Source organism: Oncorhynchus kisutch, linkage group LG28 (genome assembly GCF_002021735.2).
Source record: "Oncorhynchus kisutch isolate 150728-3 linkage group LG28, Okis_V2, whole genome shotgun sequence".
Taxonomy (NCBI): domain Eukaryota; kingdom Metazoa; phylum Chordata; class Actinopteri; order Salmoniformes; family Salmonidae; genus Oncorhynchus; species Oncorhynchus kisutch.
The window spans coordinates 15,645,552-15,748,661 of record NC_034201.2 but is presented as its reverse complement, the minus strand read 5'-3'; the positions used below and the strand labels follow the sequence as shown (position 1 = coordinate 15,748,661).

General features: G+C 41.8%; 4 protein-coding genes across 11 annotated transcripts; 3 read left to right on the top strand and 1 right to left on the bottom strand.

Moving 5' to 3' along the window:
- Positions 1–2,867: 2,867 nt before the first annotated feature.
- Positions 2,868–5,802, bottom strand: LOC109873271 (non-histone chromosomal protein HMG-14A-like). Its single transcript, XM_020464910.2, has 6 exons — positions 5,615–5,802; positions 4,799–4,825; positions 4,501–4,530; positions 4,293–4,340; positions 4,005–4,106; positions 2,868–3,840 (listed from the first exon to the last, which is right to left on the bottom strand). Exons 1-6 carry the CDS (start codon positions 5,627–5,629, stop codon positions 3,811–3,813), a joined length of 252 nt encoding a protein of 83 aa, XP_020320499.1. The 5' UTR covers positions 5,630–5,802; the 3' UTR covers positions 2,868–3,810.
- A 3,051-nt stretch (positions 5,803–8,853) lies between these two features.
- On the top strand, positions 8,854–19,394 carry LOC109873202 (SH3 domain-binding glutamic acid-rich-like protein). Of its 5 annotated transcripts, XM_031808327.1 has the most exons (7): positions 11,635–11,781; positions 11,915–12,106; positions 14,641–14,826; positions 16,560–16,640; positions 16,948–17,710; positions 17,986–18,123; positions 18,285–19,394. In XM_031808327.1, the coding sequence occupies exons 6-7, from the start codon at positions 17,994–17,996 to the stop codon at positions 18,959–18,961; spliced, it is 807 nt and encodes a 268-aa protein (XP_031664187.1). In that variant the 5' UTR covers positions 11,635–11,781; positions 11,915–12,106; positions 14,641–14,826; positions 16,560–16,640; positions 16,948–17,710; positions 17,986–17,993; the 3' UTR covers positions 18,962–19,394. The 5 variants fall into 5 exon arrangements, with proteins under 5 accessions (XP_020320391.1, XP_031664187.1, XP_020320389.1 ...); XM_020464801.2 differs by lacking the exon at positions 11,635–11,781 and having other exon boundaries at positions 11,797–12,106; XM_020464800.2 differs by lacking the exons at positions 17,986–18,123; positions 18,285–19,394 and having other exon boundaries at positions 11,660–11,781; positions 11,948–12,085; positions 16,948–17,370.
- Positions 19,395–21,570: 2,176 nt separating this feature from the next.
- On the top strand, positions 21,571–76,375 carry LOC109872675 (connector enhancer of kinase suppressor of ras 2). Of its 2 annotated transcripts, XM_031808397.1 has the most exons (24): positions 21,571–21,944; positions 30,778–30,941; positions 33,877–34,079; positions 34,352–34,439; positions 34,743–34,784; positions 41,448–41,567; positions 41,815–41,874; positions 44,684–44,752; positions 58,768–58,914; positions 64,349–64,482; positions 64,580–64,794; positions 66,757–66,843; positions 67,801–68,048; positions 68,438–68,472; positions 69,977–70,025; positions 70,127–70,175; positions 70,347–70,519; positions 70,797–70,870; positions 71,695–71,766; positions 72,437–72,507; positions 72,703–72,803; positions 72,935–73,484; positions 73,689–73,900; positions 74,111–76,375. In XM_031808397.1, exons 1-24 carry the CDS (start codon positions 21,878–21,880, stop codon positions 74,330–74,332), a joined length of 3,252 nt encoding a protein of 1,083 aa, XP_031664257.1. In that variant the 5' UTR covers positions 21,571–21,877; the 3' UTR covers positions 74,333–76,375. The 2 variants fall into 2 exon arrangements, with proteins under 2 accessions (XP_031664257.1, XP_031664258.1); XM_031808398.1 differs by lacking the exon at positions 66,757–66,843.
- A 308-nt stretch (positions 76,376–76,683) lies between these two features.
- apool (apolipoprotein O-like) lies at positions 76,684–102,731 on the top strand. Of its 3 annotated transcripts, XM_031808400.1 has the most exons (10): positions 76,684–76,783; positions 81,175–81,279; positions 81,502–81,621; positions 81,947–82,001; positions 82,089–82,187; positions 82,506–82,597; positions 86,672–86,779; positions 88,747–89,455; positions 89,924–90,031; positions 101,287–102,731. In XM_031808400.1, exons 1-9 carry the CDS (start codon positions 76,772–76,774, stop codon positions 90,010–90,012), a joined length of 1,389 nt encoding a protein of 462 aa, XP_031664260.1. In that variant the 5' UTR covers positions 76,684–76,771; the 3' UTR covers positions 90,013–90,031; positions 101,287–102,731. The 3 variants fall into 3 exon arrangements, with proteins under 3 accessions (XP_031664260.1, XP_031664259.1, XP_031664261.1); XM_031808399.1 differs by lacking the exon at positions 101,287–102,731 and having other exon boundaries at positions 89,924–97,382; XM_031808401.1 differs by lacking the exon at positions 101,287–102,731 and having other exon boundaries at positions 86,672–86,767; positions 89,924–91,315.
- The last annotated feature ends 379 nt before the right edge of the window (positions 102,732–103,110 follow it).

The following is a 103,110-nucleotide window of genomic DNA, read 5'->3' as shown; positions in this document are numbered from 1 at the left end:
TCTCTGAGACGGTTACCCACAGTTTCATCAGCTGTCCGGGTGGGTGGTCTCAGATGATCCTGCAGATGAAGAAGCCGGATGTGGAATTCCTGGACTGGAGTTGTTACATGTGGTCTGCGGTTGTGAGGCCGGTTGGACATACTGCCAAATTCTCTAAAACGACGTTGGAGGGACTTATGGTAGAGACATGAACATTCAATTTTCTGGCAACAGCTCTGGTGGACATTCCTGCAATCAGTATGCCAATTGTGTGCTCCCTCAACTTGAATCATCTGTGGCATTGTGTTGTGAAAAATTGCACATTTTAGTGGCCTTTTATTGTCCCCAGCACAAGGTGCACCTGTGTAATGATCATGCTGTTTAATCAGCCTCTTGATATGCCACACTTGTCAGGTGGATGGATTATCTTGGCAAAGGAGAAATGCTCAATAACAGTGATATAGACAAATTTGTGCACAACATTTGAGAGAAATACGCTTTTTGTGCATATGGAACTGGGATCTTTTACTTCAGCTCATGAAATCAACACTTTACATGTTGCGTTTATACAGTGCATTCGGAAAGTATTCAGACCTGTTGACTTTTTCCACCTTTTGTTAAGTTATAGCCTTATTCTAAAATTGATTACATAGTTTTTTCCCCCTCAATCTACACACAATACCTCATAATGAAAAGCAAAAACAGGGTCTTAGAAATGTTTGCAAATGTATTAAAAATAAAGAACTGAAATAAATGTACCTAAGTATTCAGACCCTTTACTCAGTACTTTGTTGAAGCACCTTTGGCAGCGATTACAGCCTCAAGTCTTCTTGGGTATGACGCTACAAGCTTGACACACTTGTATTTGAGGAGTTTCTCCCATTCTTTGCGGATCCTCGCAAGCTTCATGCTGGATGGGGAGCTTCGCTGCACAGCTATTTTCGATCAGGTTCATCTCTGGGCTCTGCCTGGACCACTCAAGGACATTCAATGATTTTTCTGTTGATCTTTCCCTCGATCCTGACTGGTCTTAGTCCCTGCCGCTGAATAACATCCCCACAGCATGGTGCTGCCACCACCATGCTTCACCATAGGGATGGTGTCAGGTTTCCCCCAGATGTGACGCTTGGCATTCAGGTCAAATAGTTCAATTTTGGTTTCATCAGACCAGAAAATCTTGTTTCTTATAGTGTGGAGAGTCCTTTAGGTGCCTTTTGGCAAAGTCCAAGGGGGCTGTCATGTGCCTTTAACTGAGGAGTGGCTTCCGTCTAGCCACTCTACCATAAAGGCCTGATTGGAGTGCTGCAGAAATAGTTGTCCTTCGAGAAAGTTGTCACATCTCCACAGAGCCACTCTGGAGAGCTGTCAGTGACCATCAGGTTCTTGGTCACCTCCCTGACCAAGGCCCTTCTCCCCCGATTGCTCAGTTTGGCCAGGCGGCCAGCTCTATGAAGAGTCTTGGCGGTTCCACACTTGTTCCATTGACGAATGATGGTGGCCACTGTGTTCTTGGGAACCTTCAATGCTTGAGACATTTTTTGGTACCCTTCCCCAGATCTGTGCCTCGACACAATCCTGTCTCAGAGCTCTACGGACAATTCCTTCGACCTCATGGCTTGGTTTTTGCTCTGACATGCGCTGTCAACTCTGGGACCTTTATATAGACAGGTGTGTGCCTTTCCAAATCATATCCCGTACCTGCTGTTTTCGACTCTCTGTACCGCACCCGCTGTCTCTAACTATGAATGCTTGGCTTTGAAAAGCCAACTGACATTTACTCCTGAGGTACTGACCTGTTGCAACCTCTACAACCTCAACCTGTGATTATTATTTGACCCTGCTGGCCATCTATGAACATCTTGGCCATATACAGTTACATATACTGGCACAGCCAGAAGAGGACTGGCCACCTCTGGTTCCTCTCTCAGTTTCTGCCTTTCTAGGGAGTTTTTCCTAGCCACCATGCTTCTACATCTGCATTGCTTGCTGTTTGGGGTTTTAGGCTGGGTTTCTGTATAGCACTTTGTGACATCGGCTGATGTAAAAAGGGCTTTATGAATAAATTTGATTGACGTCCAATCACTTGAATTTACCACAAGTGGACTCCAAGTTGTAGAAACATATCAAGGATGATCAATGGAAACAGGATGCACCTGAGCTGTTTTGACTCATAGCAAAGGGTCTGAATACTTATATACATTTGCTGACATTTCTAAACCTCTTTTCGCTTTGTCACTATGGGAGATTGCGAGTATATAGAGGGAATTTTAAAAAAGGATATAGAAAAAGTCAAGGGGTCTGAATACTTTCCGAATGCACTGTATTTTTGTTCAGTATAATTTCAAATAAACAAACAAGTAAGGCTATTATACTTTTTTTGTGATGAGTAAGTTCTATTTTCTTGCCTTCACTACATGGCACAAGCTGAACTGGTTTAGCATATACCTCAAAATATTAAAATTGTTACAACTTCCAAGCAGCAGTACAGGGTTCTTTTCAGACAAGCACAAAACTTACCATAAAGCTACTAGTTGGAGCATGATTACAAATTTGCATGTCAAACAATCATAATGTATAGAACTGAAAAGTGTCATGCTTTTGCAAGACAGATGTCTTTGTGGTTATTTGTGCTGGCACGATACCTAGGGTCCTTTCAGTCTCATTTTTTATTTTGGTCAGCAAATAGTGACTGCGACATGTCGCCAAATCCAGTAGGTTGTAAAATGCTACCTTTGACCAGAATCTGTTATAAGAATGTTAACTATATATCAGTATTACAATAATATACATACCACAATAACAATCAGAACAACTGGTTGGCTAGATGGTCTACTATTGAGTTTAGATATGGTAATGATACAGTAATAATGACACGTAAAGTCATGAGACCTCATGAGAAATTACTATTTTATTAATTTCCAATTAAATATCCAGAACTTCAGTGGGAACACAGCTGCATATTTCAATAGATTAATTTTCAGTGTTAAAATCCCAACATTTGTTTCAAAAAGTATAATCAACTTCCAACAAGCCTCTTCCTCTGTTTAAATAATTTGTGTCAAAATAATTCAGATCAAGATTATTTAAAAAGCAGGTATGCCCACATTAGTGAAATTAAAAAAATGTTCTGCTTAATCTCCAGCACAACATCAACATATGTGAAAATGTGGGGTTTCTATGTTTTGTGATAAAAAAAACTGAGGAAGTGTCCAATTAGTAGCTAATGATGGTAACTCATTTGTTAAAATCACACCATGCACACTGATGGTGTCATTGAAAATATTCCTATTGTTTAACAACAAAACAAACTAGCAATTTTCACATGTTGTTGCGGTGGTCCTCGAGATTATGAATATGAAGTAGAAAAATTGTGAAATTGTCCTTTAAGCCTGGAATGTTTCAAATGTTTCCAAAATTGCTTACGGACAATCAAATTGAAAATAAGTAAACACCTCCAAAAGAAAAACCACTGTACATAAAGAATAAAAATACAACCACCTACAAAAGTGAAATGTTCTGAGTTGGCGAACCTACAATGTGACACTACACCACCTGCAATTAGTCTGCCATCCAGCATTATTTTTTAAAGTCCCAACAAGGTACCAAAACTAATAAATAAACAAAACCGTAATTATGTTTGCTTAAAAACACTTTATGACCACTGCACAACAGAACAATCCTCCATATTTAGCTGTGTTTTGAGCTAAAACCCTGTACCAATAATTACAAAATTGTTGATAAAAATATTCCTCTGTTAAGGTAATGGATGTTTTAGGGATAACATGACTTGGGGGCCATACAAGGGAGGGGATTGGATGGACGGGAGTAGTGCTACTCAGTCTTCTCTTCTGGAGTCTCTACCTGTAAGGTGACAAAAGAGCCATTCACTGTGAAACACTGAGAATCCTGAATGATTAATGCTTTTAGATGGATTTGCCTACAGAAATAGTAAGATACATCAACCTTCAACCATCAACCTTGGTAAAAGAAATGAGACCGTGTATCACTGATAGGGCATGACATACTTCATCTGTCTTGATCTCGCCATTTTCAGTCTGGGTCTCCTCTTTAGGCTCCTCGACCGCTGCTGCCTTTGCCTTCTTCTTGTTATTTACTTCTTTTTCTTTCTGTGGGGTCAATATACATGCATATATGTCAAATTGTCTCTGCCTGGCACCTCGGAATCAAGAAATTGTCTAAACATTTCATATGGGAATGTGCCAGAAAGAGCACAATGACATATTAAACACACGATAGGCATAATTATACTTAATCATGTAAATGAGTAGATATTGAAAGCAGGTAAATATTACCTTAGCTGGCTTTTTTGGATTTGGTGATGGTTTTGAAGGTACTGGTTTCTGAAAAATACAGACTATATTGGTTCTCAAAGCAATGAATTGCATACCATGAAACAGGACATAAAACACATTATAGATTTTTAAAAAGCCCTTTATCAAAGAATCACAATTCCAAAAGGAAGCTGTAAAAAATTTAAAATATAAAAAATAATTTACTCACCGATGACAACCGTGCAGATCTCCTTGAAGGCTAATGTAACGAAAAATAACAATACTACTCAAAGGTGTGTGACAACATTTCTAAAGGAATTGAATGAGGATGCTTGATGTATTTTCACAATGCAGACAATTGAATATTTCCCTATTTCAAGAATGCATTATCTTTTAACTATTGGGAGTATTTTCTCAAATAATTTGATAAAATCACCAGTGATCACCATTGAGGATTTTAATCATGGTGAAGATTACAACCTGTAGCCTATTCAACAAGGGTGATATTCAGTGTGTGTATAACTTACCTCCTCCTTGACATCGCCATCAGCTCCCTGCAAAATGTATGAAAAATACATTATTTAAGATGATAGATATGCATGCTTTTGTTTCCCAACATAATATCGCTGAATATTTACCTATTGTCTAAAATGAGTAAATGCAAACTTACTTAGCCCCTTGCAAACATAGGCAATAGCCTCCACTTTGCCCAAACAGACAGCCTCTACTCATTCTAGACAAGCGCTTCAAATTATATGCGTTGAGTAGCAGAAACAGTTGCACCATTACTTTTTTAAGTGGGGCATTAGTCTTCAACGGTTTTCACCAAATGTATAAGGGGGAGGGGCAGAATCAATTGTGTTGCGCCATCTGGTGATAAGGGGGAATAGCACCCATTTAACGCGATGAACAAAGAAATCATTGAAATAATTAACATTTGCGACGGTCTTTTAAAATGAAATTATCGAGGATTTTTTTATTTATTAAGTAAAAACTATACCCCCCTCGGTGCAGATTTACACGCTCTAACTGTCAAAAGGCATCCGTTTTGTTTCGCTGTGTTCGAGATGGATGGGATGGGAACTGCAAAGCATGGCTGCTTGTGGTTTCAATAGCATGGAGATCCAGTCTGGCTTCAGACCAGATTGTTTACGCCTCTTAAATAAATCGCAAAATACATTCTAAATTCTGGAAAATACGGCGATATTTGCAAACCAAAAAAATCGAATAATTATTTCAAATAGTTTTTTTTACAAGAGTGAACAAATTCGAAGGCTTCATAATATCAGACTGATTTATACGGGCAAAAAGTATATCCGCATACTAATCTAAGCTCTACATACCTTTCTCTTGGGCATGTTGGAATGTAGGTTCTCTTCTTCAATGAAACTAAAGAGCTATATTTTGTGATTGAGTTCACAGTTTGTAGAGAGTGACGTTCTCTTATTACTAATACTGTAGTAAATATATAGCACATTAAACCCAGTGGTTGGATGGGGGTAGGGATAGGTGCGGTTAAATGGTGACTGATGGTATGCTTGGCCAATCAAAGGATGGCATAAGGTGTCCCAAAAATAAAGATTTTTAACGTAGTTAATTTACGCGCCAAATTCCTAGTGAACGTGAATGATGTATTCATGTTTTGTAACAGTATCCACTGACTGGCGCATGGCATACGTTATAATGTTGCAATTGTGCAAGCATTCGTGCGCTTAACCAGTGTTGTAGTACTCGAGACCACATAATGAGTGTCTCGGTCTTGGATACAGTTGTACTCGGTATCGGACACGTAATTTCTTGCCGCGACCAGCCGAGTAAAAAACGTATCCGCTTCTATTCAACCAGCGCATAAAACCGCTTCGCCCGGCCTAATATATACACTCCTTTCTCGAAACGTTAATATCTTAACAGCCTTTATCTACTATAGACATGTTTGCGCTGTGGCGAACCTATAGGCCTTCAGTGTGTGACAAACACCAAATTAGAATTCTGAAAAAATATCCTCCATGTACAACACCAAAAATTGCACGCAGAGCAGAATTAGGCCGATACCCACTAATTATCAAAATCCAGAAAAGAGCTGTTAAACTCTACAACCACCTAAAAGGAAGCGATTCCCAAACCTTCCATAACAAAGCCATCACCAACAGAGAGATGAACCTGGAGAAGAGTCCCCTAAACAAGCTGGTCCTGCAGCACAATTAGACCCAAGCAAATCATGAGAAAACAAAAAGATAATTACTTGACACATTGGAAAGAATTAACAAAAAAACTGAGCAAACTAGAATGCTATTTGGCCCTAAACAAAGAGTACACAGTGGCAGAATACCTGACCACTGTGACTGACCCAAACTTAAGGAAAGCTTTGAACATGTATAGACACAGTGAGCATAGCCTTGCTATTGAGAAAGGCCGCAGTAGGCAGACATGGCTCTCAAGAGAAGACAGGCTATGTGCACACTGCCCACAAAATGAGGTGGAAACTGAGCTGCACTTCCTATCCTCCTGCCCAATGTATGACCATATTAGAGACACATATTTCCCTCAGATTACACAGATCCACAAAGAATTTGAAAACAAACCCAATTTTGATAAACTCCCATATCTACTGGGTGAAATACCACAGTGTGCCATCACAGCAGCAAGATTAGTGACCTGTTGCCACAAGGGCAACCAGTGAAGAAAAAACACCATTGTAAATACAACCCATATTTATGCTTATTTATTTTCCCTTGTGTACTTTAACCATTTGTACATTGTTACAACACTGTATATATACCTAATATGACATTTGTAATGTCTTTATTGTTTTGAAACTTCTGTATGTGTAATGTTTACTGTTCATTGTTATTGTTTATTTCACTTTTGTATATTACCTACCACACTTGCTTTGGCAATGTTAACACATGTTTCCCATGCCAATAAAGCCCCTTGAATTGAATTGACAGGTTCGTGATTCTGTTAGGACAGCAACCGTAACACCAGCGCACTCAAGTAGAATAGTGCACTTTTTGTAAAACACAAAGGGCCAGTGGTGTAGTGGAGGGTATACGCAGGTATAAACCTATACCATTTTTTCTTCTCCAGTGGGCATTGCTTATACTTACTTCTTAATCCCTATTTATGTGTATCAACGTAGTGTAGGTATACGATTTATCAATTATATCGTACAAGAGAGAAATCATTCACAAAGTTGCCTATAAAATCGCAAAGCACGTAAAATATATTCACATGCGCGCTGGGCACAGCCTAGTTTTAACGGAATATCATCTGCAGGTAGAAAGAGTGTGTAGCTCTCACCTGGTTTTGGAATGGAGCAGCTGACAGATGAATGACGTCCGTAGCAGGTAGGGTACGAAAGACGTTTCAATTTATGATATCTACCAGTATATGCTAACTAAAGCAACAATGGGTATTGAAAAAGTGTAATCCTAAATGTTGGTTATTAGGCTATTTGTGATGCGCAATTGTCATCATGCTTGTTTGCATCAAGGTTTTGGACATGGATGGGGAGCCAGGACAGGACTACCAGATTGATGTGGTTTAAGCATTACTGTGGATTTCGAATTTGTTTGTTTTTGTTTTTCCTCAACAAAAAGTGTCATTTCATGCCATTAGAGGAGTGGGTGTTAATGACTTCCCCTCATCGTTTTTCGGTGGCTATATGTAACAGTATAGACTTACGTCCGTCCCCTCGCCCCGACCTGGGCGCGAACCAGGGACGCTCTGCACACGTCAAGTCATCCTCGAAGCATCGTTACCCATCGCTCCACAAAAGCCGCCGCGCTTGCAGAGCAAGGGGAACCACTACTTCAAGGTCTCAGAGCAAGTGACGTCACCGATTAAAACACCACTAGCGCGCAACACCGCTAACTAGCTAGCCATTTCACAATGGCTACATATACAAAGCTAGAGATGCAGATGTGATTTTGTTAGCTAGCAAGAACTTGAATGACTGTTATACAGTTAGCATATCTCTAGCATTCGCAAATTCCCTCTCCCCATCTACTCCGATTTCAGAGCGTCTGTGTGTACTTGTTGGATCCTGTATTTTACATTATAGCCATTACCATATATATGATTGAATATTATCTGCTGTTGGCTTGTGTGGATGTATGTATGTGTTATGCAACATAGCTGACTTGAAACATTGTTAAAAGTATCAGGGCCATGGGACTTTCTCATGATGGAAAAATACAGAGAAGCATGAAGACAGGAACTGTTCAAATTAGTTGGGAGGGGGGCACATTCAGAGCGGGGTGTTGCGAGAACAAGCGGTCTTTTGTTAGATAACAGGAGCCAGGTGCGAGATAACGGTATGGAGCATGAGAGCCTGGATGTTCTTCACAAGCAACATTTACATCTATCAACAGAAGCGCCAAGAGGCGGGGACCCGCCTGAGCGCCTGCAATAGGCTGAGCAAGTTTAAACCACGCCCAGTCTCTACTGTGATAGGCCAACAGACAGGTTGGAACTGTCTATCACAGTATAAAGAATACTGTTTTACATACATCTTGTCAGTTCCCTGTTCTGCCTTGCGTGGTATTACAGTGAGCCCGTATATACGAAAGTTGCATTTGCCATTTATTACTTAGCTAATAAAAAATACATAGTATAAAATCGGTGACTCATTGTTATATTTATCCTGATACCAGATTTGAATTTACGCAACCCTAACATACTGGAGCACAGAACTGATTAAGTTACGAACATGCAACACCTGCTGAATAACAGGTCAGTAAATGTAGGGGGAAAAAGTGAGTCAAGAACCTCTAGATAACATGTAAACAGCCTAACCAGCTCCGCTACGGCAAATAAAATGGTCAGTGACGTGGTCTCTAATTTGTGTCTGGAAGTAGCAAGCTCTCCAACTTTAGCCAGTTAGCTTGGGTGCTTGGTTGGGACAAGCATGCATCGGCAGGCAAGCTGCAGAAAGAAGATGAGGCTACCGTTCCCCATCGTTTATCAGTGCAATTTTATTGACAAACTAGCTTAAAGTTTGAGGGTTTATGTTCCTTCCTTAGATTTTAGCTCATCTTGCATTAGTTGTTGATGTGCATAACTGAGGGAGAGAGCAACTACCTTTGCATGGTTGTATGATCAAAAGGACTGTAAAGTTACCAAATGTAAGAGGACTCCCGTGGTGTTAACATATATCCATTTGGGTTTATTTTGTGGCTTTTGGCGAATGCATTCTGCTGATCTAAAGTCACGCTGTTGCAACTGACTGTAAACACAGTCCAATTCAAAGTGAATGATGGCAGGCCCATGTGGCAAATGGCTTGTTTGTATAAAGGTCTACTGTACCTCTGATTGGCTATAGCTCACCGGTCTGTGTTGACTCCAGTAGTTGGGTTTTATTCACTGCAGTGTCAATTAATTGTCCAAACTCACAGCTGCTTTCCACTCTATACTGCTATAGAATTTTCACAACATTCTAAGAATTTAGGAAAATGTGAAAATGACCATATCTAAGTCGTCGGTTGTCAGAAATGTAAGTGTTTTTCTTCCTGGATGTGTATATGAACAGATTAATAAGATTGGCATTTAAAGTGGAAATGACAGCAATGTTTCACACACACAAGTTATTTTAAAAGAGATGGCTAACAGAAAGCACACTGCAATAATTACAGTTCCACTCACCAGATGATCATTTGAAACCTAACTTATTGTTGAAAGTCATTCTTGAAAAGGGAAAAGCTAACAAATTACCAACAATCCTCTTTGATAACACCCGCTGCAGCCAGTGCAAACTAGCCGACAACAAAAGCTAGCTAGCTAGACAATGGGAAAACTACTGCTCTTTATTGTGACCTGTTGGCCTTCAAGGCATCAGAAGTTACGATACGTTTCTGTAGAAATGGTCCCACTCATTAAGTCAAAATGTGATTGGTTGAGTCCACTGTCACTCCAAATAGTTGCCCCAATACAGTTGAATGGCAGATGCCTTTATCTAGCTTATGGTGGCGTAGCCAATGGCTGATTTAGCTAGCTAGATTTCTCCCACTAGAGACCAGCAAAAGAAAAATCCTGATTGGATTTTTTTTCTTCTTCTTTAGTGTTAACCCTTTCCAACAAATATTGAAGAGATTAAATCAGATAATTGAAAATAATATAATTATCATTTTATAAATCCTTAGCCCCTCTCTGAAGGCGTAGAAGGCCCAATGTTCCCCACTGTTTGGGTTAGTAATAATTCATAATGGCTCTATTTTTCCTCAACAGCATTTTCTCACTATTCTGAATGTCTAAAGAATCCATATGTGGTTCAAAATGTTCATATTTCAGAACTCTTATTATGGTGTTGATTTGACAAAATTACAATTGGACTCGCATTTTTCTGGCCCCACCTCCGTTCTTCACCTTGAAATCGGTCTCGAACACAACACTGCTCTTAACATTAAAACATTGGAAGACGGGACCAAATAGAGTCCCACAGTGGAGGTGTCATAATACCAATTAAACCCAGTGGTCAAACAGGGAAATGGTTCCAATCGTTTTTACACCATTAATTTCCCCCATATGGGATTTTAGAAACACTTAAAATAAGGTCTGTGTTTTGTATAGGCTTACCCTGTCATGATGTTTTGATAACCATGTAAATCTCCCTCGGACAAGGTCACATTATTTATTTGACTACATTTCCGCTCATATTCGAAAATGATAATTAACCTCAAAGTAGACATTACGCAAGACTACAAACCCCAGCAGGCTCCTGCAAGTCATCGCTAGCTGAAACCTTTGCTAAACAGGTATTAGCAGCTAATGGGTATTTCGTTTACAGGCGAATATTGATAAAAGTTACCTTATCCGAGAGAGATTTACACGGTTATCGAAACGTCTCGCTAGGGGAAGCCTACATGAAACACAGACCTTATATGAAGTAGTTCTAAAATCTCCGACTCTCAAATGAATGGTGAAAAAACGATTGGTACCATTTCCGAGTTTTACCGCCAGGTTTCATGGGTATTATGACTCATACTGTGGTACTCAATGACGCTGCCAAATACCCTATGAAAGTCCCGCCTACTTCCTGTTGCAGATTCGGTACTGTTTTTGAACGGGCTTCAAATTTCTATAATCAAATACATGAAAACGTGGTCATTTACTATATTTGTAAAATTATATTCGTGGATTAATTCGTGGACCTGATGCCTTTTAATGAAGGTTTTCGATTGCGTTTTCAAAATCGAAAACCTTCGTGAAAGCCATTGGATGTACATTAATCCACGAATATGAATATCATGTTACATATATCTTTGATGACCATATTTTCATGAATTTGATTATATAAGCATGACGCCCATGCAAAAACAGTTTTACACCAGGAAGTAGGCGGGACGTTCATAGGGTATAATCACCCGGATTTTTCATATGCTTATTCTCTTTTCAGACAGTATATAGTATATAGTAGTTAGAAGGTTATGAGCCTATTACTATATTTTCCTTATGTCTGAGCACATCTATTAGCTTTATTTCAATTATTTGAATTGAAATTCTTGAAAAATATGTGAGGAGCATTTATTACTTATTTATAGACTATATGAATAGGATAACAAAATATTAACATAGTCAAATGTATTTGAAAATGCATTTAGAAAGCACTACAATATATAGTTTGAACTGTTCCCAATTGTTTTCAGAGATCTGATTTCCATCTGTTGTTACGGTGTTAGAGAGCGAGAGAGAGAGAAAGAGAGAGAGAGAGAGATCATTTGGAGACGTCGGTGCTTTGCTCACTTGGGTTTTGGGGAGTGAACCAAACAGCCATGGTAATAAAAGTCTTCATAGCATCATCCTCTGGATCGACAGCGGTAAGAAATCTTGAGTATTGAGTAAGCCTTATAGTATATTGACCGTTTATGTTCATTTTCTTGGCAAATTCAAAGTATTTGCATTAGGTGTTTCGGGCTCCTACAAATGAGCTATTGTGTTGTAGCTATGCAGACTCTATCATATTAAATGTATTAAGCTCTATGGAAATGATCTTTCTTTTGAAAGTTGTGCAAGTTGTGCATGGGATGTCCCGAGCAATAGAGTAGAAGCTGGGACTGACAGCTGCACAAATACATTCGTTTCTATAGTATTCTCATGCATGACAATGCATAGGCTATTGTAATTAACCCAAAACAATGATTTGATAAAGAGGGCCTTCAATTTGGGAGATATTGATTTGTCATATGACTATTATTGTATTCATTTGTATATATTGTTAATTTAGTGTTAACACAAAACTATGATTGTATTGTATCTAAAATGCATTTACAGCACAGTATAAAATCAAAAGAGGATACATAATCACATATTCATTGTCTGTGAGAGTAGCAGTCTCTTACTCCTGCTCAACCCCCTCTGTGTAGGAAGGTTTTTATGAGTGAGCATGCAGACACAAGAATGTTTAGGTAAAGCACTTGGTTAAACAGATCAGATTTTTTCATGCAACTGTTTTCGTCCAAATGGCCTTGTGGTGAGGGTTAGGGGTCAAACTTAACTAGACTCTACCATCAGATGTTGACTCCTCCACCACAACCTTCCTCCATTTTCCTGTTTCCTGTGTGCCACCACTCCTTCCCTACATACTGCAAAACAACACGCCTAGACTAAAGGACCATTGCCAGTGGTGTTCTGTGCCAGAACAGCTGGACAGGATCAGTCTTTGGACATGTGAACTTCATACCTCACCCAATTGCATCACTCTCTAAAGAATGGTGAGGGTAGCTGAATCACAACGACTGCCTCAGCTAACCTCTGAAATATCTGGTCTGAAACGACGGATATTATTGCTTACTGTGAATTTGCAAGTCAAAACCATGACTATACAGAAATGTTGTCTATACAGGATTTTCTAGACAGGCTTCTATGTGCAGTGCAAAGTTTAGACAGAACAGAAGAGGTTGCAAGGGAACACTGGGCTCTCCTCCTACTGCCATATTTGGTCTGTGCCTGTCTTCTGAGCTGATCCTGGTTGTACAGAGGCCTTATCGGGTCCGTCTCAGTCCCCAGGCTCTCCTGTAGAATGCAGCCCAGCTGCAGAGGCTCTGCAAAGTGAATAGATGCTTATCTCCCCATACTCCACCCTTTATTACACATCAAAACAGTATTATTATTGTATGTTTATTACTAGGGATGCACCGATGCACTGACATTTTTGGCCGATATCCTATATTTTCCTTGCCAAAAAAACGGTAACGATAACCAATATTTACAATTTTAGTGTTCTTTTAAGCATTCTAGTACAGTTAAATAGTTACACACACATGGACGCAGAGGTCTAAGGCACTGCATCTCAGTGCGAGAGTTATCACTACAGTCCCTGGTTCGAATCCATGGGAGTCCCATAGGGCGGCTCACAATTGGCCCAGCGTCGTCCGAGTTTGGCCGGGGTAGGCCGTCATTGTAAATAACAATTTGTTCTTAACTGACTTGCCTAGTTAAAATAAAGGTTACACACACACACCCACACACCACACCACACTGACCAAAAAGTTATTTTGTTGGCATTTACGTATGTCCCCATTACCAGTAAAACATAATCACAACCACCGAATCACTTGTTCAAAGCCTTGAGTACTTTTGCAAGTTTTAACTCCACGGTCTGTGTGGGCAGTTTTGTTGAGCAGGCGTTTCAATGCCATGACAGAGGGTATCACGTCTGCTGCAGACGCAGTTGATGAGCTTATTTCTCCAGTCAGTTGTTCGAATGGCGCTAGGAGAGTGTTCATGTTTCCAAGTTTCAAACATGTTCTCAAATGCCATTGAAATGACAGCGCCGGTATGAGAACCAGCACATTCTTGAGCATGCAATACAGCTTTCCTCAGTACGAAATACTTATCGACCCACTGTGCTGTCAGACTCAGCATGCTCATGGGGCTGACATTGCTGGTCCAAATGTCAGTCGTGAAGCTAATAGCAGTGACGCCCATAGCAAGTAGCTCATAGATGTGCGTTGCAACAATACTGTGTAACTCTGGTAGAGCAACATCTAAAAAAATAGTGCGTACCGGGGTTCGAACAGTCAGTGAAAGCCAACATCATCCACGACAGAGAATGGTTGATTGTCAATGGCAATGAATTCCATTATCTTGCCATTTGTTTACTTGTTGGAATTGTGCGCTTAGTATTTTTCTGCTTTTGTTCTGTGTAGCACTGTATTTTGTGGCGTCATTACGTCATCTACCTACATTATATAGTTGTGCACGTCAGCTTTGACATCGGTTTTGCACATCAGCATTAAACTAGACATCGGGCTGATGCCGATGTTGCCATTTTTAGCTAATATTGGCCGATTCCGATATGCTCACTGATATACTGTGCATCCCTAATTATTATATTACCTAATTATATATCTCATCTCCTTTCTGCCTGTAGATTAAGAAGCAGCAGCAAGATATCATGGGTTTCCTAACTGTCAACAAGATTGACTTTAAGGAGTGTGACATCGTAACTAGTGAAGAAAACAGGAAATGGATGAGGGAGAACGTACCTGAGGACTTCCGACCAATGACGGGGGTCCCCCTGCCTCCACAGATATTTAATGAAGAACATTACTGTGGGGTGAGTGTTGTACTGTACTGACGCCTTCACAGTGTAGTGAAGCTTACTGTCTGAAGCTGATGAGAGGTCAAAGGACAGACAGTACGCTAGCAACTGCATAGTAAAGAAAAGTATGCTTTGATAAGCAAAAGTGCCTGGTTTATATTTTTTCTGTTCTAATTTAAGGTAGACATTCTCAACGTACTCTTTGAGAATATTGCAGCCTGGTACCTTTGTAGCAATTTGTGTAATAATGATAAATAATAATACATTTTATTTTAAGCGCTTTTCACGACACCCAAAGTTACTTTACAAACACAAGAACATCAGCAGGGTAAAAAAGCTATAAAATCATGTATTCAAATAATTAAGAATATGAATATACCCAACATTAGGAAAACCTTCCTAATATTGAGGTGCACCCCCCCCCCCCCCCCCCCTCCTTTTTGCTCTCAGAACAGCCTCAATTCGTTGGGTACGGACTCTACAAGGTGTCGAAAGTATTCCACAGGGATGCTGGCCCATGTTGACTCTAATGCTTCCCACAGTTGTGTCAAGTTGGTTGGATGTCCTTTGGGTAGGGGACCATTCTTGATACACATGGGAAACTGTTGAGTGTGAAAAACCCAGCAGGTTGCAGCTCTTGACACAAACCGGTGTGTCTGGCACCTACTACCATCCCCCTTTCAAAGGCACTTACATATTTCTTCTTGCCCAGTCACCCTCTGAATGGAATACATACACATGCCATGTCTCAATTGTCTCAAGGCTTAAAAATCCTTCTTTAACCTGTCTTTTCCCCTTCATCTACACTGATTGAAGTGGATTTAGCAAGTGACCTCAATAAGGGAACATAGCTTTCACCTGGATTCACCTGGTCAGTCTATGTCATGGAAAAAGTAGGTACTCTTAATGTTTTGTACACTCAGTGTATAAAAGTATACTAAACATAAGCACAGACTAACCAGGGAGGTGAACTAGACAGAGGATAAAAGCTAAGACAACAGAGTGTCCGGGTAAGCCTGTGTGAAGAGGTGTGTCTTTAGTGTGGACTTGAATATGTGTATGGATTGTGAGGTTCTGACATGGAGAGGGAGGGAGTTCCAGAGTTGGGGAGCTGCCCTGCCCTGCTAAAACCCTGGTCTCCCATGGAGCGGAGCCTGGTGTAAGGGAGGGTGAGGAGGCCGGTGTCAGAGGAGCCCAGTGAACAGATTGGGTGGGAGTGTAGGGGTGCAGGAGGACAGTAATGTATGTTGGCGCCAGTCCATTGAGTGCTTTGTAGGTGAGCATGAGCAATTTGAAGATGATCCTACATTGAACTGGGAGCCAGTGGAGTTTGATGAGGGTGGGGGGGACTCATGCAGCTGAATTTTGAATATGTTGAAGTCTGTCCAGTGTTTTGGAGGGGAGTCTGAATGGCGTTGCAGTAGTCCATGCGTGATAAATCAAAAGCGTGAATGAGGGTTTCAGCAGCGGGGTCAGTGAGAGAAGATCTGAGTCGTGAGATGTTTTGAGGTGGAAGAAGGCTGCCTTGGTGATGTTCCAGATGTGGGGTTCAAATGACAGAGTTGGGTCAAATGTAACACTAAGGTTCCTGACAGTGGAGTTGGAGTGGATTGTGCAGCCGTCCATTGTCATGTTGAGTTGACCCAGTCTCTCGATGACGGAGTTGAGGTCCATGAGCATGATCTCTGTTGTAATAACTTTCTGAAACATACTTAGTGAGACAGCTACCTTTTGTATTGTCGTTGCAGAATTACGAGGCCTTCTTTGATGCCCGTGAGGAGCATGCAGTGTATGCATTCTTGGGCCTAACAGCCCCTCCAGGCTCCAAGGTAAAGACCAAGGCCTTATGGACATACTACATCTGTCAAAACCACACACAGAGGACCATACTCATGTGCAAGTTACCAGTCCATCTATTTTGAATGATTGCTTATTTCTGCTACTACCATGTATTTCACAGCTCTGTTGCCAAACAGAGGCAATGAAGGATGACCTGCAGGTCCAGACTGTTCTGTTGGCAACTGTAAAAATTGTTCCTGTGAAATTACATACACCTTTTGGTGGAAGCATAATTACAATTGGTCTCAAACCTGGTGTTGCATCATTTTCTTAGCACTGTTTTCATACCACCCACAGGAAGCAGAGGCCTTGGCTAGACTGGAGCAACAGTAGCCGCATGGTTTTGATTAGCAGACCACAGTGCCCTCTCCTGTCATCCTCCATTCAGCTCTACAGCAGCTTGCCACTGCTCGTCTGGAAAACGTCTTCTCAGACCAATCATAGCGCTTTATTTTGTTGTGAAAGGTAATCAGAATGGTATCAAATTGACCAAATGTTGTGTTTTTTGACAATGTCTTTAAAGTGGTGACCTTGTACTGTTACAATAGTTCAAGTCAATGCTGGGCAGTATCCCATGTTCAATATCATATTGAAATCAAGGCAGAATGAGTGCCCAAATACTAGGAATTTAGTAGATGACAAAGACATGCTTTGCACATATGAGAATTTAAATCAATGAGATATTTTTCATGTTTGATAATAAAAATGTTACTTTTACTACTCAGTCTCTCTTATTCTTACCCAGTTTCCTTCTTATTCTTGTTTAGCTCAAATTAACATTGCAAAGAATACTGTTGTCACATAATTGTTTCAGTTCTCCTTACATTCTAAATGGAATGTCACACCACAGAAGGCAGAAGCTGAAAAGCAGGGGCAGTGAGTGTTCTAATTTTATTTCTAACAATGCTTCCTGTTTTTGACATTTGCTACTCAGAAGCTCAGTACAATTAGGGACAGCACATTACCGTGGCTGCTCACCAGTTAGATAAATCTGTAGCTAACTTATAAACCTTGTATTAGTGGACAGACTAAAGGAACACCATCTATTATAAAAACAGAGGTAGGGATATTGTCAGTATCTGTCATGTGTTTTATACTATTTTATGTTTTATGTGACCTGGCAAGACAATCTGAATATTTATTTATCTTTCGAACCTGATAGACTATGTCATGCTAACATGATTATTTGGGGTGGTTTCCTGGAACCAGATTAATGCTAGTCCTGTAATAAAATCTATGGAGAATCACAATTGAAATTGCTAGTTGAATTGAACAATTGCTAGTTGGTGTGGTTTACTGCTATGTTGTATTGAGACAATTTGCACTGTTATGTAGTGGTTGTCATGTTGGGAGAAGCCTTCATCAGAGTCTTCAGGTACAGGGAAGAGGATTGTGACCCCCATTCCACAAAGGCTCAGGAACGTCCACCACATCCTGCCCCCAATATAATTCTGACCCCAGGTTCAATGTCAGGTAAGCATTTGGGATTTGTCTGAAATGCTGCATGTCTTTCTGGATCAGTAGAATATGCTTTATCTTACAATGTTCATATATGATGAGTATGATGTTTTATAATTGTTTTCATTTTTTATTGCCATAGTTTTAAATGTGCTTCTGGTGTATTGACTGCATAGGAAACATGGACGGTCTGGTGCAGTCTGATCCTAGAGTGACAACCAGGCTCAGTGATGCCCTCACCATCCCCAATAGCAACTGTGATGACTATGGTGACCTGGAGCTCTATCGCTCCTGGTGCTGCACCACCTTCTGCAAAGACTACCCCGACCTGCAGCTCAGAGGGGACCATGTGGGAAACAGGAGCTCAGAGAGCCCGCGGCTGGAGAATGAGGGGTTCGAAGGACCACTTCTTCAATCTCAGGACCTGGGAGAGCTGGAGGCCTTGGAACCCACAGGGCCTGTGGAGCCTAGGGTGCAGGTGGAGTCCCAGCCCCTGCAGGATGAGGGTTGCCTGGTCATGGACAGCAGCATCATCACCCTGAACAGGGAGCCTCTATCCAATTCCATGCTGAACGGCTATCTGGAGAGTAAGCTGCTGGAGGTGTACAGACAGCACATGCAGGACAGCCTGGCCCGGGGCAGCTCTCCCCTGGTCCAGACACCTCCCCAGGGCCTGATACCAGCCCCAGTAATGCAGCTCAGCCTGCATCTCTGTCAGGACCATGGCCTGGACTCCAGTACGGCCCAGAGCATCGTCATCCACTACCTTAGCACATACACCGTGGCTAGCTCCCACTTCAGCTCCCCCAACCTGCGCATCTCCAACCCTGAGCCTAGAAGAAAGCCCACCTGACTGAAACCAGCAGTAGTTTCACTTTGTCCTCCAACTAACATACTTGAGAATGGTCTACAGTTTTAGTTTCGTTTTCTCTGTACTGAATCTGTATACTTAGTGGTCAGTTGTATTGCATTCGGTTCAATAGGTAAATTAAATTGATAGTTTCATTTTGTTGAATTGTTAGAAGAAATATCTTTAGAAAATGCCACAATGTCCATAATATCTACTTCATAAATGCAACCAGTTCCTATAATGTAATACTTGGGAGCCTGAGACAATCCCAAGCTTTCAATTTGAAGGACAAAGAGGAGACAAACTGTAAGGTGAGGGATAACTTAGTCCTTGTAAGCATCTTGGTTCTTGTTTCTGAGAAATGATTCCTCACAGATATTGCAAATCTGAAATTATATTGTCATAACCACAGACTATTACTAAACAGTAAAAAATAGCTATTTTGCTGTCTTGGTTGTCAGAAAGAGTTGGAAAATATTGACACCTGCTGTCATACATAAACATTGCATGTTAACTGCAAGTGTCACATAACATTTTGACAAGAAAACACATTACACACATCGGTGTCCGATCAACATATCAAGCTCTGCCAAATTTGAAACGCTTTTTAATCTTAGATGCAACTGACTGAATAGAATACATGAATATGCTAAAGCACTGAGCTATTGCCGCCATGTCTTGTGGAGAATAAACTGGCCATTTGAATGGGTAGTGAAATTGACTACACTAAGTGTACAAAACATTAAGAACACCTTCCTACTATTCAGGTGCACCCTCCACCCCCCTTTGCCCTAAGAACAGTCTCAATTCATTGGGGCATGGACTCTACAAGGTGTCGAATGCATTCCACATGGATGCTGACTCATGTTGACTTCAATGCTTCCCACAGTTGTGTCAAGTTGGCTGAATGTCCTATTGATGCTGGACCAGTCTTGAAACACACAGGAAACTGTTGAGTGTGAAAAACCCAGCAGCGTTGCAGTTCTTAACACAAGCAGGTGCGCCTGGCACCTACTACCATACCCTGTTCCAGGGCACTAAAATATTTTTTTCTTGCCCATTCACCCTCTGAATGGAACACATACACATGCCATGTCTCAATTGTCTCAAGGCCTAAAAATCCTTATTTAACCCGTCTCCTCCCCTTCATCTACACTGATTAAAGTGGATTTAACAGGTGATACTAATAAGGGAACATAGCTTTCACCTGGTCAGTCTATGTCATGGAAAGAGCAGGTGTTCTTAATGTTTTGTCCACTCAGTATATAAAAGTATACTAAACATAAGGTGCATATCAGACACTTTCTGGTTTAGCCATGAAAGGTTGTTATTTTACCTCTGAGGAGGCCTATCCATCTAGATCACTGTCAATCATATCAAGTGAATGTCATGACTCATGGTGGGTAGCTTCATTTCAGAAATCCCCCTCTTAGGCATCAAAGGCAGGGATATATGACTGGCAAGGTTTATGTGAGTGTGACTATATGATAGCATGTGCTAGAAATGCATGCATTTTTATTTTAGATGGGTGCATCTAATGTGAAAACCAGTATCGAGTGACTTTAAGCATGGTTAGTATATGCTGCTTGGGAGAGGATTAACAGTAAACCGGTGTGTGTGGGGAGCAAGTGCCAATGCCACCACTTCACACCCTGTCGGGAGCCACTGGGTCATACACCAGCCAAGCCAAGGACTATTAGCATGGCACTGTTAGAGCAGCATAGGAGTGGGTAATGGTCAATGATTATGGTGCCCATGCCTCTGATAATTTACCAGAACCAAATGTTCATGTTTATGAATTTTGATGCCATTTTACACCATATAGTGAGACGTATGGGGAGACTTCAATAAAGATACAAGAAATGGGCAGATCTCCAAAGAGTTAGTAATAGGCTTAGCAGGGAAAGATGTCATCATCACCCAGCACAGTGAGGACTGAATTATTAACCATATCCTGGTGGGACTCAGTGGAATGAAGTTCGAGGGCCTGTAGTGATGTGTTGTGCAACAGAATCATGTAGTGTGCTCACACCATATATAGTTGATTGTAGTTGTAGTAGTTATTTTGGCTATAGGTCGATAAGTATCTACAAAATGTGTCTTTTCCATATAATAAAACATGGGAACATCAGAAAGAAATGATAAGCACATACCCCAGCATTTGTCATGATGTGGTTTTACAGTAACTGAGATATTTGTAACTAACTGAAAAAAAGACTGTCATTCAATTGTATCTTGCATGTTTTGTTTGAGTCATTACTTCAATGTAAATTGCAGGGTGACCCAGTTTTAATATCCCCCCCCATACAGGCATTGATGCAAGCATCACTAGGTTTCTATTGGTTAAAACACAATGGCTTCGGTTCTGTTCCTACTCATATTGGTTGGAACTGGAAACAGTTAAGGGGGTGAACATATTCCTGATAAAAAAGGTTAAAAAAAATATAAGAATATGCTTAATTTTTATGCCTTACGTTCAGCTGCCAATGTTTCTCTATAAAGGCATCAGGTAATTATATATTATTGCACCATTCCCTGTGTCTCTGGAATGAAGCATGTGATGCTGCGGTGTGCAGGGGAGGGAGGGGTTGAAAGACTTTCTCACTCAGAGAGAGACTCGCTTCTCTACACAGTACAGTGGGGTCGGCAGGTAGGCTACTGTTGAGTGTGTGTGTGTGTGTGTGTATGAGAGAGAGAGAGAGAGAGAGAGAGAGAAAGAGAGGCGGCTGAGTCGTTTCTGTGAGCGCGTGGACTGCACCATAGCATTCCGTACCCAGGATACTGTCACCAGCCATGCCTTTACCCAGTAAGGTGCACTTATGTTATTTGATCTCTGGTATACCGATGCAACATTTCTGATTTGCGACACCCGATTTTCATGCTCTATCAAGTCCTTGTTTGAAGGATTTGAAGACATCGATGATGGCCCTCGTGATGGAACCTATAAGCAAATGGACACCTAAGCAAGTGCTGGATTGGATGAAAGGTAATGATTATAAAACATGTTTCTTTACATTTGCATGATACTGACAGAATACATTTTGAAGCGACTAACATGGATATGTGTAAATTTGTTATATTTGATCTGAATACGTGGTTTAATAAATTGGGGCTGATTTGAGCTAAAACGCTGCTATTCTTTGCATTGAAATATTGATCGTGTGCCATTTTGTGTATCCGACCCTGATGTAGAAGCGCGCTATTCAGTGTTTCCTAATTATCGCCCTGGCCTGATGTAGGCTACGCATTTGTAGAACACCAACCAGATACTCAGACCAACTTATTATGCTACGTGTAAAGGTGTTCAACAGTCAGTTTACCTATAAAAGGTTCACATGTAGATTACCTCATACCATAAAGACTGCGTGCCCCCCCCCCCCCTCTCTAACGCACGCGCGCGCACACACACACACACACACACACACACACACACACACACACACACACACACACACACACACACACACACACACACACACACACACACACACACACACACACACACAGAGAGAGAGATTGAATAAGTGTTGGCATCAATTGAGGCAAAACTAGCACCATGGACAGCAAACCTACCTTATTTGATAATACGTTGACAGAGACTATGATTTACATTGCTACAAAAATCCACCATTGTGGGTAGTGATAAGGAACACATTGTAGGTTGCAAGCTAATCGAACTGGACAGCAGCTTTTGCAACCACAATTGTCAATTTCACCTTTAAGATATGCCTTAACTGAACTCAAAATGGTTGGTGTTACAATGCTCAGTGTGTTTTGAAGAGTTCTCCACTATCTGCCTTAACATTCATATTTCTATGAGAGAAAATATACCTACCTATAGTTGCTTTTATTATATAGTGTGGGCTAAGAGTACAGCTGAGGTGAAGTACCCCTTAGGTAAGACCAAGTGGATGACAAAACAATTGTTGCGCTACATTACCTGCCATAATCAGATTGTGTGTACTGTTATGTTAGTAGTGGCAGACTTCTGTCATTCTGGAGGTGAAACGCTAATTGACAACAAGCCTTCATTGGAAAGAAAGGTGAGCATGAGTAACTTAATGCTTATACATCCAAATGGTTGAATGACGATCAAAAGAAAGACCTTTTAGTTACTGTAACAACCAAACCCAAGTGAGATAGATCTGATCATGTTCTCTCTCACCAGGGCACAAGGATTTACTGTCATCCAACTAAAGAAGCTGTGATGTCAACCCAGACATGGGATATGTTTTCCCACATAGAGTAGTTTCTGCCAGCCAAGTGTCAGTCCAGAAGTGCATAACCGTGCTTGCTTCTGGCACTGCTGTCACAGATGTGTTTACAGCCTTCGCAGCAGGGCAGGGCTCGCCTACGGCACAACTTCTGTACAGCTGATACACAACACAACTAGAAGAACTTCAGTTCAGTCTCAAATTCTCCACCCTAAACACCATGGAAAGTGCATAAGCAAGGTGACATCTTTGTCATCTGTTATATTCAATGCTGTATGCCAACGGATAACGCCAATACACAGCAAAATCTTGACAGTCTATAAGACTGGTAGAATACAACTGACATAAAGAACAGAGCCGGTCTAATATCTATCCTAAGGTCATTTGAGACAGAATGGTTGCTGATGTGCAATCTGAGACACAGAGAATGCTGATATGCAAGTTGATAAATGTCTTTGTGCTGCCACAGCTGCAAAGAATATCCACACCCTCTCCACACCGTAAACTGTGTGTTATTGGTTGCTTTTAATCTCTTGTTCTTGAGTGGTTTTTGAAAGGTGGCCAGTGGACACCGTCATGAGGGTTAACTCTCACCCGATTTTCCCCAAAAAACGATCATTAGGGCAATAGAGATTCTATAATTGTGATTATGTAATTCTATAATAAGGGCTTTACACTCCTTGTTACAAAGAACATTGTCTCTATATTAGACACTACACACACAAGTAGGCACAGCATGGCACACACACACACACACACACACACACACACACACACACACACACACACACACACACACACACACACACACACTAACGCACCAGTTGAGGCATTCATGAAAAACTAGCACCATGGACAGCGAACCTGCCTTGGTTATGCATGCCTTGTATTCACACAACATTCCAACTTTGTGGACCAGGGTAGGGCAGTTGGCAAACTAATTGAACTGTACCTCATCTATTTCATAACCACAATTATATGTGTGTGAGAGTAGGTTCAATGCCAATGAGAGTAAGAGGGAGGGACGGACCTGTTTTTGAGGGCATTGAGGACTCTGGATTATTCCTTTGGGTAAAATGTCGATGTCATTTAGAATGAATACTATATACCTGTTGTATTTCATTCTGTGATAGGTCTGAGGGCAAAAATGAAGAAATATACTGCGAATAATTCACTTCTTCAAGGGGGCTTGCCTCTTGGTCACCAGGAAACTGTTGCCATGGAGCCTTGATAGCTAGAGGAAGGCAACAGAATGGAAATTCCACATGCGGCAAGCTATCAAATGAAAGCACCCTTACAAGAAAAGCATGAAAAAAAAATCAGATCTGGAAAAAAAATGATGTGAAAGTTTCACGAGTCAGACACGTGGTTTTCGGAAAACAACGTTTCACATGTATCTTCACCTGAACAAATCACATGGAAAAAATGTCAAGTAGGAAAAACATAGCCTACGTATGATGTTTCACATACAGTCATTCGAAAAGTATTCAGACCCCTTGACTTTTTCCACATTTGTTATTCTAAAATTGATTAAATTGTTTCCCCCCCTCATTAACCTACACACAAGACCCCATAATGACAAAGCAAAAACATGTTTCTATTTTTCTAAAACTGAAATATTACATTTTCATAAGTATTCAGACCCTTTACTCAGTACTTTGTTGAAGCACCTTTGGCAGCAATTACAGACTTGAATTTTCTTGAGTATGATGCTACAAGCATGGCACACCTGTATTTGAGGAGTTTCTCACATTCTTTCCTGCAGATCCTCTCAAGCTCTGTCAGGTTGGATGTGGAGCATTGCTGCACAGCTATTTTCAGGTCTCTCCAGAGATGATTCGATTAGTTTCAAGTCCGGGCTCTGGCTGGGCCACTCAAGGACATTCAGAGACTTGTCCCAAAGCCTGTCCTGCATTGTCTTGGCTGTGTGCTCAGGGTCGTTGTCCTGTTGGAAGGAGAACCTACACCCCAGTCTGAGATCCTGAGCTCTCTGGAGCAGGTTTTCATCAAGGGTCTCTCTGTACTTTGCTCTGTTCATTTTTCCATCAAACCTGACTAGTCTCCCAGTCCCTGTCGCTGAAAAGCATCCCCACACCATGCTTCACCGTAGGGATGGTGTCAGGTTTCCTCCAGATGTGACGCTTGGCATTCAGGTCAAATAGTTCAATTTGGGTTTCATCAGACCAGAAAATGTTGTTTCTCATGGTCTGAGAGTCCTTTAGGTGCCTTTTGGGAAATTCCAAGCGGGCTCACATGTGCCTTTTACTGAGAAATGGCTTCCGTCTGGCCACTCTACCATAAAGGCCTGATTAGTGATGTGCTGCAGAGATGGTTGTTCTTCTGGAAGGTTTCCCATCTCCACAGAGGAATTCTGGAGCTCTGTCAGAGTGACCATTGGGGTCTTGGTCACCTCCCTGACCAAGACCCTTCTCCCCCGATTACTAAGTTTGGCCGGGCGGCCAGCTCTAGGAAGAGTCTTGGTGGCTCCAAACTTCTTCCATTTAAGAATGATGGAGGCCACTGTTTTCTTGGGAACTTTCAATGCTGCAGACATTTTTTGGTACCCTTCCCCAGAAGGGTAGCTTGACAAAATCCTGTCTCGGAGCTCAACAGATAATTCCTTCGACCTCATGGCTTGGTTTTTGCTCTGATATGCACTGTCAACTGTGGGACCATATATAGACAGGTGTGTGCCTTTCCAAATCATGTCCAATCAATTGAATTTACCACAGGTGGACTCCGATCAAGTTGTAGAAACATATCAAGGATGATCAATGGAAACAGGATGCACCTGAACAAGGCTGTAAATGTAACAAAATGTGGAAAAAGGGAAGAAGTCTGAATACTTTCCGAATGCACTGTAGTGGTCAGGATGTTGGCTGCTCCCATGGGAAACCAGTGATATTATATATTTCACATATTCTTTTTCAGCTGGATGGACATTAGTGACCCGATCTCCCATGGGAGAAGCCAACATGTTGACCATTAGACCAAGAGGGACAATACCCATTATTGAAGTCGCCATGAGAAACCACTACTCTTTCATGTACATTTTCCCATTTTAATGTCAAGTAGGGCTGTCAATTGATACAAAATATAATTGAGTTTATTGCAGTATTTGATGTGACTAATTGCATATTGACATATTTGATTTGTCCAAAGTAACAGTAAGCAAAATCAGGTAAATTTATAAACACACTTTCTTTAACCTCACATTGTTTTTTTGTTGTTGTATAGATTATGTATCTTGGATGTTTTCAGTGAATTTTGAACGCTTTCAGACAATGCAATAAAAAAGTGCGCAAAAATGACAAAAAGTGAACTTGAGTTAACTGTCAAGATAGCGCTAGTTTTAACATGGTAGCCCTTTACACATATATACGGGTTGAATATTGCAGGTATGAGCACTGATAAACGCAGTTGCTGTACAGTAACATGCTTTAAATTACGTCAGAGTTCAGGCTCTTCACTTCACAACCCATACAGGGTTTTGACTAATGATGTGTATGAACCCTAGATTGCGTTGCTATGTATTGGCAATTGAGAGACGCTGAAAAGACAAGTCGGCCATATTGGTACTCCCAAGTAAGAGTAGTACTCCATAGGTATGAATGGAATTACATGTATTTAAGTATTTATTTGCTGTACTGGGGACAGTAACATTAGTACTCTCAAAAAAAATGAAGGAATGTATTTTTTGTATTTTTTAAAAATGTTTAGCTAACATAATATAATTGAAAAGTTTGCATTACGTTTTCTGTAATAGAATACATGTGTCAAAAATGAATGTAGACATTCATAAATGCATTTATGTAGCTTCCGAAATCTTTTTTTTTTACAACGGAGTAGGAGTACCAAGGTGGCTGCGCAGTGATTTCAATACAGCGCCCCCTGTTAGTCATCCAGGGTTTATATACATCATTGGTTTTGACTGACAGCTGTTCTGAATTTGAGCATCGCACGCGACAAGAAGTAACCTCCATCCCTCCGGCTAATTGGGCAACTTTAGTAAATGTTTTGTTGTCTGAGTGAAGGAAATGTTGTAAATTAATAGAACTCTAAGATGAGACGTTGAGGATTATAATAAATACCGCTTTGATGTCATACAAGCAAGCCAAAAACCTGACTAAATGTGCACTTCACATTTCCATATAATTCAATTCATGTCATTGTGATTATGTAATACTATGATTATGGCGTTACACTTCTTGTTACAAAGAACAGTGTCTATATATTAGACACTACACACACAGTTGATGCGTTCATGAAAAACTAGCACCATGGACAGCGAACCTTCCTTGGTAACACATGCCTTGCATTCATACTACGCTCCAACATTGTGGATCAAGGTAGGGCAGTTGGCAAACTAATTGAGCTGTACCTAATCTATTTCATAACCACAATTATCTGTGTGTGAGAATAGGTTCAATGCCAATGAGAGTAAGAGGGAGGGACTGACCTGTTTTTGAGGGCATTGAGGACTCTGGATTATTCCCTTGGGTAAAATGTCAATGTCATTTTTGATCAACGTTTATGATCACTATGTTTGATGTAAAGTTACAAGGTGACATGGCGTCGTGCCCTGGCTTGTTTTGAACAGAATTAGCGTATGTTTGTATATTGTCAAGAACATTCGCAGAGGAACACACACCTGAATTCACTCATTACTCTTTTCAACACGCACCAAAATTACGATATTTCTCTGAATTGCCTTGTGAAAGAACAACACTGCAAGGTCGTATTTTATAACTTAGCTAGTCATTTTGGCAATACAATAAGCTTTCAAATGATGCCCACTTGACCCAGATTTATAATGGGCCATTTGTGGGTTGCGTAAACAACAAAAGTAATTGTATGATCGCGGGCATGCAGCGTTGTGTTCCAAACAAAACAACTACAAGTGTGCTTGCCCTAGTTCCTCAACGGTGCAGCTAGGAGATCTCAAAAAATAATCGTATAGTTGAAGACTCTTCTTTAAGTCATTAAAGTGCATTGAAATGACTTAGGAGCTATGCACACTTTGGAGAGCTGTGTGGCCACTTGGAGACACCAGTTAGTCCTCTCACTCAAACCCTTGTCATTTTTTTGTCTTATGTTGCACCTATCCCACATTTTCCAGGAATATTCTTATCGTGTTATTGCACGTATCCAGAGTATTTTCAGATTTCGTTAACAACAAATGCGGCGAAAAGTAGAGTGAATGTACGTAATGTTTGGATTCAGTCTTGTGTCAGGTGAACTGTTGTGTCCTCAACTTTGGTCTAATAATCTTCCTATAATCTCCAAACTGTTCCGTTTCAATGGCAAAAGTGCATATAGATGGCAGAATTCAGATATGACGTCTTGTTTTGTCGGTATCCACTGAGTTTTTGTTTAAGAAGAAATGTGTGGTAAATGCATGTGGGCCTCCATCTTTATGTACCTCCGCTATTGCTACCATGCTTATGCAAATGCTTTTCAGATTTCTTCTGTGAAGAATCATTTCAGTTTAGTCCTATCCATATAGGCCAATTCCAACGAGTGTAAAGGGTTAAAGAGGATAAATAAGGAGTTATTTTCTCTTGGCTTCTTCTAACAGTCACTAACCAAGGTATGAAGAAGAGTAGCCTGCGGCTGCAACAGTAACACTCCAAATGAATGGCTCAGAAATCATTTTAAAAACATGTTTTTAACGCACTTCATTTGTTATACTCTGGTAGGCTAAGTTAACTTTTTACAGAATGGCATTACATACATTTCAATGCCATATGTGGAAACATTGCTACTGCAACATGCTAACACCACCTTTTCATGTTTGGTGAGTAACACTATTTCAACACCACATGTAAGTTTCCAAATGTGAAAGTTAGATTTTCACATGTGCTGGTTTCTTACATGTGAAACTACAAATGAGATTTTCACGTGATTGTTTTCTACTTGTTAAAATGCAATTCCATATGTGAAAGTGAGATTTTCACATGTGGAGTCTTCTAACATGTGAAACTGTAATTCTTTCTTTTTTCTTACATGTGAAGAGGTGGTGTTAACATGTGACCTTTAAATTTAATACTTGTGAAAATATGACTTCACATGTGAAAACAGCTATTCCACATGTGAAACTGCAAACAAGACATGTGTCAAGGGCAGCCATTGATGATCATTACTGTATATGGATGCATGAACGTGCGCACGCACACACAAATGCACATGCATACACAAACAACCCCCCCCCACACACACAAATGCACATGCATACACAAACAACCCCCCCCCACACACACACACACACATGCACATGCATACACAACCCCCCCCCTCCCCCCCAGACACACACAAATGCACATGCATACACAAACACCCCCCCCCCCCCCACACACACACACACACACAAATGCACATGCATACACAAACAACCCCCCCCACACACACACACACATGCTTTCACAAATTTCACTCCCACGAACGTACTGTGGAGACACAAACACACCCACACACAAGGCCATCAATTTCTATGTCAAGGCCACTGTGTGCTCAGAGAAACATTTCTTAGGACCTGTATTGAGCCTCGATTCTGTTACTTAGAATGAGGTCGGGGCAGCAGCACACAAGACGGCAAGACAAGTGTTCGCCACATACAAATGGGGAACATGGTTCAGATGATTTGCCTGACTATACAGACTGTATAGATCGAGGTCAGTATTGAATAGATGTACCCTGAGTCATCTGTATATGGATCTGAATGTATCATCCTTTGATCTACCTAGGCAACATCAAGCTGGCTAATTTGGCCCCTGTTGAATGCATGTGGCCATGGATGTGTGTGTGCTGGGCTTTGGTGTGTTGACATGGCCCAGCCGGTGTGTGTAATGTGGGTCAGCTCTGTGCTGTGGCTTGCTCTGCTCCAATATGCTCTGTGGCTGGAGATGAGTCATCTCCCGGGAGCCATGGATGGATGCTGTGGTTGAAAGCCGAGACTCTGCTAGTCTGCTCTGCTGCTTTCTGGGCTCCTCTCTCTCTCTCTCTCTCTCTCTCTCTCTCTCTCTCTCTGTGCCGCCTGGCCCGATGTACATGGCTCCAACACAGAATGCTGCAGTGGACTCTGTGTGTCTGTGTGGCTCTGCTGTGCTCTGATAAGGATGGCTTTAATACGCTGTGGTGAGAGTGGTTTATCTCCTAGACTAGTCCCGTTTCTCTCTTCCCCCGTTATGTTCTGCTCTACACAAAGAGCAGCTCAACTGGTAGACTAGTTCTGTTCAGTTCTCTGGAGTTGAAACGTGAATGGTTGAAAGCATGCTTCTGGTATTATGTAGGAATTAACACAAAAAAATGACTGAATTGGAAAATGAGTTTTTAGAGTCAAAGTAGCCTGGTAGGGGTTACAAATCTTTTTTGTTACAGCAGTTAGTCTGAATCTGCCAATCACACAGCACTTTATACAACTCTGTTATATTTACAGCTTTCATGGTATATTTCAAACTTAAATAATTCAAAATAAATCAGCACAATCTGCATTCCATACACCTAGTGAATGAGTTAGATGTTGACAGTAAAGGAGACAAAGACATATTATTAGAACAAAGGTGTGCCTAACATAGATTCCCCCCTCATTGTGTGTCCCCCATGCAGGCCTGGATGACTGTCTGCAGCAGTACATTAAAAACTTTGAGAGGGAGAAGATCACCGGGGAGCAGCTTCTCCACATCACCCACCAGGAGCTGGAGGAGCTGGGGGTCACCCGCATCGGACACCAGGAGCTCATCCTGGAGGCTGTGGACCTACTCTGTGCCCTGGTGAGGAGTTCATCTAGACATGCAGGGCTGGAGTCAGGAGAGATAGTCAGGGCAAAGGGCTGTAGAGTTAGACCTCTTGTTTGCGGACATGACAGAATAACTTTACTATCGATGCCTTCCAGTGCAACCAAGCCAGTGCAGTCCAGTGCAACCAAGCCAGTGCTCCAACTAGAGAAACACGGTGGACGTGCAGGAGATGTCCAGCTAGCCTAGTTGCTAGATCTGTTTGTGCACCGTTTGAGAGACAAGGCATGACAGACAAGATTGAAGACAATAAAAGGTCAGTAGAAAGTGTCGCTTTATTATCTACAGCCGTCATCAGTGTTATCTGCTGAGTAACAAGGAGTAAGAGGAGAGAGGCAGCAGCAGTACTCGGTGACCAGGGCTAGAGAGGTAGAGCTGAGGCTAGGGCCAGAGTCGCGGCGATGATTTGTGTCCGTTGGAGCTGAAGGATAATTCAGATTCATTGGTGAATTGTATCATTTTTTCTTAGATAGAGGTGGAGTGGGAGGAGACTGTGCTGATTAGTGGTGGAGCGGGAGGAGCCTGTGCTGATTAGAGGTGGAGCGGGAGGAGCCTGTGCTTATAGAGGTGGAGTGTAAGGATCCTGTGCTGATAGAGGTGGAGTGGGAGGAGCCTGTGCTGATAGAGTTGGAGCGGGAGGAGCCAAGGCTGATTAGAGGTGGAGCAGGGGGAACCAAGGCTGATTAGAGGTGGAGCGGGAGGAGCCTGTGCTGATTAGAGATGGAGCGGGAGGAGCCTGTGCTGATTAGAGGCGGAGCGGGAGGAGCCTGTGCTGTGTGCATCAGTAAGGGAGGCATGTAATGGGTGTCGTTAGTCTTGGTGTATGATGACTCATACAGAGAGAATCAGGCGTGGGCATGGGAAGTGCCCTGTTAGAGCGAGCTAAGAGCTCTGTATTAACTTGACTGATTCAGAGAGGGGCCACACAGCACACGTCCTCTCTGTTGGGCTGAGGAAGTGTCTGATAATAGATCCATAGGCCTAGACAGCAGCAGCTGGGAGGGAGTGTGTGTGTGCGCGTGTGTGTGTGTGAGAGGCTGCCTGTGTGTGAGGTGTGTGTGGAGCTAGCTGAGGTTAGTGTGTGATTCCCTGTGACAGAGCGGCCTGCAGCAGAACATCATTAGAGTGCCTGGACTGCCTGAGACCCAACATCTCCACACAGACAACCACACACATGTAATCTGTGTCTGTTAATTAGATGGTCTGATGGGGGCTGCCTGGGTGTGTGTGTCAGAATGTGTGTGAATGTTGAGCAGAATGTTCGTCCTTTATGTTCACATAGGGGGCTATAGTATAAGTTTGCGACTGTGTGAGCGTGTGTGTATGAGTCTGTGAACATGTGCATATGTGCTAAGACAGTTTAGTGTGTGTTCTGCATCCCATCTCCATTATAGTGATGTGCTGTGATTATCATTGGATGCTGGGACATGTCCCCATTGATCCTGGCAAAGTGCACTACAACTGAACATTGCGTCACTCTGCTGAGAGGAGGCTGACATGAGTAATGACTGTACTGGAGGAGACCTACAGGTGTAGGGGACAGGAGAGACAGGACACGGACGTGGTCATGCACACACACACACACACTGCCTTATTAGTGGCCTGACCAAAACGGATGTATGCTGAATAGGTCTCAGTCCCTCTGCTCTGCTTGTGTAAGACAAGACTCTCTGCAGATCAATTGTTGAAATTAATTTATCTTTCCTGGGTTGATTATGTGAGTGTGATGGATTGAAAGACAATGCAGGCTTAGTGTCAGTGTGACCGCTGACTCACTTTGACATCAAACTGAGGGTCAGTTGTTGCTGGGAGTTAGATAATTGTTCATCAGTCGGCAGTGACCAGACAGACAGACAGACAGGGCTCTGCTGCTGAGTTGTTGATGTAATAGGGATTTTGCTCCCACCAAATTACAAAAGACATTACAGCCATCAGAGGAAAGTGTCCCCTCCATGCAGTGACGCCTCTCTCTGCCTGAATGGCTCACTGAAAGGAAGGTAGCAGGGAAATGGCTGAGCTGGTCAGTACTCACCACCACCTAGCAGCATAATGGTGTGTTTCCTCTACAGTGGGTCGACTGCCAAGAACAAGGCCTTATTATTGTGCCGCTTAGCTTATTTGCATGGATGTACAGTATAACATATTTAATTCTCCCCCGCCTTTTATCCCTTGTCATCCTCTGCATTGACTTAAATAGGTGACTAGCGATGGAGAAGCCCCCATAAAGAGCAGCCTGATCAGACAGCAGCACATTACTTTCATATTTTGAATGAAAGAGGGAAATCAATAAGGGAAGAAGAAGCTATGGAAACACTGGGCTTGTTGTAATTAAGAGTGACAAAGCCAGGAGTCACCATGGCAACTGGGCTGGGCTTAGCTACATTGTTGTGGGTTAGACAGGAAGGAGGTATTTCTCCATGGTGACAGTGACTAATGTTGACTAGACACGGAGAATCAGAGACAACTATTCACACACAGGCACACATCTCTAACAGACACACTATTGTGACAACGAGTATGACAGATGAGTGGTCTTCATTGTGTCTATGATGAGGCAAGCATCCCTTTATGTTTACTTGAATAACTCTAGATCCAAAGGATAAAGCTGTCCACCTGGTTTGGTAGATAAATTAAGAGGGAAATCTGAGATTATCTGAGATTATGTGACTGAAGGGATTTGTCTCTATATATCTCTGGCATTTAGATCTTATATGCACTATACATTTGCTGCAGCACTGTTCTGTATGAGCTTTCTAATACAAGTACTGAATATGTCAGTCACACCACAATGTCATTGCAAGTTACTGTTATTTCTCCACGTGAACTTAATGTATCCACATTTTAACTTTAAAGTTACACTTCTGGGAGCATACTGGACCATGGTCTAAGGGTACTGTACGCTCTGTTCCAGAACTACGGTCTGGAGACTGAGAACCTGCGTACCCTATCCCACAAGCTCAATGCCTCAGCCAAGAACCTGCAGAACTTCATCACAGGGAGGCGTCGAGGTGGCCATTATGATGGCCGGGCCTCACGCAGGCTGCCCAACGACTTCCTCACCTCTGTGGTGGACCTCATCGGAGCAGCCAAGAACCTGCTGGCCTGGCTGGACAGGTGGGTGTTACATCTCAGCTTCGGGGGTTGAGATTGATGCATCGGAACATCCCAGTTTTGTTAGACTTAGAGTAGCTTATTTTCCCCAGAGGAACTTCATTTGCGTATGCCTAATAGTTTATATATGGTTCTCTTTCATTGTAAAGTTGTTGGGGAAGGCAAGTACTGTCTTATGCAGAGATGTTTCTTTTTTATATCTCACGGACTGCTCTGCCCTCTCCTATCCTCTGATGTCTGATCCCTGCATATTGTACTTTCTTCCCTCTTGCCAGATCCCCATTTGTCAGTGTGACAGAGTACTCCTTACTGAAGAACAATATTGTTCAACTGTGCCTGGAGTTAACCACCATAGTACAGCAGGTGAGTTGTCCAGGGGTGGGTAAAGGTTAGGGAATTAATTAACTAGTTAGTGCATCAATATGTCTCTGACAGAACACTTGGCCAGATACCTCCATTTTATAATTCTGTTAGTTTTGTCGGGAATAGATGAAGGCCGACTGAAAATAACTTTCCTGTTTTAAATACTCTCAAGAGACAGTCTGCCAACTAAATTCATTTCACTGCACTTGGGATACTTGCATCTGTCTCATCTGATAGGGGCTCAGTTTTATTTTAATGTTTAAAAAAACACTAGTTCTCTAACTGGCTTTAATTGTCTTGCAGGACTGCACGGTGTATGAAACAGAAAACAAAATTCTTCATGTGGTGAGTTTTGGGTTTCCTTCTATGGGGTTTAATGCCCACAAGACCTACAAATCTTATTATCAATCATTAACTGCCACCTAATACTTAATCTTAGTTAACAGTCATAAAATAAGCAACAGTAGTCAGTAAGCAGTAAAAATTATCAAACGTTTTCACAATAAGTGGCATCTGAATCATCCAACGTTATATGGGACAATGATTTAAAACACTCATGAATCTTTACACATTGTTTTTACACACACACACACACACACACACACACACACACACACACACACACACACACACACACACACACACACACACACAACTTGAATTGGGGCACATGCCCACACTTGAACATGTGATAATACAGTCACACGCGTCCTCCTCATCGACCAGGCAGGCAGCACTATGGAAGAAAAGGGTTTAGATTATTAATACGAGTGTGTGAGTCTGCCTGTGTATTTCTCAAAAGCCGCAGTTTTAAGGCCTTTGGTTGGCAGTCTGTGTTGAATAATGCAGAACCTCCCTGCTGCTCCCGCGGGCATTCCTGCCTACAGCAATTAGACAGGGAGAGAGATGGTGAGGCAATAATAAAGGAGAAGCTAGGACAAACTATGTACAGGCCAGACGTGTTTTTGTTTGTGTGTGTTTGTGTGTGTGTGTGTGTGTGTGTGTGTGTGTGTGTGTGTGTGTGTGTGTGTGTGTGTGACAGAGAGAGAGCAAGAGAGAAAGTGAGAGAGAGCTATGGAGAGAGAGCCCAACTGGAGACTAAGGGAATAGATGGAAGGTCATGACTGTGTCACTGTAGCTACGCTGTTCACTGCCAGCAAGTTCTGGTCACTGTGCTACTTTTGGCAGTAATAGAAACCTACGTACAGTACATTTGACATGACATCTGAAGGACATGACAGTATCCAGCACTGTTCATACAGTGCTGCATAGACCAATGAGAGACCCCTTTTTCCTCAACTTGTTAAACCTGGGAAGGAGAGCCGTAGCTTGCCTTTGAAGAATGCCCTGTGTGTCTCAGATGATGAATAAACCGAAGAATCGCTCATTAAAAAACGGGTCAGATTCTCAGATAATTGCACAGTGCTTCGTTCTTGTTGCTCTAAAAACGCAGGCAGGAGAAGAAGAAAGTGTCTCCATGCTCTTGTCATCCCCAGTTGGCTCTTTGTCCTTCAAAGTGATACTGTTGAACTCCAGGAAGTGATGCACGATCCTGATGTTCACAATAGACAATGTAGCAGACAGTGTAGTAGTAATACCTTACACTGTGTAGCTTCTTTTCTAGGTAACAGCCAAACACTTGTCGTGTCTTTACTATCATTAAATTGAAGACTTAGTTTTTATCAAAGATTCTCTCTAATTAGTATTACGCGATCAAACTGATTAATCATGTAACTGTAATTAACTAGGAAGTCGGGGCACCAAGGAAAATATTCAGATTACAAAGTTATAATTTCCTAATATAACCTTTCAGATATTTTATATCTGATCAATTAGTCTTCGAATTAATTAATTATTTACTTTACCTCACGTTAGTCTCATTCCAAACGTCGTTAATTGTTGGTCATCTGCACGAACCCAGTCTTCACTATGAGTCATCCATACATCAATTGTCTTAAATCATTTATTTACTAACTAAGTAATTCACAGAAATGCATAAACTAACAGCAGATAGTTACAAGGAAATGATAACGGAGTTTCCCTAGTGGGATAAACCGGTATCGCGGCTTGGTGGACAAAAGGGGAAGTGGGGGTCAACTGAGATGAGACACTACAAAGTTGATAATTATAACAATTGAAATGCTAATCCTTTGCACATGAACGCTCACTCATTCGGGAACAATTGCAATCAATATATATATATTTACGCTCAGTGTGTCGTCGGGATCTTTGTTGAAAAGTTTGTTTCTGTTGGAGAGTTTTTGTTCTCTCTCTCTCTCTCTCTCTCTGAGTGGATTGTTCAGAACGACATTCATTCATGTTGTTGTAGGATGGATGTTTCGGCGGTTGTCGTTCTTCGCGTTCAATGATACCAAATTCCTAGCTGCAGACTAGTAATTAATATCAAAGACTTGTTCTTATTCTGTCGGTATCGATAGTCTAAGAGTTTAACCACATGGTATGGTTAAATGATTCAGCAATGGTCTGCAACCTGTGTCCTCCTGTGATTGAGAGAAACATGGTCGACTGAGAATTTCTCAAAATTGGGTTTTTATTCGGAATTGCAGAAAAGGGGCTGTCCCAGGATGCCTGACCCTAACTGGGCTCATGGGCGGTCCTCTGATTTAGTTCAACTCAAAAGGGAATTGGAGTTTCCTTCATTAAACAGTCCAAAATCACATTACACAATTTTACAAACAGTATCATACTCACTCATTCATCTTATACAACAATTATAGGTAACCTCATATCTGAGGCTATTATATAAACAGAATCTTCACCGATCTTTTATACCTTCTCCGGAACATAAATGTTGTTCGTACCTCAAGTTCTATGAGGTGGAAGAAATTCCTTTGTTCACTATGAAAATTCACTCTGTCGTTATACTGTGTGGCCATGAGGAGATCCTCTCCTCTCAGGAATTTACGACCTCTCTCTGACCACAGCAGTCTGGTTGTAGGAGCAGAGAGCGGGGGATGGTGCTCGATGTACCCAAAGAGGGCAACGTCATGACACACTTGATTAAATGAGGATTACATAGTATATTGTAAGCAGGTACTTCCACACAGGTGTGGTTCCATGTATAAAAATGCCCAGTTGCCCATTATTTTGGCTACCATGGTTAGAAGAAGAGATCTCAGTGACTCTGAAAGAGGGGTCTCAACCCAGCTAGCACATAACATTCTGAGGTGATTTTTGTGTCCTATGGTTATTTTGCATATAACCTTCCCACAACTTTCTTGGAATGGTGTAGGATAGTTGCTTGGCTTTGGAACGTTCTCATCACATTTAAGGAACATGACAAGAAAACATTGTTTTCTTGGTATTTCATTACTTTAACTGAATGTTTCCTAAACGTTCAAATTTAAATGTTGGTAATGTTCTAGGAACGTTCTCCAACTGGTTTGTCATGGAGAATGTTCTCAAATAGTTCAGAGAAGGTTAAAAAAAAAATCTGTGGGAATTTCAGTACTTTAGTATAATGATTTTCTACAAGTTTTCTCATGGTTCTATATAAAGTCATGTTCTCAAATTGTTCCAAGAATGTTAATAGAAGGTCTAAGGGCCCAGGGCTGGGTTTCTACTACGCTAACATATGGAATTGTTTTAAGAAGGTCATACCAAGGATAATTTTTTGCTATTTGATTTAGAATGTTATTTGATGAAACATTGAATTTGGCCTTACTGCTATTAGCCTATAGAAACACATTGAATGACATATTCATCATGTCAAAACAGATCATTTGTATTTATTTTTGGACTATGTTTTGAAGTGCCTGTCCTATGTCTGAGAGATAAGTTCAGAAAATTATTTCTATATTTTTTTACCCATATTTAACCCCTTTTTGGCACTAAAGTACTTTCATAATAAAAACATCTGGTACAGGGTTACCTTCAGATGAGTCTTGTGAGACTTGTGGGCATCCTAGAGCAAAACATGAGAGTCTAACCTTTTGATGGTGTGGTCATATTAGTGTGTAGCCCAAACTGTTCAGACACTACTGGCAGATCAGCAGTATTGGCTTCAGACGAGTCCCCTGACACTCGTAGAGCTAAATGGAAAACACCATTGTGAGAGTCTCACCTTTCTATAGAGGGGAAGACACTACAGATATTTCTGTGATAAGACCAATTTTTGCAATCTCCTGGTCTGACAAACACTGCTGCAGCTCTGCCACCTTCCACTCCAGATGCAGAAGGTCGACATTGACGCAGCATGCAACAAACATATCTCTAGTTGAAACTGGATACATTTTAATGGGGATTTTCATTTTAATGCTGATCAATTTTAGGTTTATAGGGAACTTTTTTCTGTGCAAAATTCAGTACTTCAGCATATCATTTCCTACAGATTTTCTCATGGTTGGGGCGGCAGGTAGCCTAGTGGTTAGAGTGTTGGACCAGTAACCGAAAGGTTGCAAGATTGAATCTCCAAGCTGACAAGGTAAAAATCTGTCATTCTGCCCCTAAACAAGACAGTTAACACACTGTTCCTAGGCTGTCATTGAAAATAAGAATTTGTTCTTAACTGACTTGCCTGGTTAAATTAATATATATATATTTTTTTAAAGGCTCTATTTAAAGTAATGTTCTCAAGTTGTTCTCATAACATTAAGAAAACTTTCCATAAAAACCACAAGTAAAGTTTAGTAATGTTCTAAAAAAATTATTACATTCTGTTCTCAGCATCAATAAAACTCTTTCTATCTTATATCTTGTTAAGTGTGGTCAGTGTGGTCAGTGTGGTCATGGATAGAGAACAGAAGATTATAGGTTGAAAAAGAAATGTGTTGGCATGATTAATAGCTAAGGCCATATGTCCTATCTGTGATTGGAGTTAAAAAATACAGATCAAGTCAGAAGTTTACATACACTTAGGTTGGAGTAATTAAAACTTGTTTTTCAATCACAAATTTCCTGTTAACAAATTATAGTTTTGGGAAGTCGGTTAGGACATCTACTTTGTGCATGACACAAGTAATTTTTCCAACAAATATTTCACTTATAATTCAGAGTATGACAATTCCAGTGGGTCAGAAGTTTACATACACTAAGTTTACTGTGCCTTTAAACAGCTTGGACAATTCCAGAAAATTATGTCATGGCTTTAGAAGCTTCTGATAGGCTAATTGACATCATTTGAGTCAATTGGAGGTGTACCTGTGGAAGTATTTCAAGGCCTACCTTCAAACTCAGTGCCTCTTTGCTTGACATCAAAAGAAATCAGCCAAGACCTCAGAAAAAGAATTGTAGACCTCCACAAGTCTGGTTCATCCTTGGGAGCAATTTCCAAATGCTTGAAAGTACCACGTTCATCTGTACAAACAATAGTACGCAAGTATAAACACCATGGGACCACGCAGCCATCATACCGCTCAGGAAGGAGACGCATTCTGTCTCCTAGAGATGAGTGTACTTTGGTGCGAAAAGTGCAAATCAATCCCAGAACAACAGCAAAGGATCTCGTGAAGATGCTGGAGGAAACAGGTACAAAAGTATCTATATCCACAGTAAAATGAGTCCTATATCAACATAACCTGAAAGGCCACTCAACAAGGAAGAAACCACTGCTCCAAAACCGCCAAAAAACTAGACTACGGATTACAACTGCACATGGGGATAAAGATGGTACTTTTTGGAGAAATATCCTCTGGTCTGATAAAACAAAAATAGAACTGTTTGGCCATAATGACCATTGTTATGTTTGGAGGAAAAAGGGGGAGGCTTGCAAGCCTAAGAACACCATTACAACCATGAAGCACAGGGGGTGGCAGCATCATGTTGTGGAGGTGCTTTGCTGCAGGATGGACTGGTGCACTTCACAAAATAGATGGCATCATGAGGGAGGAAAATTATGTGGATATATTGAAACAACAGCTCAAGACATCAGTCAGGAAGTTAAAGCTTGGATGCAAATGGGTCTTCCAAATGGACAATGGCCCCAAGCATATAAGTTGTGGCAAAATATCTTAAGGACAACAAAGTCAAGGTATTGGAGCGGCCATCACAAAGCTCTGACCTCAATCCTATAGAACATTTGTGGGCAAAACTGAAAAAGCATGTGCAAGCTAGGAGGCCAAAATTCACCCAACTTATTGTGGGAAGCTTGTGGAAGGCTACTCGAAACGTTTGCCCTCAGGTTAAACAATTTAAAGGCAATGCTACCAAATACTAATTGAGTGTATGTAAACTTCTGACCCACTGGGAATGTGATGAAATAAATAAAAGCTGTTATTCTCTCTACTATTATTCTGACATTTCACATTCTTAAAATAAAGTGGTGATCCTAACTGACCTAAGACAGGGAATTTTTACTAGGATTAAATGTCAGGAATTGTGAAAAACTGAGTTTAAATGTATTTGGCTAAGGTGTATGTAAACGTCTGACTTCATCTTATTGAAACAGTGCGCACAAAAGTGCGTTAATTAAACCTCCTAGGAAAACTTTCTCAGAACCTCCCTGCAACCTAAAAATAAACGTTTCCAGAACAGGTGAAATTTTCACTTCTGTTTTTAGAAAGTTTAGAAAACTTTCAGTTTTACCGGTCTGGAAACGTATGGCTTCGTTCTCACAACCAATGTGAAATCAAAATGATTAGTTTCCACAACTTCCGAGGTACCAAATGTGCTAGCTGGGAAAGGAGTATATGGAGTTTTAAATGTGTGTCTCAGTCACCAGATCTCAACCCAATTGAATACTTATGGGAGATTCTGGAGCGGCGCTTGAGACTGTGTTTTCCACCACCATCAACAAAACACCAAATGATAGAATTTCTTGTGCAAGAATGGTTTTGCATCCCTTCAATGGAGTTCTGCCAAGGTGCATTGAAGCCATTCTGGCGGCTCGTTGTGGCCCAGCACCCTATTAAGACACTTTATGTTGGTGTTACCTGTATCATTTAGGAATCCAAAGAATGATAGTTATTCAGGCAGTAATTCATATTACCTAGTTGTCAGTGTGAGATGCAGCATATAGAATGATCCCTTCCTGTCTTCTTCTGTCTGCAGTGTAAAACATTGTCTGGGATCTGTGACCACATCATCTCGCTGTCCTCTGATTCGCTGGTGTCCCAGTCGGCCCATCTGGAGGTGGTGCACCTGACCAATATCATGCCCAGCGAAGGCCTGGTTAGTTCTCACTCTATACTATACTATAGATGCCTTCAATCATACCTCCACAGGAGCTGAACAAGGAGTTTGTCTAAGATACTCAGTCTTTGACAGGATAGTTCTATGACAGAGAAAACAGGCTCACTTTGTTTGCTGTTGCTTACAAGTTTCATAACAAGATATTGGGAAGTGTAAGTCTCATCATTATTACTACATTATTCTGCTTTTAAGTTTAATAATGTTCAGCCTTTTTCCTCTCATTTAGGGAATGTACATCAAATCTACATACGACGGCCTTCATGTCATCACTGGGACCACTGAGAACGTAAGTCTACTTTCTGGACCCTGTTACCCTGTAGTAAAACAAATGTTTTACTTTAAACATTCTCTGCTAACCATACCCACTCTTGCCACCATACCTTTAATCTCGGTTAACCCAGAACTAAAGTCTTGCGTAATTGGTCAGATGCTCGATTAAGTTCTGGGTCCATATGTGTTGAGAAGAGATCGGAACCGGCAACTCTATGGGCCAAATGTCCCCTCCCCTTCTTAAATTCAAAAGATGCTAACAGCTGCGAAATCGTGATTTGTCCAAAGCACCGGAACTAATGCTGCTCGTTATCTCATGCATCCCATTGTATCATGAAAGATCTACGGTACCATTTATGTTTACGTACTGTAGTCTGTCCATGAGAGATTACCATACCTTTGTTTTTGTCTCCTACCATTGGCTTTCTTCTTTGACCCATGAGCTTCTTGTAGTGCTATAAAGATCAGCTCCTCTGGTTGGGGCTCTGGGATAACTGTTCAATTAATGCAGCAAATAGTGAACACCCTAATTAACATCTGGGTGTTTAATTGGGGGTGAAACAGAGGAGGGGTGACAGAGGCTTACAGATGGTAGTATTGCACAGAGAACCACAGCTCTTCTAACTGGCAACACTTTCAAAGCAGGACTGGGATGGGGAGGATTCTCTGTAGGAGATGGAGGGGGAGTGGGTGCTGCTGTTTAATGTGATGTTTAAGTTTTACTCAGACACACACTGTGACTGATCATTTTTGTTATTTCCGAGCCCCTATGGAAGGAAAATACTGGAGATATTGTACTAAGTGTGCAGTCGTAGTACCACGGTATGAAGGGAGGTATATAGGCTGGTGATGTCAAGTGATATAACTCATCTGGTCTTTTCAATTGCTGCTAAATGGTGGCTGAGATTTATATTTTTTATTTTATTTTATTAGGATCCCCATTAGTCGACGCCAATGGCAACACCTAGTCTTACTGGGGTCTGACATATAACGGAAAATACATTACAGACAAAATACTTTTTGCATTTTACATACATTTAAAAACATACATTTAAAAAAAGTAACATTCTTTAGACTGTTACTGGACATTTTTTTTGGGGGGGGGACCATAATTTATCTGTCTTCTAAAGCTGTGCCACCGTAGCCTCCCCTTGCAGATCAGTCTTTGCTTTAGCCAACTCCTTTGTTCATTACCATGCCATGTACAGTGCATTCAGAAAGTTTTCAGACCCCTTGACTTTTTCCACATTTTGTTAAGTTACAGCCTAATTCTAAAATGGATTAAATAGTTTTTTCCCCCTCATCCACCAACACACAATACCCAATAACCACAAAGCAAGGTTTTCAGACATGAAAAACAGAAATATCACATTTACATAAGAATTCAGACCCTTTACTCAGTATTTTGTTGAAGCACTTTTGGCAGTGATTACAGCCTTGAGTCTTCTTGGGTATGACTACAAGCTTGGCTCACCTGTATTTGGGGGGTTTCTCCCATTCTTCTCTGTAGATCCTCTCAAACTCTGTCAGGTTGGATCAGAAGCGTTGCTACGAAGTTATTTTCAGGTCTCTCCAGAGATGTCGGATCAGGCTCAAGTCCGGGCTCTGGCTGGGCCAATCAAGGACATTCAGAGACTTGTCCCTAAGCCACCCCTGAGCTGTTTTGGCTGTGTGCTTAGGATCGTTGTACTGTTGGAGGCATCTTTGCCTCACTCCTGACTAGTCTCCCAGTCCCTGCCGCTGAAAAACATCCCAACAGCATGATACTGCCACCACCATGCTTCACAGTATGGATGGTGCCAGGTTTCCTCCAGAGGTGATGCTTGGCATTCAGGCCAGCGAGTTAAATCTTGGTTTCATCAGACCAGAAAATTTTGCTTCTCATGGTCTGAGAGTCTTTAGGCGCCTTTTGACAACTCCAAGCAGGGCTGTCAGGTGCCTTTTATAGAGGAGTGGCTTCCATCTGGCCACTCTACCATAAAGGCCTGATTGGTGGAGTGCTGCGGAGATGGTTGTCCTTCTGGATGGTTCTCCCATCTCCACAGAGGAACTCTATAGCTCTGTCAGAGTGACCATTGGGTTCTTGGTCACCTCCCTGACCAAGGTCCTTCTCCTCCGATTGCTTATTTAAGAATGATGGAGGCCACTGTGTTCTTGGGGACATTCAATGCTGCAGACATTTTTTGGTACCCTTCCCCAGATCTGTGCCTTGACACAATCCTGTCTCGGAGCTCTACAGACAATTACTTCAACCTCATGGCTTGGTTTTTGCTCTGACATGCACTGTCAACTGTGGAACCTTATATAGACAGGTGTGTGCCTTTCCAAATCATGTCCAATTAATGGAATTTACCACAGGTGGACTCCAATCAAGTTGTAGAAATATCTCAAGGATGATCAATGGAAGCAGGATGCACCTGAGCTCAATTTTGAGTCTCATAGCAAAGGGTCTGAATACTTATGTAAATAAGGTATTTCTGTTTTCGCTTTGTCATTATGGGGTATTCTGTGTAGATTGGTGAGGATTACATTTAAAAAATATAAATTTGGGAATAAGGCTGTAACGTAACAAAATGTGGAAAAAGTCAAGGGGTCTGAAAACTTTCCAAAGGCACTGTATGTCATGTTTGGCATGACAATAAATTCAAAGTAGTTGGCCAAAGCGTATACTTACGTAGTAGTTAGTATATGACCTATACTGACAAACCATAGACAAAGGTCTCTGATGACAATGATCTGTCTGTTTATATTGCCATGATGGCACAGTCTATGTGTCCTAACCTCTACTTGTCTTACTTGGATACTGTCTGTCACTGTCTCTGCAGTCTCCAGCTGACCAGTGCAAGAAGATCCATGCGGGAGACGAGGTTATTCAGGTCAATCACCAAACTGTGGTGAGTCCAGACTGAGTGTTCCACTGTGGATACTGAGTACAGCACTGAGTACTGTTATGTCATTTAGTCCTACAGGATCTCTCTCAGGGTCTGTGAAATACATTCTGTTCAGTCTGGGTCAGGAAAGGTCAGCTATCATGAATGAGAAACGTCTGCTTTCCTAGACTCTATACTCCTCTAGCCCAGCCTGTCTGGGGACTAAATGCGTTGCCTTTGGAAGCCAAGTACAAGGTGCTTATTTAGTTCTTCCTAGTACCTAATTAGTCCTCAATTAATCATTTAGTATCTGGTAGTTAGGGATTTAATGTACTTGTAAGGATACAGGGGTCTGGATAGTCATTAATTGATCATGAGCCTTTAGTTCCCAATGTAACCGAGTCGGTTCATTTAACGCACATGGGTTGGCAGCACTGGACAATCCATTTCATCTGATCTCACTTTAAACAGCAAAAAGGACAGTCAAATCACTCCTCTATATTCATCAATAGATACCTTAGTTATGGTTAATCAAATTATCTACATCAATGTTTTCTCCTCTTTAGTAGATACATTGAAACACATCTTTCTTGTGGCTTTCTTTTGTAAAATAACTATGAATTAACTGATTTATTTTCAAACAATTTTCAACATGTAACATCACATTAAGGTGTGGGACGTTCACTGTATTACAAGAAACAATAACATATCTATTTCACTCCAGAGAAGTAGCCACGTTGGTGCAGATGCTATCCTACAGTAGCTTCTAACTAACGTTTGCTAGCTATCAAGCTAGCCAGGTTTCCTTAGCAGCTTGTACACTGCCTACTGCTCTTGTGGCTAGGACCACGGATTGTCCCGGGAGTGTGACTGTTTGAATCCCTGCTCTTTGTTGCGGTTTCCATCTATCCTGTGACCGGCCCGGTCTGTAACAGCATAGCTTACATTGCTACCATGACAAAGACCAAAGCCGGTAGAAGCACCGTTGATGACAGTGGTGTCTCTCTATCACAGGTGAAGGAACTTTGAAACAAACAAAAATAGTTCTACAAGCAGTTGTTACAACAACAAGAAAAAGCTTCAAGTGTTTTGTCCAAATACTGCTGGAGTCAACTAAGAAAATAATGAATGATCTGACCAGAGAGGTCCAGGACCTGAAGAACAGTTTGCAGTTCTCCCAAGGTCAGATCGATGAGTTTAAAAAGGAGAACAGCAAGATAATAGCCATCTGTAAGTCATTGAGAGAGGACATCCGTTCTGTATTTGAATCCATAATAACAATGACGGAGAACTCAGATTATCTCGAGGGACAATCAAGGCGGAACAACACTGTTGTGGATGGAATCGCAGAATCTCCACGAGACCTGGACGGAGTCTGAGGATAAAGTGAGGGAAATGATAATTGAGAAACTGAAGATGGACCACAGCAAGATTGAAGTGGAGCACGTACACAGAACTGGAAAACCCAGGCCTATAGTGGTCAAGTTCCTGATGTTCAAGAACAAGGTAGCTGTTCTGAAAAGAGCAAATAACTTGAGAGGAACGTACATCTTCCTCAACGAGGACTATCCTGAAGCTGTGCGCCAGAAGAGGAAAGAACTTATCCCAGCCATGAAACCTGCCAAAGCGCGTGGGGACATTGCTTACATCCGCTATAACAGGCTCATTGTCCACCCTCCCTCCCAAAAGCCTACAAAGGATGTGAGAGCCAAGCCTGTGGGTTCATATTTTCAATCCCACAGCACACACACCACCAACTGATTGATGGACTCCTGAATAATGTTTTTTCTTGCTTTGTTTGTTATTTTCCATATTATGTCTATCTCTGATAAGCTATCCAGGAAAGGGCAAAAAATGCCCCATATTAATATATGTAGCCTTAAAAAATAAGGTTAATGAAATCAATAACTTGCTTAACATCAGATAACAATATATTAGCCATTTCTGAGACTTAGAAAATTCCTTTGATACAGCAGTATCAATACAAGGATATAACATCTATAGAAAAGACAGGAATGCTTATGGGGAGGTGTTGCTGTATATATTCAGAGCCATATCCCTGTAATGCTTAGAGAGGATCTCATGTCAAGTGTTATTGAAGTGTTGTGGTTTGCTGGTTCATCTGCCTCATCTAAAGCCTATTTTTTCTAGGGTGCTGCTATAGTCCACCAAGTGCTAACAGTCAGTATCTAAATAATCTGTGTGAAATGCCTGATAGTGTATGTGATGTCAACAGATGTCTACTTTCTTGGGGACTTGAATATTCACTGGTTTTTATCAAGTTGTTCGCTCAAGAGGAAGCGTCTCACTGCAACCAGTGCCTGTAATCTAGTTCAGGTTATTAATCAACATACCAGGGTGTTTACAAACACGACAGAAACAAGACCCTCTGGATGTATTGATCACGTCTTTACTAATATTGTAGAACTTTGTTCTAATGCTGTATCTGTACCCATTGGATGCAGTGATTACAATATAGGGGCTATATCCAGGAAAGCCAAGTTTCCAAAACCATGCACCAGTTAAGAACTGTTAAGGCTCCATGGGTTGATGAGGAATTGAAAAATGTATGGTTGACAGAGATTGGGCAAACGGAGTTGCTAATAAGTCTGGCTGCACATCTGACTGGCTGAATTACTGCAAATTGAAAAATTATGTGACTAAACCCATCATAAAGAAGAAGAAGAAGCCAAGATGATATAAAGAGTGACAGAATAAAATAAAATAAATGATGGGCAGAAACTGATGATTCAACCCTGTACACGTGTTGGAAATTCCCAATTGTTTGCATAGTCATCTTACACACAGCACTGACACACACACTTACCCATCAGACACGCCAGCAGGGGTCTTTTCAAGTTCCCGGGGTCTAGAACAAATTCAAGGAAACTTACAGTATTATACAGAGCCATGATTGCATGGAACACCTTTCCATCTCATATAGCATAAGTGAACAGCAAACCTGGTTTCAAAAAACAAATAAAGCAACACCTCACGGCGCAATTCCTCTCCCCCATGTGACCTTCTTGTTGTGTGTATGTACTGACATGTATATGTAACTGATAGCTACACACACACACACACACACACACACACCCTACATGCTAATGTTTTTAAATGTATGTAAATTGTAAAGTAGTTTGTCTGTAATGTATTTTCCGTTATTTGTCAGACCCCGTTAAGACTAGCTCTCGCCATTGGCGTTGGCTGATGAGGATTCTAATAACAATCTGATCAAAATCAAAGCTTTGCAGCATTCCGCATTCCTTCTATTTTTGCCAGAAGTAAATGTTTGTTTATCCTACTGTGGCTTATGCACACATGTACAGAAGCCACAGTAGCTACGTCATCCACTGATGAAACAGTGGCAGCTTTAGAGGTCACGACCTACTGTTTGTGTCACTTTGCATTGAGGTCTGTGTATGTTTCTCTTTGTCGTTACTGCAGAGGCCCTCCAGGCTATTTAAAGTCCAGTAAATATGATTCTAGTGGAATTGGAGATGTAGTATGAAAACAGCTGGCATAAACTAACAACTAATATAAACAATGGATTGGGAGGACTGTGGCATTTTCTGTAATTTGTTTGGGTTGGTGGATGCATTAATCAGGCCACTTGTGATGTTGTCATACTGAGCAGGGGCAGTGTCCTAGCTCGGTAGGGGACCATTTCTAGTAGGCCTAACTGCACATTTGTGATATATTTTTAAAAGGTAAAGGGCACAGTACTTCCTCCTACCTTAACAAAGATACACTAATACATTGTGGTTGCGGTAGCCTATTTTTACTGTGTATGGAAAACTATTTTACTGTATGATCAGCCAATCACATAGATTATACATTTTATGACATGATGCTGTGTCCAGAAACATGAGACAGTAGTTGTGCCAATGAACTTTCATAATATTAACAAACTATAGTTTTGGCAAGTCAGTAAGGACATCTACTTTGTGCATGTCATTTTTCTAACAATGGTTTAAATACAGATGATTTCACTGAAAATTCACTGTATCACAATTCCATTGGGTCAGAAGTTTACATATGCTAAGTTGACTGTGCCTTTAACTGAATGGTCACATGCCTTGGCAAACATCCAATAGAAGCCTACAACTGGCAAACTTGTCCTGAGGGCCAGAGGCTAGCTAGCTTATTACATGCTTTGTCCCAGCTAGCGCATACGTTTCTGAGAACCATATGTTTCTTAGAGCTTGGTAAGAACATGGTTGTCCTATGGTTATTTTTGCATACAATCTTCCCACAACTTTCTGGGCATGGTGCAGTATTGTTGCTTGGCTTTGGAACATTCTCCAAACATTAAAGGAACTTCACGAAAAACCTTTTTTTAATGGTGTTTCGTTACTTTAAACAGAACATTTCCTAAAAGTTACAACATGATTACATTTAGTAACAATTTTGGTTTGTTCTCCAACTGGTTTGACATTGGGAATGTTCTCAATTACTTAAGAGAGAGTTAAGAAACAACGTTCTTATGTGGGAATTTCAGTACTTCAGCAAAATGTTTTCAAAAGGTTTCCTCCTGGTTCTATTAAAAGTCATGTTTCCTAAAAGTTCAACCGTGGTTACATTTAATTTCAATTTTGTTAATGTTCTCGAAACATTCTCCAACTGGTTTGACATTGGGAATGTTCTCAAATATTTATTCTGTGGGAATGTCAGTGCTTCAGCATAATGTTTCCTAAAGGTTTCCTCATGCTTCAATTAAAAGCCGTGTTTTCAAATTGTTCAGAGAACGTTAAAAAAACTATCCATAAATAACGCAAGAACTTTAGTAGCGTTCAGAGAACGTTCTAAGAATGTTATTTAAAACATATACTTTCTGTTCTCAGCGTCAAACAAAACTATCTCTATCCTCTATCTTGTTAAGTGTGTTCTGGTGTGTTTTTTTGACTCATGTCATGTCTATGCTAGTATGGCTAAAATTTGCAAGCTAGTTAACCAATAACTGTAACAATGTAATTGATAGACAATAAGTGCACATTGTGCAAATATATTTGTTTTCAACAAACATTTGGAGATTAAGTATAGTTTTAAATGTTGCCAACAATCTGAACCAAACCTGTCAGTTTTGCCCCATAGTTGTGCAAGCATCGGTTTTCTTTTAATCTCACTTTTGTCTTGTCACATTAAAAAATACATGTATTTGCATGATTAATGCTGAAGGAAAATAATTTCCATGTGTCCTACCTGTGCTTGGAGTTCAAAAAAGTAATCCCAAAATAAGGTAGCAGTGTTATTAAAATTATTATTGAAACTTTCAGTGAAAGTTTTAAGGAAGTTATACAAAAAACTCTAAATTACCTACAATGGTAATAAAACCACCCTGGAAAACTTAAAAGGAACCAGAGTAAAACTTTCGTAAAACCTCACTTCAACCTAAAAAATAAATGCTCTCAGAACAGGTGAAATGATCACTTCTGTTCTCAGAACATTTAAAAAACGTTCAGTTTTACCGGTCAGAAAAACACATGGCTTCGTTCACCACAACCAGTATGAAACAAAAAACACGTTCCCACAACTTATAAGGAACCAAATGTGCTAGCTGGGGTGTGATCTGCCACTGCAGGCAGTGAATGTGTTTTTTTTCTAGATGCGTCTGCATGTACAGTACCTGTCAAAAGTTTGGACATCTACATTTGAAGTGGAAGTTTACATACACTTAGGTTGGAGTCATTAAATCACGTTTTTCAACCACTCCACAATTTTTCTTTTGGCTGGGGGCAGTATTGAGTAGCTTGAATGAATAAGGTGCCCAGAGTAAACTGCCTGCTACTCAGTCCCAGTTGCTAATATATGCATATTATTAGTATATTTGGATAGAAAACACTCTGAAGTTTCTAAAACTGTTTGAATGATGTATGTGAGTATAACAGAACTCATATGGCAGGCAAAAACCTGAGAAAAAAATCCAACCAGGAAGTGGGAAATCTGAGGTTGATTGTTTTTCAACTCATTCCCTATTGAAGATACAGTGGGATATTGGTCATGTTTTTAGAACCTTGTTTGATACTTCTACTGTGAAGTGGGGGCGAATGAGTGGGGAATGAGTCAGAGGTCTGCCAGAATGCCTTGAGCTCGTGATGCTCGTTCACGTGAGAGTTAGCTTGAGTTCCATTGCATTTCTACAGACAAGGGAATTCTCCGGTTGGAACATTATTGAAGATTTATGTTAAAACATCCTAAAGATTGATTCTATACATCGTTTGACATGTTTCTACGGACTGTAACGGAACTTTTTGACCTTTCGTCTGCTCCTAGTGAATGCGCTTCGTGAGTTTGGATTTGTTTACCAAACGTGCTAAAAAGAGGAGCTATTTAGACATAAATTATGGACATTATCGAACAAAACAAACATTTATTGTGGAACTGGGATTCCTGGGTGTGCATTCTGATGAAGATCATCAAAGGTAAGTGAATACTTATAATGTTATTTCTGACTTCTGTTGACTGCACAATATAGCGGATATCTTTTTGTCTTGTTTGGGCTCTGAGCGCCGTACTCAGATTATTGCATGGTTTGCTTTTTCCGTAAAGTTTTTTGAAATCTGACACAGCGGTTGCATTAAGGAGAAGTGTATCTAAAGTTCCATGTATAACACTTGTATTTTCATCAACATTTATGATGAGTATTTCTGTAAATTGATGTGGCTCTCTGCAAAATAACTGGATGTTTTTGGAACTGTTTAAATATCAACTTTATCGAACAAAACATACATGTATTGTGTAACATGAAGTCCTATAAGTGTCATCTGATGAAGATCATCAAAGGTTAGTGATTCATTCTCTCTCTATTTCTGATTTTTGTGACTCCTCTCTTTGGCTGGTGTGATGACCCTCCCACTCTGTCTGCCGTATTCTCTCTTTGAGTTGGGAGGGTCGTCAGCTACATGGGAAACACCTGGGCCCGGTGTGTCCCAGGATAAATACACCACTTCCCCATTCATGGAGGAGACTCTCTCCATGCAGACACTTTTATAGATTTTGTTGTGTATCTTGGTGGTTTTTGGTTGTTTGCTTTGGCACCTTTCAACACCCTGCATTATCACATTCATGCATGCAAAACACTCACTTACACTTCTGATGACTGATTACACACACCATTGTATATTGTACTTAGATTACTATATTTAATAAATATATGTTTTGTTACTCCTTATCTCCACGTTGTCTCCCTTTTGTTACGGGCTTTGAGCCGGTTCGTGACACTGGAAAAATGTCTGTGTGTTTCTGTGACTTGGCTCTGACCTAACATAATCATTTGTGGTGCTTTCATAAAGCCTATTTGAAATCGGACACTGTGGTGGGATTAACAAGAAGTGTATCTTTAAAATGGTGTGAAATACCTGTGTTTGGTGTGAAATACCTGAAGCTTCTGATAGGCTAATTGACATAATTTGAGTCAATTGGAGGTGTACCTGTGGATGTATTTCAAGGCCTACCTTCAAACTTAGTGCCTCTTTGCTTGACATCATAGGAAAATCAAAAGAAATCAACCAAGACCTCAGAAGAAAAATTGCAGGCTTCCACAAGTCTGGTTCATCCTTGGAAGCAATTTCCAAACGCCTTAAAGTACCACGTTCATCTGTACAAACAATAGTACACAAGTACAAACACCATGGGACCACGCAGCCGTCACACCGCTCAGGAAGGAGAGGTGCTTTGCTGCAGGAGGGACTGGTGCACTTCACAAAATAGATGGCGTCATGAGGAAGGAAAATTATGTGGATATATTGAAGCAACAGCTCAAGACATCAGTCAGAAAGTTAAAGCTTAGTTGCAAATGGGTCATCCAAATGGACAATGACCCCAAGCATACTTCCAAAGTTGTGGCAAAATGGTTTAAGGACAACAAAGTCAAGGTATTGGAGTGGCCATCACAAAGCCCTGACCTCAGTCCTATAGAACATTTTGTGGGCAGAACTGAAAAAGCATGTGTGAGCAAGGAGGCCTACAAACCTGACTCAGTTACACCAGCTCTGTCAGGAGGAATGGGCCAAAATTCACCCAACTTATTGTGGGAAGCGTGTGGAAGGCTACCCGAAACGTTTGACCCAAGTTAAACAATTTAAAGGCAATGCTACCAAATACTAATTGAGTGTATGTAAACTTCTGACCCACTGGGAATGTGATGAAAGACACAAAAGCTGAAATAGATATTTCTCTCAACTATTATGCTGGCATGCCACATTCTTAAATAAAGTGGTGATCCTAACTGACCTAAAACAGGAAATGTTTTATTTGGATTAAATGTCAGGAATTGTGAAAAACAGATGAAATGTATTTTGGCTAAGGTGTATGTAAACTACCGACTTCAACTGTGCATATTCAAGGGTTTTTCTTTATTTGTACATTTTTTTACATTATAGAATAATAGTGAAGACCTCAAAACTATGAAATAACACATATGGAATCATGTAACCAAAAACGTGTTTTTTATTTGAGATTCTTCAAAGTTGCCACTCTTTGCCTTGTTGACAGCTTTGCACATGCTTGACATTCTCAACCAGCTTCACCTGAAATGCTTTTCCAACTGTCTTGAAGGAGTTCTAACGTATGCTGAGCACTTGTTGGCTGCTTTTACAACATTTGTAAATGTTACAACATTCCAAGATGGCGTAGCAGTCAGGCGTCTTTGTCTTCGTCTTATCTTCATCTTGTCGTGTATCTTACATACATATTTAGTATATATTTTTTAACCTCAACTCCAACATTCTCTCCTGCAACCAGCCTCACCCAATGTGGTATGGATCTGCTATTTTCTTTACTTTAGAACCGGAAGCCCCAACAGAAGCCAGCCAGCTAACTAGCTAGTAGTTAGCTAGCCACTGCTAGCGGTCATCAGCTAACCTTTAGCCTGGACATCTCCTGCAAGTCTGCACAGCGCAGAGCATCCCAGAGCATACCGGACTCTTTTCCCCACATCTCCGGATTCCTACCGCAAGCTCTGAACCTTTTCACCTAGATCATCACAGCTTTCTAGCTGCTATCCAAGTGGCTACTCCTGGCTAACGTATCTGTCCCGAAGTAGGTACCAATTAGCCTGGAGCTAGCCTCTGCTAGGCCCATCTCATGGTTCGCTGAAGACGTCCATCAGCCACTCCTTGGGCTACAATACCTATTTTGCCAATTGGCCTGGACCCCTTTTACTGCTGATACGGAGCCCCGCTGATCCTTCACGACTGGTCTACCAACGTAATGCACCAAGGGGGTTTTCAACAGGCTCGTCCATTGCGACGTCCCCTGAATGCCCATCTGCTGTTGCTGTCTAGAGCATATCGGACTGTTTGCTGAAGTGGCCCGACAGCCAATTTTCTTGGGCTACAATACATATTTTGTCAATTGGCCTGGACCCTTTTACTACACTGAGCTCTGCCGATTCATCACGACTGGTCTGCCGACATAACTGCCCGAAGGGGCTACAACTGACTCTTCCTCTTGCCTTTCTAATCGACCTGACCCGGGTATCCTGGAAGGATATTAACCTCATTCCGTCAGTAGAGGATGTCTAGTTATTCTTTTAAAAGTGCTTTCCTCACCATCTTAAATAAGTATGCCTCATTCAAAAAATGTTGAACCAGGAACAGATATCAACCTTGGTTCACTCAAGAACTGACTGCTCTTGACCAGCACAAAAACATCCTGTGGCGTACTGCATTAGCATCGAATAGCCCCGCGATATGCAACTTTTCAGGTAAGTTAGGAACCAATATACACAGGCAGTTAGGAAAGCAAACGCTAGCTTTTTCAAACAGAAATTTGCATCCTGTAGCACAAACTCCAAAAGGTTCTGGGACACTAAAGTCCATGGAGAATAACAGCACCTCCTCCCAGCTGTCCATTGCACTGAGGCTAGGAAACACTGTCACCACCATTATCCATGATAATTGAGAATTTCAAGAAGCATTTTTCTCCGACTGGCCATGCTTTCCACCTGACTACCCCTACCCCGGTCAACAGCCCTGCACCCCCCACAGCAACTTGCCCAAGCCTCCCCATTTCTCCATCACTCAAATCCAGATTGCCAATGTTCTGAAAGAGCTGCAAAATCTGGACGGGCTAGACAGTCTGGACCCTCTCTTTCTAAAATTGCAATTGTTGCAACCCCTGTTACTAGCCTGTTCAACCTCTTTCATATCGTCTGAGATCCCCAAGGATTGGAAAGCTGCCACGGTCATTCCCCTCTTCAAAGGGGGAGACACTCGAGACCCAAACTGTTACAGACCTATATCTATCTTACCCTGCCTTTCTAAGGTCTTCGAAAGCCAAGTTAACAAACAGATCACCGACCATTTCGAATCCCACCGTACCTTCTCTGCTATGCAATCTGGTTTCTGAGCTGGAATCTGGTTTCTGAGCTGGTCATGGGTACACCTCAGCCACGCTCAAGGTCCTAAACGATATCATAACCGCCATTGATAAGAGACAATACTGTGCAGCTGTATTCATCGAACTGGCCAAGGCTTTCGACTCTGTTAATCACCACATTCTTATCGGCAGACTCAACAGCCTTGGTTTCTCAAATGACTGCCTCGCCTTGTTCACCAACTACTTTTCAGACAGAGTTCAGTGTGTCAAATCGGAGGGCCTGTTGTCCGGACCTCTGGCAGTCTCTATGGGGGTGCCACAGGGTTAAATTCTTGGGCCGACTCTCTTCTCTGTATACATCAATGATGTTGCTCTTGCTGCTGGTGATTCTCTGATCCACCTCTACACAGACGACACAATTGTGTATACTTCTGGCCCTTCTGTGGACACTGTGTTAACTAACCTCCAGAAGAGCTTCAATGCCATACAACTCTCCTCCCGTGGCGTCCAACTGCTCTTAAATGCAAGTAAAACTAAATTCATGCTCTTCAACCGATCGCTGCCCGCACCTGCCCGCCTGTCCAGCATCACTACTCTGGACGGTTCTGACTTAGAATATGTGGACAACAACAAATACCTAGGTGTCTGGTTAGATTGTAAACTCTCCTTCCAGACTCACATTAAGCATCTCCAATCCAAAATTAAATCTAGAATCGGCTTCCTATTTCGCAACAAAGCATCCGTCACCCATGCTGCCAAACATACCCTCGTAAAAGTGACTATCCTACTGATCCTTGACTTTGGCGATGTCATTTACAAAATAGCCTCCAACACACTACTCAGCAAATTGGTTGCAGTCTATCACAGTGCCATCAGTTTTGTCACCAAAGCCCCATATACTACCAACCACTACCTGTATGCTCTCGTCGGCTGGCCCTCGCTTCATATTCATCGCCAAACCCACTGGCTCCAGCTCATCTATATGTCTTTGCTTGGTAAAGCCCCGCCTTATGTCAGCTCACTGGTCACCAAAGGAGCACCCACCCATAGCAGGCACTCCAGCAAGTATATTTCACTGGTCACCCCCAAAGCCAATTCCAACTTTGGCAACCTTTCCTTCCAGTTCTCTGCTGCCAATGACTGGAACGAATTGCAAAAATCACTGAAGCTGAAGACTCATATCTCCCTCTCTAACTTTAAGCACCAGCTGTCAGAGCAGCTCACAGATCACTGCTCCTGTACATAGCCCATCTGTAAATAACCCATCCAACTACCTCATCCCAATACTGTTTTTTTCTTTCTTTCTCCTTTGCACCCCAGTATCTCTACTTGCACATTCATCTTCTTTACATCTATCACTCCAGTGTTAATATGTGCTAAATTGTAATTATTTCGCCACTATGGCCTATTTATTGCCTTACCTCCCTTATCTTACCTCATTTGCACACACTGTATATAGACTTTTCTATTGCGTAATTGACTGTATGCTTGTTTATTCCATGTGTAACTCTGTTGTTGTTTGTGTACCACTGCTCTGCTTTGCTTTCCAGGTCGCAGTTGTAAATGAGAACTTGTCCTCAACTGCCCTACCTGGTTAAATATACATATTTTCAAATAAAAAAATAAAAAAAGCACTCCATCACTCTCCTTGGTGAAATAGCCCTACACAGCCTGAAGGTGTGTTGGGTTATTGTCCTGTTGAAAAACAAATGATAGTCCCACTAAGTGCCAACCCGATGGGATGGCGTATAGCTCAGAATACTGTGGTAGCCATGCTGGTTAAGTGTGCTTCAATTCTAAATAAATCACTGACAGTGTCACCAGTAGTGTCACATCACCTCCTCCATGCTTCACGGTGGGAACTACACATGAAGAGATCATCTATTCACGTACTCAGTGTCTCACAAAGACACGGCGGTTGGAACCACAAATCTCAAATTTGGACTCATTAGACCAAAGCACAGATTTCCACTGGTGTAATGTCCATTGCTCGTGTTTCTGACCCAAGCAAGTCTCTTCTTCTTATTGGTGTCCTTTAGTAGTGATTTCTTTGCAGCAATTCGAACATGAAGGCCTGATTCACGAAGTCTCCTCTGAACTGCTGATGATGAGATGTGTTGTTACTTGAACTCTGTGAAGCATTTATTTGGGCTGCAATTTCTGAGGCTTTTAACTCTAATGAACATATCCTCTTCAGCAGAGGTAACTCTGGGTCTTCCTTTCCTGTGGCGGTCCTCATGAGAGCCAGTTTCATCATAGCGCTTGATAGTTTTTGCAAATGCATCTGAAGCAACTTTCAAAGTTCTTGAAACGTTCCGGATTGACTGACCTTCATGTCTTAAAGTAATGATGGACTGTCGTTTCCCCTTTGCTTATTTGAGATGTTCTTGCTTTAATATGGACTTTTACCAAACAGGGCTGTCTTCTGTATAGCACCCCTACCTTGTCACAACACAACTGATTGGCTGAAACGCATTAAGAAGGAAATAAATTTCACAATTAACTTTTAACAAGGCACATCTGTTTATTGAAATGCATTCCAGGTGACTACCTCATGAAGCTGGTTGAGAGAATTCCAAGAGTGTGCAAAGCTTTCATCAAGGCAAAGTCTGGCTACTTTGAAGAATCTAAAATCTAAAATCTATTTGGATTTGTTTAACACTTTTTTTGGTTACTACATGATTCCATATGTGTTATTTCATAGTTTTAATGTCTTCACTATTATTCTACAATGTAGAAAAAAATAAGGAATGAGTAGGTGTGTCCAATCTTTTGACTGGTACTGTATATAGAGTATGTGTGTGTATTGTACTGCTTGTACAGTAATTGTGTCTGTCTGTGTCTTTTTAAGACAGGCGATGTTTGTCGTCTTTGTGGGAGTGAAATGGGCCACTGCCAGTCGGCATAGCTGTTGTGAACACAGAGACAGTGTCTCAGCCAAACAGTAATGTGTGTGTGTGTGTTTTTATAGTTTGACTATGTCGCCATGCCAGTCCCTGAGTTGAATAATGTAACCTGTTTACAGATAAGTTGCATTATTAACATTGGCACTCTACAGAGCACAGAGGTATAGAGAGGTGCTCAGCGTGGCGTAGAGAGGGAGGAAGGGAGAGGGAGGGAGGGAGGGAGGGGGACGTGACCTGCTTTCTCTGCTCCCCTGCCTCTACTGGAGCCTGCCTGGGAGCACACCGCCATCAGTAGATCCAAGCTCACTGTAGCACAGCTGCACACTGTCTGTTGCGGGTCAGAGCCCAGTAGGGCTTGGCGCTGAGGCTTTGCGATGCATTATAGGTCGGCACGAGGTGCAGCACTATCAGTTTGTTTAACTTCTGTTAAACGTTGTTTAACATTGTACAACAGATGGGACAGAATTTTGAAAATGGTTATGTTCAGTCAAGAAAATAAATAAATGGAACAACATTTTGTCTACATTGTATGCAACACTTTCCAGCACATGCTGTTTAGTTAATTGTTTTTGTGCAAAACGCCATTCTTATCCAAGCACTGTAATTTGTGGGAATGGGCTGTAGTGTATTAGAATGGTTTTGTAGTTGTTTTCACCATCATTACCTCTGGTGCTCCTCCTAGGCATAGTTGGTTGAAGAGATGTTCAGAACCACAGTAGCTACTGTAATTTACTAGCTCTATTGTCATGATTGGTTGAGTATTTCTTCAGCCTCACTGAGTGTTGAATTGTCTCTCTCCTCTGTGGCGTGCAGGTGGGCTGGCAGCTGAAGAACCTGGTGAATGCCCTGAGAGAAGACCCCAATGGAGTCATCCTCACCCTGAAGAAGAGACCTCAGAACACTCTCACGTCTGCCCCTGCCCTGCTCAAGAATGTACGATGGAAACCCCTTGCACTCCAGGTAATTGTATTATGATGTTTGAATATCTGTTTAGGATTCCTTCTGGTAGATATGAATAGCAATTATTACACCAATTCATCTGGTTGCTGTTTAATTTTAGCGATAAGGAACAAAGCGCTCATTATTGATCATGACCAACTGGCCTAGAAGCTCCTTATGAGTGCCACAATGTTAATAAATTAGATTATGATACATGATGAATTAAAGGGTAATTGTCTGTGAGTAAGCACTTAACTTAGAACTCATACCTGGTCACTCTTTAATTGAGTTCTATTGGATTGTGTGAGTGTAATGATTTATATATACACTACATGACTGACAGGGGGGTGGTATTTTGAAGACCCCACGCCTCAATTTTGGTACATGTAATTTTGTACTTTAAACATTTAATTGAAATACTGTAGAATTACATTCATTCCTATGTAGGACTGCTTCTTCTGTTTAAAGCCAATATGGCAGACCGGTGGCTTCAAAGTCTCTCATCAGCCAATACAAAGCATCAGCAATCCAGGGTTTATATACATTATTGGTGGCGCGTCAGTGAAAGAGATAGTGAATCCATTGTGCTGCTCAGTGTGGTTGTAGTACAGACCGTACAGTATGGGGACTGGCTGGGGGAAACAGGGGCTGCCTGAGGAGGAGGAACAAAGACAGAATGCTAGCTGGGGAGGATGACGGTAGAGGGGGTTGGGGGTTTACTTCATAACTGCCTGGATGGTTTTTCTTTGGGAGCCCTGTACTGCGTGAGAGCTATTTTTAGGTCTGCACTAGGCTTACTCATTTTCATGCTGCATGGGTTGCCTTGATGATGCCCAGGACCGTTTCTGTGGTTACATGTCTTTGGCATCTGCAGTGAAATCAGTTAATGTGTTCAGATAATCAGCACATCATTATCATATCTCAAAATGTGAAGCCAGAATGGTTGCTCCTGTATGGAACTGTGATGAGGTTGTGCATATGCACTGCAGTCATGTCAGGGAAATAATGATGTATGAATTATTTGGCACAGTGGCATGTATTTCAGTCTGAAAGGAACAGGGTTCTGCTTGAGCTATGCTTCATTATTGTGGCTGAATAAAATATAAAAAAATAGAGTATTGGATTGCCTTCCAGGGAGGTTATTGTTGGCAGTCTTACAGGTTAAACAAACAAATACACACAAAGGTTACCAATCAGTCACGAACAGTAGAATTCACCCAGTGTTTGGTTAATGAAGCACCTCAGAGTTAAATGACAGCATGCCGGATGACTGTAGGAGCCGTTGACATATGGTATGAACACTGTTAGAGTGACTTTGTCTCCCAGGACTGTTTATGATGGATGTGTCAGTCAAAAAGAGTCAGACCACCGGAGCTCAACATGACTTGGAGAAAGGGTAGCCTGTTCTATTATTAAATGAACTCTTTACCAAATAGATTATGACAGAGGAGCCTATGGAAAATCCAGGTAGTAGAGGACAAAGACAATGTGAGATGAATTTGAAATGAATCTTCAGTGAACCACCATCAAGCACTCAGTGTTTCCAATTGTGGATAAGAGTCAATGAAGAGTGAACCTAGCCATCTGTTCATCCAGTGTCATACAGTAGTACTCTCAGTCAGCTGCCCTGGACAGACTGATAGGACACAGACAGAACCAAGGACAGAGGTTAATGCCGAGGTTAATGTGGCTGCTCATAGCGGGAGCACTTCCAGCTGTAATAATTATTTTGTGCAGGGTTGTCTTTTTATAATAATACAGTGCAGTTGGAAAGTATTCAGACTCCTTGACCTTTTCCACATTTTCTTACATTACAGCCTTATTCTAAAATTATCATCAATCTACACACAATGCCCCATAATATAACATTTTGCACATTAAAATACAAATTTGAAATAACATATTTAGACAAGTATTCAGACCCTTTACTCGGCGATTACAGCCTTGAGCCTTCAAGGATCTCTCTGTACTTTGTTCCATTCATCTTTCCCTCGATCCTGACTAATCTCCCATTCCCTGCCACTGAAAAACATCCCCACAGCATGACACTGCCACCACCATGCTTTACCTTAGGGATCATCCCAGGTTTCCTCCAGACGTGACACTAGGCATAGGGAATCTTGTTTCTCATGGTCTGAGTCCTTTAGGTGCTTTTTGGCAAACTCCAAGCGGGCTGTCATGTGCCTTTTACTGAGAAGTGGCTTCCGTCTGGCAATTCTACCAAAAAAACCTGATTGGTGGTATGCTGCAGAGATGATTGTCCTTCTGGAAGGTTCTCCCATCTCCACAGAGGAACTCCCATCTCCACAGAGGAACCAATAACATCAGGTTATTGGTCACCGCCTTGACCAAGGCCCTTCTCCTCTAATTGTTCAGTTTGGCCGGGTGGCCAGCTCTAGGAAGACTCCAAACTTCTTCCATTTAAGAATGATGGAGGCCACTGTGTTCTTTGGGACCTTAAATGCTGCAGACACTTTTTAGACTCTTCCGTAGATCTGTTCCTTGACACAATCCTGTTTCGGAGCTCTATGGACAATTCCTTCGACCTCATGGCTTGGTTTTTGCTCTGACATGCACTGTCACCTGTGGGAACTTTTATAGACAGGTGTGAGCCTTTCCAAATCAGATCCAATCAATTGAATTTACCACACGTGGACTCCAATCAAGTTGTAGACACCTCAAGGATGATCAATGGAAACAGGATGCATCTGAGCTCAATTTTCGAGTCTCATAGCAAAGGGTCTGAATAGTTATGTAAAATAAGGTGTTTCTGTTTTTAATTTGTAATATATTTGCAAAAAAATCTAAACCTGTTTTCACTTTGTCATTATGTGGTATTTTGTGTAGATTGATGAAGGAAGAAATGAATCAAAATCCATGTTGGAATAAGGCTGTAACAGGTCTGAATACTGCACTGTAAATGCCACTTAGCAGACACTTTTATCCAAAGCGACTTACAATAATGCGTGCATACATTTTACATATGGCAGGTCCCGGGAATCAAACCCACTATCCTGGCGCCATGCTTTACCAACTGAGCTACAGAAGACCAGAAGATCTTGTTTTGTTTCCTAACCTATTCATAACACACTGCTTCATATTTTTTTAAACTGTTTTTTTCCTGTTTTGGTCTGAGAGACATAAAAAATCTAACAGTTGGGGTATTTTCTTTTGACAGCACTGAGCCAACACATTTACACCATCATTTTAACTGTTCTTGTAGTGATGTATTAATAATGAAGAAGTACATAAAATGAATTTCTATTTTGAGTGGTATTTATTATTAATTACACAAGTCCAAGAGAAGGAGTGAGCTCTAGATGTTCCGAAGCCTCCATGGTCATACAAACTTATCAGGAAGGAATATGGCACTGATTTCTTTGATAGGAGTTCAAGGAAAATTACAGAGCAATGATAATTTATCGTAGAAGTGGATTCGAAAGTGTAAAAGGAAAATATATGAACATTTCGTTTTTTGCTTTACATTGTGATGTGATTTTCACAGGACCTTTACCAGTCAGATGTTATTGGGCACAGGGTTGAGTCATCACAGTAGGTTAGATTTCCTAGTGTATCTCCTGGCGAGAGATGGCTCATCCTCACCACACTTGACACATCTTGAAGAAATGTCCTCTGGTCTGATGAAACAAAAATAGAACTGTTTGGCCATAATGACCATCGTTATGTTTGGAGGAAAAGCACCATTCCAACAGTGAAGCACGGGGGTGGCAGCAGCATGTTGTGGTGGTGCTTTCAAGGACAACAAAGTTGTTGGAGCGGCCATCACAAAGCCCTGACCTCAATCCTATAGAACATTTGTGGGCAGAACTGAAAAAGTGTGTGGGAGCAAGGAGGCCTACAAACCTGACTCAGTTACACCAGCTTTGTCAGGCGGAATGGGCCAAAATTCTGCCAACTTATTGTGGGAAGCTTGTGGAAGGCTACCCAAAACGTTTGACCCAAGTTAAACAATTTAAAGGCAATGCTACCAAATACTAATTGAGTGTATGTAAACTTCTGACCCACTGGGAATGTGATGAAATAAATAAAAGCTGTTATTCTCTCTACTATTATTCTGACATTTCACATTCTTAAAATAAAGTGATAATCCTAACTGACCTAATACAGGGATTTTTTACTAGGATTAAATGTCAGGAATTGTGAAAAACTGAGTTGAAATGTATTTGGCTAAGGTGTATGTAAACTTAAACTTCTGACAACTGTATATAGTCGTGATCCCAGAATACCTTGTTGTTAGGGGTCCTGTTGTTATCCCCTCTATTAGTTGCCAAAAACCTCTCATTTACTGAACTTTTGCCACATTTGTTGATAAAGAAATCTGAAAATACTCTGGATGCATTGAGTAACATGATAAGAATATTCCTGGAAAATGTGGGGTAGGTGCAACATAAAACAAAAAAATTCAAAGAAGATTCTTCACCTATAAGATGTTTTTTGATCTCTCCTAGCTGTGCCACTGAGGAACTAGAGCAAGCACACTTGTAGTTTTTTGGGTTGGAACACAGCCCTGCATCCCTGATATCACACAATTACTGTTTACCTAATCCAAAAACATTCCATTATAAATCGCAATGTAGGTCAGGTAGGCATCATTGGAAAGCTTGTTCTATTGCCAACATGACTAGCTAAATTATAAAATACGATATTACGGTGTTAGGCTTTCACAATGCAATTCAGAGAAACAGATGGTGATTTGTGTCCGCGTAGTTAAGGAGTCATGAGTGCATTCAGGTGCGTGTGACGACACGATAGACCAACAGGCTCATTCTGGTCAGGGTATGACGCCATGTCATATGGTAACTGTACATGAAACATTATGATCATAAACATTGACATTGTATATGACATGGGTTTTATATTATGGAAATGTGAAGTACACATTTGGACTGACAGGTGTTTGGCTTGCTTGTATGACTACAAAGTGGTATTTATTATAATCCTCAACGTCTCATCTTTCAAAATACGTAGAGTCACCTTCATTTACAGCATTTCCCTCACTCAGACAACAAAACATTTGCAAAAGTTGCCCAATTAGCAGGAGGGGTAAGTCGCGTTGCACCGCTGCGAGGTGCTCAGGTTTATAATGACTGTCAGTCAAAACCCACACAACACTGTGAAGCGCAAAGCCAACGCTCTGACGTCATGAATAGCATGTTACTGTACATCCACTGTGTTCCAATTTAGATGTTTATCAGTGCCCAAATCTGCCATTTCCAACCTGTGAATGGGTACATGTGTAGAGGGCTACGAGAACTGTCTGACTCTCACACAAGCTCACAACATTGCACCCTAATCCTCTAGTAACTCAAACATGGAGAACTCTATTCTATAGGTTCATGTCATGAAATGCTATGAATTAGAAATAATTGCATTTAGGAAATCGTTTAATACTTCTGCATCCTGCTATCTACATGAGTCCACCTTGTCCCTACAGCCCATCCCCACCAGTCCCAACAGTGAGTCCAACACCCCGCCCAACAGCATGGGGACCATGGGGATGTCCTCTACGCTGGACAGTGGCCATGACGTCTTCATCCTGTCCCCAGTCTCTGGCCTCTATGGACACAGGTGAGCCTACCAAACCCATACATACAGCTACTGTTTACTGTACAGTTTAGTCCGATTGCGCCTGCCTGATCTTCTCCATACTCTACCTGTTAATCAGAGACGAGATAGGCATCATGTCCTGCGACGACATCAGCAAATACAGCATGGAGAAGATGGGTATGAAGGGCTCGGAGTCTCCCAGCTTCTACCTGGACCACGATGGGGGCAAGTACTTCACGTTGGTGGAGGAGGATTGTCTGGCCCTGGGGCAGGAGTACGAGACTAGGGGTCGCTCCACCGGGGTCAGGCGGAGGGACAGGACACCCACCCATGGTGAGTCACCCAGCCCAGATAGGTAGCACTACCAACCAACCACCCTCTTCTCTCTGGGCAGTAGTGTAATGTTAAAAGAGCATTGAAGAGTGGAATTCCAGGCGAGGTGGGTAGCTCTCCTCTCCTGCCTTCGTTTAAGCTCCTTCTCCTACAGTGTATCCAGCTGTAACTGGCACGTGGAGAACGTATAGCCCCATGGCAATTGCTATGCATAGTCGAGATTATTATTATACACCCCAGCGTATTCATGTTTCACAGAAACCCCTCCCTCTCCCAGCCCAGCACCACCCCCCATGCCCACAGTCAGACATCCCCTGTCATTGCCCGTTCATCATCATCATCAGCACTGCAGCAGTAGGATGGCCAGCATCAGGATGACATCACCTAAGATCAGCCTGACTATTCTACATGCCACCCCTGTCTGCACTTTACATGATGAGCTCGTTCACATTACTGCACGGGACAACTCTGGAATATTTAGTGAATGACACACTGTCTGTAAACACTGGGATAAGGAAAGGAGGTCTTTGCCAGCCCTTGACAATGTACAGTATTCGATCTGTCCATCAGACAGAAATGGCTGTTGAGGCTCTGTTGAGGCTCAGTTTGCCGTGTATTGTACAGTGTGTAGTGGTGCAGAGATAAATCCCTTTGGCTCTGCCAGACAGAGTGTTTTTCATGTTAACAGTCTGCCAGGGAAGTGACAGTGGATTCCTTCCAAGCCCATAATGGCTCCAAGCAGGGTACGATCTGCTCATCCCAGTCTGTGGAGGCACCATGTGTCATAAGGCCCATCACAGTCTCTCTCATGCTCACACATTCACACACGTGCAGCAGGTCTACCGTTTCCCCTTCACTCTAAAGTTCACTTCTTTTCAACTGGATTCCCATGCTATAACCTACTCCTCTTATACCCCTTACTTTCCCTGCACTTTAACCACTGTCAGGCAGACGTCCACCCACCCACGCACAGCCACTCCACTCTCACCCTCTCCTCTCCCTCTCAGTGAGACAGCCCCCACTCTTCCCTCAGCTCCTAGCTCTCCCTACGCTCTTCCCTCAGCTCCTAGCTCTCCCTCCGCTCACACCTCAGCTCCTAACTCTCCCTCCGCTCACACCCCAGCTCCTAACTCTCCCTCCGCTCACACCCCAGCTCCTAACTCTCCCTCCGCTCACACCTCAGCTCCTAACTCTCCCTCCGCTCACACCTCAGCTCCTAACTCTCCCTCCGCTCACACCTCAGCTCCTAACTCTCCCTCCGCTCACACCTCAGCTCCTAACTCTCCCTCCGCTCACACCTCAGCTCCTAACTCTCCCTCCGCTCACACCTCAGCTCCTAACTCTCCCTCCGCTCACACCTCAGCTCCTAACTCTCCCTCCGCTCACACCTCAGCTCCTAACTCTCCCTCCGCTCACACCTCAGCTCCTAACTCTCCCTCCGCTCACCCCTCAGCTCCTAACTCTCCCTCCGCTCACCCCTCAGCTCCTAACTCTCCCTCCGCTCACCCCTCAGCTCCTAACTCTCCCTCCGCTCACCCCTCAGCTCCTAACTCTCCCTCCGCTCTTCCCTCAGCTCCTAACTCTCCCTCCGCTCTTCCCTCAGCTCCTAACTCTCCCTCCGCTCACCCTCTCAGCTCCTAACTCTCCCTCCGCTCTTCCCTCAGCTCCTAACTCTCCCTCCGCTCTTCCCTCAGCTCCTAACTCTCCCTCCGCTCACCCCTCAGCTCCTAACTCTCCCTCCGCTCTTCCCTCAGCTCCTAACTCTCCCTCCGCTCTTCCCTCAGCTCCTAACTCTCCCTCCGCTCTTCCCTCAGCTCCTAACTCTCCCTCCGCTCACACCTCAGCTCCTAACTCTCCCTCCGCTCACACCTCAGCTCCTAACTCTCCTTCCGCTCACACCTCAGCTCCTAACTCTCACTCCACTCACACCTCAGCTGACATGCTACTTGGACTTCTTTCCAGGTGACCTCAGGCCAGTTTCCATGCCAACGGATTACAACTGGATGGCAGAGACAAAGGAGCCAAATATGTACAAGAGAGGTAGCAGAGGTGGGTCCTTAAGTTCAGGTAGTCTCCTCAGTACCCCCCTTAAATGCCTTGACTCGGAGAAGGAAGTAGCTTTTGTTTCACTGCTTCTGCAAAGTACAGACTCCTAATGAGGACCAATCACAGTCCCCACTGTCAACAACATGACTAATCATCTGCTTCTTTGGCAACCTTTTATTCATTTAACTGGAACTGCCACAAGTACTGGCAAAGAGCACAATGGTTTCTTTAGACTTTACATATAACCAGAGAATCTTGACAGAAACATGAATGCACATTTAGAACTATTTTTAAACTGTACTGTATAAAGATGAAGCTATCACAAGAAGCTCAGCCATTTTTTAAAACAAAATGAGATTCAATCTATTATATATAGACAACATGTTCATGTCAGGCATGAATTGAGTTGAAAACATAATATTTGTTTTGCACATGGCTGATTTCAGTGGTGTTTAGCTTTGTGAGACTATGTATAGCAGTTATGTTGAGTGAGCTGTAGTGAGAGCATCTCACTCCCACGACTTTTGTTATAAATAGCGAGTGCCGATATAAAGAACATATCTGCCTCCCTCTGCTCTGAAACCACAAACTGTTGGAGGCCTGCCCTCACTGATGGAAGGTAACGTGACAGAGGTTGGTTTCTGTGGAAACATGCAGGTCTGTGAGGTTAATGAAGCTCTATCGACTAAAGCTATGGAAACAACATTAAACATTACCTCAGGGGCTGCTCATACTTTGACTCAACATCAGACCGCAAGCATCGAACCAGAAATCTTCTGAATCTTCTGAATTCCTTTCAAATGATGCTTCCTTATACCTTTGGTAAGAGTTTGTTTCGCCATCAAGCATTTGAATGTGATAGGCACTCTAGGACTCCTAATAAACAAATAACAACCTCTCTGGGCTTCCAAATGACACAACTTTACACTCCTCTTTCCCTCCTTTCCTGACCTCTGCTAGACTCAGACAACTCCCTGCTACGTTACCTGAGTGACGACAAGATCCTGGTGATCCAGGAGGAGCCAGATGTTTCCAGGGAATGCAAGCGGGACACTGGGCGGCGTTCCCGCAAGAAGAGCCACAACCCCAGCAGCCCCAGCTATCCCATCAGCCCATCCATGCTGGCCCCGCCCATCAGACTGGACTCAGGACCCCCAGAGGGCCTGTCCTTCTCACTGCCTGAGAGCAACACTGTGCCAATGTACCACGTGAGTCATCACAGCTACTATTTTTATTTGTCAACCTGCATCAAGAATGAAATTATGGCTTTTAACGCAGTCAGACATAGTGGCATAATGGTTTGGCAATGCAGATTCAACATATTTGTGTCACAGAGCAGTGATATTTTTGTGGTTAAAGCCTTTTTGAGGTCACAATATTAGATAAGTGAGTCAGAAGTTTGCCACACTGCCATCCATACCACCTCTACTTCCACAACCCGCAGACACCCCATGGTTCCTGCCCCCGATCTTCTGATCTGCCTGCCTGGTCACAACTGGAAACACGGTCCACCCTCTGAGATGACAGAGTGCTATGATCTCTCTCTCATATCTCTCTCTCTCTCTGATGCGCTAATCTGCTCTTTACCTTTCCGCAGAGAGCTGGAGACACACTGAGAGCTGACACGGACAGGTGAGTGAGCAGTTCTTCTCCATGGGGTCAAGGGGACAATCTAGGCATGATTTTGTGAGGAACGTTGATTTATTTGATTATTTAAAAAACTGAATGTGTGGGACTTGGTTTTTGCCTAAACTATGGAGGCTAGTTGTGTACCTTCCAATTAGGTTTGTATCATACTGCTATCAGTAAATTGAAAGCTTTTTTTTATCAACTATCAACATTTTACTGATATATACAGTACTTTATATTGTGCATGTTTTGATATTGGATTTACAGTATATTAGTGACTCACTTCTACAAATTATTTTTATTCAACCAATGACTCTTTTGAGTAAAGTAAATTGCCGTCATCCTGCATACCACCATATGAATAATCCTAGTTGAGATTATTTTTTGTCTTCAGTGTGTTGTAACAATTGATTAACTTAATTGAATTGGCCTCAAGGGAATGACATTTAAACATACATCAAGAGGGTTGCCAAGCAGGCAATACTTCCCCTTTACCCTTCACTGACCTAAATCATTTTTTCTGGTTCTATTTAAGAAACACTGTGCTTTGTTCCAATTGATGCTACAATCCAACCCAATTCAACATCTTGCCCACAGTCAGTGTTCAGTGGATGCTCCAACCATGTAGTTATAAAATAGTACAGTAGGTCTGGCAGTAGAGAAGTCCTCTCAGTCATTTTTACAGTGATGAGTGCTGATTAAGGTGTTCATAAATGGCCAACATGCGCAGCACATCCCCTCAGCGGTTTCCGTTGTGCTGTGCTGAGCTCTACTGAGACACAGAGACTGGCTGAATTGGATTTCCTGCCACCTGCTCTGTGGTTTAGCTCACTTCTTTCACTTGCTGGAAACAATACAGTACTTGTCCAAATGTATCAGGCTTTAGTTTAGATCATTCTCTTTGGTAGAAAGGATGCACTGGCGCTCAGTTTGTACACTGTGTATATGGGTAAGGTGTCAGTATGATGGTTAGATACCTGCTATGTGTTTGACATCCAGTCCACTGCATGTTACACACCCAAAAGAGATGTTTCTGTACCTAATACACTATGATTGACAGTAGGAAAGCTGGATCTGAGTGTATTACAAAAGTAAGTACTGAGACCTACATTGAGAATGCAATGTGATGTCCATTTCTTCAGTCAGTGTCCATGTTTCGGTTCCACGGTACCACCTGTCAGTAGAGCCATTTCCAGATGGGCATTCAGGCCAGCCCTGGGAATGATACAGATACTAAGTTCTTTGGGAGGAATTCTAGCATGAGAGAGACTCAAACAAATCAATGTTTAATGTACTCCATGTAACTTATGCATTAATGTCAATGGAATATACATTAATATTTTACTCACATACAGTAGATATCAAGTTAGGATTCTGCTTTTTATGATGAATAATATCCATGTAAGGATTAGTTTGATACCAGTACATGATGATCTCATCCCCAGATAAAGAGGATTTAGCATCCATTTTATTGTAGGCTTACAAACCTGATCGCCTCTCTCCTCAGGTATGCTAGTTTTGGCATCGAAAGACAAGGAGGCTCATCCATGAGGAAGGTAAAGTCAAAGATTTAAATACTACTGTTACTCCCTGTTATGAGTCCTGTACTTTAGACACCTGTTCTAATCAAACCCTCTCCTCTTCCCTCTCATTGCAGTCATTTCACTATGCGTCTTTAAGGACTAAGACCAAAAAGAGAACCAAAGGTGAGTCCATTCACTGTGAGGATTCTTTTGGTGATCCTTTGGCAATCATTTTACATTAGGATTTGTGATGGTATTGAAATGATGCTAGCATTGGGGATATCATCCCGGGAATGTTTACTGTGTGTCCATGTGTCTATGAGAATTCTCTGTGATATCCTGCTCTCCACCCAGGTTCTCTGACTAGCGCTAGCCGCAGGCGTATCTCCTGTAAGGACCTGGGCCATGGGGACTGTGAGGGCTGGCTGTGGAAGAAGAAGGATGCCAAGGGCTACTTCACCCAGAAGTGGAAGAAGTACTGGTTCATCCTCAAGGACTCCTCGCTCTACTGGTACACCAACCAGAATGTAAGCTGCTCTCTGACAAGTACATTACAGCTGTCAAACAATACTTTATTTTCTCTTATCTGCCACAACAGGCTTGCTGTTTACCAACACTATCTGCAGAGTTGTCTTGGTAACTCACACAAACATAGCCATATTCCAGACACTGAACCATTTGTGTTAAAGTGTCCTGTAGTGTACAGTACATTCAAGTATGTCTGATATCCTTAATGAGGTGTGTCATCTCTACAGACATACAGGAATGTATTGCTTCTCATTTCCCTTACCTCTCCCTTCCTAGGACGAGAAGGCTGAAGGTTTCATCAGCCTACCTGAGTTCCGAATAGATAGAGCAATTGAATGCAGAAGGAAACAGTGAGTGTTTTTGTGATTAATGTTTTTTTTGTCTCTCAATCTGTTAGTGAACCTGGGGATTTAAAAGAAAAGTCTAAATGAAACACAAAAACAGATGATGCCTTTGCGTGGCATAAATATTTGATTTGAATAACGAGGGCTTTAAATAGCCGTGGCACAAAGTGGCAGAAGTAAATAATAGGTGTCTATTTCCACCTGAGAAGGGTCACACAGTGTTTCTTGGTAGTCTTAAACAAATCCACTTTGAAACAAAAGTAAACACCTCACACACATGGTTATGGGCTTTAAAAAAGAAGACACCTGTACCATGTTGAAGTCTATTACAATTTGCATCCCAATATTAAACCGTTTGACATAGAAACACAAGATTCTCTGTATTTAAAAAGAAAAGTGTATTAATTATGAAAATATTAAAAACATTTCACCCATGAGGCCACTTTTTAAAATGTAATTAGGCAAGTCCGTTAAGAACAAATTCTTATTTACAATGATGGCCTACCCTGGCCAAACGCGGACGACGCTGGGCCAATTGTGCACCGCCCTATGGGACTCCCAATCACGGCCGGATGTGATGCAGCCTGGATTCGAACCAGGGACTGCAGTGATGCCTCTTGCACCGAGATGCAGTGCCGGGAGCCCCTAGGTCATTTGACTGCAGGAAAGGGCTACAGGAACGGTATACAGTACATATACCTGGCCATTGTACCACATGGTCTGGATCTCAGGCTAACAGAATGAAGTAATGCAAAAGGGAGATGTTTGAGAATCAGATGATCTACAAGACTGTGCAGACTAATTAGATGTTGTTTCTGCTCCTGCTTCAGCGCCTTCAAAGCCTGCCATCCCAAAATCAAGAGTTTCTTTTTCGCCACAGACTGTTTGGAGGAGATGAACAGGTAACACTATTTTTTCTAGCATTACTACCTGTACTTTGATGGTAGGGTTAGTTAGTGTGCTTATTTCATTAAATGCTCTCTTGATTGTAACAGCATGTGCTTTAGCTAACATATTATCTAAAATAAATCTCAGTTTCAGAGAATTCATAGCTGGAGCTGTGACATGGTTCTTCTTTCGTTCTCAAACATGAGGAATAAGAAAATATACTTTAGGTCGGTAGTGTTGTTCTACTGGGACTTTATTTTTGTGTTTTTTTTCTCCCGAGATAGTGTAAGATGATAAAGAGCAGTAAGTCTCTTGTTTCAAAGAGCCCTCTGGGTCAGCAGCTACTGCTTTGTTTATCAGAAACAGTTTAATCTTTCCCTTGGGTTGTGACTGATTGACTTGTTATTATCTCTGGCTCTTTTCTGTGTAATTATGTGGCAGTGTTGATCACAAATGCCCTTTATTGATTGAGTAGCATTAGCTAAATAACGGATTTGAGAGGATTCAGAAAGACTGCATATCATAACATCGATATACTTTCTTGTCTTCAATGCAAACTGTTAATAATTAATATTCTTAAGAAATATAGACTACATAACACATCAAACCTCCTACCACACCCAGTATGGTATCAGTTAGTCAACTCATGTTGTGTGCCTGCACCCTGTCCTGTTACCCATGTAGATGGATGAACCGGCTGGGGCTGGCGGCGATTGGCTACACACCTGACGATAAGGTTCCACGGCCCGATGAAGGTAGGACAATCTGACTACATATTTAGTGACATTGTTGTGATGTGTAAATCAATTGATTTAAGGACATTGAAGTGAGATGTTAGGTAATTGTATTAGATCAATGCCTATTGTACTGTAATGTAAGACATACAGTTTTGGTATGGATGAGGTCACTCAAGCTGTTTAGTTTATTGATGTTTAACTTTGATGTTTCAGATTATTGGAGTGAGAGTGACCAGGATGAGATGGATGGTTCTATGACTCTGAAACAAGAGGGCATGTCATCTCGCTGTGACACCTACCACCGCACCCCATCTGTGAGTGCAGGCCACTGGTTCACACTCTGGAACACACACTCACATGTACACATTCACTGTACACACACACACACACACATAGTGGTTCTATCAATATCATTAAATACCTCTGTCCACTGGCCCCCTTCCAGGTGAACTCCTCCAGTCCGTTCCCTGAGCGCCACTTCTCCAGTGAGTCCACGTACTCCCACTCCTCAGCTGAGGACTCCCGTCCGGACGTCCCTGGGAGCACCCAGTCCTCCGGCTGCCGCCCCACCCTCCGCCCCACCCTTCGTGACACCCAACGCCGCTCCTGGCAGGACCTGATTGAGACACCTCTCACCAGCTCGGGTCTCCACTTTCTGCAGACCGTGCCGGGGGAGGGTGACAGGGGTGACGGGGGCTACGGCAGCGGCCACATGGGAATGGGTCAGCTGCTTATGTCCCCTGAGCACCGACGCCAGGCCACACTGCCCACACAGAGACGTCGACAACCTGACAGAGATGGGCCCTTCCCATTGGTGGACATAGAGGAGCGCGAGCAGCGCCTTCACTGTGCCCACAAGCAGCGCAGCCAGAGCCTGCCCCGGAACAGGGACGTGCAGGGCACCAAGGGAAGCCTGCACTCAGCAGGACCCTCAGAGGAGAGGAGTGAAGATGACGAGGTGCCATTCAGAAAGCACAACTCCAAGAAACACCAAGGTAAGGATGCACTCTAGCACTTACTGCTCTCGCCAGGCTTCTCTTTAGGACTCCTCAGACTTCAAGCTACACATATACCTTGTTATGCCTTGATTATATATTTATTTGATGACAAGGTACATTGTAAAGCTTTTATCCAAGTTAAAATGGTTGAATTAGGTTTAGCAAAGAGCTTTGAAATCCTGTCCTACTTTCTCCCCTCAGATTCTCAGTCTAAAGAGCGAGGTCATGATCATGAGGGAGTGGATGGCTTCCAGGAGCTGTATCGCTCCATAGAGCGGGCCAGCCTGTCTGCCCTGGGGGAGCAGAGGCCCTCCACTAAACAGGATTTCAGACGCTCCTTTGTCAAGCGCTGCAACGATCCTGTCATCAACGACAAGCTGCACCGCATTCGTGCCCTGCGCAGCACACTCAAGGTACGGAGAGGGCGGGACACAGCCACAGGGCAGGCTGTGGCCCAGTCATAGGGCAGGTATGAGTCATAGGGCAGGGTGGAGTCTTATGGAGGTACAGAGGGTGGTACAGGTCCAGTAGGTGGCTGTCTATGGTGATGAGAGTGAGGTGGCATATGAGTGGGGTCATTGGGGTAGTATGTAAGCCAAACACTAACTGATGTTTTCCCACAGGCCAAAGAGGGTGATCTGGCCATTATCAGCCAAGTGCTGGATGACTCCGGTCTAAACTCCCAGAAGTTCCAACAGTGGAAGCAGCAGCACCATGAGCTGTTTGTGGACATCTGTGAGTTCAGCTCCGTCCCGACAGAGCCCCACCCCGAGGGATCCGACCTCTCACCCCTGTCCCCACCACTGATGATGCACACCCACTCCTTCATCGAAACTCACGTTTGAGACACGAGTACTCAGAGACAGAGTAACAAGGAGACACTGTGGAATCATGCCATTATCTCTTCCCCCGCAATCGTTTATGCAGCCAGGGTCTACCATCACCATTCCCTTCAAACTAACTGACAAACCAATCACTGTAATATGTGTACATACTGCACTGAGGTCAAACATAAGAGTAACTGTTGGTGTATATACTGTATATTGGATAAAATAAGGCCCCCACGGGGTGCCATTCTGCATGCCTGAAGAGAAACTATCATTCATTATCTTTAAAACAGAAAATGCAACAAATGATAGATTGAAAGAGAACTTAACAACAACAGGTTGTAACTGTTTTTGGCTGATGCAAATGCATTTTTTTTCTTCTATTGTATTTTTTCTTATTTCATTGCTTGCTTAAGAGGAAGGGAGTTTAGTTTTTATTTCCTTTTTATTTCCCCTTTAATGCTGCTTTAAGAGAGAGCTATGTCGCGACTGGCTAATAGGCATCATTCTGATTACAACAATGCACCCCCTACTGGGGCACCATGGTACTGTGTGACCCTGAAACCCACGGAAAGAAGGACCCAATCTGTTTAAAAGTATGTACTGTATGTATGTATAAGTGTGGAGAGAAGATGGGTGTGTGTGAGAGAGAGAGATGGAGGTATTTGGCCTTTTAGTGTATGAGGCTCAGTAGGGTTTTATAATGCATTTCTGTTGTATGTACGGATGTTGCATGTTTAACATGTATGTATAATTATGTAGATTTTGTTTGAAATTTAAACAAAGTAGTTTAGCCAAACACAGATCACCGGAATGAAACTTTTACATTTATTGATATATCTTTGTAGCTATTATGATTTTGGCCATCATTATAGAATTTGTTGGTGAAATTGATTTTTTAAATCAAACATCTGCATGGTAATAAACATGTACACGTGGCCATTGGGGTTGAGAAATGTGTTAAAGAAAAATATTATATTGTTTGCATAGCAGCACCCTCTATTTAAAACTGTGAACTATATACTTGTGAATGCAATCTTTAGATTCTGTGACCACAGAATCTTTTTACTTATATTTTTCTTAGAAAAATGATATAAAATACAAAAAGCATTGAGTCTCCTGAATGACTGTTTTTGCTTCACTCCAGCTGTTACAGAAATGACCTCCTGATCTTCAGGGTTGATTCAGGTCCTGAGTTCTGCTCATGTATTCTGTTCCCTTTCTGTGTCTCTGTTGATTTTATATGTGAATGTACTGGTTTATTTTAAAAAGGATCCCGGAAATTGTCAACGTATATGTATCTGCTTAAGTTGTTTATTTCTACTGAGAAGTAGTACTGTAGTACTTCAATGTGACTGCATTCTATCTGCGCAAAATACATGATCAACAACTCATAACACATTTTTTAATGTTTGACACACTTGGTTGTTTCTTTTCTAGGCCTATTTACTTGACTTTCTTTTACTTGTTTCTATTTTACTTCTATCAAATTTCAATGATAATGTTTTTCTTTGCGCCGCTTAATACTTGTACCCTATTCCTGGCAGGATATTGACATTGCTTCAATTCACCTGCAATTATCATCCAGTGTTGTGTCCTGGTACTTAAAATGCTTTTTAGGTGTCAGTACATTTGTTATACAGTATAACTACACTGGCCCGGCTACATGTCATAATAGACATACTACTAACACTTCTAAAATGTCCGCAGTTGTTGCTCTAAATTCTCAAATTTTATGAAGAGCAGTACATGTATTGTAGAATGTATTTCATTTAACCAGAATGTAATTGTTCTCACAATGTTTTAAAACATTGTACATGAAATCTGTCCAATCTGTCCAGGGTTCCACTGTGTTATTTTGGAGGTGTGCACCTCATAGTACAACTGCGCAGGTGTGTAGCTAAGATGTAAGTTGCACTGCGACATTAAAAAAGGAACATATTGCTCTTTTTTGGAAGTATATTATTATCTGTTTATCTGTACATTAAACTTATAAAAACATTGTTCTTGAGAAAGAGAAATACATTTATTCTTCCTATGAATCAAAAGTAGCTTTTGTTTCTCAGAAATATATATAGTACAAGGTTGTAAAAATCTAAGTTGTAAAACCAATAAACTGAATTACCGCACAAATTAATGCATTTCTGTGTATTTATTTCGATAATAAAACGTTACAAAATGAGGCTACCCTGAACTGAAGCAGTTATTCAACTCTTCAGGGACCCACATGTGCAGGATTTTTCGATGATAGGACAAGGAATGAAAACACTACTCTTTAAATAATAGGAGAACTGATTAACGTTGCTTTTTGTATAGAATTGTTACTTTTGAGGTCATATACACTGACCAGTAAAATCAATTTAGCGGCAGAAACAGTCTAACAGGATTTAACGCGTTTTCCTATGATAAAGTTGGTTCCTTATCGGCACCGGTAAGACTCTGAGGTGGAGTACCATCATGGCTGCCACGGTAAGTTTTCTACCATGCAAACCTATCCTAAAACATGTTTACCTCGAGTTTGAGCTGGGACTCTAAGGTCTTTTAAAAAGGTCGAATAATTTACCCGTTTACATTTGTGTATTTAGCTATGTGTGTAAATTGACCAGAATGGCGTCAGTATAACATGCAGTTTGCTACACGCCCCTTTTAGAACATGTCGTACGAACGCAAATTATTGTGGTAGTTATAACATGGACATAGTTCTATGTATGAATGTGGAGTTTAAAGTAGATCTAAAATTGTAATTGATTAACGTTGTAGGTAGCCTACTCTTTAAATATGATTAAAGAAGATTTAGGTGACCTTCGAAATCTCTCCTAAACTTGTTAGCTAGCTTAATTGTATCCATTTAACGTTCATTATTTCACTCTAGAAGATCCTGCTCAACAAGCTCAATGTCTTATCTCTCTGATGAGGATCAAATTAATATTGCATTCTTGGTAAAAAAAAAAAAAATGCAATCATGATTTAATAAGAAAATACTGTTCTGGTAACTGTAATACTATTCATGACAGTTAGGGCTGAGACTTGCCAGAGACTTCATGATATTATCACGATACTTGGGTGCCGATATGTGTTACGATTCTAGCTATAGACCTATTTCGATTCCATACTGAGATTTTAATTGTGATTTGATGTTCCAAACATATTGCTCAGTATAGAACTTCTCTGTAGGGTTTTCAATGGTTAGCTTTTCCTGCGGCTGGCTCCATGTGAACGACAATCATGTTGCTGTGTTTTAATTGTTAGAAACTTCAATAATCATCATGTCACTGATTTGAAACATATAGCCCTTATATCAGTGAGAATTAATCTTTCAAATAAAAAAGATACTTACATGCATGGCCACGCAGTCATGGGTGAACAGGGAGTACAGGAGAGGGCTGAGAACGCACCCTTGTGGGGCCCCAGTGTTGAGGATCAGCGAGGTGGAGATGTTGTTACCTACCCTCACCACCTGGGGGAGGCCTGTCAGGAAGTCCAGGACCCAGTTGCACAGGGCGGGGTCGAGGCCCAGGGTCTCGAGCTTATTGACGAGTTTGGAGGGTACTATGGTATTAAATGCTGAGCTGTAGTCGATGAACAAATCAAATAAAAGTTTTTGTCACGTGTGCCGAATACAACAGTGAAATGCTTACTTACAGGCTCTAACCAATATTGCGAAAAAAAATGTGTGTGTGTGTGTAGGTAAGTAAAGAAATAAAACAACAGTAAAAAGACATTTGAAATAACAGTAGCGAGGCTCTATACAGACACCGGTTAGTCCGGCTTATTGAGGTAGTATTTACATGTAGGTATGGTTAAAGTGGCTATGCATATATGATGAACAGAGAGTAGCAGTAGCGTAAAAAGAGGGGTTGGCGGGTGGTGGGACACAATGCAGGTAGCCCGGTTAGCCAATGTGCGCGAGCATTGGTTGGTCTGGCCAATTGGGGTAGTATGTACATGAATGTATAGTTAGTGACTATGCATATAACATAAACAGTGAGAGTAGCAGCAGCGTAAAATAGGGGTTGGGAGGAGGCACACAATACAAATAGTCCGGGTAACCTTTTAGTTACCTGTTCAGGAGTCTTATGGCTTGGGGGTAAAAACTGTTAAGACCAACATCAACCGTGTTTAGCTAACTAGTGCTTGATTGTTTGATTGTATTTTCTAAGATAAGTTTAATGCTAGCTAGCAATTTACCTTGGCTTACTGCATTCGCGTAACAGGCAGTCTCCTTGTGGAGTGCAACGAGAGAGAGGCAGGTCGTTATTGCGTTGGACTAGTTAACTATAAGGTTGCAAGATTGGATACCCCTGGATGCAGTTTATCACAGTGCCATCCGTTTTGTCACTAAAGCACCTTATACCACTGCGACTTGTATGCTCTAGTCGGCTGGCCCTCGCTACATATTCGTCACCAGACCCACTGGCTCCAGGTCATCTACAAGTCCATGCTAGGTAAAGCTCCGCCTTATCTCAGTTCACTGGTCACGATGGCAACACCCACCCGTAGCACGCGCTCCAGCAGGTGTATCTCACTGATCATCCCTAAAGCCAACACCTCATTTGGCCGCCTTTCGTTCCAGTTCTCTGCTGCCTGTGACTGTAACGAATTGCAAAAATCGCTGAAGTTGGAGACTTTTATCTCCCTCACCAACTTCAAACATCTGCTATCTGAGGAGCTAACCGATCGCTGCAGCTGTACATAGTCTATCGGTAAATAGCCCACCCATTTTTACCTACCTCATCCCCATACTGTTTTTATTTATTTACTTTTCTGCTCTTTTGCACACCAATATCTCTACCTGTACATGACCATCTGATCATTTATCACTCCAGTGTTAATCTGCAAAATTGTAATTATTCACCTACCTCCTCATGCCTTTTGCACACAATGTATATAGACTCTTTTTTTTTATTTTCTACTTTGTTATTGACTTGTTAATTGTTTACTCCATGTGTAACTCTGTGTTGTCTGTTCACACTGCTATGCTTTATCTTGGCCAGGTCGCCGTTGCAAATGAGAACTTGTTCTCAACTAGCCTACCTGGTTAAATAAAGGTGAAAAAAACCCCCCAGAGCTGACAAGGTGAAAATCTGTCGTTTTGCCCCTGAACGAGGCAGTTAACCCCCACCGTTCCTAGGCCGACATTGAAAATAAGAATGTGTTCTCAACTGACTTGCCTAGTTAAATAAAGATTAAATAAAGGTGTAAAAAAAAAAATATATATATATATATATATATATATTTAAAAAAAAAACGGTGTCCAAAAATACCGATTTCTAATTGTTATGAAAACTTGAAATCGACCTCTAGTAGATAATGCGGTCAGCATTTGATTGTGAGGAATTCTAAGTCAGGTGAATTAAAGGACTTGAGTTCCTGTATGTTGTTATGATCACACCACGTCTCGTTCACAGTCACAAGGCATACACCCCCGCCCTTCTTCTTACCAGAGAGATGCTTGTTTCTGTTGGCGCGGTGTGTGAAACCAGGTGGCTGTACCGAGTCCGATAGCGTGTCTCGAGTGAGCCATGTATCCGTGAAACAAAGAACGTTAGTCTCTGTCTCTCTGGAAGGCAACCCTTGCTCGGATTTCGTCTACCTTGTTGTCAAGAGACTGGACATTGGCGAGTAGTATGCTTGGGAGCGGTGCGCGATGTGCCCGTCTACGGAGCCTGACCAGAAGACCGCTCCGTCTGCCCCTTCTGTGGCGTCGTTGTTTTGGGTCGCTGGCTGGAATCCGATCCATTGTCCTGGGTGGTGGGCCAAACAGAGGATCCGTTTCGGGGAAGTCGTACTCCTGGTCGTAATGTTGGGGAGTTGACGTTGCTCTTATATCCAATAGTTCCTCCCGACTGTATGTAATAAAACCTAAGATTTCCTGGGGTAACAATGTAAGAAATAAACAAAATACTGTATAGTTTCCTAGGAACGCGAAGCGAGGCGGCCATCTCTGTCGGCGCTGGATGTAGATAGCCTAGATAATTAACATAGGTGGTAGTCCCTGTCTTCTGTACAAGCGCTGTAACGTGGAGATATGGCCATAGGGAACACTAACCCTATACAGGTGTGTAGTAAGTGAACCTATTGTTTTGGGGAAATCATTTCTCATTGATTTGAAGGATACGTTCCTTATTTCTACAAAACCATACCACAAGCGATGCTTTGGTAACTTTCAGGGCTCTTAATAAAAGTCCCCCGGAAGATGTCGTTGTCAATAAGTGAATTTATTGTTGTAGAGGACCTTGTGCATTTCAGGTAAAATAACAACCCAATGTTTATCTCAGGTCAAATTAACTAGCAACAGCAAGCTAGCTAGCTAAATTGCCATAAATGTTTCATGCTTTTCGACCTGTCCCCAAATTAATATAGTTGGTTCAGAGTTTGTTTTGATGTTTCAACCTGCGTGTCCTGATCGCGTCTGGTGTTGGTGGACAAAATCAACATGCATGCAAGTGGTCTGGTCTGCATGTTACGGTAGTTAGCATCTATGAATGGGCTAACTATATGCCTGCTGAAAGAAAACGAGTTTTGATCAGTCAGGGAAATAAAAGTGCTACCTACAGTAGCAAAAAAAATACAAATCGATAATTGGATTCAAATATCGAAATATTAATCACTAATGATGATGCAGTATCATAATTTCCATTATAATAATTATCTTTAGGCCTATCCTTTTCAACATAATTTACAGTAAAATATTTTCCAATATAGGTCCAAAGTAGGACTGGCTGGCACAAAACGGGTGTAAGCCTATATTTTACTGGATTCAACTGTGCTTCATCAATAACTGCTGATGTGAATTTCAGACTGGAAAACCACTTTAGGCCTATCCTGACAAAGGTCTGTGTTTGTGTGTCTCTCTGCAGGTAGTGAAGCTGGCGGTGATCCCAGCAGCAATGGGATTGGCCTCATTTCGAGTTTATGCCATGAGTCAGTACAAAACAGAGACTGTGCTGCTCTCCCCTAGAGAGGTAAACTAAGAATCTAGAATTTACTCAAGAACAGTTACTTATTTCTATTTCTTGTGTGTTTTTATTGTACTTTACTACTGATATTCATAACTACATTGTTGGGAAAGAGCAAGCAAGAAGGGCATTTCGCTCTGCTTGTGCACGTGACAATGAACTTGAAACCTGATGTATGTGACTATTGCCACCTTTGTTGATCCTATTGATCTATTGTACTGTCCTCAGTTGTCCATCTATGCTCCAGACCCTCCAGCAACGCACTACATGAATGAGCAGCCTGGAGCTCTGCAGAACGGGCTGGGTGTGGTCCGGGTGGGGCTGCAACCATACGTTACTGCCGTTAAGGTATAGAAACACTAACTGGTTCTGATGGCCTCTTTCACTGGTGACTGACTTGACTGGATGTGTTGGCTGATGTTGAATATTCATCAGTATAAGTTTTTAAGAATGACTTGCAGGAAGTTTTGGAATGGCTCTTTTAGTTCAGTTATTGTAAAAATCGACTCTTACTGAGAACTCTAATTTTGTGTTAGATGCCATGAGATCGATAGAAGGTGAGGGACTTTTATCAAAATGGCTGCTTTTGTGGTATAACTTATGTAATATCTCAGTTGGTTTGTTTTACAAACAAGTTGTATTTTGTGCTAATTTCTGACCATTGTTTTTCCAGAATGCTTATACCTCTGTCAAGGTCGGAGCTGTAACAGTCTATACTGCTGGACACGGTGAGGAGTGGGGGAGTTCTGTTGACACATGAGTAGGTCTGTTCTGCTATCTCTGCAAAACCTTTTTTCCATGTTTATTTTACCTAGATACATATGAGTTCCTGAGAGATCCTTCTCCTGGTTTTATGCCGAGGGTCGGTGTAATCACAGTCTCTGGGTTAGCGGGTCTGATCCTGGCAAGGAAAGGTAATGAGTTGCTGCATTAAAGATATTGCGGGAAGTCCGCTGTTCAGGAGGATGTGACATTACAGATAGTTCAGAAAGAAATGTGTTGTGTAAAACTGATATGATTGTCTCCGATAGAATAGGGCATTGTCTGATCATTCTATATCTATGCAATGTACAGAACGTTTCACATCACTGAATACGGCCCAGATTATTGACCGTTATTATAGAGGATCTGAAATGTACACACAGTAAAATGTCTGAAAAAGCAGGTTGCCAAATGTCTCTTTGGTATCATGTTCCACTATGTCCAGTAGCTGACTGGTTATTTCTCTGCAGGGTCACGTCTGATGAGGCTGGGGGTTCCTCTGGGTATGGCCACTGTAGGCACTTCCGTGTGCTACCCCACTCAGACAGTGGGTGTTGTAAAGGTATAGTAATTCCACAGATTAATGTACAGGGACACTTTTGCCCCAGCTTCCTTTTGAGTGTCACTAAGATCTTTTTACACACTATTATATAAATATAATGAGATCCAATACTTTAGACTGTTTAGACACCTTTTGTATTATTGCACAATATCATTTTTTTTAATGCAGATGTAAAGTTTAAGTCGGAAGCTTACATACACTTAGGTTGGCGTCATTAAAACTCGTTTTTCAACCACTCTTTCTTGTAAACAAACTATAGTTTTGGCATGTCGGTTAGGCCATCTACTTTGTGCGTGACACAAGTAATTTTTCCAACAATTGTTTACAGACATATTATTTCAGTGGGTCAGAAGTTTACATACACTTTTTATTTTACTAACACTCTAACCACTAGGCTACCCTAAGTTGACTGTGCCTTTTAAACAGCTTGGTAAATTCCAGAAAATGATGTCAGGGCTTTAGAAGCTTCTGATAGGCTAATTGACCTCATTTGAGTCAATTGGAGGTGTACCTGTGGATGTATTTCAAGGCCTACCTTCAAACTCAGTGCCTCTTTGCTTGACATCATGAGAAAATCAAAAGAAATCAACCAAGACCTCAGAAGAAAAATTGCAGACCTCCACAAGTCTGGTTCATCCTTGGGAGCCTGAAAGTACCACGTTCATCTGTACAAACAATAGTACACAAGTATAAACACCGCTCAGCAAGGAAGAAGCCACTGCTCCAAAACCGCCATAAAAAACCCAGACTACGGTTTGCAACTGCACATGGGGACGAAGATTGTACTTTTTGGAGAAATGTCCTCTGGTCTGATGAAACAATAATAGAACTGTTTGGCCATAATGACCATCGTTATGTTTGGAGGAAAAGGGGGGAGGCTTGCAAGCCAAAGAACACCATCCAAACCATGAAGCACGGGGGTGGCAGCATTATGTTGTCGGGGTGCTTTACTGCTGGAGGGACTGATGCACTTCACAAAATAGATGGCATCATGATGGAGGAAAATTATGTGAATATATTGAAGCAACATCAAGACATCAGTCAGGAAGTTAAAGCTTGGTCGCAAATGGGTCTTCCAAATGGCTTAAGGACAACAAAATCAAGATATTGGAGTGGCCATCACAAAGCCCTGACCTCAATCCCACAGAAATGTTGTGGGCAGAACTGAAAAAGCATGTTTCTTTCTTTATTTTTATTTCACCTTTATTTAACCAGGTAGGCAAGTTGAGAACAAGTTCTCATTTACAATTGCGACCTGGCCAAGATAAAGCAAAGCAGTTCGACAGATAAAACGACAGAAGAGTTACACATGGAGTAAAAACTAACATACAGTCAATAATGCAGTATAAACAAGTCTATATACAATGTGAGCAAATGAGGTGAGAAGGGAGGTAAAGGCAAAAAAGGCCATGATGGCAAAGTAAATACAATATAGCAAGTAAAATACTGGAATGGTAGTTTTGCAATGGAAGAATGTGCAAAGTAGAAATAAAAAATAATGGGGTGCAAAGGAGCAAAATAAATAAATAAATTTAAAATTAAATACAGTTGGGAAAGAGGTAGTTGTTTGGGCTAAATTATAGGTGGGCTATGTACAGGTGCAGTAATCTGTGAGCTGCTCTGACAGTTGGTGCTTAAAGCTAGTGAGGGAGATAAGTGTTTCCAGTTTCAGAGATTTTTGTAGTTCGTTCCAGTCATTGGCAGCAGAGAACTGGAAGGAGAGGCGGCCAAAGAAAGAATTGGTTTTGGGGGTGACTAGAGAGATATACCTGCTGGAGCGTGTGCTACAGGTGGGAGATGCTATGGTGACCAGCGAGCTGAGATAAGGGGGGACTTTACCTAGCAGGGTCTTGTAGATGACATGGAGCCAGTGGGTTTGGCGACGAGTATGAAGCGAGGGCCAGCCAACGAGAGCGTACAGGTCGCAATGGTGGGTAGTATATGGGGCTTTGGTGATAAAACGGATTGCACTGTGATAGACTGCATCCAATTTGTTGAGTAGGGTATTGGAGGCTATTTTGTAAATGACATCGCCAAAGTCGAGGATTGGTAGGATGGTCAGTTTTACAAGGGTATGTTTGGCAGCATGAGTGAAGGATGCTTTGTTGCGAAATAGGAAGCCAATTCTAGATTTAACTTTGGATTGGAGATGTTTGATATGGGTCTGGAAGGAGAGTTTACAGTCTAACCAGACACCTAAGTATTTGTAGTTGTCCACGTATTCTAAGTCAGAGCCGTCCAGAGTAGTGATGTTGGACAGGCGGGTAGGTGCAGGTAGCGATCGGTTGAAGAGCATGCATTTAGTTTTACTTGTATTTAAGAGCAATTGGAGGCCACGGAAGGAGAGTTGTATGGCATTGAAGCTTGCCTGGAGGGTTGTTAACACAGTGTCCAAAGAAGGGCCGGAAGTATACAGAATGGTGTCGTCTGCGTAGAGGTGGATCAGGGACTCACCAGCAGCAAGAGCGACCTCATTGATGTATACAGAGAAGAGAGTCGGTCCAAGAATTGAACCCTGTGGCACCCCCATAGAGACTGCCAGAGGTCCGGACAGCAGACCCTCCGATTTGACACACTGAACTCTATCAGAGAAGTAGTTGGTGAACCAGGCGAGGCAATCATTTGAGAAACCAAGGCTGTCGAGTCTGCCGATGAGGATATGGTGATTGACAGAGTCGAAAGCCTTGGCCAGATCAATGAATACGGCTGCACAGTAATGTTTCTTATCGATGGCGGTTAAGATATCGTTTAGGACCTTGAGCGTGGCTGAGGTGCACCCATGACCAGCTCTGAAACCAGATTGCATAGCAGAGAAGGTATGGTGAGATTCGAAATGGTCGGTAATCTGTTTGTTGACTTGGCTTTCGAAGACCTTAGAAAGGCACGGTAGGATAGATATAGGTCTGTAGCAGTTTGGGTCAAGAGTGTCCCCCCCTTTGAAGAGGGGGATGACCGCAGCTGCTTTCCAATCTTTGGGAATCTCAGACGACACGAAAGAGAGGTTGAACAGGCTAGTAATAGGGGTGGCAACAATTTCGGCAGATAATTTTAGAAAGAAAGGGTCCAGATTGTCTAGCCCGGCTGATTTGTAGGGGTCCAGATTTTGCAGCTCTTTCAGAACATCAGCTGAATGGATTTGGGAGAAGGAGAAATGGGGAAGGCTTGGGCGAGTTGCTGTTGGGGGTGCAGTGCTGTTGTCCGGGGTAGGAGTAGCCAGGTGGAAAGCATGGCCAGCCGTAGAAAAATGCTTATTGAAATTCTCAATTATGGTGGATTTATCAGTGGTGACAGTGTTTCCTATCTTCAGTGCAGTGGGCAGCTGGGAGGAGGTGTTCTTATTCTCCATGGACTTTACATTGTCCCAGAACTTTTTTGAGTTAGTGTTGCAGGAGGCAAATTTCTGCTTGAAAAAGCTAGCCTTGGCTTTTCTAACTGCCTGTGTATAATGATTTCTAGCTTCCCTGAACAGCTGCATATCACGGGGGCTGTTCGATGCTAATGCAGAACGCCATAGGATGTTTTTGTGTTGGTTAAGGGCAGTCAGGTCTGGGGAGAACCAAGGGCTATATCTGTTCCTGGTTCTAAATTTCTTGAATGGGGCATGTTTATTTATGTGTGAGCAAGGAGGCCTACAAACCTGACTCAGTTCTACCAGCCCTGTCAGGTAGGAATGGGCCAAAATTCACCCAACTTATCGTGGGAAGCTTGTGGAAGGCTACCAAAAACGTTTGACCAAAGTTAAACAGTTTAAAGACAATTGAGTGTGTGTTAACTTCTGACCCACTGGGAAGCTGAAATAAATCACTCTACTTTTATTCTGACATTTCACATTCTTAAAATAAAGTGGTCATCCTAACTGACCTAAGACAGGGAATTTTTACTAGGATTAAGTGTCAGGAATTATGAACGCCAAATACATTTAAACTCAGTTAAGGTGCATGTAAACTTCTGACTTCAACTGTATGTACATTTTTGTAACATCCATGTGCATATGAGCTAAAATTGTAGCTGAAACTTGTGGATTCCCTGTGTTATACCATAGGTGCCTAACAATGTGTTTCTGTTCTTCTGCAGATCACGGGGCAGAAGATGTATGTTGCAAGCCAGTACACTACATCATCTATGGCATCCATATTTAAATCAAAGCCCAAAGAAGTAACCCCCCCAACGGTCAGTCTTGAGGTACAACAGACTATTGACATTACTGATGCTTTTTTCATCTAGTCTGTTCTTATATTTAAATTGTTTTCACTGTGGAAAACTTGAGTACCAGCGTTCTAGCTACAGTGGGGAGAACAAGTATTTGATACACTGCCGATCTTGCAGGTTTTACTACTTACAAAGCATGTAGAGGTCTGTAATTTTTATCATAGGGTCACTTCAACTGTGAGACGGAATCTCAAACAAAAATCCAGAAAATCACATTGTATGAAGTAATTCATTAGCATTTTATTGCATGACATAAGTATTTGATACATCAGAAAAGCTTAACTTTTTTAATTTTTACCTTTATTTAACTAGGCAAGTCAGTTAAGAACAAATTCTTATTTTCAATGACGGCCTAGGAACAGTGGGTTAATTGCCTGTTCAGGGGCAGAACGACAGATATGTACCTTGTCAGCTCGGGGATTTGAACTTGCAACCTTTCGGTTACTAGTCCAACACTCTAACCACTAGGCTACACTGCCACCCCGGTACAGAAACCTTTGTTTGCAATTACAGAGATCATATGTTTCCTGTAGTTCTTGGCCAGGTTTGCAGACACTGCAGCAGGGATTTTGGCCCACTCCTCCATACAGACCTTCTCCAGATCCTTCATGTTTCGGGGCTGTCGCTGGGCAATACGGACTTTCAGCTCCCTCAAAAGATGTTCTATTGGGTTCAGGTCTGGAGACTGGCTAGGCCACTCCAGGACCTTGATGCTTCTTACGGAGCCACTCCTTAGTTGCCCTGGCTGTGTGTTTTGGGTCGTTGTCATGCTGGAAGATCTAGCCACGACCCATCTTCAATGCTCTTACTGAGGGAAGGAGGTTGTTGGCCAAGATCTCGCAATACATGGCCCCATCCATCCTCCCTTCAATACGGTGCAGTCATCCTGTCACCTTTGCAGAAAAGCATCCCCAACGAATGATGTTTCCACTTCCATGCTTCACGGTTGGGATGGTGTTCTTGGGGTTGAACTCATCCTTCTTCTTCCTCCAAACACGGCGAGTGGAGTTTAGACCAAAAAGCTCTATTTTTGTCTCATCAGACCACATGACCACCTCTCATTCCTCCTCTGGATCATCCAGATGGTCATTGGCAAACTTCAGATGGGCCTGGACATGCGCTGGCTTGAGCAGGGGGACCTTGCGTGCGCTGCAGGATTTGAATCCATGGCGGCGTAGTGTGTTACTAATGGTTTTCTTTGAGACTGTGGTCCCAGCTCTCTTCAGGTCATTGACCAGGACCTGCCGTGTAGTTCTGGGCTGATCCCTCACTTTCCTCATGATCATTGATGCCCCACGAGGTGAGATCTTGCATGGAGCCCTAGACTGAGGGTGAATTGACCGTCATCTTGGACTTTTTCTAATAATTGCGTCAACAGTTGTTGCCTTCTCACCAAGCTGCTTGCCTATTGTACTGTAGCCCATCCCAGCCTTGTGCAGGTCTACAATTTTATCACTGATGTCCTTACACAGCTCTCTGGTCTTGGTCATTGTGGAGAGGTTGGAGTCTGTTTGATTGAGTGTGTGGACAGGTGTCTTTTATACAGGTAACGAGTGGAGCTTATTAAAGAAAAACTAACAGGTCTGTGAGCCGGAATTCATACTGGTTGGTAGGTGATCAAATACTTATGTCATGCAATAAAATGCAAATCAGTTACTTAAAAATCATACAATGTGATTTTCTGGATTTTTGTTTTAGATTCCGTCTCTCACAGTTGAAGTGTACCTATGATAAAAATTACAGACCTCTACATTCTTTGTAAGTAGGAAACACTGCCGATTTTGCAGGTTATCAATTACTTGTTCTCCCCACTGTAGGTCAATGATTTATAGATCTAACAAACTGTTTAAAGCTCTCTCAGGAGTTGAAAACTTGAGTTTGAACAGCATTTTTTTATGGATTAAACAGAACTTGACCAACGTTTTCCTGTTTACAAGCAGCAAGCCCCCCAAGCTACCATCCCTGAGCCAGAAGTATCAGAGGCAAAGCCCCTCCCTGAAGCTGAATCATCTGAACCAGCCACGCCTGCTGTTGACAAGGCTTCCCCCACTGAACCTATTTCTGCCTCAGGCCCCGTAGAGGGTGCTCCATCTGAGGTTGAACCTGCCCCTCAGTCCACCACAGAGGTGGCCCCTGCAGAGGGTTCTATTGACACTGAGCCTGCTGCAGCTGAACCTGAGGCAGTCACAGTGGTGGAGCAAGAGGCTGTTCAGACGGCCCTTGTGCCTGCCCCTGCACATCCTGGTGAGGAAGCTGCTGAAAAGATTCCTGCACCTGCCCCTGTTGAGGCTGTCCCTGTACCTCCCCCAGCAGCGGAAGTTATTCCTCTCCCACCTCCTGCTGAAGAGACAGAGCTTCCACCCCTTGCATCTGTTGAGGAGGAAGCTGCTCTTTCACCCCCTGCACCTGTTGAGGATGCTGCTCCTTCACCCCCTGCACCTGTTGAGGAAGCTGCTCCTTCACCCCCTGCACCTGTTGAGGAGGATGCTGCTCCTTCACCCCCTGCAGCAGAAGAGGCTGCCCCTGCACCTATAGAGGGGGTTGCTGACCCACCTCCTGTAGCTGAAGAGACTGCACCTGCTCCTGTTGACGAGGCTACTCCTCCAGCTACAACAGAGGAGCCATCTGGGATTGTAACAAAAACTGCTGGTGAGTCACGCAAATCAATGTGAAGCAGTAGAGGCTGGTGGGAGGAGCTATAGGAGAAAGGGCTCATTGTTTTTTTATTTTTTATTTTATTTCACCTTTATTTTACTAGGCAAGTCAGTTAAGAACAAATTCTTATTTTCAATGACGGCCTAGGAACAGTGGGTTAACTGCCTGTTCAGGGGCAGAACGACAGATTTTGTACCTTGTCAGCTCGGGGATTTGAACTTTCAATCTTTCGGTTACTAGTCCAATGCTCTAACCACTAGGCTACCCCAAATTGTAATGGATTGAATGGAACAGAGTCCAACATGGTTTCTGTATGCATGATATGGTTCCATTACAGCCATTACAATGAGCTCGTTCTCCTACAGCTCCTCTTACCAGCTGCCTCTTCATCTAAATAGTTGGCTTAATCTTCTTTATCAGATATTGATGTCCACTATAAAATTTTATTTTTTGTATTTCCAGGGAAACCCAAATTTGCACCAGACCCTAAGTTAATTGACCTTGGCCAGGCCAGCCCTGAGGATGCGGACCTGTACAGCACGCGTGGATGAAGAATGACAGGAGGAGAAGGTGGGGGATATGTGGGAGGGAGGGGAAGGTTAAGGGTAATCTCCAGAAATTAAAAAATAATAAAGCAACACTTTTTTAGGTGCCTATTTCTCTCTTTACCTCAGTGATAGGGAACAGTTAGTCCTATACAGGCTGTGTCCCGATTATCCACCCTTCTCCCCAAGTGTGCAATTGCATACTACCGGTCATGGATTTAACAATTTGAATCCATGTCAGGGGAGGAGGATTGAGCATCAGGTTGCAGCCATAGTGTGTTGGAATTTTGACCTCTGGAGTCATCTGTTTCTTTGCATGGCCTGCAGTTTACATGTAGACACCCACAGGGAACAGGGTGCAGGTCATCATCTGCATCCACAGGCACAAACGGACATCTTTACACCCTACTTCCAGAGCCACTACACAAGGTTTACTTACCAATACTTACTCAGTGGTCAGTTCATTAGGTACACTCTAGTACTGGGTCGGACCACCCTTTGTCTCCAGAACAGCCTGAATTGTTCGGGGTTTGGACACGTTGCTCAGTTGGTATCAAGGGACCTAACGTGTGCCAGGAAAACATTCCCTACTCCATTACACCACCGCCGACACCAGGCAGGTTGGGGCCATAGACTTATGCTGTTTGCGCCAAATCCTGACTCTGCCATCAGCATGACGTGACAGGAAACGGGTTTCGCAGGACCAGGCTATTTTTTTCCGCTCTTCAATTGTCCAGTGTTGGTGATCGCGTGCTCACTGGAGCCGCTTCTTATTAGCTGAGATGGGTAGAACCCGGTGTGGTCGTCTGCTGCAATAGCCCATCTGTCACCAGGACTGACGAGTTGTGCGTTCCGAGATGCAGTTCTGCACACCACTGTTGTACGTTGTCGTTATTTGCCTGTTTGTGGCCCGCCTGGTAGCTTGCACGATTCATGCCATTCTCCTTCGACCTCTCATCAATGAGCTGTTTTCACCCACAGGACTGATGTGGGTGATGTTTTTTGTTTGTTGCAACATTCTCGGTAAACCTTAGACACTGTCATTTGTGAAAAGCCCAGGAGATCGGCTGTTTCTGAGATATTGGAATCATACCATGCTCAAAGTCGCTTAGGTCACTCGTTTTGCCCATTCTAACGTTCAATCGAACAGTAACTGAGCGCTTCACTGCCTGTTTTCTATAGCAAGCCATGGCCACGTGACTCAGTCTTGTCTGTAAGAGCGGACCATTTTCGTGAACTGGATGGTGTACCTAATAAACTGGTCACAGAATGTAGATTTATTTGTGGAGCTCGTTAACACTGTTATACTGTGAAAGAAGTTACTCAAACAAATTCCGTTACTAACCAAACTGGACCATTTATACAATAAGAATTCATAATAGGCATTTTTTTTTTTTATTAGGGACTTGTCATTTACTTAGGTCACTGCTACACTGTTGTTTTTTCTGTCTTGCGAATTTACCTTCTCCTATTAGTCTATGCAAATATTTTCCATGTGGCATTTTGTCAAGTGAGCTGTTTTAAAACGCATTCATGTTTTTATAGCATTTGTAAGGCCTTATATCACCGTAGAACTGGAGTTGAACCTTTTTTAATTTCTAAAAACCCAACGTATATGGATGTGTGCAGTTCTTGCGCAAGATGGACACTTCCCAACATGCCCACATACTAGATGCACCTGGAGGACATGTTATGGACTGACTGGTTTGATACACTACAAGGCCAAAAGTGGATTTGGCTATTTCAGCCACACCGGTTGTTGACATGTGTATAAAATTGAGCACACAGCCGTGCAATCTCCATAGCCAAACATTGGCAGTAGAATGGCCTTACTTAAGAGCTCAGTGACTTTCAAAATAGCACCCTCATAGGATGCCACCTTTCCAACAAGTCAGTTCGTCAAATCTCTGCCATGCTAGAGCTGCCCCGGTCAACTGTAAGTGCTGTTATTGTGAAGTGGAAATGTCTAGGAGCAACAACGTCTCAGCCGCCAAGTGCTAGGCCACACAAGCTCAGAGAACGGGACCGCCGAGTGCTGAAGCGCGTAGCCCGTAATAATCACCTGTCTACCGAGTTTCAAACTGCCTCTGGAAGTAACATCAGCACAAGAACTGTTAGTTGGGAGCTTAATGAAATGGGTTTCCATGGCTGAGCAGCTGTATACATGCGCAATGCCAGCGTCGGCTGGAGTGGTATAAAGCTTGCCTCCATTGAACTCTGGAGCAGGACCACCACTTGGCGGCTGAGACGTTGTTGCTCCTAGACATTTCCACTTCACAATAACAGCACTTACAGTTGACCGGGGCAGCTCTAGCATGGCAGAGATTTGACGTTCTCAGGAGTGATTAATCACACTTCACCATCTGGCAGTCCCACGGACAAATTTGGATTTGGCGAATGCCAGGAGAACGCTACCTGCCCCGATGCATAGTGCCAACTGTAAAGTTTGGTGGAGGAGGAATAATGGTCTAGGGCTGTTTTTTATGGTTCGGGCTAGGCCCCTTAGTTCCAGTGAAAAATCTTTAATGCTCCAACATACAATGACATTCTAGACAATTCTGTGCCTCCAAATTTGTGGCAACAGTTTGGGGAAGGCCCTTTCCTGTTTCAGCATGACAATGCCCCCATGCACAAAGCTAGATCCATACAGAAATAGTTTGTTGAGATCGGTGTGGAAGAACTTGACTGGCCTGCACAGAGCCCTGACTTCAACCAACTCGACCACCTTTGGGATGAATTAGAATGCAGACTGTGAGCCAGGCCTAATTGCCCAACATCTTGTGGCTGAATGGAAGCAAGTCCCTGCATCAATTTTCCAACATTAGTGGAAAGCCTTCCCAGAAGAGTGTAGGCTGTTTTGGCAGCAAAGGGGACCAACTCCATATGAATGATTTTGGAATGAGATGTTCGACAAGCAGGTGTCCGCATACTTTTGGTCATGTAGTCTGTGTGTTGGAATCATTTGAATGATTTTTTTTTTTTGAATAGAGCTATCAATGTAATTTCATATTTTTGGGGGTATTTTACAGATAGGAGAACATATTTGACAATTTAACATGTTTTAACACTTCCCTGAATTCAGCTGTTGGATATCAATCTTCACCATGATAAAGTTTTATTTTGTTCATTAGAATAACCAAATATGGAATAAAGGCATTTTTCTCGATCTCCACTCTCCTCACATTTGAATCCGAGCAGTGAAACCGTGCAAATGGAAAAGTGTTGTGATAGTCATGCAAAGACGTGTGGATGATTTAAAAGGAGTATTTGGTATGAAACACTAGAGGGCGACAGTGTTTGCCATTCAGGCAAAACCAGCATTTTTATGAACCATGTCCATATTTAGAGGAAGTGGTTTAAAATGAAGAAAAATAGGGGTATGGAAAGGAGAGACATTTTGATTTTCTTTCATATCAAAACATTTACACAGTAGTAGGCCTACTGAATACTAATTTGACTGGTCATTGGGACTTGATAGACTGCAGTGAGTGTGCCTTCATAGCCTGTGTTTCATTATCGTTGGCTCCATGGCGTATTCCAGGCGAGCCTCCATTTAATTGGTCTCTGAAGCTGATACCCTCCCAGATACACCATCCATAAACACAGCATGAAGGTTGCTTATGGAATGTGACCCTGGTCTGACCCTGGCCAGTCTGAGGCACTAGGAACTGGAATATTAGACCCTGGTAAACGAGATCCCCTTTCCTGGTTTTGAGTATTGCAACATGTTCAACACGGTACTATGCTATATACTCCAATGCCAGAATGGCCAGAGAGAATCTTATGTTAGCGTTCCCTTTAACTGCTTATGTATCAATTACTTTGAGGGTACTTATGAATATTGAGGAAAACAGTGGTGTTTTGATCTCTGTAGGGGATTGGTTCCCTGGTCTGCAATGCGTCACCGTTTTGTAAAGCCAGGAAAACCCCAATGATTTATGATTTTTGTATTTTTATGGAAATCTCAAGATTGCTTAAACATTCCCAAGTACTTCCATCCAACTGGGTCTATACTCACGGGAGACATCTGTTTCTCTTGGATAGCCGTGAGGCTCACAGTTCACACGTGAAGATTCTACAGGAATTTACTTGTGCCCCTTAACTCTTTTACAAGATTTTTTCAAAATTCAATGGGGAAGATTGTGATGACTAGTGGTAGCTGTTACAAACAATGATACGTTCTAAAGTATTTAAAGGTCTATTTTCTATCATTTCCTAGTCTCACATTACATGAAAACATGTGAATAGCTGCCAACTGAGTATAGTTTGAGGACAGCAGGTCTATCTAAAGACTCTTAGGCCTTAGTCATTGCCAGATGCTCCCAATGGACATTAACATGTGAGAATGGATGAAGTTACCTCTATCCTAATTCTTTCTGACATTTATCTATACATAGCTTCAGATGAGTCGGTGTCATTTCCATAGTAACAGGACATTCCTCCTCTTTCTGAGCCACCACTGGGTTCACAGTACATGGAGCAAAAGCATTTGTCTCCCCTTTGACATCATGTCACAGTTTTATCGCTCCCCAGGCTCTTGCTCCCCCATATTTGCATCCTGTGCCTTTTCTGGTCCCACAGTCATGTTCCCTTTTTTTTCTCCCGGATACAGGCACATTCTCAGGGGCATTTTCCTCCTCACCCCATATTGGAGAAACTCACATCCACATGGGTCTTTGACTGTAGGCTGTTGATGTGGATACACTGTAAAATTGATTTTGTTTGGCTTCGGGTAGTGCAAATCTCTTTTCATACATGCAGTCATGCATCATGGACTGTTGTCACACACGATAACTGATGTGTGTTTTCCCTTGGCTCCATCAGTCACTCTCATTATATGAGAGATAAGACAGTCAGTTAGCTTTGGGTGTCATGGCTAAGGTTTCCCACAGCTACTGCAGTGAACTCTTCCAGTTAATTAAGGAAGCTGTGAAATGTATCTGACTGTTTGGACATGCGTATGCTAAATATTTGTATAAGCGAACCTGTAGCTGAGTGGGGGGTTGACACCAGATAGTTTAGTAATCCATGTATGTCACTCTTTTTTCAGCCCTTAATGTAATTCAGCCGTCAAACTAAATCTGATACAGGCTTTTATAGAAAGGTTACAAGATTGAATCGCCGAGCTGACAAGGTAAAAATCTGTCGTTCTGCCCCTGAACAAGGCAGTTAACCCACTGTTCCTAGGCCGTCATTGAAAATAAGAATTTGTTTTTAACTGACTTTCCTAGTTAAATAAAGGTCAAAAAAATAAATAAAAATAGTAAAGTATTGAATGACAATCTGTATATGACACAGCTCCACCATTTCCATTATTAGCTTGTAAAAACATACAAACTTTGTCATGTAAAAACAAACAAATACCGTCACATTGTTTTTCAGGGCTATTAAATGTTTGAATAGGACATAGAGGACACACAATTTGTATCTTTCACAGTCAGTGGTACATATTCTCAACTCTCTGGTGAAATTAGTCCAAACAGACATGTTCTTGTGGGCTATTTGTGTGTTGCTCTTTGCAAGAGGTTACGAGAAGAGAGTTTGACCTGTGAGCATCACTGTGTTTAGAACAAACACTGATTCTCACCCAGCTCCTCATTGGACAATGAACCCAGGCCAGATTGCCCCATTAATTTCAGCATACTCTATTGAATGGGGCCCCTCCAGATGCAGGGGGGTAAAAACTGCTGCTCTCCCTAAATGTGAGAAACAACCAGGAATCTCCTTCTCCGCCCTCCCCATCTTAATCCAATACAGACATGTGGTGGATTATGCAAGTACTGGACATGCTGTGTTTTCCCATGTTTCAGTGCTGCCAAAATATGCTCGGAGAGCCTAAGTGGTGAGTTACAACCCACGGTCTACATGGTTTTAATTCTGAACCTGAGAACCTCCAAACCCCTCAGGTCATTCTGTCCAACAGGGCATAGGGGGAGGAAGGAACAGTCATGAGACCCTTTGCTGGTTACTATGAACCATGTAATTGATACAGTATGCTCTGGTTGATATTAGTGCTACATTATTTATCCATACTATTTGTCTTATGTTTCAAATGGGAACAGCAATATTGATATAATTTCTGTAGAAAATAAGACTCTTTCGATTTGATGTTTTGAAAATATGTGGACACCTGCTCGTTGAATTTCATTCCAAAATCATGGGCATTCATATGGAGTTGTTCCCCCTTTGCTGCTATAACAGCTTCCACTCTTCTGGGAAGGCTTTCCACTAGAAGTGGGAACATTTCTGCGTGGACTTGCTTCCATTAAGCCACGAGCATTAGTGAGGTCAGGCACTGATGTTGGGCGATTAGGCCTGGCTTTGCATTCGGTGTTCCAATTCATCCCAAAGGTGTTCTAAGGGGTTGAGGTCAGGGCTCTGTGCAGCCCAGTCAAGTTCTTCCACACTGATCTTGACAAACCATTTCTGTATGGACCTCGCTTTGTGCATGGGGGAATTGTCATGCTGAGACAGGGAAGAGCCTTCCCTAAACTGTTGCCACAAAGTTGGAAGCACAGAATCATCTACAATGTCATTGTATGATGTAGTGTTAAGATTTCCCTTCACTGGAACTGAGGGACCTAGCCCGAACAATGAGAAACAGCCCCAGGACATTATTCCTCCGCCAACAAACCTTACAGTTTACACTATGCATTCGGGCATTTAGCTTTCTCCTGGCATCTGCCAAAACTAGATTTGTTTGTTGACGCTCCTGACAAACAGTTATCGTGCTGACAATGCTTCCAAAGGCAGTTTGTCACACTGTGGTGAGTGTTGCAACCGAGGACAGATGATCTTTACGCGCTTCAGCACTGGGCTGGTCCCGTTCTGTGAGCTTGTGTGGCCTAGCAATTCGCGGCTGAGCCATTGTTGCTTCTAGACGTTTCCACTTCACAATAATAGCACAGTTGACCAGGGCAGCTCTAGAAATTTGACGAACCGACTTGTTGGAAAGGTGTAAACCCAGTTCCTACCTTTTGAATCTAAAAATAGATTTTATCAATCAAAACTATGCTACATTTTATCTCTGGAACCCTCAGGATGACAAACCAGAGCAAGATTACTGAATGTAAGTACTTCAGATGGGAATGAATCAAACCAGTTGCCGTGATAGTTTTTTATTGTCATAAATACAATGCTTTTAATTTTTACAGTTGAGCTAATGTGCACTAATGTGATTAGCATGACGTTGAAAGTAATACAAACATTTCCCAGGACATAGACATGTCTTATGGGAGAAAGCTTAAATTCTTGTTACTCTAACTGCACTGGCCAATTTAAAGTAGCTATTACAGTGAAAAAATACAATGCTATTGTTTGAGGAGAGTGCACAGTTATGTACTTGAAAATGTATCAATAAACCAATTAGGCACATTTGGGCAGACTTGATACAACATTTTGAACAGTAATGCAATGGTTAATTGGCTCAGTCTCATCCATATACTTACATTTACATGTTCTCATTCACCCCTTTAGATTTGTGTGTATTAGGTAGTTGTTGGGGAATTTTTTGATTACTTGTTAGATATCACTGCACTGTCAACTAGAAGTACAAGCATTTCTCTACACTCGCATTGACATCTGCTAACCATGTGTATGTGACAAATAACATTTGATTTGATCAGTCTAAAACGTTACACATACAATGCTGCCATCTAGTGGCCAAAATCTAAATTGCGCCTAGAGTCCTAAGTCATATAATGGCCTTTGTCTTGCATTTCAAAGACGATGGAACATCATTCTTTATATTATCTTTGACCAGATCTAATGTGTTATAATCTCTGACATTAATTTCACATTTCCACAAACTTCAAAGTGTTTCCTTTCAAATGGTATCTAGAATATGCATGTCCTTGCTTGAGGTCCTGAGCTACAGGCAGTTAGATTTGGGTGTCATTTTAGTCGAAAATGTAAAAATAAGTGTTGCAGTAATATCAGTTGCTGTACTAGCTGACGTGTATAGTGTTGAGTCATCTGCATACATAGACACACTGGTTTTACTCAAAGCCAGTGGTATGTCATTCTTAAAGACTGAAAAAAGTAAGGGGCCTGGACAGCTGCCCTGGGGAATTCCTGACTCTAACTAGATTATGTTGGAGAGGCTTCCGTTAAAGAACACCCTCTGTGTTCTGTTAGACAATTTAACTCTTTTTCCACAATATAGCAGGGGGTGTAAAGCCATAACACATCAGTTTTTCCAGCTGGACCTGGCTCCCCAGTGGGTAGGCCTATGCCCTCCCAGGCCCACCCATAGCTGCACCCCTGCCCAGTCATGTAAAATCCATAGATTAGGGCCTAATTTATTTATTTAAATCACCTGATTTCCTTATATGAACTGTTTCTCTGCAAAATCTTTGAAATTGTTTCATGTTGCGTTTATATTTGTTCAGTATATAAGGGACACTACATGTTTTGTGTATAATATTTACAGTGGGCGAGCTCCATTCCTGACAGGCTGATTTGGATTCGATTTAAGCCTATTATCCAAATATTATCCATATAAGTATCCCTTACAATTATACACATCAGTTATACAAGCTGACAACCAGCATAGATAATAAGCTAGATAGCTAGCTAACAAGACTAGCCAAGTTAGCATGCTTGCGATTGGCTGTGGCACACAGTCTGGGAGACGGGGCTGCCTGTCAGGCATCATTCAGGGCTTAATGTCCCACGAGGACTTAGCTGCACCAAAAATTCTTAGGTCAAGGTAAGGGACATTTATCTTGCTAACGTTCTAACTTATAAACTGATAATGAGTTTCAAACACAAATGAAAGCATGATGTGAGCATGAAATGTACCATCCCTTAGTATAGCAGTCAATAAAAACATGCACTGATCCACCGTAGGCTCTGCCTCCTCAGCCATACTGTCAATATATCATCAATAATTCCACTCCTATTTATGGAGCTTATCTCGTGATCTCGACAAAACAACTTTTGTTATGTCATGATAATGAGAACTTATTTATGTTGAGATCACAACGAGGGAATATTTTTTTAAATTAATATTTGGGTGAAGTTTGTTTTAGTTGATAACCATGGAGGGGTGAATTCCGACCCGAGTTAAGCATGCCTAAATGGAACGTAATTCCATTTTCATGTACTTTTCTCTCTACACGTTTTTTGACCTTGAGCTTAATCATGAGAATAGCATGCTATTCATTTGGGTTGGAGATCAAATAAATTGACGTGTGGCTACAGATACGCTTTATTCTGAACTCAATTTAATGCCACCATCTTTACGTGTGTTGAAATGAAAGGTTGAGCAACCTTTCGGTTCCAAGTGGAACATCTTGTTTATTTTTTCCTGATTAGAATTAACACCATTCTCCAACTCAGTAATTTACAAATTGAAAAGAGCTATTGATAAGAGCTAGGTAAATGAGTAAGCCATTTTGGATAAGGGGATTGGAAATAGAAATTACAATAGTTTTTGATCTTTTACCCTACGATCGCTGGCGACAAATGTGAATCCAGTCATATGGCAGCAAACTAAAACATCCACATTTCCACAATGAATATTATGAAAAGCTTAACTTATAACTTTCAGGGATGAAATTTGGAGACCCAAGCTGTAGCCAAACCTACCAAGTTGATTTCTAGAATGTTTTAATTACAGTATATGCCCAGACTTGTCACTGTATTTTAAAAAATTTGTAGCGTGTTAAATATTAGCAACCGTCAGTTATACCCACATACATTTATAACTGTCACTTTAGTGTTAGTTTCCTTACATTTTGCATCATTCCATTACATCATTAGTTTACCTTTCTTTCCTCTCTTGCTCGTGTTGTTCCTGAGGTTCGCTAGCAACAGTGGATCATATTAGGCTAATGTATTACAAGTTAGGCTACATGTCTCAAATTACTGCACATTTGAATCATTATGGAATGCAGACCATACGTAGCAGTTTAAACCTGGAGCCTGATGCACGGTTCACGACACCTGGACCTTTGTCATCAGTTCCATGATTAGTGACTGTTATTAGGGTAGTTTTATACGACTACTGTTCAACCCCTATAGTTAACTTTTCTCACCTTCCAATATTATCTGGATTGAACAATTGAATATGACAACTTCCAGGATGAATCAAACCACTGTATTTTTGATTCACCAATATATTTTGTGCGTAAAGGCTCTCCAACACAGTTTTTATTATTATTCACAAATACATTCTTAACCCTGAATAATATACATCAGAGTTTTTTTTTTTTATCTACAAAATTGGTGTTGAAAAGGCAATGAATATTAGTGTATTTACATTGCTTTTGGAAATTTCTCTAATTCCAGTAGTGATTCCGATGTGTGTGTGTGTGTGTGTGTGTATATATATATATATATATATATATATATATATCTCGTGCTCCACACTCTTATGCTCCGAGTGCATTCTTCAACCACATTCTCTTGCGTACGTTATTGTGAGGACGAGAGTGTGGAGGATGCATAAAACAATACATTTGAGAAGCACTCGCACTCCCCATACTGTATTACCTCACGCTTCACCTCCCATTCACTGAACCTTCTTCCAGCCAGGACAATGGCAACAATGGATGAAACAAGATATACACAAAGCACATTTTTTACTTTATAATTATCAGCTAGATATGTGAATCGTAATAATTTAGCTAGCCAGCTAGTTAAACAGGCACAAATTACATAAAGCTAATGTTATGCAGGGTAGGCAGGTAAACATGCCAAAATTAACACAGAATGTATTCATTAACGTATCAACGTAGTCAGGCAACATAAGAGATAGGCAACACTTTTTTTTATTCCAAAGTCGAAGTGTATTTTCTCTCGCTTCAGTTAAAAAAATGGCCGCCATTGATTTCAAGAAATGTTGCGTCATTTTTTACGTGGTTGCATCATATTTCTTTGCATGATTTCTGTTGAAGCTTGCATCGATGCATGCTTCAAAATACATAAACGGAGTACGCATTCGAGAAGTGCTCTCCGTGCTCCGTTTCGCCTACTTTGATTTGGACTTATACTCCGACTCTCCCGTGCTCCAATTTGCGTGCTCGGAGCACGGTAGTATGCATTTTGAGAAACACCCCGAAACAGACTGTAGAGAATGATGCACTCCCAGATACACATGCTCTATTTTCATTTAATCTATGATGTACTAAATGCCTTGCTAAATATCGATGTAAAAAAAAATCCTCAGGGGCTGATTCTCTTGATCCCTTCTTACTGCAGCTTTCTGCCCCCACTTATTGCAGAATCATTAACCTATATTTTAATTTGGCAATTGTTTCTGGTGTTATCCCTAAGATCTGGAAAGCGGCACGTCCTCCCTCTACACAAAGGAGAAGATCCTTTTGACTTAGAAAACTACCCTCCAATTTCCAAGTTCTCACCTTTTCTAAAGTTTTAGAATCCCTGGCCAACTCTCAGCTAAGAACTTGTTTTACTTCTCATTCTATTTTAAATGTGCAACAATCTGGTTTTAGACCGTTTCAGCTGCTACGCTTGTTTTATAGCATGTGTTAAATTGTTTCTAGATGATGTGTTAAATTGCTTAGATCATAAAAACCATTGTGCTGCCTTATTTATAGACCTTTCCAAGGCCTTCGACATTACATTCTCATTCAAAGGGTGATTGAAATATTTCTGGATCAGGCTTCTTGCAAGTGGTTTGAGAATTACCTGTCAGATAGGACACAATGCCTGATTTCTGTCAAGTCTAGTTTTACAAAAGGTGTACCGCAGAGGTCGGTATTGGGACCTGTTCTTTTGACTATTTCTATAAATAATATTGGTCTATCAGTTAAAACTTTATGCAGACGACACTGTTATGTATGCCATTGCCCCAACTGTTGACAAGGCTATGTTAGAGCTGCAATCTGTTGCCTTCCAGAAAGCCCTGGTTGGTTTAAAATGTGTACTTAATGCAGGCAAAACTAAATATACTGTATGTTGTTCTCTAATTCTTGCAAAATGTTTCTAATGAACTACATATTTATTCATTGGATGGTACTTCCATAGATCGGGTTCCCGCCTATAAATATCTGGGCATTTGTATTGACAAAGACTTAATGTTTAAAAAACAGACAGATGAGCAAGTTAAAAGCTCTCCCTTAAATAGCAGGTAGCAGATTGTATAGTCATCTTTCCTGACAGTTCTTCACAATGGCGACACCATTTACCAGATTGCAGCAGTTACTACTCTTAAGCTTTGGATGTCGTCTACCATAGTGCCCTTCACTTTATCACAGATGACATTTTTAATACTCACCACTGCATCCTGTATCAAAAAGTTATCTGGTCCTTATTAAAGTCCCGTATATCACTTCATTATTCCCTTTTCATTTGCAAAGCTCTACTACACAAGCTTCTGACCTACCTAAATTCGGTGTTAAAATCGAAATACCAAACCAGTTCACAAGGTTGGCAAACTCTTGAGGTTCCTCAGTTCTACACCGAACTATGTAAATCCGATTTTTATTTTTAAAGCACCTCTGCTGGAACCAACTACAAAATCCATTAGAATTGGATGTTCTTGTGCCGCTGAGGCAATTAAAAATATTGATTGGGGACCATACTGAGCAATGTAATAGTTTTTCTTTAATATTTGTGCTGTGCTGTATTTGACTTGTTTTTTATATTATAGTTGATTTTTGAGTTTCTTATTAAATTGTATATGCAGGGTTCCCTTGTGAAAGTGACCCTTGTCTCAATGGTGACTCCCTGCTTAAATAAAGGTTTTTTAAAAAGTGCGTCTTTCGAGAATTCTAATTAAAGGTACACCAAATTTAAAGGGATGGCTTTAGATAAATGTATTGAAAATCTTATTGAATGAAAACTCCACGAGATAATCTGTTGGCCAGCAAGTGGGAGGGTTTTCAGCAGTTTAATTAAATGTATTCTGTGCGCGCAAGGGAACTACGCCTGCAAAGCCCATTTTTATTTGATTTATTTCACCTTTATTTAACCTGGTAGGCCAGTTGAGAACAAGGTCTCATTTACAACTGCGTCCTGGCACTTGTAAATTAGTTACCCAACTGGATAAGGCCTCGTTCACATTACCCATAGGCATTCTGTTACGTTGCACCCTGTTTATGTCGTGCATTTCAATGGGGACGTCCACAACCGAGT

What these genes read in the sequence shown, in the direction of transcription:
- LOC109873271 (XM_020464910.2), bottom strand. An exon ending in GATCTGCACGGTTGTCATCG is followed by an intron (nt 4,341 to 4,500) that starts GTGAGTAAATTA and finishes TGTATTTTTCAG; the next exon opens with AAACCAGTACCTTCAAAACC. An exon ending in GCGAGATCAAGACAGATGAA is followed by an intron (nt 3,841 to 4,004) that starts GTATGTCATGCC and finishes GTCACCTTACAG; the next exon opens with GTAGAGACTCCAGAAGAGAA.
- LOC109873202 (XM_031808327.1), top strand. Translation starts at nt 17,994, where the DNA reads ATGTTGGGAGAAGCCTTCATCAGAGTCTTCAGGTACAGGGAAGAGGAT. An exon ending in GACCCCAGGTTCAATGTCAG is followed by an intron (nt 18,124 to 18,284) that starts GTAAGCATTTGG and finishes TTGACTGCATAG; the next exon opens with GAAACATGGACGGTCTGGTG.
- LOC109872675 (XM_031808397.1), top strand. Translation starts at nt 21,878, where the DNA reads ATGATGGCCCTCGTGATGGAACCTATAAGCAAATGGACACCTAAGCAA. An exon ending in AGTGCTGGATTGGATGAAAG is followed by an intron (nt 21,945 to 30,777) that starts GTAATGATTATA and finishes TCCCCCATGCAG; the next exon opens with GCCTGGATGACTGTCTGCAG. An exon ending in TCACTGGGACCACTGAGAAC is followed by an intron (nt 41,875 to 44,683) that starts GTAAGTCTACTT and finishes CTGTCTCTGCAG; the next exon opens with TCTCCAGCTGACCAGTGCAA.
- apool (XM_031808400.1), top strand. An exon ending in TGCTGCTCTCCCCTAGAGAG is followed by an intron (nt 81,280 to 81,501) that starts GTAAACTAAGAA and finishes TACTGTCCTCAG; the next exon opens with TTGTCCATCTATGCTCCAGA. An exon ending in AGTCTATACTGCTGGACACG is followed by an intron (nt 82,002 to 82,088) that starts GTGAGGAGTGGG and finishes TATTTTACCTAG; the next exon opens with ATACATATGAGTTCCTGAGA.